We start from the raw sequence: 144,179 nt of genomic DNA on the forward strand, positions 1-144,179 counted from the left end.
GGAAACAACCCACCAGAATATAATTTCTCACTTGGAGAATTTGGGTTTGCAAATTTCTCCCGAAAAGGTCCAAAAGCCATCACAAGAAGTAAAGTTTTTGGGAATTTGGTGGAAAAGGGGAATGACGTGTATCCCACCGGACACCCTCACTTCTTTAGATCAGATTAAAATGCCTGAGTCAAAAAAGGATTTACAACATGCTTTAGGACTATTGGTGTTCTGGAGAAAACATATTCCAGACTTCTCCATTATTGCTAGACCTCTTTATGATTTGCTGAGGAAAGGGGTCAAATGGGAATGGACCCCATCTCAGGAAGAAGCTATGCAATTGTTAATTTTTGAAGCAACAGCTCACCAGGCTCTCAGTCCTATCCACCCTACAGACCCTTTTCAGGTGGAATGGGGATTTGCCATATCAGGATTATCAGCACATATATGGCAACGGGGCCTTGAGGGTCCAACTAGGCCTGTGGGATTTTATTCTCGTAGCTTTAAAGATGCCGAGAGGAGATACACTGCTTGGGAGAAAGGGTTGTTTGTGGTTAGCCTGGCTCTCATAGAAGTAGAGAAAATTGCACGCCAGCAACCAATTGTACTGAGAGGCCCGTTTAAAGTGATAAAGGCAGTTACCAGTGGGACCCCTCCCCCTGACGGGGTGGCCCAGAAAGCCTCAGTAAGAAAATGGTATGCCCAGATTGAACACTACTGGAACATTTTCTCAGTGACTGAAGGAGCTTTAAAACACCTGGCTATACAAGAAACAGAAAGCTCGGATGGCAGCCAAGATAAACCTGCCTCTGTCATCCAAGCGGCTCCTCCTTTCTCTCCCGACCAAGCAGTGAGTGCCTGGTTTACCGATGCTTCCGCAAAAAGAGAAGGGAAAGTATGGAAATATCGAGCAGTAGCACTCCATACCTCCTCTGATGAACAAACTATTGCAGAGGGAGTGGGCAGCGCCCAAGTAGGAGAGTTAATTGCAGTGTGGAGTGTTTTCCAGCGGGAAGCTCAAGCCACTTCTCCCGTCCACATCTATACTGATTCCTACGCTGTGTTTGTACTGAATGGCTGCCTTTTTGGGAGCAAAATGAATGGGAGGTTAACAGAATCCCAGTGTGGCAAAAGGAAAAATGGCAAGATATCTTAAACATTGCTAAACAGGGGAACTTTGCCGTGCGATGGGTAGCTTCTCATCAGGCAGATGGGGGCTCAGCGGGTAAATGGAATAACAGAGCGGATGAGTTAGCAAGGCTAGCCCCTGTACAAAAGGACCAAGTCACAGAAGATTGGGAATGCCTGCTAGAATGGTTGCATGTAAAGCGTAAACACACAGGAGCTAAGGACCTGTATCGTGAAGCCCTTGCTCGAGGCTGGCCTGTCACCAGAGCAACATGCGAAACTTGCATATCTGCCTGTGAGCAATGTCGTAGGCGACTGGAAAGACACCCTTTAGAAGATGATCCCCTGCATCTAAGAGAGGGTAAAGGTTTGTGGGATGCGTGGCAGGTAGATTATATTGGACCCTTTAAGAAATCAGGAGGGAAACATTTTGTGTTGGTGGGAGTGGAAATTATATCAGGACTAGTCGAAGCAGAAGCCTTTAACAGGGCTACGGGAGAAAGCACTGTGAAAGCATTGCGACAATGGTTTGGAACTTTTCCAAAACCACAAGAAATACAGTCTGATAACGGTTCCCACTTCACTGCCAGAATAGTACAGGATTGGGCACGAAGTGAAGGGATTAAATGGATTTTTCACACTCCTTATTACCCACAAGCTAATGGTATTGTAGAAAGAACCAATGGTTTGCTGAAACGACTTTTGAAACCACAGGAAGGCAATTGGGATGCTCGCCTGTGGGAAGCTGTCAAAGGTGTAAATGACAGATGGGGGGTAAATGGATGCCCTAAAATCACTGCCTTCTGTCCAAAAGCCCCTACTTTAATCCCTTCTTTAAAAGGACCGAATGACTCTAAAAATCCAGCTCACCTTCCAGGACAACCTGTTTTAGTGGAGCTTCCCACTGCGGGAACAGTACCATTGGTCCTAAAAACCCCTCTAAATGCATAGGCGTGGGTAGCCTCTGATGCCCTGGGAAAGGAACATCGGATAAATACCCGTTGGATAGTTCCGTCATTTTAACTGTGCCTCAAGGAGGCAAGCTCTGTTATTTTATCTTGCAGAAGAACTCCGAGGGACAACAGTGAGTGGGAAAAGCTGCACATGGATGATAATTTGGAAGCATAAATTCTAAAAATGACCAATTTTTTAATTGGACTTGTGATTGGGCTTACAATATTTTTCTGCATCTTACCACTAACCTGTAATCAAAAGAACACCGAATGGCCATGGTCTCACGCCTACCTTAGGTTTACAGGAAGCATGGGACCACCTTTTAAACGGTTGGACTTAAACTTGGCCACTGTGGTTAAGCATGAAATGGGAATGTACTCAGAGCATGAGTGGGGCTGGGACAGAGACAGCAGGGCTCCCCTCTTGATGGGAACAATTGGAGAAAAAATTCAAATAGGTTGCCGAATGGTCAATGGATCTATCCATGAAAAAGCAACCCAAATTATTGTAAGAAGAACTAATGAATCTGTACTCACAAAGAGTCTTTGTTTCCTTGAAAAGGAAAAATTGGAATGCTGGAGTAATTTTACACTAACCCAACCTGTCTTTGTAATCTGTCTCTGGAATAACCAGAAAGGTGACGTGGCACTCACATTTAAATTTAAAATGGCTATTATTGAGCCAACTACTACTCCCAGCCCCAACATGACAACAAACACAGCACCTCTTACCACTGAACCAGTTATTGTACTGAACCCAAAAATTGTCGAGATTGGACCATATGTAATCAGAAATATGGGCCAGCAACAGATGTTATTCAATCCATCATGGTCCCTCAAACAAGTTGAATTGTCAATGCAAAATAATGCTTCAGAAATTCAGCCAGCTTGCTCACCTTTCCTAAAAACCTCTTATAAGGGATGGACAACCTGGCTGCAAAAACGGACCCCTTCCGAAAAACGAATAAAGAGAGACCTAACTGGTGTTTTGGGAACAGGATTGGGAGTTCTAAATAGTATTGATTCAGAGGTATTGATGAACAAATTGGCTACCACAAGTAGTGACCTGACTAAATTGCAACATCCTTTACCATCCTCCCTATTGGCTTTGGGAACTAATCAATGGATGTTATCGAATATATTACCAAAATGGGAGAAGGCAAATGAAAAAGACCATGAATTGGTTATAGATGCACTCAGTGTGGTCCAAAACAACCTCTCCCTGGCTCTCAGTTGTATCCAAGCTCAACTGCGGATGCAATCAGTAGCCGCATCAATTATAAGAGAAGGTGAAGAAGGCACTTTCCCCACTGAAATTCGGAAAATAGTTTGGGACAGTGCCACTGACTTTGAAAGGAAATTCCAGTCCTGGTGGTATCTGGTTAATTTTACCTATAACCCCATCAACAGCATGGCCACAGCTTTTGTGTTAACCATACACAATGCTTCGGTAGATACAATATACCCAATCATTGCGCTAGGACTGAACCACAATGGAACTGTACTCTATCCTCTAGACCATAGAGTATGGGCCCGGAAAAACGGGCATAAATGGCAAAGTATTGATGTTGATGCATGTATTGTGCGGGAACAACAAGGATTCATTTGTGAAAGCAATACCACCAGAGCCCAAGACATTTGTCTTGACACTGAACAAAACATTTGCCATTTCGAGATTCGTCCTGACGAAAACCCTGAGACAATACTTGTATATATTGGCAAAGGTTGTGCATGCTTACGCACTGTTTGCGATTCCATAGCTGTAGGTGATGTAGTTGTAGATACTAGGAACCACTCAAATTTTTGTGTTTGTAATTTTACTAAAATCACTGGATGTGACTTTTCTTACTTAGCACCGGTGACCTCTCACAAACTCTTGCAATCTAATTACACACTGATTCATGAACTGCTACCTGCACCAATTGGAATGAATCTCACTTTGGTAAAAAAATTATTACACCACCAGGATTTGATCAAGATCCTGGGAAAGATCAGGGAAAACGGACAAAAAACCTTAGTAACAGTTCATCATGATGTGGATGAAATCCACCGTGTTTTGGAAAGGGTAGAAAAAGATTCAGAACACAGATGGTGGGACACAGTTTTTGGGTGGTCACCTACTGCAACAGGCATGTTGAACAAATTGTGTCACCCCATTATTGTTCTCTTAATACTGGTCTTAATAACTTTTGTTTTATCAGCAATACTGTATGTCAAAATTTGGAAAACAATGAATCAGTTGACACGTTTGACTTCTGTACTTAATGCACACAGTCTGATAAATGTTCCAACCTACATAGATATTCCAAAATCTGCTAGTGCAAGGCAGATTGCCTAGAGAAAAACATGATATAGAATTAGAAGATTTTTAGTGTATATTAGAGAAACAGCTTAACTTTTTGCAAAATTGTATGGTAATTATGCTGCTGTTACTTTTCTCTTTCTCTTTCTCTCTTCTTTCCTGTCTCCCTTTGAGGGTTATGCTACCACCATGCGGTCCTGATGACAATGTTGAGCCACAGGGTGGTGTAAGGGTCGGTCAGAAAACCAGTATTGTCTCAACCTTGTCATCGAGGACTTCCAGGTGGACTATGGACTTGATCTGGCCTAAAAGTTAGGCTCACAACTTGACATGAGTTGCTGTGAGCAGCCTGCCTGAGATGCAGTTGGTTTTTTTTTCCTCCCGGGAACAGAACGGAACTGTTATGGACAAGGCCGACTCTGGCCTAACAACAAAATGTACAACATCCTTGAAGCAGCAGACAGAGTGGTGCGGAGGTGCCACGGCTCATCCCTGTTGTCAAAACTGGCAGAGATAACTGTGCAGCTGCTATCGAGGAGGATGAATCACAACTGCTGTCTCAAAAACAACGGTGAGAAAGTGTCCTTTAATGGAACTTTGCTAATTATAATGTACAAAAAACACACTTCTATCCTAAGGGCCGAGAGCAGGTGGAGATCCCCGAAGTAAGGAGGAGCAAGGTTTGCCACTTGGCATAAAAGGTCGACCCCTAACAACGAGACCCCCAAAGAGCTCTCCCCACCAAGGATCAACATCGACATCGATCGTGAGGACCAGCGGGACGCTGCCTGGACCTGGGACCATAGGGACGCCTTGGACCCGCAGTGGTAGCTATTATCTTCTTTTTTTTCCCTTCCCTATCTTTACTTTTCCTTTTCACTCCCTTTCACCTATTGCACGCCGCTTTACGGGCAAAATAATAAAGCTTGTGCTGTTTGATTGAAACCAACCCCTTTGGCGCGTTTGCCGTAATTTAGCACTTCGAGATCGCATTAAAAGGACCATCACGAGTCCCAAGTGGGCCGTGACACAAGGGTCTTGCTAAAGTTCAAGTATACAACACTCACTGCACCAACAGTGCTGGTCACCTCACCACAGAAGTTGGGTACACAGGCTGCATAGGATTTGCCGTTAGTAAACCTTTGCTGGCAGCTCTCAGTCACTTCCTCCTCCTTCCTGTGGCTTGAAGTGGTTTCCAGGAGGATTTGGTCCATGGCTTTCCCAGGGGCACAGAGGGGCTGAGACCAGCCTGTTGTCACCTGTGATCCTCTCCTCTGCCTTCTTGAAGATGGGTGGAACTTTTGCCTTTTCCCCCCTCATCAGGAACCTCCCCAGGTGCTGTGACCTTTCAAAGACGGTACAGAGCTGGTTCCAGTGACATGAGCCAGCTCCCACAGCACTCCTGGGTGAACTCAAGGTGCCACAGACTTGTCTGTGTCCCAGTGGGTGAAATGCTCCCTAACTCCATCCCCTTTTCCTGTGGGTAGCATAATTCCCCCAGACTCTGCTAGGAGGCTCAGGGACCCAAGGGCAGGCCATATTAGAGAAAACAAAACAAAAAAAAAAGCCAGTACCACAGAAAAAAAACAGTTGAGTGCTTTGACTTTTTCACTTTCTTTGTCAAGAGGTTTCCTGCCCCCACAAAGCAGAAGGGATACATTTTCCTTAGCCTTTCCTTTTACTGTTGGTGTACACCAGGAAAGCTCCTCTGTGCCCTTCATCGCCTCACCAGTTTCAGCTGCAGCTGTGTTGACTGTCCTCACCTCACCCTCCACACTCAGGCAATGGGTACCCTCCTTCTGGCTCCTCCTTGTTTCCAGCTTGTCTTCTATTTCCTGTATGCATTTGTGACTCCTCCCAGTCTTGCAGTGCCCTGGACACCTCTGTTCTGCCCATGGAACCTTCAGTTACCTGAGGTTATGGCAAACCGCCCCTACTATGAAGGTCTCTTAACAAAATCAGCAAGCCTCTTTCCAAAGATGTTCCTGCCCCACATTGTCAGGTGTATCTCATCTCTGTCAAGCAGTCTTCATCCTTTGAGGAGGGTCCCCAAGAAACTACGTTCATTCATATGGTCATGCATGACTCTATTTTAATGGCCATAAGAACTTTAAGGTTAAGGGATACAATTTCTATTTCAAACTGATGCGCAAACATATGGATTCTTAAAACCCTTTCACCAGGCTTACTACTCAGGCAGGAAGAAACTCCAATTCCACCCAAGCTGAAAATTAAGTCTGCAAAATATAGAAGGATATAAATAGTATAAATACTACAAATGAACACACACAACCACTCAACTTGCACGTTATCTTCCTGATTTATTGTAGACCGGTTGACACCGCAATTAGTTTTAGCAACAGAAGTATAAACCATGCAAGCTGATTCAACATATTTCTGCAGTCTAGGAAAATCATGTAATCATATGAGAAGCTATTGCGTATTGAAGAGCTAAAAGGCATATATACAGGAATTTTGTTCTCGGCTTCAAATCTGAGACTGGTCTGCCATTGACTATTTCTTGCACACTGCTCTATAGTGCTTCACAAAGTTGCTTGCAGCCCACCTAAACACAGCTTCCAGAATATTTTATAATGTCCTGCAATGACAGCAATTTTAAGACACTGACAGTACTCTCGATGTCTCCTGTTCTGTTCTTGTGATAGGATTTTAGCATTTCACAATCAGGATGCAATAGGAAGCACTTTTTTTTCTCTCCTCCACAAACAGAAATTTTGTAAATCCTTCTGGTTCACAGATGCTTTTTGATTACAGACTATGAGCTGCAATGACCCAAACATTACTTTTTTTTTCAAATTTCTGCCAGACAGCTTTGATTATTCACAGCTTTATATCACAACTGCTGCCTCTTCCATATCCTACTGTAACACAGAAGTTGGAAAAGATGATTTAAATATCTTACACAATGCAAAATGCCATCCCATATTTTCCTCAAGAACACAGTACAAATAATCTTGAGAGTACTGAGAAGACAAGACTGATTGCATTAATGTCAGCAAAGGGAAATGATACAAGGACTAAATGTTAAACTACTACAAGATCTGCAGTGATCTCCCTGCTCTTATTCAAGAGGAAATCCACACCACCTACACTTGAATCCTCATGGTCTTTTAGCCAATATTGAGCTGGAGTCTCCCCTCAGTATATTCAATCCAAATACAGAATAAATACATCTTAGGTGTGAAGACTAAGTCTGTCTTCAACATTGTCTTAGTTCAGCCCCGATCGGGACCAGACTACGCAGTCAATCTCTCACTCCCCCCACCATCTGAGAGAATAGGGAGAGATAATATAAGGAAAAACAGCTTGAGGTTTGAGATAAGGACAGGGAGAAAATCCTTAAAGTTACTGTTACGGGCAAAACAGACTTGACTTAGGGAGAACTATTCATTTATTACTAAAAACAGCAGGATAATGAGACAGAGAACAAGATAACCTCCCCCCACCCCTCCCTCTTCCCAAGCTTAACATTATCTCTACTACCTTCCCCACCCAAGCAGCCCAGGGGGAAGAGGGAATGGGGGCGGCGGTCAGTTCATCATATGTTGTTTTATGCCGCTGCTTCATCATCAGGGGAAGAACTCCTCACATTCCTCCCCTGCTCTGTTGTGGGGTCCCACCCCTACACCACAGTCCTTCGCGAAACTGCTCCGGCATGGGTCATCTCTTCCATCGAGTTCAGTCTCTCCAGAACGGCTGTCCCAGCGGGCCCTCCATGGGCCACAGCCTCCTTCAGGCATCCACCTCCCCCGGTGTGGGGTCCTTCACGGGCTCCAAGTGGATCTCTGCTCCTCCGTGGACCTCCATGGGCTGCAGGGGGACAGCCTGCTCCACCATGGCCATCACCACAGGCTGCAGGGGAATCTTGGCCAGGAGCCGCATTACTCCTCCCCCTCCTTCTTCACTGACCTTGGCATCTGCAGCTGTTCCTCTCACAAGAAAAGTTCTTCACAACAGGCTGGCAAACGCCTCTCAGAATCTCTTCGCATCAACCAGCTCATCTCGTCTCTACTTCTTGCAGCCGGGCCGGGCCGAGTCGGGCCCAGTCGGCCGCCTGGCGAGAGGCCAGAGGGCGAGGCCTGCAAGGCCCATGAGGCCTGCGCCTCCCCCTCTCTGCCCCCCGCTCAGCTTCTTCACATCTTCTCTTCCTTCCTTTTTTTTTTTTTTTCTGTTTTCCCCTTCTTAAATACGTTATCGCAGAGGCGTTATCACGGAACATTCTGCTACCAATTGGCTCAGTCTTGGCCAGCAGCGGGTCCGCCCCAGGCCCGGCCGAGTCCACTGAACAAAGGGGGGCAACTTCTAGCAGTTTCCTACAGAAGCTACCACCTTAGGCCTCCCCTCACTAACAAAACCACAACATTCATCCAGTTATTCCTTCCAAGCTGGATAAAAACAGCTTGAAAGAATTTTAAAGAATTAAACAAATTGAAATGTTATTTACTTATTTTGGAGTAAACTGCATCCATATACATCCACTTTTAAAGGGAATATTTTTATATCCAGGTACCAGAAAAAGAGCATTACATGTCTTGGTGTATAAATAACTACAGTTGTGGCTAACAATAGAACTGCTTCTGCTGTTACAAAGCACAGTAAGGCAGGTAATGGAACCTGTGGGCTTCCTGATTTATGAACAAAAACCTCTAAGAGTTTTAAGTCCATTTGGAAACAGCACAGGAGCAGAGCTTTGAAGATTTCTCACATCTAATCATACCCCATCATTAACAAACAGTATTACTCACTCCTTCATCTGTATTTCTAGTATGAACTCTTCATCAGTCTATGAATGCAGATTAAAAGCTGTCCATCTGTATGGAAATGTTCTACAAACAGCTTCTTTTCAAAAAAAAAAAATTAAAAAAATCAAAGCAGCAGCTGAGACTGGGTAAGCATTTAAAGAAAGATACTGCAGCAAAAGCACAAACATGACCACTTTCCTGGAGATTAAATGCAAAAATACCATGCACTGCTAATTTACTAGTTTACCTCTCATATTTGCAGGGAACATTTACCCATTAAATTATAAGGATCAACAGCCTTATACCAACAAGGCAACTAAAATGTCACTGTGGAGAAATTTTCATCTGCAGACTTCCTCCCAATTTACATTCTTACAGTGAAGAAGTAGCAAATTGGTCTGTGAAGCAGAGCACTGGAGTAGACAGAAATGGTTTTAAATTGCCACTTTAAGCACAATTTGTCTTCTTGGATGGTTCTCAGCCATTTCAACGGCTAACGCACTGGAAGAAAAAGATTTTAAAATGGTTTGTTTCCCTGCATGACCTTGAACAACTGTTTTCACCTCATCTGTGCCTCAGTTTCCCACCATACAGAGAAGACAGAATGAACAAAAAGTTATACAACCCAAGATGAGACATTGAATGGGAAGTATTCCTTTAACACAAATGACAGCAGTCATGTATTCTGGACTATGCCTTTTCTTAGTGTAGTCCCTGCCACCTTTAATGCTTAGCAAAATAAATGGCCTGCTTGGCTGCTTCTGTTGATAACATGAGGCAGCTTGGCAAACACTATTAGGGAAAGATATGAAACATCTGCACCTGAAGCCTGTTCCAGCAGTAATGTTGATTACCTCCTCAGAACCCCCCCCAAGCTTAAAGCCAGATCTAGGTATAGAAGAGAGTATAGCAGTTAGTTTCTTCCTACACCTCCTATACCACCTACTGCTGGTGATTTACTGCCACTTAACAACTGCATATGCAATCTTTTCTGAAACAGCTTCTCCAGTCACCTGAATATGTACTATTATTGTCTATTTGTTTTTAAGGAGAGGCTTTAAGTCAATACAAAACAAGCACGCACAGGACTAATTTCATCATATGTGACTATACTGCTTTAAAACATTGACTTCAGCTAGTAAATTAGATGCTTGTCCTCCTGGCCCTCAAGGGTTAACAGGCTTGCACTAATAGTGTAAGGGGGAAAAACAAAAATAAAATCAGCAGAAGTTGATCACACAGGTTGTTTTGCTTTTGTACTTAGGCTGAACTGAGACTTTTAAATTCTAAACACTATTAAGAGTCCCAGCACAGCTCAAACTTTGTTCTCTATATACACCACATGTATATAATCTCAGTGAATTTTATTACAAATTTTAGTTTCAAGAGCTTTAGAATCATAGAATAGAGTTGGAAGGGACCTTTAAAGGTCATCTACAATTTTAACTCATCTTTAATTAATTTCTACTAACATATAAAGACACAAAAAGTTTCTAACAATATAGCTTGCATATATATTCCTTAAGCAACCTTTCAGTTTCCCTCTATACAGTTAGTCACTGTTGACAAGAGGAAAAAAAAAGCACAAAAACAATGATAATCTCATTGTTTCATTTTCTGTAAAGGCTGCATTGCTTTTAACACAGGAGCACACATGCAAACAAATCAGTTACGTTTCACTTCAGATAAAAGTAAAGCATTTCTGTAGTCCTGTGCCCTAAATTCTGCTTTAACATAAGCTGATCAAGAGGGCCAAAAGTCATTTCACAAAATCTTGAAAAAAGAGCTGATGCCATCCCCTGTTCTCTTCCCTTTCCTATCTAAACGTAAATACAATTTATCTTGGTGTCACACATGGTCATTGTCATACACAGGAAATTAGCTTCCCTTGGAATTCATATTTGAGAGTCATCAGAAATGCAGGAGTTCAGAGACATCAGTAAATTACATCTCAAGCTGTACAGAGACCAGCATGGAATATAGGAAGACAAAATGGCTCAAGTTTCTTGACTAAGTTGCAAACTATTTATAACATTTCAAAAGGCTTATTTCACTAACATGTGAAATAAATTTCAGTAATGGTTTAATTTAGAAAAGACAGCACCTGTTCCCATCAAAAGCACTTATCTTTTTTTTTCCTCCCCTAATGGAAATACTTTGGTGACTGGAGTAAATGCTAAGGTGTGTGAAGCCCTTGTGCTGCCAGCAGCTCTCCATGGATGGAGCTGCTCCCCACAAGGTCCTCATGGGTCCTACCACACACATCCTAGACCCTCAAAACACATCTTCAGATGCCAATTATGGAGCACCATGAAAATTCAGCTTTTCTAGTTGACAGTTAAGAAAAAGACTGTGCCGTTAACACTGGCATATTTTCTTCGTTCCCACGCAGCTTGTCCAGGGAAGAAGTAGAAACCGGGCAACATCAACATTTCTGGGGAGGAGCAATTCCTGAAATAGAAGCCAACAATTCCCACCTTAATGTTACAAGTTTAATTTGCACAGGACAACCAGAGAAGCAGCAGAAAGCCACTGCAGACAGATGCTTAAGAACCACAGATCATAAGCAGGGTTATAAGCCTCTACATGGGTCATGGGCTGTGTCTCTAGGGTTCCAGCATAGAAAGTACAATACTTAAAAAATGTCAGATTCAGTGTTTGGCTTTTTCTTTTTCTTATCATCTTTTAAAGTCACTGTTTTTCAGATGTATTCTTACACTAAAATGGACTTTCCATAGAGAAAGAAAGTAGGAGTATGAGCTTGGCTAAGGCACTAATTTATACATTTTTTTTCCCTCTGACACTCACTTTTTGTAGGTGAGACTTCAACAAATACTTGCAAGGTTTCTTGTTTTGACTGCACAAGAGAAAACAAAGCCCCTGGCAACAGAACTGCAATCGCTCCTTAAACACTGTGGTAAGAAAACTGGAACATAGCACATATCTCATGACTTTCTAAAAACCTTTATCTGGAGGGCACTGATAGTAGTTCATTTAAATAGATTAATATATTTCCTACATAAAGCGTTAATGTATATTCCATTTCAAGCCACTTAATGGCTGAAATAAACCAAAGCTTCAAAAAAGGCAGTATGATATTCACCAAAATGTCTTTTTTCTTTAAGCAGAAAGGGTAACCAATTTGCTTCTCAATAAATGTTATAATTTTATCTGAATTATATTAAAGGTATCTAAATTGCTCTTTTATGGAAAGACTTTATTTTAAGACAAAAGCACCAGATTTCCTCTTTTCCTAAAATACTCACAATTGTTTCTTGAACCAAAACAAGCTTTTACTTCAGTATCATTTTAAGTATATCTTCTTCAAATATTGAAATAAATTAACATTTCATGTTTGGAAACATATTTCAGTAAATCTAAGTTTTTGGAAGTTGGCCTAGACACTCTAATCTGCACAGACAGCCAGGGAAAATGCAGGAAGTGCTAAAATAATGACAGTTTTCAGACTAAATATATGTAAACCAGAGGATGCACAACATTACAGTGCTCTGATTTAGGAAAAGATGGCTAAGTTTTCTCAAATGGGTCAGGGTATGAATTCCAGAGCTATGCAATTTGTACCAGTCAACTGAGTAATTTAGTAATTTTTCCAGAAACTAACTTTGCTTAAAGGCTGTTATCTGTGGGAATCTTTCTAGGTTCCTTGTGTTTTTCTTGGTAGATTAAACAATTAACAGAAAATCCAAAGCAGAAGTTTTCTGTACTAAACAGTGAAACTCATTTCAGTTGGATTCCCTTGACAAAAGGACTGACAAGCCAAGAGTAATACTATGCTCTTTTATTAGCACAATGGCAGGCATAGGATAATATTTGTGAAAGTCAAGCATTTTGTTTCCAGAAACACCAACACTGGCTACACCTAATATTGCTAATAAAAAATTTATTATGCAGAGAAGTGGTGGCTTTTTTAGTCATTCTTATTCTTGGAGTAGCTTCACTGAGATTATCTGAAGAGTTTCAACAAATTCAAATGACACTTTACCCACCATATAGCCAAAACCTCCAAATTATTCCTATAGAAAGTAATAAAAAAAATTGGAGAACCTACAACAGGAAACATAAGTACACAGGATTTCCTTCAGCCTTACTTCTGTATAGCGAAACCTCTTCTTTTTGAATTTATGGACTTCAGTTTAAGGGAGAATTTCAGACATTTATTGGTCTCATTTACATATAAGTATGGGAGTAAGTATTCCTTCTCCCACTGCTCTACCCTCGACCAAACATACATAGTAACTAGTTATGTGAGAAGTAGATGACCTGGATGTAAGTGTCATCTTAGATACCAGCATACAAAACAAAGCGTTGCCCAGAGAGGTGGTGGATGCCCCATCCCTGGAAACATTCAAGGCCAGGCTGGATGGGGCTCTGAGCAACCTGGTCTGGTTGGAGATGTCCCTGGTCCTTGCAGGGGGGTTGGACTAGCTGGCCTTTGAAGGTCCCTTCCAACCCAAACCATTCTATGATTTCAGGACAGCAGAAGAAGGCTGTATTAGTAGACAGTACCATACTCTTGCATTACAGTGGTCAGATATATTCCCTTAGCAATCAAATTTCTCATCATTTACTGATAAAGTTTTGACAGTAAATTATTCAGTTGTTGATAAAGAAAACTTTTGCTGTTATGGATTTAAAGATGTATTCAGTACAATTACAAAAATTGTCTTCAAGTGATTATGCAAAGGCAAACTTCTACAAAAGACATAATAAGCATAGACACGTTGAAGGAAAACAGACAGGACTGAGTTTGCCTTTTGGAATAGTGTATGCTTCCCATCTCGAAACACAAGAGGTGCTCCCAATTTTCAGATACTGCTCGGTTACTTAGCTTTAATATAACAAGGTCAAAACATTTGGTGACATGAAACTTCACATACAACATGTGCATACATCAGCTGTAAAAAATATTGTGGTTAGCATGATTTCTGCAACAGCAGGTGTGTGATACATTGGCTGTATTAAGAAACATCGGCTTTTTTTCCCACTGCAGGAGCAAGTCTGAATAATTTATGTGCTTTGCCCAGCTAGACAAGCGTGTGAAAACCAGCACTTTGTACAGCTTATGTGCATGCCGATCAGCACACTGGCTGCTAGGGACACAAGTGGCTACAGCCTCTGGGATACTTGTTAAACAGAGAACACCACTTTACCAGACTACGTCCTTCCATCAGGACTTCTCCCACTATACAGTACCAGCTGGAAAAATCTTAACAATTCACACCAGAGTAACTTTGAATTATCTAAAAGATCAGAGATTCCTTTTAAGAAACAAAACAGAAACCTCCTTCCTCCAACTGAGCCACTGATGAAGGAGATCTGCTCTGCTCCAGCTCACAGCCCAACCAGGGACACCAGATGTCATACAGGAGATGCGTCCCACCCAGGTCAGTCACCTGCCTGGCAGCCACAAGAAACACAGGGACTGCCCCAATTTGTGTCCAGCTGGCAAGCCAGAGACAATGTCTGTACAGATGTGGATGTTTTAAGTGACGAAGCACACATTGTTAGGCACTCTAATAATGCCTATCACTGAGGAAAAGTGCTGGCAGTCAGAATATCCCTCTCTGCTCTATCATAGCAGAATAAAGCAAACTGGGGCTGCAGATCGGTCCCTCACTTCAGCCACAGCCTGTTTTCCTCGTTTAAACTGTGATTGTCTTTATGTGGGTGAAATTGACAGTTACAGTGATGAATAATGACAATGCCATTAATAGAGAGATTTAAGCAGGAGCCTATTAAACATAGGCCGTCATGGAGGCAGAGGCTATGATGTCAGTTTAACAAAAGCTGACTGATGTATTAATGAGAGATTCATTAGCAAAATTAGATCTGCTGTTCAGCAAGGGCTGATGGTATCACCCTATTTGTGTTAGAAGTGCCCACATTGGCACCCAGGATTTCTGGCAGAAGCCTGCTGAGGATAAATACTAACTCCCTCCACAGCACAGGCGCTCTGATTTAAAAGTGCTACAGCAAGTGAAACTACTCAGCATTTGGGTGACAATTAGCAAATACTTTCTGCTTGTAGTGGGCCCCCCTGCAATGCATATGGTTAAGAAGAAAGCTTTAAGCATGAATTATAGACTCTGTGTCTGACTCTGAGTGCCACTGCTACATCTGTTAGCAGCCCATTTGGCTAGTGTCCCCTTGTCAGATTTCTGGAATACCAACAAAGGAAACACAGATCCTTTGGGCAAATGAAGTAGAGGTGCAAATTGCAGTCACACCTCCCCGTCTCATTGCAGTATCACTTCTTGTCTTCATAAACAACACAGACTCACTTGCCTACTCATGGCAAGTAGCCACAGTTCACGCTTGCAAGAGGGATCAGTCACAACACATTACCGTTAGAGCTTCATGCCACACTGTAAGAGACAAGCTTCTGCATAGGAAGAAAAAAGGAAGGATCTCAGCTTTGTTATGAATCTGGATTTGGTGCTATTCTTCTGAAAAGGTCCCCTCGCTCACCTCTACCATGACCAACAGTGGCCTGCGTGCGGCTGGGAGGAGAGAATGCATAGCTGTGAGTGGGGTCAAGTATCTCTGACAGTGTATTGTGGATTTTGCTATGATCCAAGGAAAGAAGCTGTATTTACAGAAGGGCTAGATGCAGCTTCTGATAAATTAAACCTCCTGAGGGTAGAGAAAAAAAAAAGAATACCACAGAAAAAGAGCACTTGGACATAAGAGGTCAAGTTGACTTTGAAGTACTCACTGAAGGGACGTGCAGAAAACAGACTCCACAATCTGTAAGATTGTAAAGTAGGTATGTTTATTCAGCGCTGGGCAGCACGGGGGATCACTCCTCCAAACGTGCGCAACGTATTAAGCAACAGGTACAGTATTTATGCATCATCCCATGGACTCGGTTATATATTAATTAGGTTTCTGAGAAATCATTATCATAAGTTTCCTCCCAGGACAGGTTATTCCCTTATCTCTGCGTCCATCTCGTGTCTGTGCTCAGGAGTCACGGTCTCTCTGGTGGTCGTTCTCTCCTCCTTATCACTATGTCCAGCTGCCTGCATTGTTCTTGCTGCCAGGGTGGTTTCTTGATGACTTATCTTTGCTGGTTCCCGATTTCCTTGGTTATTCTACCCTATCAGTTGGTTCTAAACTTCTTAAGTCCCCTTATCTCAGCCAGTGTGTCTGTACCCCCTCAGGGTGTTCCCATCTAACTTATCTTAGCTCCTGCCAGAGCATTCTGAAAGTATCTTGTTACGTTAAGTTTATGACTCTACTGTTCTTTCTCTCAAGGTTAGTAAATCATTGATCACTATTTATCAGCTTGATTCCTTAGTATTAATCCCTTCTTTCAGAAGGGTTCACAAAACACCCACAATCTCTCTCCTTATTTTTCCCCTCACCCACTAAGGTCCCTGCAATGACAATTCTGGCTGCCATACGACAAATTTTTACGAATCAGGAAAGTTAACGATGCAGTGCTACATAGATGCAAGGAATCTTGGAGGCCTGAACACTTAACTTTAATTGTATCGCAGTTATAAAAGCTTGAAAATGTAAAATTGATGTCAGCAGGTCATATTTGAATTTGGTTTTGTAATGAGCACATTTACCACAGTGTTAAAGAAAATATTTAGCTTTAACAGGACAACACTCTACTACTGATTATATTTAATTTACGTCTAGATTATAATGATTGCTTATAATGAATCTTCAATCATGTTTTCTTGGATAGATTTTCAAGTATACTATGTCCAGTCCTCACTTTTTATTTATTTCTTATGCAGAGAGAAAAATATTTCACAGCCCCTAACTGTCCCTACTCTAGAAATGTCCAATACAGAATATATGAAGCCAGATTAGCACTAGTGTTGTGTGAGACAGATTATTCTTTGGAAAAATATTAGATGTAGTGTTATATGACATAAAATGCTTAATCCATAAAATTGTAGAATAATATGAGTTTTGAAAATTAAATATTAATAAGAGGTGATTCTTGCTAACTATAAAACTGTAGTCACATAGGTTAAATTTTATATGAAATCTATTTGTCTATAGAGGGAACAGGGAGTCTTAGAACTGTTAAGAAAATACAACATCTTGTTTGTTAGAAGTTAGCCTAGCATATCTGGGTAATTAAGAAAAGTGGTAGAACAAAGGTAGGCCTCAAAAACCAGATGTAAAAACAGGCCCTGAGCCATCACTTTGGAGTCAGAAAATCAAGGAGCAACGCGACCTGTTCTCAAGACCATAAATGAAGATTTTAAGAAGGGGTTCCACCAGCGAATTTGAGGAAGGGGCGCTCCAACGACCCCCAAGACCACCAGAAGACCCTCGACTCAAAAGACTGAGCATGCGCAAGTGGGTGGGGAATGTTATAATGATTACTAGGAAAACTGATGATTATGTATTAGTGTGTCGAAAGTTATTAATGATTATGCATAAAATCACTAAATATATTCTGTCCAGATTTCCAGACCAGCATGTATGCTAGGTGGAAGGATCCCCCATGCATCCTGTGCCGCAATAAAAAATGCCTGCTTCTTAATACTACATTAGTGTTAAGGAGTTTGATTCCCGATTTTGGTGACAGTAGGGAACTTCAATTAACCACACAGTACTGGTGGACATTAAATTACTTTGGTGTCATAAGCCTCTAAAAGGAAATTTGAGATAAATGAAATTCCTTTTGTTTCATTCTATGTAAAATTAATAATGCCTCCTTGTCGGTTTTCATTAGAGTTAACAATAAAAATCAGAAGCACTGAAGACGTACATTTAAGAAGAGGAACCTCAGAACAGAGATGTAAAATAAGGAAAAAATATCAATCCCTCAGTAAAAATCCATATAGTATTTTGTATGAGCAAAATAGGGGAACAGGCATCCTGGAAGTCCAGGAACACTTCCTGGGAAGTCCTTGTGGAATAGAGATACACACTTCTAAGTTGTGTGTATCGCTCACTTGCCAGCAGTAAAGGCTACTACTAAAACAAATCCTTAGCCTGGACCAGCATCTTATCCAAAGTACGCTCATTGAACAAAAAGACGAAGAAATTTCTCGGACTTCAGTTCTTAAAAGTTCTTAAACAGCTCAGATGCTTACTTGCTAGTTATTAGTGAATGTGGCCATGTAGATGTCCTGAGTAACCAACTGTACTGAAATGGGAAGTGGAAGCCACACCTGTGGCTCATCAGGAGAGGACTTTTGGGCATTTATTCTCCTGTGGTTATTAGTTCCTACCACACTCTGATTAAGTGATTGGGAATGCAAACTGCTGTGATCAGAAGAGAAATGCAGCCTCTAGAATCATGATCCCTTTCAGTGTTACTGATCATCAGTTTTTCTGGTCAGTATGTATCTTGGAAAAAAAGAGTCATAGCAGCTAAAATTAAAATGCAGTAAGTTTTGAAGTAATTACCTGTAGTACTTGTATATTGTGAAATGCTTGTACAGACCTCAAACAAGTGACACCGTTCTTCTCATCTTCCTTCCAAAAACTAGAACCTGTATAAAATGCCCTATTTTATAGCACAATACAGTTTGCTTTGTATTTTACAGAATAACATAATGTATTCACAAATGGTAATACCGCCTTCAAGGATAATCTGTACTTTCATTTGCATCATACTTTCTGCAGATATTTGTTATGTACAGCAAGCAGATAGGTATAAACAATTACAGACTACGTGAGCAGATAGTTTCTACTCTTTATGCATGATCTTCCAAATGTTTCTTTAATGAAGACAAACCACTTCTTGCTGAGATTGCAGACCTTTTTAGAGTATACATTAATATTTCCAGAGCTTATTAAAACCACACCTTCTAAATTTTTAAACATTTAGCTATTACAACTGTCACAATTTCAAGGTAGAAAGGAGAGATGAATTACAACACATTACTGTGCATGCAATGATTGAGCATAGTCATGGTTTTGTAACCAACAGACTTTCAAAAAAAAGCCAGCAGAAAATCACCCACTAGGTTCCCATTTCTATATAAATCATTCTGCATTTCAATCCAGGACATCAAAATTAATCATTTTATGAACTCCTCTGTACTTTCTCCTCAGTATTCTTCTGTCTCAAACCCCAAAAGGTTAATATTTTCTCCAAGATCATTCCACATACATTGTCTGGTTTTCCCTTTGAAATTAAGTATTAGGACAACAGAAATGGAAATGAGCTTTTCTGGGAAAACCCATCTCTTCACAAAATTTAGAATATTACGCCTTAAAGAACTTTCATACTGGTAAGATTTAACACATCGTCTCCATTAATGCAAATATTTCAGAATTTTAAGTTCAGATATCAGGACAGGAAAACCACTAACTGCCCTATTTAAAAAAGCAAATTAAACCAGCCAATTTTCAACCAAATGTTTAAATGTTGGTGGTTGCTAGTGAGTTAACCAAGTTCTTTTTCTAGATAGGGGTAAAAATGAAGTACTAAAAGAATCAAAGCTGCAATGCCACCAGTTCTTTTCAAATAATTGAGAGCACAAAGATTTCTCAAGACTTCTTTGGTGTTCTGCTTTTTGAAAGGAGCTGGCAGTCATGTTAAATCTGAACAACTAAAGAAGTTATTATGGATTCACATAATAAGGTATTTCCTCAAAGATAACTCAATATGAAGCAAACTATAGAGCTTCAATGTAGAACTTCAGTGTTGCTTGTGTGAATAACCTGCAAGGGAAACTCAATTTCCTACATGGTATTTTGTTGCAGTTAGCTGCTGCAAAGCATAGGGTCATGAACAGTAAATAAGTTTGCCTGTTTTCTGAATCAGACAGACATTAGAAGTCAGGAGACTAAAACCAAACTACAGCTTTCTATTAGCTCTGTTTTCCAACTCTGCAGGAAGGAAAAAAACCCACTGACTGATGCTCATGTTTGTCTCGTTCCTGGCGATGAATAGCCACATCTACCACTGCAGAAAACAGTTTTATATACAAATGTCTTTCTATACACACAAGGGAAAAAGGAGATGCTACGATACAACCGTTCACCTGGCCTGGTGGGCATTTAGAGGTTTTTCTGTCAAAACTTTGTCTGTACAAATTATTGTACAGACAATAAAACCTTGGAAATTCACACAGGTCAATCTGGTTTGTGGGGTTTTTTTGGTTTGGTTGTTTTTTTTTTTTTTACACACACCAAATTGGATCACACAGTAAGACCCCAGCTCCTGAACTGAAAATTAAAAGTGTAAGTTCATCTCATTTCTTTCAGTGGACCCACCAATTGCCAAAAGCACTCCCTGATGTAAACTACTCTGGAGACTCATTGGTTTCTGAACAGAACCTAAATGCACACAAAGCCTTGATGATCTCCACTGGAGCTCAAAGTCTCTAACAGCTGCAAGTCACTGCTCTAGCTAATTACTCTCAGCAACAAAAAGAATAAACAATCACTACAGGAAGAAGGCTCTCAGTCAGTGAAATATTAATGCATTTTTAGGCAGCTGTTGTTTGCCCTGAATCTTGGTTCAAGTTTTCTCAAAGGTAAAACTCCTTCTGGAAGCTGCTGTTCCTCTACCTGTTTTTACAGATTAGCAAAAAGGGTAGCATGGTCTAGAAAAGATTTCAGGAAATCTTCAGCACTTATTGTTTCAGCCAAAATTCATTATGGAAAACAGCTTTATGTTTTTCCTGTTTCACAGAGTACTGCTTATTTAAGACTATTTACTCTTGCAGAACACCACCTGTTCATAGAAATATTTTACATCATACCCTAAACATGGTCAAACTTTGCATTCTCTTGTTTCCTACAGAAGTCTGTTCATAACTATAACTTCTTAGGAATTGCTCTTCACTAAGCTTATGAGCGCATTTTCCACAACATCATGTTGCAGCTGCTTTAGTGATTCTTCAGCACAGATTTGCTCTTTAGCAGTCACTGATTAAGCATTTCAAAACAGAGGCATCTAGTATCACGCAAACTGGTACAGCAATCTGAAGGCACTAGCAAAGATGCTCCCTGCAGTTTTAGCAGAACAAGCCATGACGAATAGCACACAATTATGCACAAAAATCATACATTATTGTAAGTATGTCTCCAGCTAAGCAAACACAGAGGTGTAGCCCAGCAGTGAAGCAAATACAGTATCACTGTAGCCAGACCCATGTTCATAGGCTGGATAAAGTATCTGAAGCAAGTTTAAGGTAGCATTTTTAGATTTTTCATGCCACTTCAATGAATCAGGTCTAACATTAAGAGCTTTTTAAGTAGGGATTACTCCCACCCCATTGGAAGCAGATTCTTCAAAAGCATGTTCTTTTTGACCACCATTTATTACCGTACTGCTTGAGTTCATATTGAAACTCATACTCTCCGCTTAAGAACTGTTTCAAAGCAGCCTTTCAAAGCAGCAGCACTTAGAGCTGAATCAATGATAAAATGCGAAGGACCTAGCCACAGTCATGGTATGGCAAGTGTACTAAAAAATAATGGTTGTAATAAGGTCCTCCAGTGATTAATACACATGAACATCAGGGGAAAATCAGCTCTTCTGCTGGAGAGCAGTGATTACAAGGCTTAGCGTTTCAGGGGCTCATTCCTCTTCTGCACATATACAAGGGCTCCATGATTCATGCCACAGCCCTTCCTCACGACCATCCCCCGAAAAAAAAGAAACCCAAAAGGCAGGAATCCACTCTCATATGCATAGAGCCTTGGTTTGTGACTACTCCATGGGATGCACTAGGGTCAGTGCTGTGGCATTATCTGAACTATCATGGCTGATCAGCATTACAGTATGAAGCCTGGAGGTCTTCTCGGTCTTGATCAGGAAATGGAGCCAGATGGCTTTCTGAGAACAAAGTTTTCAGAAAAACCTGGAAAATCCATTTGTTTTCACACATAATTTCCACTAATGGGTAAGCCTCTAGTTGCTTTCACCAATCTGTCTCTGTTTTATGCAAAAGGTCCATTTTCCAATGAATCTTGGAAAGAACAAGTCTGTTTGGAATAGCATATAGCTCAATAAAGATTTAATTTTCTTAACCTCTTTGTTTCTTTTCTTCTCCCTCCTCTTGGTTTTACACAGAATATTTGCTGCAATGTGTTCCCAGACTAGAGAATTTAGCATCAAACTCAACCGAATGTCTCAGCTGATTACCCAGCACATCATAAAATGTCTCTTGCTATGCACAAAACTACTGTTTTGACAGCATAGAACTGGAAGGTGCATTTTGTCTTTGACCTTGCAATTCCAACAAAACTGCATATAGATTCATTTGCCAGTGATACAGCAGAAATCAGTGTGAAGTCTGGTTTTACTCTCTACAGTGTCAGTGTGGAATAAAGAAATCATTAGCAATGGAATTTACATAACAGAGCTCAAACTAAATGGTAGTTTGTTTTTGCACAGTTTAGTCACTTGCAGTAGACAGGGTCAAAATATTTTTTCCCTTGACAATGATGGGGAAAAGGGAATCCTCTTACCTCTACCCAACAGAGCAACTGATAACAATTCTTACAGAAGGGCAATGAATTATTAGTATTTCCATATACCCAATACTAAACAAATGCAGCTCCACTTGATCCAAGGTCTTGGAAAAAGAGAAGGCATTTTCATACATACATGCTTTTAAATACTAGCTTAACCCTAAGCATTTTTCTATATACTTTTTTTTTCCTGAAAATCAGCTTCTGGATTTCACAATGGGATCTACACTCCATTAACCTCTAAGAAAAATCTTGAACACCAAGAGAACACAGCACCACACAGGCTAGTAGTTTCATTAATCAAAGATTTGACCTTAACCCTTCAGATACAATTTCTAACATCACTGAAACACAGTAAGTGGCCTACTTTCAGGAAAAATAATCACCTAGTAGCTTCCAAAAATTTCAATATATTTATAATCTCAATTTGAAATGTAGAGAGGAGTAAGAATAGCTCAAAAAAAAAAAGGTTAACAAGATCACAGTGAAAAATAAACCTTTATTACAATCCTTTTTGTTCTAGAAGAAATAAAACAATTCTATCTCAGTGCCATTTTCCTCTTTTGAACTCATCATTATCACACAACTTAAGCATCATTTTCCCAAAAAACCTTAACAGATTTCTGAAGGAGTAGCTGTTCATAAACATTTAAGGCTAGGCCTGCCTTATTGCCAAGATATGCACGGGACAGCGGACTACCACAAGTGCAATAGACCTGTGGACAGAGAGAAATTGTACCAGGATACACTGTGTCCCCAGCATCAGCTTGATCATGTACATGCAGTCGTTGCACTGAAGAGACCAAGTAAACTTTGGTTTGCATGGGTATCGACTAGAGGTGCCCACACTCCCACGCTACATCTGAAGCTGGGTTTTGTCTTGCCTCCACTTTAGCTCTGAGGAAAGGCAGGGACAAGGGGCAACAAGTTCCTTAAACAAGCCGGCCACACCTGGCACAGGAGATACCCAACACAACATCCTAACTCTCATACACAAAGAACAAGAGCCCTGGTGTCACTCTTCCCATGTAGCTATTCTTCTACATTTCAGCACTATATGACAGTTTATGATTCCCTGACGTGTGCTTTTAGGGAGCTGTTATAGCTGTGAACACTCTAGCATGTTTGGAACCTACTCCTGTTAAAAATTCACTATGTTATTTACAAGAACACACATGCAAAAGCATTAGTGCTATGTTTGATATTTAAAACCACTTGGGTGGTTGGTCCTACACTCCTTCCAAATCTTCCTTTCAGCTTTGGAGTACTGAAAATATTGTGCTTAAATGCACAGAAAGATTACACTGAAGTTGTGAACAACACAATCTTTTCTTACCTATAAAGACTTCTGCTGGCAAGGGTATCCAAATGAGCTTCAAATTGCTTTGGAATTTGCAGTGCCTTTCTACCTTCCCAGCCAACAAGGTGGTTGGATCTTCTTTCTTTTGGTCTTCTCCCTACCACCACCTTGAATAGATGCATCTTGTCACCTGCACCCTACATCTAACAGCAATAGAAAAAGCATGTACAATCTAAAGTAAATAAAAAACCAGTATTTACACATCAAGGAAACTCTCATTCCCTCCTAAACATTCTCCCTCCCTCCGTCATAGTTTAACCCTGATCAGGACCAGACCACCCAGTCTCTTCTCCTCCCATCCTCTGAGAGAATAGGGAGAGATAATTTAAGAAACAAAATCTCGAGGTTTCAGATAAGAACAAGGAGAGATCCTTAAAGTTGCCATTACAGGCAAAATAGACTTGACTTGGGGAAAACCATTAGTTTATTATTAAAACTAAAGCAGGTTAATAAGAAAGAGAACAAGAGAACTTCCCCCCACCCCTCCCTCTTCCTGGGCTTAACATTATTTCTACCTCCTTCACCCCATGAGTGGCACAGGTGGGAAGAGGGAATGGGGGTTATGGTCAGTTCATTACATGTCACTTTACACTGCTCCTTCCTCCTCGGGGAAAGAACTCCTCACATTCCTCCCCTGCTCCAGTGTGCGTTCCCCTCCCACGGGCTACAGTCCTTCATGAACTGCTCCAGCGTGGGTTGTTTTTCCATGGGGTGCAGTCCCTCCAGAATGGCTGCCTCAGCACGGGCCCTCCATGGGCCACAGCCTCCTTCAGGCATCCGCCTGCCCTGGTGTGGGGTCCTCCCCGGGCTGCAGGTGGATCCCTGCCCCTCCGTGGGCCTCCATGGGCTGCAGGGGCACAGCCGGCCTCACCATGGGCTGCACCACAGGCTGCAGGGGAATCTCTGCCGGGAGCAGCATCACTGCTCCCCTCCTTCTTCACTGACCTTGGCATCTGCAGCCGTTCCTCTCACAAGAAATTCTTCACAATGGGCTCAGGCAGACTCCTCTCAGGATCTCTTCACATCTCCTCTCCTCTCCGCTTCTTGCAGCCAGGCCAGGCCAAGTTGGGCCCAGAGGGCGAGGGCTGCAAGGACCACAAGGCTCGTGCCTCCCCCTCTCTGGCCATGCTTCTGCTTTTTCACATCTCATTTTTTTTTTCCTGTTTTTCCCATTCTTAAACATGTTATCGCAGAGGTGTTACCACAGAATATTCTGCTGCCACTTGGCTTGGCCTTGGCCAGCAGCAGGTCCGCCCTAGGCCCGGCTGAGTCCACTGAACAAAGTGGAGCAACTTCCAGCAGCTTCTCACAGAAGCTACCACCGTAGCCCCCCCTCACTAAATAAAACCAGGACAGCCCCCGCCCCTACTCCCAAATGGCTCACTCATGTTTGAGAAGATTTATTCTTATTCCGCATATCTACTGAAACCAGGGACGTTCTAGAGCACCTAATTTCTTTCACAACTTAATTTGTAGTAGTGGAAATTTAGGATATTTTCACATGCAGTAGGGTGCTGTTGTAATTTTAGGACAGAAAGAAATTAAGAATACAGGGTTGTTTGAGCTGAACGCTGCATTTCAGTCCACACAATAGGAAAGAGCACAGCCTCAGTGAAAAATTCTTAGCTTGCAAGCTCATGTTAGTAGCTAAAAGGAGAGAAAAAACGTACCACTGTTCAAAGTGAAACAACACTCTTACATCTTTCTGCTCCTCTCCTTTCTCCAGAGTCTGAAAGCATCATACTGGTAATACTGATATACTAATATTAATAAATCTGAATGTGAAGCAATGCTCCTTCCATAAAGCATTATGCACAAAATATCAGACCAGAGCTGGAAGTGACAATACATGGGCAGCTGAGAGATAAGAAAACCCCCACCCCTCTCCTAAACCAGCTTTGCTTCACTTACTAAGAAAATGAGATTCTTAAGAGGGTTGATAGAACTCAGCTGCTGAGCAGTTGTCTGGATTTAGAAAGAACAGTTCAGAATCTGTAAGATCTGCCAATATCTGAAGACATTTAAGGGGACCTAACAAGAAACAAAAACTTCAAAGTGAAGTGCCATTCACTGTGAACATGACACATCTGCTCATCTATAGACAAAAGAGCCTGAACAGACTGCAAGAAATAAACTAGGTGGATACCAGATGATATTTCTACAGCAGCCGGAAGTTACTGAAGGTGGAGAAATGACAGTACTAATATGAAGAAAAAGGTAGCTATCTTCCCACAGCTCTGGTGTGCATGAAGGTTCACTCAGGTAAAGAACAGCATGTCAGCAAGTCTGATGGAAGATTCATATTGGATGCCTGCAACAGACTTCATCTCCTCCACAGCCAGGCTGAGCTGTTTAAGAAGCTGAAGTACATCTCTTCTGGCTAAATAGGCTCCTATAATCAAGCTCATAGCTGCTCACTTATCCCATTTGTTACTGTCATTTTGGTGACTTCCACTGCATAGTGTATGCATTTCTGGAGAAAGACTTAAAGAAGTTCAAAGCAACTTTGTGAACCCAAAGTCTCAACTCATAATTTTCCACCTGTCTTGGTGGTTAAGTGAAACCAGATGATGACAGGAATGGGGTAGAGCCTGACACTGGTTTCTCCCAACGTGCAGACACAGAGAAGACTGCTTTGCCCAAAAATCACACAAAATCTCAAATGAACTACCAGTCTAAAAACCTCCTGGTAACTGTTACCATAATTACAGCTGGATTCTGCCAAGTAGCTTTGAATCTGCAAATTTACCCAACTCTTCAAAGCCCCTTCTGCTGATGGGACACTTGATACAGGTTGACTCATCAGATTACAGGGTTGTTTTCTAAACAGGGTATTCTGAAAAAGCTAGACTGGAATCTGAGAAGGAATATTTTGTGACATCTATCACCATACTGCCATACTACTGAAGGACCTTTCATGTTTAGGATTCATTTAAGAAGAATATGCTATCAAATAGCAGCAAACATGGTCACATAACACCTTGACAAGATTCTCTGAAATCATACACCATGTGTTGTCTGGATTCGACCTTGTAAGGCTTGTTTACAGTTCAAAATTCATAAAAGTACAAGATCTACAAGATTATCTCAGCCTTAATACCCTGCAATAAAACAAAAACATTCCCACTTGGAATGTTCTACAAAATTTATCTTTATCAATGGAAGAAAGTACCTGCTAGTTCTCAGAGACAAGAGGCAAAAGAAAGGCTTTGTGGTAGCATCATCAGGAATCCTAAGTAGTTGGAGAATTATCAACTTTTTCCAAGAAAACCAAGTTTGCCTTTCAGTAACTGGTATGACCAGTTCCTTCATTGTCCTATAGAAATCCTCAACTACAGCTGCTGCTAAGGAAAAATGTCTGGGCAGAACAGAGAAATGTTATTTTTATTCATCTAATAATTACTTCAAATTCCTTATGAGCAAGGAAATTTGGTCAACTCTTCATTTTCTTTTCTAGGTAACAGCTACAGAATTTTATTGTGAACAAATGCTTAAAGCAGGGGCTCTCAAAGTCTCTTTAAATATTTACCATGACTAGGCAAAGTCCTCAGGAAATATACACCACTCCACACATGGCAATTCAGTCAACCAAACAGTAAGTGCACTTCCAATTTAATTTATTATTAGAACTTCACTTCTAATTTTTTTAGTTTTATTTTTTCTGCTCTCTATGCTTTGCATAGACTTCAAAGCAGCCCACTATCAACTGACAGAACTATTGAAATTCAGCATCACAATTTGAAAGCTCCTTTTCAGGATTCTGCTTCCTTTGCTTTTAGTTTTTTCATATCTTTTTTTTTTGCTTTGCTTCTGCTTTTCTGGAGAAGCTATCCTGCTAGCAGGAAATGCAATTCCCAAAGAAAGCAAGAATACGCCAAAGGACTAGAGAGTAATCTTTGAAACAAAAGAAGTCTTGATGAGTTTCAGACATCCTGAATTTTCAACAACTTAACTTTCCTTTTCGGTCCAGACTTGACCATTTTGGGGTTCTCTTCTCTCTCCCCACAAACTGTTCTGAGGGATGGCCATATAAATTCCTAAGGCACCAACTTCAGGGTTATGACAAATATTAAGCTATCTAAAATGTGGAAGATGCCATTTTCAACCAGGAAAGTAAGCAGAAGCATCCAGGAATGCATTCTTACTAGAAAGTAAGTTGTTAATCAGCTATGGATCAGTTTATTTAAGTCCCTTGTAGGCAACCTAATGGAACTAATATGTGGATTAATTTTGCCCTTGCTGGTCTTCCCTGAAGTCTGTAAGACACATAGCCTATGTTCTTGTTCTTAAGCTTTTCCTCTGTTACTTGCACAAATCTATTTGTGTGGCGTGGATGCACAATGAAGGGGTTGGTTAGTAACAGATCAGAGAGCTGGGATCGGGCACAACACATGTCATATGGCTGTTGAGCGTTAGCACAATGAGCAATAATCTGAGGAAGCTAAACTCACTTTATTAAATGTTTTGCCTACAGAACTCCCCCCCCCCCCCCCCCCCCCATCAGTGGGCATCATTTGAGACATTACAGTTACTTTCAAAAATCAAATTTGTAACAAATGTGAGTTTGTGGCAATAAAAATGGATACTGCAGCTGTTTGCAATGAATATGCAACATCACTTCAAGAAAGGAGTAATTAAACTGGAAAGTCTCTGGAGTCATAACTTCTCAGAAAACATGAACTGTTGAACAGGGAAGACAGGCAGCTTGAAGTGAAGGATACAACTAAACTGACACTATTCTGGTGGATCCCAAACAATGTTAATCAAGGATAGAAAAAAGTCTGCCAACATGCTTTTGCTTGTTGTATTTCACAGGACAGCACAAAGCACAGATGTAATATGAAGGAAGCATTTCACTTTGACCTATCTCCACCTTCCAACAGAGCAGGCTGCCACAGAATACCTTGCATTTTTAAAAGTTAATACCAAACTTTTGAGACAGGTAGAAATCAAGAAGTGCTGGACCAGATTTCAGAGCTATTTTTTTTTTTATTAGAGAATATTGTCTTTTATAAGTCTTGGCAAATAGCCCGGTTGTTTCAGCAGTGGCCTGCAATGACCTGCAGGAGCTTTTATCAGCAGAACATTCATGCAAACATTTGAAAATAAGACATCCTTGCACTCAAAGCAACAGAAATATATGTGCTGTACTAAGCAAGAGTCCTACTGCATGTATGGAAATAATTTAATAAGAATGCTTCAAATTCAAATTCCACTTTTCTTACATTTTTGTGAAGTATGCAGTGTTTAGAATAGATAGTCTGCCAGCAGTTGTAGCAACTTTCCTTACAGTATCACAGGGTCACTAAAATGTCATGTTGACTTAAATTCACTTATATGAGTCAGGTGATACAGCACAAAATAAGAAATCATGTTTTATTAACTTTCTGCAATTATGCTTGGTTTTTACAGTGGCCTTACAAGTATAAAAAAAGAGTTTTCCTTGTTTCCATTTGTGTCTCAGAGGAGAATGGTGGTCAAAAACAAAAACCAGGAAAGTACTTACAAGACAGTACTGTATCAGACTTGATAACATAAAGTTAGGCTACTTCTTAACCCACTGAAGTCACTCATGTTGCCCTGAAGGTACCTGAAAGTTTACATTGCACATCCGCTGGGCCCAAAGCACTAGTCATCACAGCAGTAATTTTGTAGACAGGTACCTCTAGAACAAATTTTTATCAGGAAAACTTCAGTATAAAAATAGGTGCATTCCTCTTGCTTTTGAGATGCACACATTGAATGTCAAAGCTCAAATGCCACACCTGGGCAGACAAAGCCCAACGTAGAAGAAGGTGCAAGCACAGTTGTACCAACAGTGCCGATGGGGATGAAATAGTACAATCCCAGGTTATTACTTTACCCATGATGGAGCACATCTCAAGTTGTGTTCATTTCTCAAACTGTTATCATAGAAAGTGAAATACTCTCTGCTAGTCATAAAGCTATACATTTTTGACAGTAAGTCCTAACTATTTGCTACTTTTCAATATTTAACTTCAGTCACCATTCCTATACGTTTCGTCACCTCCATGTAGTGTGTTTGAAGGGACAATACAAAGGGAAAGAGTTTTTAACCATCTGTCAGACCTGCTCAGCAGTACAGGTATGAGCATCCCAGACTTACTAGTACTTGATGGTCCTCTGGGTGTTACACATCGAATACACACCATGTATAACCCCAGCAACCAGCCATCCACTTTAAAAAAATGCACCTTTTTCATTCACACTGGGAAAACACTCTCTTGCCAAAGGAAAGCTCTCTAGACACTGGTGGGAAGTTCATTCATTGCAGGTGATCGTTGAACTGGTTGAATGCAGCCAATTTCACTGCATACATCTTTTGCAAAAGATTACTCAAGCCTCAAGCATGCTTCTGCAGTAACGAAGTCCTTCCACAAGTGCTCCAGCTAACACTCATGTCCTTCAATTACAGCTCACCCTCTGCCAGGGTCTTGCTTCCAGCTTGTCTTACTACCACTGTTAGTCCCACACGGATGTTTACAGAGGTTGCTGGAACTCTTATTTTTTAGGTACAAAAAGAACTAGTCCTCTTCCACCATACTGCATGAAGCAGTTGCAGATTTTCTTCCTTAGCTTTTTGATAAAACTTTAATATAGTAAGAAAAGTACTACCTCTGCATAAATTTGCATCAGGTTCCCTTACTCATAAGGGAGCTCTGACCACCCAGAGGTGCTCAGCTCAAATTTGTATTTCTCACCACTGACCTTTCCTCTGGGCAACTGCACTTCCAATTTTTAGTGTTGCTTGCTGACCGCGTGCTTATCTGCATATAAGCAGTTTTGATCTTAAACTGAAGGTAATTACATAAACACATTTTGTCCTCATTTCCATGTAACAAAATAATTCAACAATGGCTAGTTACACTGTACACAAACTGGTGTAAGTTGAGAACTAAAACTACCCTTCCACGAAGGCATGGAAGTTGAACACACAGATGTCCCTGCTGGAATACAAGCTCCAAATATAGCTCCTCATTTGCTGCCAAGCACTGTATCTTGCAACCTTTCATTACTCCAGCCACCAAAGAACATAACCACATAAAAAGTCATCAGTACACACTATTTCTACAAGTAAATATGAAGAGTTAGTTTGTTAACACTGGTTATGACTGACATCTTGAGGTACTATTATCTATGTGTGTTGTTCACAGACTTATGACCCCATCATCCAAGTAAACATGACTCCCATCACACTGCAGTGACGAGAGATGTTCCACAACACATGCTACAAAGTTTTGTATCATAAAATCTCACAGTAAAGATGTAAAAGAAGGTGAAAGAAAATAGCTAAAAATAAAAGCTATACTGTATGAGCCACTTTTGGAATTGTATTCTCATTGGTGGAAATTCACTCTCATTCAACTGAGCAAAGCAATTTAATTTAGGAGTATGTACTTTAAAAGGGCGAGAGACAGTTGACTAATTTTTAAAGAATTTCTTCAACGGCTGGGAAAGGAAAATAACAGCAAACTAAGGTTAACTGAATAACCCAGAGCCCAGAAATTAATGCTGTAATTAAACATCAAAAGGACATTGCAATAAAGAATAAATTCTTCCCTCTCCTCTGTATTTATCCTAACACACTAACTTAGCTACACTGAATAGCAGTCCGCTAGACAGAGAGCAAAATAATTTTTATTGAATGTGTTTAATCACACTCAATTATTGTGTCAGCCTAAGTATTGAGTGGTTCACATAAAACCAAAGTTGAAAGATTCAACACTAATTGTAACATAACAGACCTGGTACCCAGCTCCACTGTCTTACCTCCTTGTTGGTAAGCAGGACCCTATGATAAGTTAAAAGGCGCTCAAAGGCTTTGCAGAAACGTTTCATTCAGATTGCTTACCCATTAAAGCACAGGACAATGTAGTAAAAGACCTGCTCATGACACTGTTTTCCCTTCAACTTTGTTTATTGATGTACTGAACATGAAAAAGTACGAAGGATCCAAACACAAAAGAAAACATGTACAACCTCTTAAATACTCAACAGAATATATTTTCTATTCCAACAGATGTGAATTAAGTCATACTATACAACTTCAAATAAATACCAGCCTTATATTTTTACTAAGTGCTCTGATAAACACTGTAAAGTGAAGCCCAATTTACATGCCTTCTCATCAATGCCATTAGTTGCTACAGTATTACAGGTAAGAAGCATGTAGCTACTGTTTTCCCCACATTGGAAAGTTTGTGATTTCTATAGTATATACAATTTGAAAAGCAGAGGATTAGCTTTAAGAATCTAAATGCACCTAAGAATGAGGAAGTGCTCAGAAAGCCAATTGATTTTTGAATAGCATTGAGTGGGTCAGCATGAAAACTCGCTTATTCACTTTAGCACGCGCTTCACAGTATATGTACTGTACTATACTGAAAAATTTATAACTACAATTTAAAAGAATAAGAACCAAAAGCAACTGCAAAGATAGTGTACAACTATGTTATGCATAGAACATTGCTTTTTCTAAGGGGAGCGTATGAGCATCTCAGTTTATACAAAAGCAGGACGTAACTACATAGTTGTCAGTGCATCCTGGTGAAGGCATCAAACCCTCAGCTTTTTTTTTTAAAAATTTAATTATAAGCTAGATGCTAATCAGAAAATATTCTGTATTTTTTTCTTAAATTTCTTCAATACATGGTAAAGACTTTTTCTATTTCCCCAAATAGTGATTTAAGCATCATACAAAGTTAAATTTCAATAGCATACAGGTATTTATGGTTTTGTATGAAAAATGTAAGGAAATTTGTTCAAAACTTATGATTATACTCATCTTTTACCACAAACATATTTATAAACCAAAATGTAGCATCACCATAAACAGCTGAAGCTAGACTATCTACAGACAAAAATAGCAACAGATCTGATGCACTGTAAATTCAAGTCCTGAGGACAACAAAAATGAGTAAGCAGACCTCAAGTAACAATGTTAATGCCATTTACAAAGAAAAAACCCATACAAAAACATTCAAAATTGAACATCACTTGGCATGTAACTTAAAAAATAAACGAAAAATCAAAATTAGCTGAAAGGTTCATAACTCAAGGTCTTATTTACATTACACAAAGCTCAGGTGTTAGCCTTGAACATAACTTCCAAAATACCTCCAAATATACCCAACTCAGGCCACTTCTGCTGATTTGCTACTGTGCAAACCATGCTCAATGTCTTTTCTTCAGACAAAACAATTCTTCAAACAATAGCAAGTACATCACTAAACACCATGAGCTCATTCTGAAGGGAATTCTTTAGGAAGAACAGATTTTTTCCCCCATCTCTCAGTATTTTAAGTTTCCTGCTTGCTCTTATATTCTTAAAATTTTCATTTGTGTCAAAATCACAAATTAATGTGAGCCACCTATCACTTAATAACCAGGATGATCAAAGACTCCACTGATGATTACAAAAATGAAACCAACAGTGCATTCCATTGACTCTACTTCTTAATACAAAGGTCTCAAAAGTATTTCTACATCATATGTCTTTCTAAATTTTCCCCAACAACTGCAAATCTCCTGGTAAGTTTTAAAAGCTCACTAGGTGTCATATGAAGAGATTTCTCAAAGTATTCAAGTCAAAATATTTGTTCCAGGACCAGTAAAAAGTTTCTCCAAATTTTTTTTTTTTTTATAAAAATAGATGCTTTTTTAAACCCACATCAAAGAGGCTCTTATCTCTTTGGCAAGGTACTGCTTTACGAAAAGTTCTCCAGTATTCTTACAATAAGCTTTTATAATGTGTTCCCGTTCCCCAACCCAAATGATAACTATAAAATAAATACTGCTTATAACTTTATAAATAAAATGTAAACTTCAAATACTTTTCTTAAACAACAAAACAGCAATGCATTAAAATGTAAATTAAACACAAGGCAAATCAAGAAATAACATTAAAAAAACCAAGAAGTGTAACACAAAGCCTCAGTATTTACTCATAGGCTAAAGGCAGTCATGTAAAAAGAAAAAACTTCTTCCCTTAGCTGAAACATTTTAAAAGGTCCACCTTCTCCAAAGAAGGCAATAGAATATGCATTGTGACAGGTAAAAACCCTGTACGTCTTGTCAATATTCAAACACAAAAGATATTTAAGAAGTTTTAATTCAAATATTAGCAATAAAAAAATCTCACATATTCTTAGGATGCTAAGTAGTCATTTTATCCCCATTTCCACACTGGCATACAACAAAGGCATTTACTAATGAATAAAGATTCTTGTAAATTGCCTTTGTTGTATATTTTTCATGTATTAATGCACTGAGAATAACTTGTTAGGCTTTGTGCGTTTTGTTTGTTTTGAAGGAGACCTGCAATACTCTGTCCCCAAGGCGGTATCCATTCAGGCTGGCTATTGCCATAGCTGCCTCATCGTAGTTTGTCATAGTCACAAATCCAAAGCCTTTGCACTTGTTGGTGTTAAAGTCACGGATGACCTTCACATTGGTTACTGCTCCGAAGGGTCCAAACATTTGCCAGAGGATACTCTCATCAGCATCAGGGGCTAAATTATACACAAAAATGCACCATCCAGTTCCTGCATGTCCAGGGATATTAATTCCAGCCAAGCTGGTCATTCCATCAATGGTCATTGGAGGAAATCTACTATGGAATAGGGGAAACAAAACAGAATCATAAAATAGCTGTTCACAGTAAATCCTAGCAAAGAAATTTCAAAATAAAAAAAGACTATTATACCAGGCTTTTCACAGCATGAATATGTTGGCTAGACTATTAAATAAGGTAACATAGCAAACGTTTTTCCACAACTGCACAAATGCTATGTACAATACTATGCACAAGTAGGCGGAACAGTGTGCCAGGTCTGTCTGAAATGAAGTAACACAGAAAAACAAAAGCAAAGCATGCTATAAAACCAGTGAGGATTAGTAAATTGAAACAGGAATTCCATGGAACTGCTACAGAAGGTTTGTCTCTTTCATGCACACTGCACCAAAATGAACAACTTCAGCTGAAGTGTCAACATGCAAAAGTCCAACGTAAGTCTTACTGGAAAAGTAAGATTATGCAAAATACTGAACAACAATTTGGTTATTAGGAGCCTTATCATCTTTTATTACCTCTTTACTCCATAAGCCATGTTGAGCAGATTGTCCAACCTGCAAAACATTTAGCAAAGTATTCAGTCTTCAGACTTTTTCACCTGTTAATCTTAAGGAAGCTTGGTATATTACTGCCATGTTCCTTGCACTGCACAGAATCTCATGCAAGCTGAGGCACTTTATTACACCTGATACGGTTAGCAAATACAAGACAGATGTTCTTGTGCAGTACCCACAACCATAAATAGTTCATTCCCAAAAGTGCACCACTACCACAAGTTTAGCCTACATCAAATACTGTTAGCCTAAATTTACAGTCGGTGACCACCTCAGTGAAATTTTCCAGATTACTAACTTGTTTTGGATAAACACTTTACTGAGACTTCTGGCAGTTTGCTGACATGAATACCCAGACAAATGTAGAGTTTAGCAGTAGTAAGAAATGCTAGAACATGAACTGCAAAGATGACTTAATTTTCCTACTCTTTTCTAGAATAGTGTTTTTAGAATATATATATACACACATATATTAGACTGTAAGCTTTCTCTGTGTGTTTCTTCCCTCACTTTCTCCCAAGCTGCTCAACTGTAGAATGCAACCACAATTATGAATGCTTTGGAATTACCTAGACAATACCCAGAACATGCAGCACCACCTACCAGTCCTAATTACCTTATTTCTGAAGCCCCTCAAAGTGCTTCTCTAAGAAAACTTGTACCCTAAAGAAGCTCTAGTTTCTTCCTGGCAAAGCCCAAACACATAAAGTGTTGTTCAACGTTCTCTTCAGGACTCCACAAAATATGAGCTTAGGTAAAAGATGGACATTTGATTTAGTTTTTAGCTTACAGCTACCTTACAGATCTGTACCTGGCTGTGATTTCTCCCCAGCAATGAGCTACAGGATTTAAGAACCTTTACTGGCATACAGAATCCAGACTCAAGTGCTGTAGCAGTGTAACTACGCCTGTACACAAAAAAAAACTTGAAGAAAAAAATGTTTGGTCTTGTTTGCAGCTAAGTAAAGGTCTCAAACTACAGAGCATTACGACTCAGCAGGGAGCAGGGTTTGAGGGATGCAGTGACAAGAAAGCAAGCCACTGAAGCCCTAAAAGAGCAGGAAAGACAAAATGAAAATATGCCTGACTATCACTAGACTAAGTGTGGATGACAGAGGTCTACTGTCATGAACATTTGGAGGTGGAGAGGACTGCAAAGAGTTCCAGAAACACCATCACTTATAGGTCCTTGCTGTAGAGCAAGAGTTGGTTGAGGACTACATATAATAATGGTATCATCATAACAGTTTTCACCAGTTACCTGGATAACTTAAATATTCTGCAAGAATTCTCAGGGGCATTCACTGGACAACTTTTAAAGATGTGACGTTTAAATGGGCATTCACAAAATACACTTCCTTTTAAAACAAAAATAACACAGAATTGGTTATCCCTTCCCTTATGGTACAAAGCCTACTCTAGTGCTAACCTTCACACCTGTTAAGACACCTTGCAGCACGTAAGGCTGAAAAGCTGAAGAAAAGAATTCAGAAGTTCTGTCAGAAGTGCAGCCCATAATCTCTGGATGTTCAGCCTAGAAGTGAGGGTAGTCAACGTAGAGCTTTTGAAGTTTGGTATATTTGATTTGAAGCAACCTGCCAGCTGATCTTGTTTCTTGAAAATTAAAACAGAAAATGTTTTGAGTATACTACTGTTTAACACATTCTAGTCATATAGCCCAAGGGCAGAGGGTAGGAAGAAATGATCAAAATCACTGAAAAAAAAAAATCTGAAGTTGACAATATACTGTATTTGTTTCACTTTGTTTTCACCATCTCTCTTTTTCAAGACACTAAATATCACAGGGAACCGTATTCAAACACAATGGGAACATATATCCGCAAAAAAACGCATTCAGAAAATATTTGAATAATCTTCGTTACAAAAGTTGGTAATAAGAAAAACAAAGCATGGCATGCATGACTTAGGCAACTGACCAGGAAAAAAAAAATGGAAGTCAGAATGGGGAGGAGAGAGAGTGTGGAAGATGAAGCTGGCTGTGGAATGCCATATGGCTAAGAAGAAAATTGAATTGCCTAGGTCAACGTTAACTGAATCAACTTGAACGTTAATCAACAATAATCTAGGAAATTAAAAATAACCTTTAAAAAGGGAATTTTTTTTTTACTGATTCTGCAGAAGAAAAATGTCATCTTGGTTTAACTCTAATTAAGTGGGTTTATTAGATGCTATCAATAGGATGGAATACATTTTTGCATAGCTGAAGTTCAACATTTTCACATGTTTCCTTCAGACACAGAAATCAGACAGGCAGGGGAGGGAAAGAGTGGAGGGAAACAAATAGGCCCATGCGAACACGTGGCTTCTAGCATAGCTGCACACAAGTATGTATCTGACTTACCTAAAACGTTGAGCCTGCTGAGCTAGAGGTGCTGGATACCTTCTGTTTGGAGAATGGTACAGCTGGGAAAGGATGGCCTGATTGGTTTTTTGGCTTGGATTGTTAGCAAACTTTACAGTGATAGGCTCTGTGGCACCTGGAGGTTTCTGGCCATTCAAGCCTTTGATAGCTTCCTCTGCTTCAATTCGCTTGTCAAACCGGATAAACCCCACGCCCCTTGATACCCCTGCATAGGGTGAAGGAAGCATATAATAATTAATTCAGAGACTCTGGAATATTAGATGTTAACACTTGATCTTCATAGTATACTGCTATGTTAGAGGTCAATTGCTGTGAACACGCAATAATTTAGAGCTTATTAGAACTGAGCTTTTGCACAAAGTAGTAAGACTTTTCTACTTTATATATGTGTATAAAATAAATATACAGAAATAAAGAAATCAACTGACATAAGATACATTGTGTAGAAAGCTTGGAAGGTTGAGGGAAAACACAGTGGAGACAACTTAAACATAGTGAACCAAAGGGTAATTCTGAAACAAAATTTTGGAGGGGATGGAGGTGAACCTAGAACCAGCTGCACTGTAACCTCTGTTCAGTTCATGCTCCTCTGCAGTATCTGAATTCAAAGAAATTCTGTAAATAGCCTAGTCATCTGCTCCCTAGCAGCAAGAAGTGGCTTATGGTCTCCTGCAGTATCCTTTGAAGTTCCCTTTGGAACAAACATGCTAAGAGGACAAAGAATGGACTGCAAATTCTGGATGGCAATAATGGGAATTATGGCCCTGTTTTAAGAGCTCCTGGTTAACTTTAAGTAAAGATTCAGTTTCAGCATACTACCATAATTTTGTAGGTGTTGTTCATGAAGGAAATAATTTTATTGGGCCATAGATTCTTCCTTGGTATAGAAAAGTCAAAGAATATACAAGGAGATCAGCAAGTGTTTATGGTAGGTCTTAGGAAAATTGCACCTCAAAAATTTATACTCTGGCTTAAATATAAACTGAGGTGTCAATACTTAAACCATTTGACATTAAAGCCACTACAGCCAATACCAGTTAGCTGCACGCTTTGTTGTCATATTCCTAAATCCATTTAGAGGCCCCTTATACTTTGTTTTGTGAAAAAACAGACAAGTTAGATACTTGTCCTCCCTTGAGAAAGACATTAATGACAAGAAATGTGTTCTGCTCATACACAATGATGATTTAAACCATCGAAGTGACAATGAACAGGTGTAAGAAAGCTTTAAAGAAGCAAATGTCACAGCTTCAACTTTGCTTTTTTTATCTGTCAGTTTGTGTCACAACCTTATTATTCATACCATTTTGAGTCTACCTCTTCCAAATTACTAAGGAGGAGGAGGGAGGAAAGCTTAAACTTGAAAAACAGTCTATGCCAGAGAGCTACTGTGCACACACTAAGATTTATGAGTACTCAGAATTACAGTACACATTTAAAAATTTAATTACATTTATTTGGCCCATTGGTCAAATCCCACCATTTCTATGCATGGATATGCAGAAGCACACTGTAAACAGCTATTTATTGCAAAAAGACTAGATATCCCATCTGTAAATTCGCAGCTTCTATAAGTCACTATTTGGCCTCTAGCTTTCCTTTCTGTGCCTCTCTACACTCTCAACTCATACTATTAAACACTAAGTATTATGTGTCAATATTGAGATTTCTGTTAAGATAATGCAATTGCAAAGGAATCTGTAGGTCCTCTGCAGGTCAGCCAATTATCAAACACTGGCATACACAACCCTTTCAAAGTAAGACCATTTTGAAAACCTTCAGTTGAAAGCTGTTTGTCACTCACAATGACATGTGACTTCAAAAAGGCACAACTATAAAAATCCAAGCTAGCTGATTATTCAGGGAATAATTAGGTAAGTAAGTGAATTCTTCTGCCTCACACCCCTAGTTTTCTGTAAATATGAGAATATGGAGCACCCTGCTCCTTTGTATTTTGCCTTGCACACTCAATACTTCTGTTAGGTACTTGGCACTTCATTTGATTGCTTATTTTTGGAACAGGCCTGCTGCAAGCAGGTGAGGCAGCAAATTATAAAGCTCCCCAAGACCAGCAATTTGAGCCAGCAAAACCACATGCCTTGCTGCGCAAGCCTGAAGAGTAACCACAGAGTGTCAGTGACACCCACTCACTGGTTAAGATACATACTGTAACAACGCAACTAATCTGCTAAGGCTCAGTTCTTTAAGGCACTGCTAAGCACAGAACTCATCTGCTTCTGAAGTACTCAAAGTTCATGTTCTTCACTATGCCCAAAATTAATGAGGCAACCTTGCAAACAGTCTTAACAGCAATTACCAGTCCAGGTCTTTTATAATCCAAGCCTCAGAGAACCAGCTGTGTATTTCTGCATAAAATTTTATTTTCATAAAAAAAAAGTGTTTAATAGCATTTCATAAGGTGCATAGGGACTATTTTCACACAGCAGCTTGGAAAGGAAGATTATAGTAGCTGTAAATTTATTACAAGCCATGAAACAAGCTTCAAACCTGCACCTTCAGGGTGGAAATGACTCAAGCTGGCTCAGTACACTCCACAATCTATTTTTGTCCATGCATATTTATGAACAATTCCAGCAGAAAATTGCATTTTCTGGCCTACATACACCTTTCATACATTCTAGAGACAAGATTATTATACTGAAAGGTGAAATATTTCTTAAACTGCCAGTTCAAAAATGAGAGGAACAGCAAAACTGTCTACTTACCAGTGACCTGGTCAACCAGAATACGAGAAGTAATAATGCGTCCATATTGGGAAAAGAGCTGCTCCAGTTCTTTTTGAGTCATGGTTTTCGGAAGTCCACTAACATACAAATTTGCGTCTCTGATAGAAGCTGAACTTGGTCGCGCATAAGAAACCTCAAGAAAAATAAAGTAACAAAACCTAGAAATCAAACACTTTAAAACAGCTGAAATAGGACAGTGTCATCTCTTCTGAGATACTGAAATGTTTTTAAAGGCAACCAAAGATGTAACCTTTCAAAGCCAGTTAAGCTTTTTTTTTTTTTTTTCTGGTGCTGGCTTCTGTATAAACACTAAAGGAATGCAACAGACCATGCTGGAGAAGCTGACTATGTGAATGCATATATAAATTATAATTTAAGTACTTTCAAATGAAGGAAAAAAGCTAGGTACACACTCCAGCAAGCCTTGGTGGGGAAAAAAGTGTTCTCAGCTAGCTTACTGTAACATTAAAAAGACAAATTTAGTAAGATCCAAGAATATTTTTCTTTTCATTGTCATAAATACAAGGTATAAAAATCTAATTTTGAAGTTTTTCTGTGTCAAAAACACAGAAAGACAGTTCAAAGCACTTAGAGGTTTTCGAGTGTTTTTCAAGTGCCACACCTTTTGTAGACCTGTTGAGCTTGCTATCAAATTATACACAATTGTTCCTGAGGTCAAGATAAACTCTGCTACATCACTTTCCCAGGCCTAAGAAGGAATGACAGAAATAGGAATCCAACTTGCATTTCAGCACTTCAGCAGCTTGCCAATTTCTGCAACAGAGACGCCACACAGAACACCAAGTAACATGAGCTTCTCATGTCTGTCTGGGCAGAAGTTTTTACCTGCTGCTTCAAAGGGTCAAATATTTTATTAAGATTGTCAATTAGATTCTTCAGCTAATTTTTTGATGACAGCAGTGAGGCAGTAGCACAGGTTGCCCAGAGAGGTGGCGGATGCCCCATCCCTGGAACATTCAAGGCCAGGCTGGATGAGGCTCTGAGCCACCTGATCTGGTTGAAGATGTCCCTGCTCCTTGCAGGGGGGTTGGACTAGATGACCTTTAAAAGGTCCCTCCCAATCCAAACTGCTCTGTGATTCTACAACCTAAAAAACTTGTAGCTGTCCAAAATAACATGCTATCCAACATAGAGCCCTACGAGCCACAGTGCCTTGCTCTTTTAACATAAGAGCCACACAAAAGCTGAAGACTTTTGCTTAAAGTGCTTGCCTTTTCATCTCCCACACAGGCTGCTGGGAATAACCTCAGCCTTTTCTCCTCATTTACTTTTTTTTGTGAAAACGTGCAAATTTAATAATAAAAAAGCTGCCAGTGTCTAATTCTATAGTCAGAATGGCAGATTTTCCCAGTTTACATACAGTGTTTTTCAACTCCAGTAAAGCTGCACTGAAGAACAGTTTATTTTCCACAGGAGCTGAGCTGAGTCCACTGAACTCAAGATTACTTAGCCCTCTTTCTTCTACGTGCCTCCTCGCTTTTTTATATTATTAGAAATACACACCAGGGAACTGTGCACAGAAGAGCTAATGAGAATTGCCACCATCATGGTGCCAGGTAGAAAACCACAGACTCTTTAGCAAAAAATGGATCCAGTGTCTATGACACTAAGTGTAAAGAACCAGCCAACCAAAGACCCCACCAAACAAATACTAAAAAATACTCCTGATGTGGTCATGGCAGCGATCTGCTGTGTGACTCTGGACAAGTCTTTCCACCTTAGCTTCCCATATCACAGGGATCTCTTCTATAACCCAATCAGTGACAATGGGTATTTTCCAATCAGGGTTTGTTTGTTGGGGTTTTTTTTGGGTTTTTTTTGTTTGTTTTTTTTTTTTCCTGGTTGTCACTGGGGTTTTTTTGTTTTGGTTTGGGTTTTTTTGTTTGTTTGGTTTTGTTTTTTTTTCCATCTTTTGACACCTCTTGTGACTTTTTCAAGATACAGTGTGAACAGAAAGCAGACTAGCTAGGATTAAATTTTCCATTTTGACTTGATTCTTGCCATTTAAGAAACTCAACACAGGATTATTCCTATAAGACAGTATCAATTACTAGCTAGCATCACATTCACACAGTAGGAATGTTCAGGACTTAAGTGCCAGTTACCTGCCACAGGAAGCCTCTCTAATTATCAGAATTGGAGCAGTAAAAGGAATTATGGCCATTTTGCAGAACCGTAAGTAATTTATCCATACTCTATGCAGCACCAATTTAAATTACAGCAATGATGGAATCTTGTAAACTACTGAAAACAAAATATATGTTACAAAACCAGCAGTCATGCTGCTGCATGTGACAGATTACTCGATTTTCAAGAGCCTTTCACAAGGTAGATGAGAAATTTACCTTGTCCTTCAGGAAAGGCCAATACATAATTTGGATTTTTTAAAAAAAACTTGCTGGAGTAGATTCAACACCAAGTCGAACTCTTATCAGCAACATTAACTCTTTCAGAGGAAGAAAGGAAAGACCCTACTGTTTTTGTTTAAATAACAATGAAGTGTTATTAATGTAAAGTTTGATGCCAACAGAAGCAGGCAAGGTCAGGCACTGCTTCTAGATAAACTAGATGAAGACAGATACACAGCTGCATGCATCACTGGCACATGTCAGGTTTATCTATCCATTTTTAGTTCTCTCTGGTACTGAGATACACTGAAAACTGTTCTATCCAGCCCTATTTACATTGTCAGACAAGTTTTTCTTTCCATATGCATTTGGTCAGGTCCTCTGGAGAGAAGTCAAAATTCCTGGGAGTGACCATCAGCTAAGAAATGAAGAAAAACAATGACTTATCTTTATATTTAACAAGAAAGCTACACAACTGCTGGTTAACCAACATTTCACTGAGATATTAAAAAAAACCCCAACGTTTGCTGAAGATTAAGGACATATTTTGGACCTTACATTAGTTTTGAACTCAGATAAATACCTGTTACTAAGATGCTTTCTAAATAAGCATCCTTGCAAACACTCAGAATAGAGGTTGTAGAATGTAAGCCTCACTCATTTCAAACAGAATAAGAGGAGTCTGTATTAACAGGAGATATGAAAGGCCTCCCAAAACCCCTAAGCTATACTTTATGATGCTACTGTTGGGCAGATTAGTCACAGGAATAACATCAAACTGAAATCAGCACTTCATTGCCAATATCCAAACACTAGTCATCTAAGTCATCTAAGCACCAGAAGTTCCAGTCAGGCAAGAAGTTTGGAAGAAACCATTTCAGGAACCCAATGTAACTGAAATTTTACGTTCTCTGGCAAAATATTACTAGTGATCTGTGATTACTGCAAGTCAGCATCACTGGAGAAAAGCAAGGACACCACAAAGTGTTACTCGTATAAGGGAACTAATTCCCATGCAAAAGAAGCTTGCCTGGAGTACAGGATACACAGTCGCTATGAACTGTTGATGTCAAAGTCCACTCATTTCCCTTGTGACAGACTGACAGCAGAGACTCCCCAGACTCATCTCCCTACCTGTATCCTGTCGGTTTGCTCATTCAGCAATTACTTGCTGAATAGATAGCTCTAGATTCAGTCTCTTCAAATGCAACACATATGCACTGAATTAATAGCTGTACTAAAATATTTCTTATACAGCTTCTTCAATAATAGGTGAATATTTACTAGACAAATATTAAGGTTATGCAATATCAAAACCACTGAAGACAATACAAGTCAAGAAGCAACCAGAAAGCCTACAGTTTTAAATATTTAACTATGACACACACTGTACAGCACAAACACAGCTACTCAGACACCAATTTAAGAATGGTTTTACTGGAATCTTCCACTTCGGTTTGTAGGAAAGACACTTGTTCCTAGAAATGCAAACATTACAACACCAAATCCAAGTATTTTCACTGCTTTAATATTTCCTTTCTTAACATCAAGACGAATTGATTTACAATTTTGAAGTCAAAACTGAAAGTTAACAGGTTAAACAAAGAAGTTGTCAAAAAAGAGAAACCCAGTCCCTAGAAATGAGTGTTTCAGTTTCTTACTATCTTTAGACACCTGAGCACCATACTTCCATCTTTATCTTATAGCTTATTAGTAGTATAGAGGGCAAACAGAGTGGTTTTAATACCTGTAAGTACTTTAGGAAAAAGTGATATTAAATTCTAAATACTTTTACTTAAGGTATTCTTGCAGGTCTTTAAATACAATATTTTTAAGTGTTGAAATCTAGATTTCAATAAATGTTTGCATTCAATAACTTCCAATGTAAACTTTCAGCTTAGAACACTGTTCGCCTTGTGGATAGTATCTGGTTCTTTTAAAATGCACATTTGGGGGGGGGGGGGGGTGATGATCAAACAAAAAAATCCAAATAAATTACCACCCAGTCTGTGCACATGAAAACTGGTTAAACCTCCCTGCAAACCAGACAGATTTATATTGGAAAGAGGATACTCTAGGAATATACAACCACCCTTGGCAAGCACAGTAAAAACAAGAACATATTTCTTTGGTTTTGTTAACAGCAATGTTCTCAGACACCATTGTGCCAGGCAAGTGATCTTAAGTCACACTTAAATTAGTATATGAGATGTCATGACTCAAGAATTCTTCTTAATTTGATTTCCAGTAACAAGATGCTGCAGCACACAGCAGAGACCAGGTCTCAGCTGTCACTACCCAGTGACAGGTTGTTGTCTGAAATGAAAGATAGTTCCACTCCAAGCAAAGCTTGAAGGCCACTTTTCCCAGTATACACAGAACCGTCTCGTTAAATACGTACATGCTGTGCACTCGTTTCTGTGGGCAAAGCAAACTGGAAACATGACAGACCTCCCTCTGTAAGGACAATTTAAACTCTGTGGAATTACAAACACATACTCCTCAAAGCTTCACTTATGGGTGTAGATTCTTCCTTAGGATTTAACTGATTAAAGACAGAACACTGCTCAAAGAGGAAGACCTCGAAACTGCTGCTGTACGTACCACATAGGAACACCAGAAATATGCTTTCACAAGACTTGGTCTGAAGTGGATACATGAGACCCAAAATGCCATTTAGTGAACAGAAGCAAATGTAATAGTACAAACATGTTACCAACAGAAACCAACTGGAAATTTTGCTACAGACAAAAACAGAATCCAAGGTTTTCCCAGAAGTGACCAAGATACTACATTTTACTTCTACTATCAGAAGTTTATCATACTACTATAAGAGAAGGACAATAATTAAGTTCACTGGCTTCTTTCTACACTAAAACAGGAAATGAGAATTATGCACTACAATCACAGAAGCGATTCTGCTGTTTTGCCTTCAAAAGGACTAATTTGAAAGAACATTTTAAAATTTGCAATTGTAGCTATCATTGCCTCTTCAATGATAAAAAATACTTAAACTAGAACTTAAATATAAAGAAAAGTTATGAAACAAAGGGAGATCTAGTCTTCAAATATTTTTCCCATTTCCTGCTTCTCACTTTCTGATAGTCTCAAAATCCTTCCTCCATACTTCACATTCCTGATTCTGATCTGATGAACACTTCATCCCCACTCACGCCCAATCACTAAGGGCATCACAAATTTCAGACACCCCAATTAAAAAAAACAAACATTTCATATTTTAGTGGACAAGAGTACACAGGATAACATCAAGTCCTCCACAGGAATAATATGAACAAGAACAAAATCTTGAAGCAGCAGATCCCAATTCTCCCTCTGTTTTTGGAGTTGAGGTGAATCTGTTCAGATAAGCTTGTTTTTTCTGAAGGAAACAAGTATATTTAAGCCTCTCCATGTTTGTGTCTAGGGAGCTGCTGCTGACAGAGATGCTGACAAGCACGTCCCCGAGTCTCTTTTGCATTATTCATTCCATAGACACATCTTATAGAAATGCACAAAACACATCCACTGCCATTTACAGTTATTGCTTCACTAGAATATCTTACCACTTTTAAGGAAAAACTATTACTGCAGGGATGAAAGACACTCAGAATCAATATTTAATTAATATGTGAAAAAACTTGAAAGCCAGTAACTTAATAGAGGTCAATTTGTCTCAAGACTTCCATAATTTAAAAAATAACTGCAGCTGTACTTTACAATAATAAGAGCATTCTTGTGGAGAAAACAACTACTTGTATTTCAAGAAAAACCCAGACAGATGTCCATGCTTGGCATCTGCAGCATTTTGGATTCATACAGAAAGTTATATCCTACTTAATGAACTCTGCATAATACAGGGAGGACAGAAGACAGGAAGATGCATTACCAATCTCGCTAGTAACAAGAGTTTGTTGGTTTTACTGGTTTTTCACTTGCTTAGAGCTAGAGTTTTGAGCAATGCTTGCAGTCTTCCTTCAACCTCTTATAATACTGTTGGCTCCTTCTAACATCTCCATTTCTGCGTCAGAAACCCTCTGTGGAGGCTCTGAAAGGACCTTAATGCATCACTGAGGTTTTTTGGCCACAAACCTGCTCAGCAGCCTTAGGGTGAGCTGCACTGGTCTAAGGATCCTCTGCCTCAGGGAAAGCAGGGACAGACTCCTGCAGGAAACTGATCAGCTTCAAGGCAGCACTTTTGAGGTCCAAACAGAAAACGAGCTATGTAGTTGCTGAAGGTAAGATTAGCACATTTCATAGTTCAGTCTGACACACAGAGTTATTGTTCTCAGAGTGGTTAGGCATTTATGAACAACTGCGTGGCTGTCATGTGGTTCACAGAAAGTGACAGCAATATGCATCCAGAAGTGAATCCTCCTCTCAAAATTATTTAGAACATAAAAAAACAAGCAGCCAGCTTAAGCTGGTTAAGTAACATTCAAAGTCTGAGGGGATTTGAATTTTAGTGAAGAACAAGTTTAACCCAGGGGTAAAAAGGCACGTTTGGGGTGGGGAGGGGGATTTAAAATGCAAATGCTATCAAAGCTTTAACCATAACACAACTAAAAGACTGCACAATTACCATTTATATAACTCTTGCAGAAATTTAAGGGGAAAAAAACCACGTTTACCTTTGTTCCAAGACAAATTGCTCTTCTTCAGATCTGCTAGAGAACTTCAATTTTACCTTAAAAAGACAGTCCTGAGGTATTTAATTACCCTGTCAAGACCACTAAATGGTCTGGCACTATGCCCTCCCTCTCAATCTTTGCTGATTGATAGCATCAGTAAAACTCACTAGCTTTAATTAAACGTCCAAATAGGATCCCCTTTTGCTACTCACTAGATCAATGTTCTGTAGTGCTGGGTGGGGGCAGAGGCAGGAGGCGAGAAGGTAAGGAGGGTTTCTCTTACCTTCACAGCTCACTTGCCTCTGGTATTTTAATAAACTTTTTACGCAACTCATATTTCATTGCTTCCTAGGGACACTAGTTAATGGAAAAATTGGTACAAAGTGACACCACTGAAATTTTCCTCTACGAGTGGTGAAGACAGGAGTAATGCCAGTCTTTAACTGTGAAGTTAGTGCAGCATGTAAAACTAGCATGTTTCCTCTTACAGCATTTTGTAATTTTGTGTATTTATACACAGTGTTTTCAAGAGTACTATCATAGTTAGAAGCTCATAAGGGTGGAGATCTTGAGTAGTTAAGTTAGAGGCTAATTCCTTTAAAATTAATCTTATTGTAAATCTAAGTAATGGTTCAAGGAAATAAGTGAAATTGCATTGTATCATGCCAAGTTTTAAGGACACTCTGCCTCAGAGGACACTAATGAAGCTGTAGCATATCTGTCACTTCAAGTCTTCCCTTGCTTTACTGCACTTCTTTGGGCATTTGTAAAGCTGATAGTTCAGTATTCACTCTTCTACCAAAGCCGTAGCTAGCTTTTCTCATCACCCAGCATTCTATAGTAGGGCAGTTAACTAGGTGATGATGGCAAAGTAGGACATCTGTGCTTGTAACCAAACATTCCAACATGAAGTTGGCAGAATGTTACATCTTAAGCTTGATTTTTTTTTTTAATATATGCAAAGCTATAAAGGAGTGGGAAGAAGATAAAATATTTCTTAAATCTCTATTCCCCTGACAGGTGATAATTACTCATGTAAACACCCCAATAGTCCAAAGAGAAGGAAACCTTACTAAATCTGATTTTTAAGAATTACTAAGCTAGGTAAAATGCAGCTAGATAATCAATGCCATCTTATGAAAAAGGACAACTCCTAGGTCTTTAGCCTGGACAAGCTTTTGTTTCCCCTTTCCAACATGTATTTTAATACATGTCTATACATGTTATTACCAGTATGAATAAGAAAACTACCTGCCAGCTCTCACATGCAGAGGCTCTGCCACTTTATAAAGGCTGTCCCACACTGGAGTGCTCTGGACAGGACAGGAGGGCTCCTCAGCCTCAGTTCACCTTGCAAGGCAGGGACAAGCACTGCATTGCTGCCATCTGCAGTGTCCTCTTGGCAGCTACAATCCACAGAAGACCACGTCCATCATTCAAGCAGTCTAGCATCCCCAGAGAAAAGCCAAAGAGATTTTCCTGTGTTCTCCCGCTACCCCTAATAATCCAGGTAAAAAGCTGCCTCCTATTCAGCATCTTACACAGCTCTACACCAGTTAAAGGACAGCCTATTTGTTTGCCCACTTTTTAGACAGAGAATCTTACTACACTTTCTTGTTAATGTAGAAGTCTTTGACACCTCACTAACAGATATTCCTAAACAGATAATCTCACAATAAATTCACTTGTATATATATGTTGGTTTTTTTTAAGGGAATTTTCCCAGGAGCAAGAGGAGAAGAAGCCACTGAGGATTTCCCCTCTCCCAAGCAGAAGTCAAATCAACAAAACACACACTGAATTTTCTTATCACTGAGTCTTATGTTGTTTGCTCCTCTGACTTTTCCACATTTGGGAAGAATTGATCTTTCCAGGACAATCCAAATGAAAAAAAGTCAGACAAGTACATGGGTAAGCAGAAAAATCACCCCAAGCACAGAAGTCTGTGCTTTCCCTGGCTCTTAAGTAGAACAGAGCCAAAGTGCTTCCCAGCTGCAGCTTCTTACAAAAGAGAAGACAGAAAATGTTTTATATCTGAGATACAACTGGTTTTCACACTGAAGTTGCATAATTAAATGAAGCCAAAACTTCACAGATTACCTGCAAGACGCCTGCTTACATCAAAAATAAGCCATGAATTTTGCCACAGAGGGCACCATCAAAGATGCACAGGTGTATTGCCTAGCAGAGTGGGCACACACCTAGCCATGCCTTCCACATCAATGCATACCCACTCCGCAGTTTTAATATTCAAAGGTCAAAGCAGAAGGCAACACAACTGGCACCTAAGACTAAGACTGACAGGACTTGATTTGGAGGTATGAATCTGAAATTTGGTTAAGATACTTTGTAAATAGTTCAATACATTAATTCATAAAGCATTCCACAGGATAATATTCTTTTTTAAGAGGTATCAGGTATTAAGTTTTAATATCATTACCCATACAGAAAAACTTAAGCCAGCATTTTGCTAATTCACCTAATACATTTTATTTCAAGAAAACAGTAGGTAGCATCCCCTTTTTGCAATAAGAGAAAATATCCAATGACTAATAGGCTAGTACAGAAGCAGCAGATGAGAGGTAGGTGTCATGGCCCCAATCTAGAACACAAGATATCAGGATCAGGACAATTCCAAGTGGGAATGCTCCCAGTCCAGTCACAATGTGAGGATCCATCACCTAACCAACAACGTTCCTTCCAGTTTTATAGACTAATAGGAAACAAACACTTTCAACCATCAATCTAGTGAACTACTAAATATTTCTACAAGAAGTCCCAAAAATGTATAGAGAGAACAAACATTTTTTTTCTTTTGAAGTCAAAATATCAACTAACACTATGCTATCCCATCATTTTCTGTATGAAGGTATATGGAAAAAACTCACTGACATCCATTTTCTAAAGCTGAAAGTAAATGTAAAAGGTCAGATTCTGAGTTTGCCGAACTTTTTTTTTTTTAAAACAGGAGAAACAACTGTCCAATGTCCAAAAGCTTTAGTCTCAAATCACATCGGGGATCTCCCTAGCCTCTGCCTCTTCTGCTATGTGGAAGGAGGTAAAAATCAGCCTCTCTAAACAGCACCTTGGGAGAACCCAGTCATGAAAACCTAGCCTGAAACCCAGCTTACATCCAAGAAGAGTAAAGGAGAAGAGAGTAAAGTGGTTTTTCCCCTCAAGTCTTGTACACTAACACTGAAATATGCTGAAGTTAAACAGGGCTGAATGTGGGTTGCTAGAGTCAGAATTTTACCTGTAACATGAAACTAACATTTATAAATATCTGTTTAGTCAGGAAAAAAAAAAGTACTTTCTTTAATTTGGTGACAAAGTTATAATTTTGGCTTGTGGTAATTTATACATTTCAGATTTTCCTTAGCTAAGGACATCTAAATCACAAATCCCTGAAAATTTACACATAAGTTTTATTCTCACTGCAAGAGTCACTGTTTGCTATTTTTTATAACCTACAATTCTACTGTCATGTTCTGAGAAGGCAGGAAGGGAAAAGTACCAATGTCATCACCCACATCTGTCTACTCCATTTTTACGCCCCTCCCCCGATATTTTTATAATCAATTTTTAGTGACTGTCACTGCAAACAGTGACTGTTTGCATTAATCACTTAGAAAGATGAAAGAGGATTAAGAATTCATATACTGGCACGTTCAAGTAAGTCACTGGAAACCTCCTTAAGAAATCACTTTGATTTGCAAGACTGGGCTTGATTCTTTATAATAACATCATTTTTTTTGCGTAGCTATATACAGTCACCAGAACTTTCAACATATTACCGTGGACAGATGTGTTTTTCATTTGTCCAGTCAAGACATCAAATGCAAAGATACAGTGTACTTGCAATACTACTGGAACACAAGCCCATTCCCTTTCTCACCACCACCCAAAAAGACAGCTTCAAAAAACGTGGAGCACAAAATGACTTTTCCCAATTTTCCTCCGAAGCAGAAAATGGAAGAGACTGCCAATGGAGAAGAAGTCTGCCAGAAACATAGGGAACTTTCTGCAGCAAAGCATCTACCTATGTCTTATCCATTGTTACTGTAAGCCGTGATTCACTGTTTGTTAAACGGCAGTATTTAAGTTTCAAGTAGTGTAACCACTTCATGAGATTGTATGAGTCCAGAACTGGTAGGGCATTCTAACCATAATTACTGCCACCTTATTTTTGTCTCAGTCATCTTTAAGTGGCTCTGCATTGCTTTTTAAGTTAAAATCTCTTTAGAATTGAACTTTATCTTACGGTTCACACATGATCCTAGTTAGAGGGCAGCCACTATCCAAGTGATCTGCTAGCAAACCCTGCTGTTTTAATGAGGAAGAATGGGCTGGTTGGAACATGGACTGCCTTCAGGCACCAACACATGCAAAACATGTTCAAAAGTCTGCATTCCCTGATAAATTTTATTTCATCTCCTCTCTCTCAAGATTCCAGAGCCCAAACAATTGCTCAAATTAGTATCCTCACTCTTCTGATACTGCAGTAAGACAGTAGATGAGAGAGTTACTCTTAAGATTTCTGCTTCTAGAAATTTAAGAAACTGAATGCAGTAAACAAGAGGTGCAGGAGTTGCAACAACTGAAAAACCAGGAATCCCAAACATGGGAGACGTAGAGACTTGAGCCCTAGAGTACAGTAATTCACAGATAACCAAAACAGTTATTTCAGCATTTCATTTTAAGGATTTATAAGAGAAACAAGAAACTCGTAATCTAAAAAAGGGAATATTAGTAAGTCAGTTACACCACCTTTGAGAAAATAAGGAGGAAGCACATAAAACAGCGTTCAGGTTATATGCAATATTGCATAACAGAATTTCTCAGTTAAAACAATTCAAGCTCACATCTAAGATGTTATCAAGTGCACAAAAAAATCAACATTTTTCATAACCTACCACTCTGCATCTAAATGGACTATAAAGGACCAACCATCTGCTACATGATGAAATCCTAGTCTATTCTATTGACATTAGCTGAATGCTTAAGTTACACTTGGTAAGGGAAAACAAATCATGTATCAGATCAACAAGAAGTCAAAACACTTCAGTTTCTTTAAATCATAATTAGTACTACATACTTTTATGGTTTTAGTTTGAAGTCTCAATCCATTCAGAGTGTTGATAGCTTTTTCTGCATCCTTGGGGTCAACGTAGTTCACAAAACCGTAACCCAAGCTCTGTCCTGATCAAAGAGAGGAAGAAGAGTGATCATTAGTACCGCAGTGCTACACAGTGCACTGAAGAACAGTATCTGCCCCAGACAACAAAGTTTCAGAGGCTCACAACATCTAATTTTTCCAGTAAGGTTTTTTTCCAGTAAGGTTTTTTTTCCAGCTAGTTTTTAACTAGCTTCCTCTGTTTCCACAGACTGCCCTAAGATCAACACAAAAATGGCTACAGTCATTGCAATTAAAGACTGAAAAATACCTATGCAAAATAGTTGTTACAATCTGTTAGAGTCTAAAGGAAGCGCAGAACCTTCAAGGTTAAGGCAACATCAAAAATCCGCTAACTTTTGAACATTTTAATCGAACATTGAAAGTAGAGTGGCAAAATTCTGCAATTTCAATGCTTGAAAGTGAGTGTGTTCTAAATACACTTCAATATCAAAATTTAAGCCAAATTAGAACCCAAACATTTTTACAGATGTTATTCACACACTAAACAGTCTCTCAGTAGCAAGGCATTTAAAGGCTCCTTTTGTTCCTATATTTGAAAAAACCGGTTCAAGTAACTGGTCATGAGTTAAATATCGTGCAAAGATGCAACATTTTCAGGTTTTTAGCATTGGTAATTCAGATGATAGATGGACACAAAGTGTTTTTAATTAGCTCTTAATCACTGAAACACAGCCCATTTTTAACAGTGTATTCCATCTAAGCACTTATCAAACACTTGAGAGTTTAGAAATACACTATCCTTACCTAGCTGCCTTCAATATATCCCGTTAAAAGTATTTTTAGCATGTAAGAATGCAAACAGGTAGCAAAATTTAACATAGCAAAAGGACATCACTTTGTAAGAACACTATCCTTCATTAGGATGGACCTTTCCAGAAATACCCTCTCAGTACTCCTTGACCATTCTTTTTTTAGAAACTGAAACAAGGTCCAAAAAACAATCAACAAGCCAAAGGGAACCATCCAATATATCTAAATCACACAATGCTAGTTTGAAAGATTAGCTTGGAGATATAACAATATAAAAGGATAAACAATATTACATAAGGGAAAAAATGGTAAATTCATTTATTGCCAGCAAAGATATAAAGGAACCCATGCTGCACCGAGTTCCTGCCTGAGGTCCCACCCATACGCCACAGTCCTTTGTGAAACAGCCTCCTTCAGACATCCACCTACTCTGGCGTGGGGTCCTCCCCGGGCTGTAGGTGGATCTCTGCTCCTCCGTGGGCCTCCATGGGCTGCGGGGGCACAGCCTGCTCCACTATGGTCATCACCACAGGCTGCAGGGGAATCTTGGCCAGGAGCTGCATTACTCCTTCCCCTCCTTCACTGACCTTGGCATCTGCAGCTGTTCCTCTCACAAGAAAAGTTCTTCACAACAGAATCTCTTCACATCATGCATCTCATCTCCTCTCCACTTTTTGCAGCCAGGCCGGGCCGAGTCGGGCCCAGTCGGCTGCCTGGCAAGAGGCCAGAGGGTGAGGCCTGTGCCTCCCCGTCTCCGCCCCCGCCCCCACTCAGCTTCTTTACATCTTCTCTTCTCCCTTTTTTTCCCCCCGTTTTCCCCTTCTTAAATACGTTATCGCAGAGGCGTTATCACAGAACATTCTGCTACCAATTGGCTCAGCCTTGGCCAGCCGCAGGTTTGCCCTAGGCCCGGCCGAGTCCACTAAACAAAGGGGAGCGACTTCTAGCAGTTTCCTACAGAAGCCACCACCCTAGGTCCCCCCTCACTAAACAAAACCACAACAAGGAGACAAATTATAGGACAGTCCTGTTACAAGAACTGAATTTCAGAAGGAAAGATCACAATGAAGACTTAGGTTGGACAACTGGAGATGTGACACAAGTGAAGAAACGACAAAAAGACTGAGAAACTTAAATGGTTGTTTAGCAAAATTCAAGCAAAGTACGATTTTTCCTTATGGTAACTCAGATGGATTATGCAATGAAAAAATACATCACTACACTGCACTGCACATTTCCACGAGATGCAGCTATTTACACCATTTAAGAGAGCTTACTGTTGAATTACTGAATGCTCAAAAGCAATTACAAGCCAGCTGACTTCACCTGATGATCCTTATTATCACTTATGCAAACCTCTCTTGAACTGGAGGAGAAGTAAGATCTAGAGACAAGGCAATTTTTCCTATTGTCCTGTTACTACTAAAATTATTCATAATAAGCAACAGAGATGGTGACATGAAAGAAAAAAGTAAGTACTGAAAGCTGTCTGAACACTGATGCATCTTACTACCTAGATAAGTCCTCTGCTGAAAAGGCATTCCTGCATGAAACACTTGGTTGCATGAAACAGTCAAGGTGTCCTGAAGCATTCCCCAGTCTGGTGTTGGGAGACTAACTAACGAGATCTGTCACAGAGATTGTTCTAGACTGGACAATTAATAGGATGTTATTGAGTAATAGTGCAGAGCAACAGATCACCTATTTTCCTGCTGGTTGCTGTAGTCTGAAGGTTTAACTCAAAGTCCACTTCCACAGTAAATACAGCTCATTTCCTCCTTCTGAATGGGGAACCTGACATGACTTGTTTCTTGCAGTGTCTACTGCCGTTCTCAGTTGCATACACCCCCCCACACTTTGTTATCAATTTAGAGATCATATATTCAGATTATAAGATGAAGCATTGTTCTTTTTCTAGATTCAAAATGATATCTCTGCACTCTAAAAGCTGGTGGTGCCTCCTTTCTGTTGTATGTCTACTGACATACAGTTTTAAGGGTCGGACTGCTAGTGGTGATCAGCTGTCCGAGGCAGCAATTTATGCCCCAAATGGATTGAGGACAGCACCTGTAAACAGTAAGACACAGTTAGACAAGTGCACGGTAACAAAGGTTTTACTCTTCCTAGATCATCTGTATATAATTACCACCTCTTAGCAGTTTGTTCTTCTCAAATAATTTTTACTACATCTAAGCTTCTTGTTTCTCTGGGAAATACAGAACCTTAATTCTAAACAGTAATTCAACTGCACTGGAATGTAAAAGAATCTGAAAGACATTCCAAACTGAATTATCTACCCCTGTCAAGCCTTTTTTTCTTCTTTCCAACAAACCTGCATTATGATTCTACTCTTATGTTAAGGAGTTACACAAGCAGCTGAACCAGACCATGTAGTCCAACCACACCAGGCCTGCAATTAAGATGTTTTACAGCCTTTCCTCTCAACCTCCCTGGGAAATTGCCTGCCTGACAATTCTTGCAAGAAAGAGGTATATTCATCAACCTTCATTTCCTTCCTTCTTCCTTTGGAAGCAGCTGCAACAGCCACAGACAGTAGCTTATCTTCTAAAGCTTTAATATACCTGCCACGTTACAGCTAAATTCCTCCATGCTGCACTTCCAAAAAGAAGGAAAGAAAGGACAAAAGCCTTCAGACCAGACAGCTTCCTTGAAGGCCAAGTTAAAGAGGTCCTCTCCCTTTGACTACTACACCCATAAACCTGGAGAACAAGTGAAGTAAATAAAAGAGTGGGACTACAGCATGGAACAACAGAAAACTTCTATAACTAGACAGATAGGCAAGAATGTCTCTGTGTAGTTGCTTCCTCCTGCAGTGGCCAAACGACAACAATCTATTTTATAACAGACATCGGAGTGCAGAATGGCTGTAAAATGCTTCTGTTACAATTTCAACCCACAAGCTACCACTCAGTTTCAGGAGGAACATGCCCTAAAGACCGTAGGCACCTCAGAACCAAGACGAAATACTATTTCAGACACAAGTGCCAAAGGCAGCATCTTCAACAGCTCTTTACTCAATGCTGCTGGGCTGGATGCATAGTAAGAGACAGTTCAGTCATCTGAACTATGCAGTCCTGTTAACCAGAGTTTGCCTGAAAGTGCTCAAGTGTCATTTACAATCTGCTACACCTTAAAAGAAAGGCGTGAAAAGTAGACAAGTATGAGCTTTAGCTTAACAGATGTTAAGTAAGCCCTTTCAAAAGCTACTTCTAAAGTACTGTGAGAGCTGTTATCACCCAGGAAAAGTCCTTGTGAGGTTACAAGCACACAGTGAACTCAAGTGCTGCATTTTCAGTAGTCTAGCAATATTTTATCACTCCTGAAAAAGACTGCATATATTTTTTTTTGTGTAGCATCATGATAAGAGAGCAGCTGATTAGCACAGTAGTTCTATTTCATGACTGACTAAAGCATCTTGGTAAATTATGAGGTCTTCTCTGAATGGTTTTTCGGGCAGAAATATGAAGTTTGACCCCAGAAATTTCTGGCCAATATCAAGCCTCCTTATTTTCTGCTTTTGAAGTCTCCTGCTGTCCAGTTGCCCACTGAATCTATGTCCTTACGATTCTCCTCTCTAAATAGCAACTGCTGAACATGATATTCCTACATGCATAACTGAGAAGCCTGTCTTCCCAGACAAAATCCAGAGCCAATACTGTAGGACTTGATCTTTGCTTGAGCACGCAGCTAGTATTTTTTTTCAGTACTGCTCCACTAGTATAGAATAGTAGTATTACCAGATGACTAGTAGGTGCTGAAAAAACAGCAGCTTTGGTACTAGAAGAGTTTCTACCACTGCATTTGTTCCCAGGGTCAACTACGTGCATTATTTTAACACGCTCTCCCTGCTCGCATGAATCAAAACACTTGCCTTTTAACAAAGCTGGAAGATGCCTTCGTAACCTTGGCACACCCACCACACGAGGGAGTCCTTGGCTGCTGTTTCCTATCAGAGCTCTCCAATACCCAGTGCAAAGGCTGGGAAAGTTACCTTTTGGAAGTAACTTGATTAAGCTGCCAGAGCACCCAGCTAATCCTGCACCTTGTCTGGAGTTCCTAAACATTCCTGTAAGGTCTGCGGACCAAACAGAACAGACAATCTACAATTTCAGATAATTGCTTTTTCTGCAAAAACAAAATAGTGCCAAAACAAATACTACAATCAGCTGAGCCCTCAAAACCTTTTCAGTGTGTACTCAATTTCTAATAAGGTAAGACTGAATGAGTTCCACAGAACAAACTGGTTCATTTTAAGGAGCAAGCGGAGCTAGGTTTTTAAGTTCCACTTCCCCTCCTCCACTTACTGATCTCCTTAACAGGTAAAAATAGCGTAAGAAAAGTAGCCTCACTAATTGAGTGCTATCAGTGCTAATTATAAGAAGAACTCAAAATTATCAAATTATCATCCTGATATGCATATTACATAGAAAGCGAAACCACCCAGAACACCACTTACATTTGGTTAATAACACATCTGAAAACTAATACATACCACTAAGCTATAAAACTAGTTTTATGATCTAGGACAAAAATTCACCAGAAACACACAGTTATCATACCCTGGAAAATTTAAAGTCTAAATAGAAGATAATACATATTTATGCATTTATTTTCTACAGAGCGCAATAAAAAAAATTAAGATAAGCATTTTTTAAAAATAGGATTTTTCTACAGTACAGTCATTGATTTCAGTATAGTGACGTTTCAGACACTTTAGGCTATTTCAAGTTCTGCAAAAAAGATCTTATTCCAAAATCATGAACTAAAGTAATATAATCCGCAAGAACTACAGCATCACGAAGAATAAAATACAAAAAACACCTATCTTCCAAAAAAATTACATACTATTTGCATCAATATATGACAGTGAAGAAAATACTTCTGAGGTTAAGTAATAAAGTCTAGAAGCTGAAACTCAATGTCTGTAAGTCTACAGGAAAAAAAAAAAAAACATAAGAATTCTAGCAGACTGGAGACATTTTTTATAATTTAACTTCAGCTGCATGTGCTACCTTCAGTGCTTTAACTCCTTGAAGATCTCTTGGCCAGTCCTTGACTAAAAGAGAACAGTCCATTCTTTTTTTAAAGCTGTAAATGTCTGTTTCTGTCTACGAAGTTAATTGACAAAGATCCACTAAATTACTGTAAGATAACAAGTCAGCTTCATATCTTTGTCAACCAAAGTCAAGTCCACAGCAACTTCCTACTAGGATTTATTCTGCTTTTCATCGCTCCTAGAAGTTGCACACACTGGTTGAAGAATGCTGTTAAAAGAAACACAACAGCATTACAGGCCTACATTTGAATTCATCTCATGGACCTATATAATTTTTCACAAGTCTCCTAGAATTTCAGAGAGCAGACGTGGTTCCCTGACCAGCACAAAAAAAAAAAAGCAGTAGAAGCACTGCATAAAAGACAGTGTTATGCTAAGATCAACCTAAAAACTGCAAGTAGTCACAGCCTATGATGTCCTGAAGGCAAGCCAGTGTGGCTGTAGGAAACATCAATAGCACTTCTGGCTTCAGGAGCATGAAAAATATGATAAAGAGTTTCAGATATCCAAGTAAGAAACACTCAAATCTTTTGTTTGTCTGGATTCGCAATTCAAGACATCAGAATGCTCTCAGGTTGATCCTCCTAAGAGACAAGCCCACCAATCACTCCTGTGCCAAGACAGGGGGATCATTCAGCTAGTACCAGCTCTGCTTCAACAAAAGTTACTGCATCTTCGTAAGTCACCACTGTCAACTGCATCTGATTTAAGCCACCGAGATTACCACAGTATTACTTTGGCACTGAATGAGGCTAGGACACACCCAGACATTCAGTTCACTTCACTGCAGAAGTGCACATAAAACTACCCACAGAGCTGTGGTCTAACAAAGGCTGAAGAAGTAAGCACAGAACACCATCAGTGTTGCTTTCTTCCCACTTATAAATTACCGCCCAAGTTTCACAGTCCTCTGAAGTCTGCATTAAGGCCTGAACTGCATTTTAAAAGCAGCTTCAGTAAAGTGAGGGAAACCACATGAGACACTAAACAATCCCCAATTTAACTGCAGTTTGCTCACAGTTCCAGTAGATGGATTCTATTTATCTAACACTTGTAACTCAAACACCACCGAGGCAGCAAGCTAAGCAGCTTCCAAGAAAACACCTGTAAACCATGACTGCTACTAGATTTCAATACTTGATACTTTGATGCCTCTTTCTCCCCCTTTCTCAGCTATTGCTCTGAATCTGGAAAAACTGAAGTTGAAGACTGAACGAAAAGGACCAAACACCAAAGTACTTGACAGTACTATAAGAAAGATGGGGACAAACTTTTTAGCAGGTCCTGTTGTGGTAAGACAAGAGGCAATGGTACTAGAAGGAGGTAGATTCACATTAGATATATGGAAGACGTTTTTTACAGCAAGGGTGGTGAGGCACTGGAACAGGTTGCCCAGAGAGGTAGTTGATGCCCCATCTCTGGAAACATTCAAGGCCAGGTCGGACTGGGCTCTGAGCAACCTGATCTGGTTGCAGGGTGCAAGGAGCAGGGGGGCTGGTCTAGATGACCTTTGAAGGTCCCTTCCAACCCTAATCATTCTATGATCATCATCTGCTGCTTCATCAAAAAAAACCTTGTTGATGCCAGATACAAAAATAAGGGTGCAGCTCCGGTTCTTCCCCACAGCCAGCAGAGAAAGCCAAGGGTAGGGAAAACTGCAGAGACCAAGATTGACATGAATCTAATCAAAGATGTTCAGTAAGCCAGATGAGACATTAACTGAGGGCTACTAACAGATATACCATATTCAAATAGGAAATCTCAAGCCCAAAAAACATAGATAGAAGCAGGGACTGCATGGGAAGGTGTATGGTTTTGTAGAAAGAAGAGTTACAGCGCATTTGCTTATGGACACTACAGAAGGCTGAACACTGGTAGTCTTGCCTGTTACAACCTCTCATGTTCAAAGACAACTAGTGACAACCACAAACAACTCACAAACTAGCTTGTCATATTGTAAGCAGAAGCTCCTTATTATGCTAAGGTGTGAAAGTATACCACGGAATTTGCTAAATCGGTTACTTTTTTTGAAAGCTGGCTTTACCCTTTAATTTTTACAATTATTAGTAGTAAAGTATTCTGTGCAGCTGAAAGGTTTGGTTTTTCGCAGTCAATCTGTCCTTGTCAGGAATATGGCCAGCAGCGTTAAATATTCTGCCCTGCTGTACCATCTAGTCACCTTAAATAATAAGTGGATGGATAGAGCATCTTCCTCTACTGCTGGGCTGTTTAGAAGCATATAGTAATCTGCACATACAAGTAAAAAGCTAGCATGACAATTGAATGCAAATTATTTTCCCAAACTTCACATTAACACATACTATTGTTGCAGCTTTGTTTTGTTTTACTTTCAGACTCTGCTACTTAGTCTCAAGAGTTTTCAGAGACATCCTGAAATGTGCTATGAGGAATCCCCTTTAGGGTACACTGTGCAGAAGTTAACTTCCAGTGTTGCTATCAATTGTATGTTTTTTTCCTTATCTTTACTGATGATCAAAAAAACAGTAACAAAATGATAAATTGCTGACAAAAGACAAATTATTCCCCTAGCCTATATGTTAACTGTCAACTCAGAAGTATGTCCTTCGAAGTATGTCAAAGGAGAATATCCTCCTTTCATTTTCAATAGCCATTGTTAACAAACAAGAACAACTACTAATCTGCAATACTGAGTAGTAGAAAACAAGCTATTTCTCATTGTAGTTGGTAAACACACAGGAAAAGGACATGCTGGAGAAAGCTGACCTTTTATTTACCTGAAACTGAAATATGTTTCCACAAAGTAATTCTTACAGAAACACAGCAAAATTCTTCTAGAAGGAAGCTTTTTTTAGGTTTAAAAAAAAGGGGGAGGCACACAGAAATCAATGCATCTTGATAGAGATGCAAGACTTTATAGCCATTATGCAGCAACATCAGGCTTCAAATGCATTTCAGAAACAGCTGTGGCTTAGCCTGCATGAAGCCATACATACCAGAAAGACCACGAGAGAAAAAAGGAACTTTTATCTTCAATAGCTCCAGAAACTCAGATGATAGGAAAGAAGTCAGATTACAAGTCTCCTTCTGTTTTAGTCAGTTCCACCAAATGTCTCAGGTCAGAAAACAGTAAAAGCAAAATAACCAAAACAACCGGTCAATAGTGCGTAAGGCTTAAAGGTAACAGGGCTGTGCCTTTGATAAATCTAGGAGCTGAGGGTTCTAAGGAACTTGAGGATACACAAGCCCATGGGACCTGACAAGATGCATCCACAGTTCCTGAGGGAACTGGCAGATGAAGTCGCAAAGCTGCTCTCCATCACATACGAAAAGTTACGGCTGTCTGATGAGGTTCCCACTGACTGAAAAGGGGGAAACTAACCCCCATTTTTAAAAAGGAGAATCAGGAAGATACAGAGGGCTACAGGTCAGTCTCACCTCTGTGCCTGGCAAGACGATGGAGCAGAACCTCCTGGAAACTATGCTAAAGCACACAGAAAATAATGCTGTGACTGGCGACAGCCAACATGGCTTCACTAAGGACAAATTGTGCCTGACAAATCTGGTGACCTTCTATGATGGGGTACAGTATCAATGGATAAGGGAAGAGCAACTGATGTCATTTACCTAGACTTGGGCAAAGCATTGACACTGTCCCACAAGACATCCTGTCTCTAGAGACATGGATTTGACAGATGGACCACTCTGTACATAAGGAATTAGCCGGATGGCCACACTCCAAGAGCTGTGGTCAAAGACTTGATGTCCAAGTGGAGACTGGTGATGAGTGGTGCTCCTCAGGGGTCTGTATTGGGACTGGCCCTGCTTAACATCTTTGTTGGCAACATGGACAGTGGAGTAGAGTCCACCCTCAGCAAGTTCACCAACAGCACCAACCTGTGTGGTGCAGTTGACATGCTGGAGGAAAGGGATGCCATCCACAGGGACCTTGACAGGCTAGAGAGGTGGGCCTATGCAAACCTCATGAAGTTCATCAAGGCCAAGTGCAAGGTCCTGCACATGGGTTGGGGCAATCTCAAGCACAAATACAGGCTGGGTAGAGAACAGATGGAGAGAGCAGCCCTGAGGAGAAGGACTTGAGAGTGCTGGTGGACGAGAAGCTCCACATGTGCTGGCAATGTGCACTTGCAGTCCAGAAGGCCAACCGCATCCTGGGCTGCATCAAGAGAATTGTGAACAGCAGGCTGACAGAGATGATTCTCCCCCTCTACTCCACTCTCGTGAGATCCCAACCTGGAGTACTGTGTCCAGTTCGGGAGCCCCCAACATCAGAAGCACATGGACCTGCTGGAGCGAATCCAGAGGAGGGCCATAAAGATGATGAGAGAGCTGGAGCACCTCTCCTATGAAGATAGGCTGAGAGAGTTGGGGCTGTTCAGCCTGGAGAAAGCTCCAGGAAGACCTTATAGCAGCCTTCTGATACTTAAAGGGGGCCTACAAGAAAGCCGGGGAGGGACTTTTTACGAGGGCGTGTAGTGAGAGCACAATAAAGAATGTCTTTAGACTGGAAGAGAGTAGATTTAAATTAGACCTAAGGAGGAAATTCTTTACCATGAAGGTGGTGAGGCACTGGAACAGGTTCCCCAGAGAGGTAGTGGATGCCCCATCCCTAGAAGTGTTCAAGGCCAGGCTGGATGGGACTTTTGAGTGACCTGGTCTGGTGGAAGGTGTCTCAGCCCATGGCAGGAGTTTGGAACTAGGTGATCTTTTAAGATCCTTTCCCATACAAACAATTCAATGGCTGGTAAGATTTACAGAAGTTGTTAAAGGAATCATAAAATGAAATATAAGATCCGAGCTGTATTTTTTTCAGTTATTTTCTCTTTACATGTGGATTGAAGTATTATGTCACTAAAACTAGAGGCTTGCACATTTTTGTTCAGTTGCCTTTTACAACCTCCTACCTACTTCTATTCACACTCAGCATACTCCAGGAAGACAAAAAATTCCATAGAAAACAGTAAAATAAATCCTTTTCTGCAGCTGCACATGAAGAAATGTCAGCCTGGCAAATTTGTATTGTAAGAACTGCCAGTTGAAGTGTACTGTGATGACAGAAAACAAAATACAGAACTCAAGTGCTTTCATATAGCAAGGCAAGTATAAATACATGAAGCCAAATAAAGTTCTTGCACATGTTTTAGGTCTTACTTCTACAATACAATATACTAGCTGCTTCAATACATAATGGTCCAACCACAAACCAGTCACGACCACCTGCAGCTTCAAGCCTTATTAGTTGCTATTCTGCCTGTGGTGGCTGAGAGGAAGTACCTATGTTCTGCAGGGATACTCAGGTCCTTATAATCCACATGACATCCTTGGAGTTTAATGGACTTCATGGTGTGTAAGTCAGTAACACTGCCACCCAAAGTGAGGTAAACTTCACTGAAACATCTTGATTACTATACACTGCAGTATTCTCAACAGCACAGTTACCCTGAAAGGCAGTGATGTCTATAAAAACTTCCAGATTATTCAAGGTCTTTTAACATACACTAGTTTCCACTAGAATTAACATTTACTCAAACAGTTGGCCTAGAATTGCTAGGACATAACAGAAATATGTACCTACAAGCACCTATGAAAGAGTATGCAGTGATAAGACATGCCAAAGCTGCCACCTGGGACTCTCAAGGTGGAAGCGAAGAGCACTTCCCCTGCTACAAGCACACAAGATAGCCCACATCACTAGAAGGTCAGTGCCCATTTACAAGACTCCCTTTCACGGGCTTCCTGTAAGTTCCTGCAGTCACTGACAAGAGTGCATTTTAATTTGTCTGCAGAAGAGTGTACATCACTAATTCCCATGAAAAGCACAGCACTTGCTGCAAAGCAGAGTGATTTAATGAAGATGATGTTCTGATTCACTACATTTCAAAAAGGTCCCTAATCATATTTAGCCTTACAAAGAGAGTCACAGTTTTAAAACATTAAGTCCTTGTTTATGCTGTATATTGAGATGAGCTCTAATTCAGGTTAATATACAGATGAATAAACTGTTTAACCATTTTAAAAATAGCTTGTTTCCACAATATCAGTAGTAAAAACCGACTAAATAGGCAACTTAACTGAATCCCTGGAACAGACTATGCTGATTTATTCAATTTTTTTTTGCTACTGTTTTATTTGTAAAAACAAAGCCTATAAACTTCTGAAAAGTCAAGACAGTGTCATGTCTGCAAAGGAATGGAAAGAAAGTGCAAAGACAATCAAGTGCTATCTTGAGTAACATCATTTCCACCTGCTTGCATGACTCACTTCCAGGAGACATGTGAAGTGCAATAAATTATGCAGTTTATCACAGAAAAGCACAGTAAATGCCGCTGAGTCCTTTTCAGTAACATTAAATAGCAATACGCAGAATCAGAGAATAGTAACTATAGGATACAATATTAACAGGTTTAAGATGAGTCTCCATTAATAGTGCTCTGGACTCCCGCATGAGGCCTCGCTGAAAACGTAACTCCTTCAGGATTCTTCTTGCAATTGAGACAATAGGACAGTACTCCAACCACCAGCTAAGTAGGCCAATGCTCTGCTGTTGCACTTTCTTCCAACCAGGACATGAAGTTCAAAATTACTTTACTACCTTTGTGCTATAACACATTGCGTCCCTAGGCCACAACAGACACTGCATTTTAACAGCTGCAGAGTTCAAAACATGGACTATCTTGAAAATTAAAAAGTTGATGTTAAGAACAACCCTCCTCTTCACACCCACCCCTAGAAAATCTGTCCTTTAAGGTCTTAAAACAATCACCATATATAAACTTGCCTTCGATCCCGCTGAGTTTTTATTCTTGATTTTATGTTCTAGTCAAGGTCTGCACAAGTCATCCTGCTGGTAAGACACAGTTTGCCAGGCAATAACTTGTCTACATCCCTGCCCAAATCAAAGATTGTCAGGCTGCCAGAACTCATTCCCTATCTCAGCACACCACTAAGCAGCAGCTAGCAAGAGTTCCTGCCTCTCACAGACTCAGTACACCACAAAAGAGCATCCAGCTTCAGATAGCTCCTCCTTTAGCTGTCAAACTACTCTACACTCCCACCACAAGTGTACTCAAAACTCTGCAGAAACATCTGACTGATTAGTGATACAGGACTGCAAACATCATGCACATTGGGAGTAAAGACTGAGAAGGAAAAAGTGCTGGGGAGGTTCACAAAACCAGTAAACTTATTTTGGACAGGGGTAAAGTTGTGTTTGTCGGTTCTTTCATGTGGTCCTCCCAGTATCAGGCACTTGGGCTACATAAGCAAATACCTGGAATTCCAGCTACTCACTGCTCTACCATCCTCCAAGTTGTTTTTTTTTTTTTTGTGATGGGAATGTTTAAAGCTTCCTACACTGTAGATAAGTAGTCACTTTGTAGACTAAGCCACTCCACAGGTACACCATACTATTTGTCTCCTATTGCTTCCCCTGGGACATTAAGAAAAAAAGGAAAACAACTTGCCTAGTTTGTCTCCTACCTCAGGACCACATACAGTACTTCAAAGCAGCAACAAGTCCAGAGTCTCAGATTAAGGCTTAAGTATATGACCATACTTTCTTCACATATTCCTGTAAGATTAGTTTAGATGCCCTGGAATTGGTCTTACATTAAGGCAAGTGAAAGACTTCGGCTTGAAGAGTAAGCTAACACTCTTCAAAGCAACAGTGACAAAGCAGCTTGAAAAACCTGATTGCCCAGGCTTAACTGAACAATTAGATCACCCTGAAGCTTAAAGTTCACATACAGAAGTCAGAAGCTTTGCAGTGGTACTGACAAAACTTAACATTTCCAACAGCTCTGCTCTTGCCAGACATTAATGTGAGCTGGTTTTGCATTGGTATGACAGGAGTGGAGGCAACTACAGAGGTTAACAAGCTTCATATGCTTTAGATTCAAGCAGCCAGTCAGACAACAAACTTCCTACTGCTTCCACTGAGACCACACAATATATTTCCCTCGATTACCAGAAGATTTCTGTAGAAGTCACAGCAAGTGTAAGAGCCATCACTAAGAAATCAGTGTTCCATCAGAGCACCTACCCTATAGAAAGAAAAATCCTTCTCCATCTCATAGCCTCCGTTGTTTAGACAGAGTACAACTCAGCATTGTCACCAAGTGTTTCCCCAGATTACACTAAAGGAGAGTACTCTAACCAAGGATCTGACAGCACAGAGTCCCTCCTACCATTGCACTGACTCAATGCATATACATTGCACACTGAAGGGTGACCGATTTTATGAGCATATGATTATTATAAGAGAAGACCAGTACAGAAGCTTTGAAGCTAAGAAAACTTAAGACCTTCTCCCAAATTCATGACATCTAATTTCAGCCTGATGTTAGAGTATGAACTCCGCAAAGTTTTAGTTCAGCACCCTTTAAAATCTTCATTAGTACTAAGGTTTAATTTCTCTGCATTCAGTAAAACAGAGCAGCTATTTTAATTCCTGTTGAGAACACTTTCAGTTTTTCCATTAGCTAAGCAAGTAAAACTTCCTTCAGCTACCGGTGTTGTCCCAACAGCAAGCTGTACCCATGAACTACATGGTTGGAGACAGCCAGCAGGAACCTTTTGCAGTTCAGCTTTCTCCCTTGTCTCCTTCACAATTAAACCCTTTGATGAAAATCAATAAGGGATACACTTTATGTTGACAGTATATTGCAAGGAACTATAACCATTGGGTGAAACAATTAAGATATTGTTTTAACAAATTCTACTCCATGGAAAAAAGTATCACTGAAACTACTGGAACAGCCCTTCAGAAACAGGGCTTCAGATGGCTCCCATGAAGTTAAAAAGTGAACTCCAGGGTGCCTCCCTTCCCACCAACAGATTTTTCAGAGGCAGGGAGGCCGTCAAGGTCAACTCATTTCAATCCTGAAGTGTGCAGACATCTTCAGAGAACTGGAGCACTGCTACAACACAGTCCTAAATGCACTCTAGTGTTGCATACATGACCACAGACTGAATATTAAATAATAAGGTGGGAGACAGCTTCATTCAAATCCACAGGATACTCTGACAAGTGTTTGGGTCAAGATGGCAGTAGCCATCTTTGATCCCTCTGAATTTCAACACATGCCATTGACAACCCAGTATGTAGCAGGGTTTTCAAGTCTTAAAATTTACTAGTGGGTTACATTGGGACTGGGACTCTCAACACCGTCTGCCAACACGGACAGAGAGGTTAAAATTCTTTTCTTCATGCAATGTTTCACTGCTGACTAATTGTTCTGCATGTTTCTTTTCCTTCACTCATGCAGATCCTATCAGATTTCTCAGTGTTCCTACATTGGAGCTGTCTCATCTGCTTGGCAAATAGCTCAGTTCCAGCATATCATAAATGAAGTTTCACCTCATACAGTAGCCAGAGGATGCATCCAATATTGATATGGACCAAACGGAATTAGACAGTCAAGGGCAAAACAAAGTTTTGCCCCTTATTAATTCTCATTTGCAGTTTAGCCTGAAAGTATATTTCAATTTCTATGCTCCTCTAATCTTCTCATCAATCATAGGTATTCACAAAGTATCTAGTATTAATGACAGTTAATTTAAGATAAAAAATTACTGATTTAACACAGGAATTAAACCAATACAATTCTGAAATTCATGCCAAGTCTCTTCCTTCATAGCAAGCTAGTCACAGTCCCTGTTATGAACTGTAGAAAGAAAAAGAAAATTTGCTTTTCACGAACTCTGTAGAAAACCTGAAATCGAGTAAGAACAGAACTGGAACTAGAGCATTCTCTCTCCAGCCTCCACAAACACAAGATAATCTTGCTCCAGGCTACTTAAATCAGAAGTATTGCTCCCAATGCAGTTATAAGGTCAGACACCACATTTCTCAGTCTCATTTATAGTAAAACCTTACAGAACAAGACAAATGCAATGTTTTTGCTGGCAGCTGAATATATACCTCAAAGCTGAGGAGCTCCTCTCTGATAAAGGAGAGATACCAACTGTATCTCCAATAGTTCCAACTCTGGAGTTCTCATCTACTAACAATGTAGTTAAATTCAGGATCCTTAGACATCTCTCCATGCTATACAGAAAACATCATACCTTCAAACAAGAAATCTGCAATTAAGTCTTGCTGCATTCTGCTCCCAGGTAAGGAGCAGCAATGTGAGCTTCTAGCATACAAAACATCAAAACCATCCTGTAAGGATGTGGGCAATTTGCATACCCATCATTAAGACTTTGAGGCTCGCTTCTGTGTACCTGCAGCAGCCTCCTAATTGGGAAATGCACGTAGTTCTTTAAGCAACCTTAATAAGGAATGCTAAATATGCAAACTCAGATCTGCAATACAGAGATAAATACTTTCAACAGCTATCCCACTAGCTGACTGGGTATCAGCTGTAACTTTCCAATCCTGCAGCAAAAGGTCAGGAAACAGCTAAGCAAAGGCCCTTTTGTTTCGAAGCACAGAAATCATTACATATAGAGAAGACAGGCTTTTTTTTTCCTGCATCAATCAGCCTTCAGCTGAAGACAGTAAGGCATCAGCCCAGTCTAGTTTCTTTGGCATCCCCAAGCACATTCTCTATTCTTCACAAGAGAAGAGCAGAAATTGCTCTGGGGTTTGGTCAGTCCAGAAGGACTAAAAGCAGTGGCTTCAGTAGCCAAAGCTATCACACTTTAGCTAGTGGAATGGTTAAATCTGTAATGTCTTCAGAGCAAGCCATCTGCTGTGGGAAAAAGTGCTGGTCATTCAAACCCAAAGGGGAGGCAAAGCAACCTTCATTCAAAGGCATAAAAGTCAGCCAGAGACTATTCAGTAAGAAGGAAGCCAAAGGGTCAGTGTTGGGCTTTAGGGACTCTCATAGCTTGACTCATTTTTCTGCCACTAAATGGCCCCTACCTCAGCAAGGGTAAGTTGTCAGCAACCACTCACTGAAATGGGGAACAGCCACGAAACACAGCCTAATGAATTCGCCAAGACATAAGTATATGTTCTGGCAGTTATCTTTTAAATATCATACTGCTCACGCAGGTTTCCCTTGGTTTGGGGAAATTTACTTTTGAATTTACAAACTGTGTGTAGAACAGTCAGTAGAAAAGATCAAGACTTAAAAAATCCCATACTTGCAGTCTCAGAAGTACAGCATCACCTCTCCAGTCCTGAGTATGGACATATTTCCTTGTCTTTAGTTTCTACTTTGTAAGGTATCTGAAGTCAAGTCTAAAATTGACTGATGCTGTATAGAGCTGAACTGCAGCAGGTCCAAGAAGTAGGGCTTGCGAATCCACCTTGTGACTGGGGATACAGAAGTGTAGTTCGACAATAAAACTTTAGAGGACAGTAGCCAAAAGTGACCAAAGTAAAAAATATCCTGTTATATGTAACAGGTTGTTCCAATACCATGCACAAGTTAACAAAAAAAAAACCACCCCAAACATTTAGACACGGTCACAAATGCTGTCTCCAGCAAGCAGAGAATGGTGACAAAAAGCATATTCAGAAAAGATGGTGATTATTCAGTAATCCTAACAGTATTTTCACTGATTACGTATTAGCAGAATGGAGGTATGAGCACCAGCAATTAAAAACTACTTTGTATTATTCAAAAAAGGTACAGGCTTTAGCTCTGTCTAAAGTTAGTCTCACTGTACAGCAGACTAGTTGGTCAAATTTAGGAGAAGAGATCCCTAACTTAGCTCAGTCTGGTGACCCTCAGTAGATGCAGATCAACAAAACACTTGGGAAATACTTCCCTTAGTGTCTTTTTGCTGCCAGATTCTTGTTTAAGCACCATCCTTGTACTGATGTAGTGTCTGCATCAATGTGGGAAAAGGTGGCATAACTTCATTCTGCTATGCTAGAGGAGCAAACATGTCATCAGGACAAGAGAAGAAAGCATTACTACATGCCAAATACAAGTCCTTCCTTGGATTGGTGCAGAGCTGCCTGAAGGTTTTTAGGCCCTGTTCTCCACTACTCATGTACACAGATGGGGAACACATTTCTCCAGCACACCCAAGCCATCAACACAAACATGCATAGCAGGGGCTGAAGCCACATACAATCTGCATCAACTAAAGCTCTGTCTTCCCACTGTTGCTGCTCAGGGAACACTGAGTCACAAGAAGTTTTCATTAAGGATGAGAAAAACATTCATGTTCTCCCACTACCTTTCAGTAACAGGAAAGTATTGGCTTCCATCTCTTAAACCAAAGCATAGAGAATGTGCAGCCTCAAAGAGATATAGTTTTAAATACACAGAAGCTAACCAGCACATTCAAGAGTTGCAACCAAGGACATAAGATGTGTTCTTGAAAGCTGGATATTTAATGACTCTGCAAAAAAAAAAAAAACCCAGGAAATAAAATACCAAAGTCAACATCACATAAGTGGTACATGAATGCTTTTTAATTTGAGAGAGCCGAGAGTTGAAAAAAACGGAGATGAGAAACTGAACTTTGCCTACCGTACTTTCATTCTTCTTTTAAAGTACAGGCATCCATCTGGTAGTTCTTTCAAAGTTAAACAATACCTGTGACCTGTGCACCAGCTGTTGCTAAAGTACTAACAGAACACATCACACTTCAGTTCATACTTGCACTCTCAGCATGTACTAAATTCAAGTGTGTATCCTAAAGAAATTGCTCAAGTGCTGCAATGCAAAAGCGTCTTTACCTACAAAGCTGAATAAACAAAGTCCACCCTTTTCCCAGTGTACAATTTAAATTATCTTCATCCCTACAAAAGGGAAGTTTTGCATCAAATAGGGCTAATGAAGTCACAACTCCAATGGAGCCGAACAAAACCCAAAATAAACCTTGTATAAAAATCTGATTTTCCACATCTGAATCTTCTTTCAGAAGTCTCTAAAGCTCAGAATATGTAAGTATCCTATTAGCATTTATAGCACCTCATACAAACCTGGATGAAATGCAAATACAGACATTTAATTTTGGGGTGTAGATTTTAGATAACAATGAACCTAAGTTCCTTCTGACTAGCATTATGAGCATCAGCTTCTTCCAGCTTTATTCCATGATTTAAAAGAATTACAAAACACCATCTGACAGCTTACTGTCTGGAAAATGAAGAGATGCAGAAAATCCCAATACCAACATACCTGTTATTTTGTCCCTGACAAGCTTGCAGGATTCTATCTCACCAATGCTGCCAAACAAACTCTTCAGCTCCTCTTGTGTCATGTTCTGTGGAAGGTAGTTGACTATTAAATTGGTCTTGCTGTCTTCTGTGTTCCCAGAATCAACCGGTGATGAGCAATTGTTTATGGTGGTTGAACCAAGGGCTGTGTTATTGCAAGTTGGTCCATTAGACAGTTGTGTTTCCATGGCAGCAATTACCTGCTGAAAAATACATAAAACAGGAATTATCAAAATTCCTATTTCATCATCTGTTAGGAGATTCCAGACAAGAATCTAAAAAGACCTGTCACTATGCAGAAGTGGCATACGCCTCTATGAAAAAAACCCACCAATGCAGAAAGATTTAATTGTTACTCAAGGCAATAGTTTAAAAATAGTGGCCAATAAAGATGCCACTGAAGTCTTCTAGGAGCTCTCTCAATTAAGTCAACACTCAGAACTTACAGTTTCCATCCTTCCCCACTCCCTTCGTTTAGGTGCATCACAGCCTTATTAGTATAGAAGTTATCAAGCAGATTCAGCCTGTTATAAGAATAATCAGTTCTATTAACTTACAGTTGACAACTGTAATGATATGAAATGGAGCTTTTAAAGTTATCATATTTGATTATTTTCAAAAAGAGGTAGGTTTTAACTGTATCTTGAGTCAATTTCTCATAAGCAACAGCAGAAACCAAGATTCAGTACTTTAAATAGATAAATTGATGTACTGAGATAGAAACCAAATTCTTCCTTGATAACTTCTAGGTCAACTTTCTGTCATCACAGGTTGGAAGCAGATTTCTAAATGCTTTTATTTTATTAAACTGACAATTCCTGGTTCTCATTTCTTCCCTCCCCTGCACCCTGAAAACAGTTAAATTTGATACTTTAGCTTGATTTACTTTTAGACATCAAAACAAGGGAGTGATCATCACTCCAGGAACTACTGTGTTTCACTTCAAAGTAACTGACTGTATGATTGGCAGACACAGCAGCAACCATTTGGAGAAGTATCAGTACTTGCTCACAAGCTACCACAGGTACAAAAGGCTCTCTGCCATCACAGTCAGTCACTGAATGGTAACAGTTGGTAAATACAGTGGATTCTTAATAAAACCCAATATCCAAGACTTGGGCAGCCTATCCTGTTTGAGATCAACTATACAGGACAACATCCAACAGAAAAGTCTATAAATTAATTCTTCCGTTAGAAACATTTCAAAGCAAGACTCGTCAAGAAGGTTCACTTAAAAAAAAAATCCGAACACTGAAAGACAGTAAAAATTTCTAGGAGGAAGGAGTTCTCACACAAAAAAAGCCTATTATAACACCACAGTGTAAACCTTTACAGGTCCTGACTGTGATTTATCTGTCCTAGCTGTCCTATTAAAAGCAGCACATGCAATCAATGCATACCCAAACAGCTGATTACGTCAACTGTACTCAGGAAGTGCAAATTTGAATTCCCTAAGAACATGAGAGGGGATAAGCTGAGTGTCTTAAACTACAATTCAGATATTCTTGGGAATACATTTCCATGTTTTGCATAAAGAAGTATTTTCCAAGGGGTTACTTCAGCACAACACAAAAAACCAGAAGATGCATCTATTAAGAAAAAATGTGATCTAGTTTTCCTGAGGAACTACAACTGGAATAACATTTTCTTCCTCTTGTGACTAACTCCAAGGGTTAACCTGCTCGTGGCACTGTGATGAAACAAGCCTGCTGAAAACATGAGAAAGTAGATGATCCCAGTTAAGACAAATTACTTTTTAAAACATTAGGGTACGTGGCAGAGCTAGCAGCTACAAACGCTTTGCTCTGACTGAGGCTCTCTAGGATTGCTTTTTCCCCCCCCTTTCTTTTTTCTCAAATTTAAAGTGTTCATTGATCAAAATTAGCAGGATTTAGCAAGGACAACAAATAATCCTCACTTAATTGCACATTTATTTTCATGTTCAGGTGGCAAGAACGAGATCCTAAGCCAACATTCAAATGAACAGCTGCAGTAGCCTGTGTGTGCTGAAATTACAGCATTTCTCAGCTATAGAACCATCCGCTCTGAATAAAGTTATATTAATGTTTTACAAATAATGCATATTCCATTGGTAGATTGAATATAACTGTTCATAAAACACAAAGCACTTCAGCAGTTACTAAGTATCTTCCAGCCAGAAAAATAGTTCAAGAGATAAACTTACAGTTTTCAAACAATTTCTTAGAATAAGACTTATAAATATACTTTTAAAATAGTAATCATAAATACAAAGTATACAGGTTTTTAAAGTTACTGCAATTTAGTATTCAGACCATACCAAAACCATTTTAGTACAATACTACTCTTCAATTATCCACTGGGTATTTTGAATTAGTACCAAAATCTAATTGACATTAGAAGAAAGGCAAGCCACTGCAGTGTAATTTCTACAGGAGATCACCATATTATAGAAAAAGATGTCATGGTACGCCAGTGCGCTCTAGGCTCTCACAGAATAGGGACACAACCTGCAGCCTATAACGAAACATAGAAGACAGTTAACATTCCAAATGGCAGATTAAAGAGTTTGGTATGGCCTCAGCACTATTAACATGAAAGAAGTAGCCTACAGAATTTAAGAAAAATCCCACAGACCCCAGTCCAAGGCTCTGCTGCCCACGAACCACTTCTAAGCAGAGAAGCCACATCACAGAGTCTGACTGCCATGTTAGTTTGGAGTTGCCGTCTGCAATATGGACACAAAAAGTACCGTATGTTAGATTAGCAAGATAATGCAACAAATCAGTTTGTACAAATTTACAGTAATTGCATTTATATTCCCAGCACGTCCATGCAGTGTGGCTTAATTGGATTTGAGGCAATTCCAATCTAATCTTTCAAAATTCAGTTCTAAAGTTATTTTTCTTACATTAAATAAGATTATTATTTTTAAGAAGATTTAAAAGATAATGCAGTCTATTTACCCCTGCACCTACCCTGGAAACTACCTGCAGAACCACATCATGTCTAAAAGGAACTATACCACAAAACAAGTTTTCAGATCTTCAAGACGGAACAAAGAGGAAAGACAGAAAACACAGTGAGTCTATTTTCCATTAGCATGTAAACGACCATGCACCATTGAAAAACAGCTCCCCTTACATGCCCTTCCCAGCCGAAAAAAAAAAAAATACACAAGATAAACTATTTTGCTAGAATCCTATCTGTTCTTAAAATCCTAGGTTTTAAAAATTAAGTAAATTAAAATCTTGCATAGATGGTATTCAGTAAGTTTCCTTGCAATATCTGTTTAAGAGTACCACTGGACATACAAGTGGCAGCAGAGTCACGGATTTCTCAGGTGGAATAACTGGGGCAAGATATGCAAGAGTTCTTCATAGGGTGTTTTTGTCCCCAAGCACACTGTTTGTTTTTAAATAAAACATCATTGCAAATTCAGTTGAGTTGAAATGAACAGTGCTAAGAGAATACCACAAAAGCTAATGGGCCATTTGCAGATGATTAGAAGCAATCAAAATGCTAAACATAACCACAATACTGGCACAAATAGGAAGACTCCTCACTGTTGCCACAGCTTGACACTGGTGTAAATACAAGAGACCCTTCTTGCCCCTGCTTAGTAGATGAGGTATGTCCAAATTTGATGAAAAAACAAGGACTCAGATTTTGGAAGGCTGCTGCATCCAGGGTTTATAAACACATATTTCAAAACAACTTTCCTGTTTTAAAACAGTGTAAGTTAGTCTTCATTTCAGTTTGCTACCAAAGTCCATATGGTTACCTGACTTCATGCCTGGTCTTTATTTCTAACTTACACTGATAATGGCCTTTAATCTCTTAATGCAAAATACTGATGCTTTAATACCATCGGCAAGCTTGCAAGCCATTCTCTCTGGTCTCAACCCACAACCAATGCTAACAACTGCATTTCTGAAGCTCCCCATTGTATACAGGCAAGCATGTTTGATAAACTGCTTATTACATGGAAAAAAAAAACCTGGAAGTCTCAACTGACTACTTTTAAGTCCAGACAAGCTTTATTAAGGACACTGCATTAAAGCAGCAATCTACAAAACTCCGTCCTGCGGAGACTGTAGTGATATGCACAAGATGATGCATTTGGGTCTCCATGGCTCTCAAAGCAGCACGATCTGACACATTATTTGCTTCCTGTCAGCCATGGGCTGCAGAAGGAAAACTCCAATAGGATAGGTCACATGTGTGAATACAACTTCAGTGTACTGACTACATAAACTTCACTGTACCCTTGAGCATCACAGCGGTTCTCAAAAAAAGCAAAGAGCATCTCTCATTTGAAGTAATTCTGGTTTGCATAACACGCCTATCTTCACTGAAATGTTCCACAAGGTACTCACATCAATCTACAAGTTAGTTCTCCAGCTACGACACCATTATGTCCCAAAACCAAGCTTTTTTCTACAATTCTTTTACTGGTTTTCTTACTTTCAAAGGTGTACAGAATGCTCTTTTACATCTAGTGTGAAAAACTAAAGTTCTTACCCTTTTATATACACTTCTACCTGATTGGGGGGGGGGGGGGGGGGGGGAAGGATTTAACCAAGAAAAACTAGTTTGAAAAATCAGTTTCTAGACTAAAAATTGTAGTTTAAGATTAAAATAGCACATTAGCATAGAATTCCAGCTGTGTCTAGTCCCCAAAAGTTTTAAAATACTGAACTACTGAAGAATCACCAGAACCATTTAAAAAGCTGATACAGTTTTTGACTACTAGCCTCAGAGACAGTGTTACACTTGGATTATTACAATAGCTCAGCAATTACTGCATTTAAAATTTAAGAAGTTGGTAAGTTCAGGAAACAGGGCTTTATTCCTATTAAAGAAAGGTAATTTTGTCTTAAAATACATTCAGATTAAGGTGAGGACAATTACGCGAAGTTGGAAATCTGCTCCTTCTTTAGAGTCCTGAAAGGAAGCAGAACTGAAGACAAAGTTGTTCAGTTCAAACTGTGAGTGGTTCCCTTTGTTAACATGCAGTCCATGGGAGACATCTACCTTTCGATAAACTCACTTCTAATTCACCACGCACCGTTAAGATTCTAAGTCCTAACACTCTTGAACACTCTTAGCAGCATTAACTGAATCCTCATTTCTAATTAGCTGCAGTTCAAATCAGTCACAAGTAAGGTCTGCCTAAGTAGAGGAGCAAGTAGGCTTTATTTTTTAAAGACCAAACACATGAGGAGTTAAAAAGCCATATGGTTTATGCGATTAGTTCTGGTTTAGTTCTGGTTGCCATAGAACAGTTCCAATTATATCAACAGTAGATTTTTGTACAAGAGCTTCAGAAAATAAAGTAGAGCTAGCAAGATGAAGACCTGCAAGACAGTCACAGTGGTCTACTAATTTTCTCCGCAAAACAAGTATTTTGGTAGGTAACATACTGAACTGCTCATGTTCAGCTGAAAATGGAAGCCGAGGCTGGATCTTGGCAGTGTTGAGACAGAACCAAGGTTTCTGACAAAACAGAAAAGCCTTCAACCACTTATCACCTCAGATGCACACACTAGGACATAAATCTTTAGTGCATCCCACTTCCGGAAAGCCTTTCTACCACCTGTTTTGATTCACATAGGTGCATCCCTGCCACTGAGGAAAAAAAATTCTCACATAGAAGTAAATTACATATATAAAACCTAATTACAGACACCACACCAAAAAAATTACAGACTCCACACCAAAAAAATCACTACACAGATGCCTGCCCTGGTTAAGCTATATTCTTCTAAATGGTATTAATACATAAAAGTGATTACAGAAAAATCAGCACCCTGAATCTAAGTGGCAAGACACCAGATACTAAACACATTTGCCTCCAACAGGTTACCACTGTTCAGAGGCAACTGAGGCTGCACCATGAGATGCTTCCAGCATCAAGGGTCACAGCTGATACAGCGCTTTTGATAAAATCTTAAGAGATCCTAAACATGCTCCTGACAAATCATACATCCAGAGACTTTCAGAACTTGCTTTAGAATTCAGTACTTGCCCCCTTTTTTTTTTCCTCTTGGGTAGAGACAGTGCAACAGAAGCATGCACAATTATCACATGTTGCTATCTGGATAAGCAGACGTTACAGATTTTTTTTTATAATACTATATAGCAGAAGAAGTAGAAGCCCGTGGCTGAGTACAATGTCCTTTATATCTTCCAGATATGAAAGTCTAAACCAGAACTTTAGTCTCAGCTTGTAATAAAATTATTCTCAAATTTAAATACCCAGTGTGTTTTACAGAGGATTTATGCCACCGATTTTAACTTACAACAGTAATGAAGGTAATTTAACAAGGATAAGTTGTTGTCTGCGAGGAGCATTGCTAAACACCTTAAAAAGAAAAAATCATTTATTATTTGACAGCTCAGTGAAAGGCAATAGCTCTGACATAACCCAGATGCTGAATTTTGCTTTAAAAAAACAGAACTCCGCAAAAAAATTTAGTATCCCCAAAAAATAAAGTACACTATTTGTACTTCGAATAGCTGTAATTCTTAATGCTTCCTCTTTGATGATTTTTCACTGCAGTTTTAATAGTAAGGGTTTCTTTTTCTTTGAATAGTCAAATATCTTATGAGCCTGCATGAAAGCACAGCATTGATTTGTGCACACTCAAAAAAGTAGTACATTAAGAGATAATGGAGGCTGTTGAATCCAGCATATGCAAAAACTATTACACAGGTTGTTCTTCAGGGCTAAAGGCCTATATAGGCCAGAGAGCATCTCTTCGGTCAACCTTGCTTGTCAGAACAAAACACTGCTCACTCTTTCAGTTTCCTTGTAGGAAATGTAGTTGTCAAGGAGAGCTTGACCATTACTCTGAAGTCCACAGGTTAACAGCACATATTGTGAGTCTGCACAAAAATTTTCAAAGTAACTTTCAAATTTACTACTGTAAACACAGGCACTGTTAAGATCAGAAAGCAGAGGAGCCCTATGCCACAAAGAAAACCCAACTACTTAGTCTCTCTAAGGTGATAGGTTAGAAGGGAAAACCTTTTCACACTGGCTCCCGTATGAATCACAAAACAAGTAACATTGCTTAACACTTCTATACCTTGGCCTCAAACACATGGTGAGAAAGTGAGTGAAGAGATGGAAGATGGATATGGAAAAAGTCATATGGACTGTAAGCAAAAGGGTTTTAATTTATCCTTGTGACTGGTGCTACAGAAGTTGATCTGCAGCAGCTTTCAGCAAGGATAAAGAGGCAGCTAGAGAGAGTTGCCCATTCCAGGTAGGCAATGAGAAGACCAGTGGACAACTGCAGACAGCTGAACAAGAAATAGCCATCCGTTCAGGCATGAATTCTGCTATCAGGAAAATAATCCTGAAGAGCTTGGCAATTCTGGTGATGCACTAAAACGACAGATGAAGAAAGGGCAAGTTATCTACTGAATGTAAAAATGTACAATGTATAGAGAACACTAAAAATGTATACTGAGATTTAGAAGTGTCTCCACACAGTATGCAATGCTTTTGGAAACTCTTGGCATTCCTGTAAAACACCTAATAACCTATGGGATGCTTTAAATAATGTCACACTAATACTGCTAGTATATTAGGAAAGAAGTAAGCATAAAGATGTGCAAGGAGTTCTGAAAATATAATGCATTAACAACAAGGTGAAGAAATTGCTTGACAATGGAGTAACCTAGAGACTATGCAGGAGGCTCTTCTGTCTGACTGCAATTACTGACTGACTACCTCATCAGCTGGGGTAAAGGGAGGGAAATATGCGGGTAATATAAGTTATCTTAGAAATCATACTAGAAATATCAGCTCTAATAGTCTTCTCTAAAACAAACACCTGCATTCGGTTAAGTGATCAGTTCCAGTGAGATTCCAATAAAGGAAAACCATTTTTATGTTCCTAATTATTCACGTCAATGACATGATTGCTTCTGTTATATTAGAATGCCTAATAAATGTCAAGCTGGGCCTGTCTGAGCACAGTCAATATTGCTGATGTTCAGCAAGAGTTCCACCACAACTATCACTGGATCACACTGATAGCTCTTTAGGACCAAAACAAACAGCAAACCTTGAACAAGTCATGAACAATTCCAGACTTGATTGATACTTTAAATGATACCATTGTTTAAAGGAAAGGATATTCTCAGACTTTTCAACTGCATCTTATAATTCACAAAATCTTTCCAACTGCAGTTCTTGCTCTTATTCATTTAAACACTTGCATATGCTGTCCCAGTCTCATGTGCTAGCTTCCAGCCTTCTAGCAAGCACTCTCCAAGGCAATGAAATTCTGTGAAAACGCAGATGTATACTGCAATAAGTCACAGTATCTTACTGCAGGCATTTCCCTTCAGCCTTAAACAACTGCAGTCCTCTTGAGCCTACTGAGAATAACACAAGAAAACAGATTCAATGGGGTGAAAGGAGACAACTTGAGGACTCTTCAAATATAGCATCTTTATAGCTTCAAGAGCTTCAAAGTCAACATCCACTTTTAGACATACAGCACCTGCTCCCCTTGAACTGGCTAGGATGCCTACTTCAATTTTTAGCATTTACCTCACTATTTCAGTTGGGCTGTGTAAAACTTTCTTCTTTCACACTGCAGTTACATCCTTCTGCTCCACTGGCAATTTCAAAGCTGAAGTTTTACCAACAGCCACGAAAAGGAAGCAAACCAGGTTAGCTTGACTCTGAAGAGATACTCAAGTTTAAAAACAAAAGTTAGAAAAACAGCTTCTTCCTGATCAAGAATGCATTCGTCAACCTCAAGGCCCCTCCACAACTCCACTTACCCTTCCATTCCTCTCCCTGAGGGAGAACATAGCTAAAAGGGTTTGTCCCTCATGCACTCCAATTTTCTTCAGTGCAATGGAAGGCCCAACAATAGAAAATAAGACTCATCTTCCAGGCTGAAGACAATAAGGTTAGAGGGACACTTCTGCTCCACTGAATTTTCATGGCAGCATTCCTCCCGCTCACAGGTCCCTGGTAAACTGAAGAGATGGCTGGGCCCAAACCTCGGCAGTATCGCAGACACTCCAGAGGTGCACCCCAGCAGACGTACAGAACCAGATTTTAAGAACTTGTATCTCTCCATCACAGCCTTACCCTTCAAATGACAGAATGAATCCCCTTGATTTCCTCCCTTTAAGGGACTTGTTCTCTCATAGTAAACTTTGATCTCAAATGTAGATTACGCAAGGAAGAAGTTCTATCCCTCCCACTTAAACCCTCACATACACAGCTAGTTATAAGCAACTGACATCTTCAATTCCATATGAAAAGGGAAAAAAGTAAGCAGCTGAAAGCCAAAAAACCAGCAGCCTCCATGCCTCTCCCTTCCTCCACACCCTTGTTTACAAGTCCTTTCAAAATGGTGTCAGGCTGGGACAGGAACACAAAACCTGTACGTTCATAGGCCTCCACTTGCCCAGACAGCCATCTCACAAGCTGGAGATTGCATTCTAAAACTGACAAGCAAGGGTTATATGCAACATGAAAAAGTATTCAAACCAAACCAAAACATGCATCATTACATACACATAGAACCAAGTCACTTTTGCACAGGAAAAATTAAACTTTCCATTAAACCTTCAGAAGAAGAAGAGATGCTCAGCAAGGCTAGAGCTCAACTAGCAAGACAGGGCAAGAGGCACTGTAGTTTGCCATGAACTCAGACAACAGTAAACAACCTACCTGAACAGCCCAGAGCACGACATTGTCCAGCATTGCTTCAGTGACCTAGATCACACCTTCCAGATGTTAAACACTATCCAAACACTATACACCTGCCTTCTGTCACTGGTGAAAGGCAAAACCAAGGGATTTCTGGCACCAACTGATTTGAGCTGCACAATTTTTTTCCACAGCTGGGCATGAGGGATTGGAACAGCGAAAGGAAGACTGTTCAAACCAAAACACTTACAGTCAGCATTTTCTGCCCTCTTTAGTCAAGAGCAGCTCAGGCTTCAATAACAGCCTTATTTCCATTACTTCACTTACTACAAAAAGATTTAAGATCATCCAGAAAGAGTGAAGACATCAAAAAGTCATTCTTCTCCAACTGTTCATAATAAACTGAAAATGAAATGAAATGAAAAAAATACAGCCAAAGCCAGTTTACTCTGAACAGCTATTACAGATAAAGGCTGACTATTCAGTCTTTAAGTAGCATTCTTAATGGTCTGAATTTAATAATCGTAAAAACAACAAGCTTAAAGACAGCTGTGACCCCTTCTCTGCCTGCCCCATTAGGAGTAGGAAGTCACTGCAGTTCCATGAACGCAGAGACTTCCAGTAGCAGATGAAGAGAACTTCATTTCTTAATCCTGCTACACCATGAGTAATGAATAATGCAGCACAGACATAACACGACATATCCATATGCTATACTGAGATGACTTACATGCAGAAATCTTTATTTATATAATCCAACTAAAAACACAGAGACAGATACTTAAGAAGTTTTCCTATTTTAAAATAATTATTTTAGTTAGCACAGAAATCTTACCTAAGTCTTAGGGTTTCATATCGCTGTGGATGGGAACCCCTGCACAAACAAATTCAAGAACAGAGAAACACAGCAGCTAAGATTTCAGAACCCTTTTTTATATCTCTACGAATACAACACATAATAATACTGCTACTCATTTTCCTATCATTCTGTTCAGAAAATATGAAGCCTCTTGGGCCATTTGGCTTCCATACACTCTAGCTCTTTCTCCTAACCTTTTACTCATGGAAAGCCATATCTAATTTGTCTTCCACCTCTAGAGTTTTCCAGTATTCCAATTTCCATTAAGTATCCCTAAAATGACTTAAGGTAACCTATGTAAGGAACAAGGGTAACCTACATGTTCTTATTTTACTCTTATGCTATATTATTCATCCATTACCCTGTGCCAGGTGTTATACCTAAACTCATTCAAACTTCAACTTGATATTTATGCAGTAGACATTTCTACCATCTATGTCTAGCCCCCTAAACATTGTATATACATACACTACAGGAGTCTAGACCATGCAACAGCAAATTTTAGATGAAACAATTTTCTTTCAAATTAGTTTTGAAAAGCTAACTTCACAGTATCAGGAGCTTTATTATTGCTTCAAAAAACTGAAGTAATATCCCATTTCATAGTAAAACTAATTATATACCTAACTCAACAGCAAGAAAAACAGTAGTCACAGAGGTATACCACTGCAAAAGAGCTCCCAAATACTCAATCATAACCTTCCCAGTTTATTTTATTCTCCTGTGTATATCTTCAAACTTTACTATCAAAGGAAAATAAAGAAAATAGTTTACAAAAAAACTTGGTGAGAAGTCTCAAGATAGCATGATAGCAAGAATGAAGTCAGTCCAATAGCACACAACTCTGAATAGACTTACACTTTCCTGACCTCTATCAATGCACATCAAGCACTAGGAAGTGCCCTAAGCCCCAAAAATCACCCTGTAACACACTACAGGAAAAAAAGGAGCCTGGACAGAGAAATCAGATAGACAGCAGCAACCAATTTACTTTGAGAACATCCACTGGTGGAAAATATGATGCTGATGCAATCTGACTTAAGATACCCTTGCTTCCTATATGGGCTAACCTGCGTATTTTTATTATCATTTCACTACAACAATGCACTGACCCCCGAGGCATGTGAGAAGGGCAACTGCTTTCATGCAGCACCCAAGTTTGACATCAGGAAGTTAAGGTGTCTCTAGCACCCTTTATAGCAGGGTGGGATATAAATCACATTATTTGCCATGGCACCCAAAGGCTGATCTCTCAAGTGCTAAGGAATACCTCAAAATAAACCAGATAGTGGATGTTATCCTGCGACATCCCTCTGACATGGAGCTAGGAATCTAAGTTCAGAAGTTTTGTCTCTCTTCACTATGTTTCGTAATGAATTAGAAAACAGCAACAAGTCCACTTTCACAGTGTGAACATTATGCTTGGGGAGGGAAGGGGATATCTTCTGAAGCAAAGACATCAATACATCAATAAAGGCTGTTTGGAAACAGTATGCATGTTCCCTCCTGATGTTTTTATCCTGCAAAAGAGATGACAGTGTTTATACTGAATCTCTTAAAATGCAGGGTACTTACACATACGCTTTACCAGCACCAAGTAAAGAATGTTTTACTAAAGCAGGAAAAAAAAACCTGAAGCAAGCACTGGAGACATGCTGACCATAGGTCAAAAGGCATCAGTGCTACGGACAAGTCTGGACAAACTGCTATTACCAGCACTAAAGACCTTGCTGGTATTAGATATGGATTCTCACTGTCCTGTATGATCATACACTGCTACTACATATGCACACAAGTCCCAAACAGTTAAAACAGCTGAAGTTACACCATGTAAATACTTTGTAGGAGATGAACTTCCATGTATCCTATTTTCAAAAGGGTGCCATCCAGATTACAATGGCACAGACTCTTCAAATTGTAACAGAATCAGCTCTGAGTTTGAAAAAGTCTGTTTCATTAGGTGTCTGCATGGTTTAGCTCTAAAAAAAGTCAGTCAGGAAGAAAACTATTTACTCCACAGTATTCATTTGCATAGGTTGTTCATTTAAGCTCTGCTGCCCACATTTTAAATGTGGGCATTTAAAAGAACAGTGTTCCTAAGAACATAAGGACACAGGCATAAGACAAATAATCATCCACTTCTGGAAATGAGCTCATAGCGAGGACAGCCAAAATCTGAAAGGAGTTAGTTTATACACAGTGCTATACTGTCTCTCAATCAGAAAGCAAAGATTTTTCCTTTTTCACACTGTATGTAACTACTTGAAGACATTATGTCTTTCTGGAAGTAGGAATTCCACCTCCTCTCTGGCTACCAAAAAGCAGCCAAATATATATTAGAACTCTCTTCCACCTATTTCCTAATACACGGACCAGCACCTTTAAATCCTGAAGCCCTGATATCAATGACCCACAGATCTCTGCCTGAAAGAACAGAACTGTATTTCATTTCCCTATTATACAGGTACAACATTAAAGAACAAGAACAGAGGGTTGTTAGATTATTTTTAAAACCAGCTCTGAAATTGAAAAGGATGTTACTTATTTCACTCTGCAGGCATGTTATATACCATTCTACACTAAATGGACCTTTCGGTCACTCAACTTTTAACCTCCAGAAGTTTATTCATCACTTTGTAAAGTTTTTGGTCAAAGTAGAAAAATAGGTTCCTAGCAACAGCATTAAGGAAAAAGGAATTTAAACCGTTCTTACCTCAAATCCTACATAAATACCGCACAGAACACATGGTCACCACACGTTACCTACAAATGAGTTCTGCAAGACAGTACCTCAGCTGAAAGACCGCTGAGTGCTCAGCCTATGCATAATGGGTAAAGCAAAACCTTAACAGCTTTTTTATTCTAGGCAGAGAGAACATATCAGGACTAGCTGCCCAAAGCTAGCAGTAGCTGCAGTAAACTCACTAATTTATAGAAAAAAAAATTACTAAAAGAACACTAGTTTGAGACTCATGACTACAGAAATTCATTTAACCGTACCAAAGCTCTGGGGCCTGATGTTGCAAAGACTTTCAAAAAGCCAATGCATGAGAAGTCTGGAAAAGTTAAAGTCAAAAGTTGAAGTCACATATCTACAAATCACTTTAAAGAAAGTGCATGCCATCAGGAGAGACAGGAGGGTGATATCAGAATATTGTACAAGTAAAATATGAAGAGCACCATTCTGACACCAAGGACCTGCCATCAAGCATTATTTGATGATGAAGAGTTTGTAGTACAGTAATTATTTCCAATTTGCAATAGGTAGACTATTAGTAACTCATCTCCCAAACCTACCACAAACTTTCATCAGAAAAATACTAGATAGATTACATATACTAGTTACAACCTGTGCCACACAAGGGTGTGCAAGTTTAGATTTTGCTTTCTTTACTGATAATCTTGAAAGGACATGCAACCACTCTGCAAGGATTATTATGTTTGTATACAACATCTAACTGTAAAATGGACTCAGCATAGAGGCAAATAAGAAGTGTTCTTTTATTTCTCTCTGCAGTTTGTGAACTCTCTAGAGGAGCAAGAGCTACTAGAGTAGGGCCTGGGTCTGTCAGGCACATCTCTGAATAACCTCTACTGAAGCTAGAAATTCTCAGTAGGTTGCTAGAAGGTTAAACAAGTGTAATGGACACACTTAAAACAGATCCAAGTCACGTGTTAAGATTAAAATTTGCTGAATTTTCACTGGTGTAAGATCAAAGTTTTTTACATTTTGTTTTCACCTTAGATCTAAAACAGACCCAGTAGAAAAGAAGATTGAACACAGAATGCTGCCATATCTACCCTTACAAGATTTAGAGAAGATAACCCCCTTTCCTCCTAGATCTGTGGACAGTGACAGTAGCTCTCATTCAGAGCCATATGACGACTTCATCTAGTTGAAGAAATAGCTAAAAATGTTTAGGCACAGAAAGTGCTTAAACACAGAAAGGTTCTCAAGTAGCGGAGGCTGTCCTCACAATAAAGACATCCCATATGGTAACTATTTTTAGACTGTTAAGTATCAGAGGTTACAGAAATCACATGGATGTCTCCAAACTACCAGCTCCTCAGCTGATTTTTATCCTTTGCATAAAAAAAAGGCAAGTTGGGATAATTCTTAGAACTAACATAGCTCAAACTTAAATATTTGTCCCCTTCAAAGTGCATTTAGCTTCTGTAACTAAATACTCTTTCTAGTAAGGACCTGAAAAGAAAGCAAGCCTGTAACTTCTGACAAAAATACCTAGAGCAGATAAAAAAATTCGAAGCAGATCAGCTGAGTTATTTTTTAGCTGGTTTTAATTTGCTGCAGCTGCACCTAATGAACCACAAAGCAAAGCTTATTACAACAATAAAAGCAACACAGCTCAGTGGCTGAACACCCTGTAAGTCTCTAACACTCTTCAGTTGGCTGCACTCAGCATCGGCTACTGAATTATCTCTACTGTAGCTAAGCATTTAAAACCAACACAGGCAACACCACCCTGCCATTTGTAACCTCCTGGATCCATTATTAAGGGGGCACCAGACAGGGTACGCTACCTGAGATGTTCAGATGGTTGCTGACAGAGAACATCTGCATTCCTCAATCCTTGAAGTACTCATCCGCTTTAAACAATGAAAAACAGAAGGTCTTCTTGTAAAGATAGTTCATACATACTTCAACACAGGAGCTTGTTATCAGCTACACTGAGATCAGGTGAACAGCCCAGGAATGGGCTGCAGGATTTTCAAGCTAATCTTTCCAAGAGGTGACTATGGGTGATCTACAAATATCAGGTCTTGATGCAACTTCAGCAAATACTGGTTAAGAACAAATCCATGCATTAGTTCTATACAAAAAAAAATTATATAATTTAGAGATTCCCACAAAGAACTATGTAAAAGTTTTATTTAAAATGAACAGAAGTGTACAGCACACACTAAGTTTCAGTGATAGATTACTAAACTCAAATGCAAGACTTTAGAATACTGTCAGTTCTTTCCACCAAGAACTTCTCAAATCTGAGCTTGAGTAGTTATTAGTAATGACTAGGAGTCATCAACTGTCCTTTGATATACTATGTATGTTTTTATCAGTCATTGTTTAAGACCAGGGCTGTGTCAGGAAGTTTATCATATCCTCCTCTAAAATTTTACAAGCATTTTTTAAGTCTTAAAACACTTCTGGTCTCCAGAGTGTCTCCTAACTGAGTCATCTGACTGTAAGTTATCCCGTTCCAAACAGAACAGTACATAAAAGACAAATATAAAGACATACTAAGTAATCTAAATTATTCAAGTTTAAGGAAAATGCATTTACTTCATCTTCTTTCATCTTCAATGTCAGCAAGTGGAGGGATGTGGTCCAGGAGAAGCTTCAGAAGCTACTTAATGTTTTCAGCTTTAACAAAGACTGATCCATATCATGTGCTTCAAAAAGCACTGTCTATACAGAAAATCAGTAAGATTACAAGGTCTCCCTTCCACCTCTGGTAACAGGAAAGGGACACGCTGAATACAAGAAATTTCACCAATTTACTCTTGACAGCTGCACTCCTTGTTTCACAGTAGTATTTAACACATGGAAAGATTCACAAATCCACTGGTGAGACACAGAATGAGGGAGGGACAAAAAGCATTTTGTTCCAGGATGTTTAACAAACTTTTTTTTTGTTTGTACTGCAGAGAGCTTTGAGCTTTCTACTTCATTAGTCAAAGAAAACGCACAATTAAGCATCCTTAAGTAAACTCTTCAGGAGGAAGCCAGGTAGACATCAAGGAAGAGATGCAGATCAACCACACACCAAGCTGTAACACACAGCAGCAATACCTTTGAACAGTCTTCTCAGCTGAAGAGACACTAACAGGTATTTCTGAAGTATGTTAGCATGCTAAAGCACTAGTCTAAAATTAGGAGGACTGGGGTCCCCAGAATGTGTTTCTCCTCCCTTTTGATTTTTTCACACAGCACCAAAAGCATTTGATGTCCTGTTCATCTAGAATTTGAAAAAATAATCCATGAGCACTATCTGTTCAGCAAGACACTTTCTCACAGCTGATTTACAACACAGGTAGAGAGTATTTCTCTCCCTACCACCCTCCACAGGCTCCCAAAACTAGTAGGAACAGTGCTCGATGGCAAATGGTCTTTTAGCAGTAAACTAGAAACCAATATAAAATGGTAGAGAAAGAAAACCTAAAAATTATCCTTAGCTCCAATATTTTAAAATCAGTAAGCACTGCAGTCTCCCAACTGTCATACCAGTCTGTTACATCCTAATTTGCTTATGCAAAGTACAGATTGTTAGATTTCTCTTCAGAATCCACTACAGTAAGTGGATTAGCTACACAGACTAACATTATTAGCAAGATTCTGCTCTGAAGCACTAAGAAGAGGTATGACGCTGGGGGTGGATTTTTGCATTTATTGAGACAGGTTGCAGAAAAGAAGCAGCAGGAATCTTTCAACAGACCTCAGAAAGGAGTAAGTGGTAGAAGTGATTCAGCTGGCTGAGAGAGCCCACTTGACAAGCAAGTGGAGAAAAGTGGCATCAATTGTTTTGCAAGCCTATTACGATTGGATTATCTGACCCACAATAAACTGCACCAGTGTAAACTGACCTAGCAGATTCTGTTAACCTCTGGGAGCAACCTGCTTCTGGGATTGCCTGCTCCTTCTGCTTTTCAGCAAAGTTTTTGTGATTCAGTGATTTAACAGCACATAATCACAGAATCTTTGGAGTCCATTACGAAGGGAAATGCTCATACTACCACCTCCACGAAACAAACTCCTTCACCCCACAAAGCTGTCACCCTCCAACACTGGTGCTACACAAGACTGCAAAGCAGAAAGAGTTTATTAGTTAAGTTTTTCTAGCTAAAAAGAGGTGCTCCTGAAAGCTTACAAAAAAAATGAAGACTCAACACCTTATATTATTAAGAGTTACAAAATGCTTCAAGAAGAGGAGGATATGCCAAGTCAAAACTGACATAATCAGTACAAGGTCACCAATGACAGTGAGAAATGAACAAAGTCTTCATCAGGTGAGCTCTAGGATGCTCGGAGCCCTCCATTACACAGAATCTTCATTTCCAAGCCTCGCATTTTTGAATGTTACATTTATACCTTTAAAAAAGCTACCAGTTATCAATTCTTAACAGCCTGCCGTAGTCAGATGAGTCTCAACAGCTTTTAGACATACGTTAGCTACTCCAAGACCATCAGTAGTCAACCAAATCACTGCTCCTTGGAAGAGCATGCCTCCATCCTGTCTGGAAACCCAGACTGTCCATATCATACTTTTTCTCTAGCTAGAGGGCTTTGGAGGGCTTTCCAAAATTAGCACGTCAACTTTGTCTTGTTATTAAGTGAAAAAAAGACTAATGTCACAGTAAGGGACATTAGTGCTTAATCCCAGCATCTATCAAATGTAGAGTCATCTCCAAAAAGATTCAGTAACAAAAAAACTTGTTAAATGAATTTGAATTATTAGAGAAGGTTTCGGAACCTACATACAGACAGACAAAAGAGACCTTTCACCTGCAAGCCTGATTTTGCAGACCCTGGCATGTTTCAACCCCCACAGCTGCTCCAGCAGTAACATTTTCTGTTTCCCAAAGGATTTTCAAAGTTGAAATTCAGCTCAATAAAGCACCACGTACAATATTCTTAGAATATCTGACCAATCAACTCAAAGAATCACAGACTAGTTGAGGTTGGAAGTGACCTCTGGAGATCATCTGGTCCAGCTCCCCTGCTCAAACTATGCTACCCTAGAGGCAGTTGCCCAGGACCATGTGCTTTTGAACACCTCCAAGGTGGGACCCTGCACCACCTCTCTGGGCAACCTGTGTCACTGCTCTGTCATCCTCACAATAGAGGGTTTCCTGATGTTCAGATGGGGCCACCTCTGATTCAGTTTGTACCTCTGCTCCTGTCACTGGCCACCCATTGGCAAGAACCAGTCTGTCCTCTATGAACCCTTCCTGCAGGTATTTATATACATTAATGAGATCCCCCTGAGCCTGCTCTTCCCTAGGCTAACAGTCCCAGGTCTCTCCACTTTTCCTCACAGGAAAGATGTTCCAGTCCCTTCATCGTCTTTGTCACCCTCCTTTAGACTCTCTTCAGTACGTTCATCTCTCCTGAAATCAGGAGACCAGAAGTGTCCACCCCTAGACTAAGCCAGAGAGAGGCTCCATTAAAAAGAAATTCAAATTTGTTTCATTCCTAAGAACTAAACAGAAATCTACCTGAAGAATTTTAACAAGAACAAAAACAGCTGCAAGTATATCAATGGATATGAAACCCTATCCATGTAAGATACCACTGGCTGCTTAGTACTTTTTTTAAAAAAAAAAATCTATACCATTGTAAGAATGCAATACAACAGACTCAACCCTCCACTATTACTCCTCAATAGTTCACCATCGGAGCACTTTGGTCAAGTTTTGAAGACTTAGTAACTTCAAGGAAACTGTTCCTGTTTTTAAGTGACAAATAATTTTTTAACTTTTCACTCTGGGCAAGAGTAATTTGAAGCCCTCCCCTGTCATGACAGCTAGAGTATTTCCCATTTCAGTGGCCTGACAAGCACAAAACCTGAATCAAGAAAACAGCAGTCTTCATTATATACTTGCAGAGGTCTTCCTTGAAAGATGGGCAGAATACAGAGATAACTGATTTCAGTCACTAATGATGCAAATCCTAGATACTATTACTCAGGAGGTTATGTTCTAATTTAGAAAGACATTAATCCAAAAGTCTCATTTCTCCCACTTCTGGGATGCTGTGAAAGCACTTCTTTCACTGATGTCACAAAAGATCCATGTGTACCTAGGGCACTGTGCTAAGTCTCAGAGCTTGGCAATGACCCCTTGTACCTTCACAAGCAGTATACATACACAACAAGATAGAAACCATGAAGATATAAAAAATCCATAACCCTTTGGTTAATTATGCAGGGCACTATCAAGTGAAACACACAACACTGCAATTATCTTCTCTGCTTTTTCATACCAATAATCCCTGAAGCTCCACCCGCAACTCTAAACATATTCAAAAGGCAACTAACGTTACACCTGAAGTTTCAGAAGTCCAAACTGTATAGTGTTTGCACAAAAATGGGAAATTCCAAATTGACAGTGATAAAATGTCTCAAATTTAAGGCAAATCACTTGCTGCCTGGCACTGCTCCAATAAGCCTGTGGCACAAGAAATGCTGCAACAGATAAGCTGCTTCTTCAAGCAGGTTTCCTTTAATCTTTCATATACCAGTACCAACAATCTCAAATTCTAGCAGATAAATTGTCAGATAAGAGACTTCTAAAAGTTTCCCTTTATATTCTGTCAAAAAAAAAAATCTCACTTTAAAAACAGCTGCTTTCATCCAGAGACAACTGGAGTTCAAAATAAGCAAGTCCAGCCTCATTGTTATTCTGACTTCGAAAATACTCGTTTTAAGGCTACCTGCTTCTCTTCAGAAACTGTGTGCATTCATTATCAAGTTCTGACACACCAGACACCTAGCACACTGCGTGCCATACCACCCGGCTTCAGAAGAGAAACAAGATCTCAAAAAAAAAAAAAAAAGAAAATGTGCTAGGCTGTGTCAAGATGCTACATCAAGTTTACTTTTCCCAAATTACCACCCTACCCAATCCCTTTTTATTAAATCAGTTTTCAGAGTAATCTCCATGCATCAAATGTTCCACTGCCATTCAAATTTGTTTATACAGAATGTCTTTCTATCCATTAACTCAGTGAGTTAAACCCTTACCTTCCTCCTCAGCACAATCTGTCATACAGAGGTAACACTGTCTCACAACCAAGAAATCTCACATAATGAATGACTCAAGCTTACTGGAAGTGTTAATGGGCATGAAGCATAAAATAGTAACTTTTCCATAGCTCATAACAGGCTTCATTTTTGTACAGATTGCCAAAGTGCTTTTAATTCTATTTTCTGTTCCTCGCATCAGCTCAACTGGTACACAGGACACAAAGTTTTGGCACAGAATTCAGTTATTTAACTGACAGTTATACACAACCTAAAACAGATGGCCAGTTCTCCTGTGAGTTTCAGACTTAAAAGAAAGAGCCATGCAAACCTGGATGTGCTCAGTAGGCATGTTTTTCTGATAAGCGAGGGAACTTAGTGAACCTGCCAACTGCAGTTACTGCTCTGGAGCTATAGGTCTAGTAGACTTACTTAGAAAGACTAGCCTACACAGGTTCAGCCTGTCTTCTACCTTTTCATCACCATCTCCCGCGACATAAATAGAAGCCAGACATCTGCTGTTTCTTCTACCCCAAAGAAAGAATTTGTGTCAAAACCTGTTAAAGCACAGGAGTTCTTATTTGTGCCACAAAAGCTAAGCTGGCCAACATCCATCGAGCCAGTCGACAGAAAAGTTTTTGTCCAAGGTACTTCAGTCTTGCTCAAACCATACAAACAGTAGCTCCAGTTCAAACTTTGGTCCACTAAAGACAAAGATAATTGAATGGTTTTTTTAACTCTTTGGATTTTCCTCTCTCACACAAAAACGGTCCCGAATCTATGGTGTTTTGTGTAACGTCTTCCCAGAGATACTTCTAACCCTCATGCCTTTTGTATGCGGTAACATTTTCTCCCACAAATCTTGACAATGGATAAAATTGTCAAAATAGAGCCCTTTTACAGAAGTTACATTGAGAAGTATCACAAAATCTTCTGGCTAAACTCAGACTTATGAGTCTATTTACAATTCAATCATTAGTATTTTTGTCCTTTATTTAGAAATAATTCCAATTAAGTGAGGAAATGCTTGAGTTTGTCAAAAATAGGAGAGTGATGCTAGAGAACCAGCTCAGAAAAGTAAAATATTTAGCTGTTTCTGTAACAAGAAAATCATTTTTCTTTAACATTATCTATGACTTTTTGTTGGTGTATCAGTTCACAGACAGAAAGCCATCATGCAGTACCCTTGATGCAAAACAAGTGAAAAGAAAAGCAAAAAAAAAAGTCAGCACACAAGTGAAGTTTTGTAGGAACATTACAAATGAGGACTTCTTTCTTTAGCTCTCAAGTAAAAGAGAAAGTTATCAAGGAAACAGCCACCTTTCTAAGTCAGAACTGCCAACTGTAATTTCAGGTTCCACTAGAATTCAAGTAGTCCTGCATGGAGATTAGAGCTCTGAGGATTACTTGATAGCAGTAAAGCCCAAACAGAGGAAATAAAAGTTCCTCTAGCAAGTCTATAAAGTACTATAAAGATGAAAGTCCTACTCCCAAAACACTCAAAGGTTGCAGAAATTACATTGAGAAAGTTGTGGCAAAGGTCTATCTTCAGATTTAGCAACAGCTTCTACAAAGACAACAAGCTTAGTACACATTTATTCAGCCATCAATTGTCTTCAGTCTTCACTAGTTTTTTAGATGCTGCTGCTGATAAATAATGTACTTTACTCCACTTCTGCAACACCAGAGTTCATTTTTTCCCATGTAACATCAATGTAGACTGTTGTTTAGATAGTGCAAGGTTCCTCTCCTAAGGATTAGACACAAAAAGCAAACTCTTTAGATACTTGATTGCTATCAGCATTGTGACAAGCTCAAAGAGACAGCAAGTTCTCAAAACAAGAACTTAGCTGGTGGTGTACATTCAGAACTTTCCCAAAACCAAACCTCCAGTAACTATGGCATCCATCTTACGCAACTCAGTATGGAATGTTGATTATGAATAAAACAGTAATTTCAAAAAGAACACTCAATCATGCACTCTATACCGCAGCAAGTCTCCAACTACAGCCCAACAACCTGCAGAGCAAACAAAAAAGAGTAAATACCTATAGCATAATACAGGATTCTGAACTACTGTCCAAGCTGCACCTTTAAATGCAAGGATATTAACTGCTCTTTGATAAGACAAGGACTATGGTAACTTCCCAGTAAGTCAGAAAAATTTAGTTTGCAGATCTTTACTTCATAGCTCTTTTTGTTGGCAATGGTTAAGAAGGGTAAAATCAGAACTAAAACCAGCCAGTTAAAACAAGCTTTTAAAAATCAAGCACTTGTACCATAATACAGAGGGAGGAAAGATCATTCTGAGCATTTTTCTTAAAAGTGTTAGCAAGCTGGCTGATTACACAGTCCATACTTTAAAACTGTGGAAGTTAATTCAACTTACCAGCACTGCTGGAGAGTTAAGTTAACTTAAGACCGACATTTGGAAAAAGAAAGGCAGAAGGAAGACCACAGAAAATGTAGGCCTGGTGCTGAATAAGGCAGGGAACATGGTAACAATGGACACGGAAGAGGTTGAGGCAGTCTATGTCTCTTTCACCTTGATCTTTACTGGTAAGACCAGTACAAATAGCAGTTGGAAGTGAGTGAAGATGACTAAGCCAGACTCTTCTAGAGGTATCCAGTGTCAGGACAACATACTACGTTTAAATGTACGAAAACTTATTCCCACAGTGAACACGGACAAGCACTGAACAGCTTGAGCAGAGCACGAGACATCCAAAACCCAACCAGACATTGTCCTGCACAGCCTGCTCTAGGCTGACCCTGCTTTAAACCGGGGGTTGGACCAGACAATCTCCCAAGGTGCCTGCCAACCTCCACAATTGTAAATAATTTCAGTCATTAATAAAACTGAAACACCTTTGAGTATGCAAGCAGAGAGCAGTTAAGCACCAGCTCTAGTCACTAAACAGTACTGAACCCCAGTAGAATACATTAAGTTTTGCCTATTTTCCTGCAACTGGGAAGAGCTACTGAGAGATTTCCATAATTCGTAAATGGTGGAAACATATAGATCTATCATGTAGTCATGCTATTATTCTATCTGCAATGGCAAGTAGAGTTCATTTATATTACCTCTCATTAACATTCAAATGTACTTGCAGGTACAGGAATACATTATGGTAAATCTACACATCAAATTTTACCTTCCACATCTGTGTTAACAGTAACAACGCTTAATAGGCAAGATCAGGCAATGAGAAAGAGGGAAAGACAGACTTAAGGAGTATCAGAGACCTGAATTCCCAGCCCAAGGTCATGCTACTAGCAAAGTTTCAAACAAGTACTGTGTTCTAAGCCACACGGATGTTGGGGAAAAATAAAAGGCATATCACCTGTGGATGGCCTACCTTTAAGGTGTCCCTTTACAGAAAATATCAACAATAAAGGAAACTATATACTTGTGTTACTCACTTAACGAGCATAAATAGAGAAAGAATTCACACACACAGAACTCCAGAAAAATTATTTGGCAAAGTAGCATTCAACTTTTAAAATATTAGCTCAATACTGCTTATTACACACTCATGAGATTACAACTCTTTACCATGCAATTCCATTCTCCAGTTTATCAGGCAAAACATACAGCCCAAGACAACAGTTGTTCTCCAGAATACATTAAAGCATGCCACCTATGCTCAAGAGAACATCTCATTTTGTGTAACAAACATAATTTTTTCCCCCAAGCTTATAGGCCTGCCACTGTTACTAGCATAAATAGGTGAGTAAAAGCAAGACAGTGTCAAGACAATGTTTCTTTCAAGAGAGTCCTGCCAACACTACCCTTACCTTCTAAGGAAGTCAATGCATTCAGTGAATTAACAGACTCAACAAGGAAGGTCAAGAAATAAAGCTTTATGCTTCAAAGTTGTTTTTTTTTTTAATAAAGATAGATCAATCTGAAGTATCAGCAGTTGTATCTCCCCAGTTGTGTTCTGACATTTCTACTGCCTACCTCCTCAAGGCTGTTTGTGATAGCTTCCACATCAACTGGAGATAGACAAGATGTGTTATGCCTTTACAGAGGCTTCAGAACTGAATTCTTCAATATTAAGGAACAGTGGTATGCAAACTACAAAAAAAAAAAAAACACGCTTGGGAATGAATTGAGGCAGAAAAAAGTTGCCTTGAACAGCAACTGTTGCTTGATCTACTGTGCGAGCTCATCATCACTGTTCTGGCTTTCTGGGATTTTTTCCTCTCCACACATCAAATCTTACCTATGTAATTCTTCACCAAGCAGAAGTCTCCACTGACATCTCCTGAAAGCACTAAGTTTTGCATCTGTGTTATACCGAAATAATTCTGCCTCCTCCATCACCTGTTTAATCTTTTCTTGCCTGGAGCACTTGTCAGATTATTGAGTACACCTGTGTTCTTCTGTTACAACCACCTTTGCAGAGCTGTAGCTACCAAACACCTCCAACTCCAGTTAACTGTTAGCAGTGCTTTTGCTTCCCACCCATGAGCCTCCATCCTGATGGATGCCACAAGGAGACATTTCAAGACACTGTCCCCAAATGCTGAAGGACAAAGCAACTGGACAACAGTTTAGCAGTACCACTCAAGTTAGCCATCTTGTAATTACTGCTAGCTTAACGTCTACAGTCAACTTGACTTTCAGCAAATATCTAACCCAGAACACAGAAGTCTGCCTGTTTAGCAGAACTGTAACTAGAAACAATTAACTGAAGTTGAACAGAACAAACACTATTCTTAACTCTGATGGTTATCCAATACACTAATTTTTTTTTTCCACATAGAATAGGGTTCTGCAATGCCACACACACTATGCACAAGGAGGCACTAAGAGTAGAGTAGAAACACTAAACCAATGAACAATCCTGATTACAATCCTGGTCTTGGATAACCAGTTGCCTTGGCTTTCTCAGTCTTTTGCCAGTGTCTTAGCTCATGCTGAGGTAGAAAACTGACATCAGGAACAGTATGTACTAGAACCAGCCACAGCTACTCTTAAGTGGCCACTTCTGCTTCCAGGAAGTCCATATAGAGCATCAGGCAGGTGATAACTCCAGCACAGCTGTCTATTTCACTTCTTGACTAATCTTAAAACTTTAACGTTAAGATTTACATGAAAAAAAGGAAGAGAAGATAGCTGATACCTCAACAGGAACAACAGTAGCTTCTTGCTGCTGGACTGTTAAGTACACAACTGCAATATCAATTGTTTGCTCATTGGCAGGTGGCCCCACAATGACCATGGCTACTTGAAGCCCTCACAGATTCCACTTACCTTCTCCAAATCAGACACTATTACATGTAAGCTAGACAACTTCAAAAAGAACTATACCCTGCTTCTCACAAAAGAGTGGAAAATACGTAAATCCCATGTCACTTACAATCCATATGTCAACACAATCCTTTCCCTAACCAAATATTTGTGTGGTGGAGAAAGAATCGTAGAATCATAGATTACTTTGGGTTAGAAGGGACCTTTAAAGGCCATCTAGTCCAACACCCCTGCAAGGAGCAGGGACATCTCCAACCAGATCAGGTTGCTCAGAGCCCCATCCAACCTGGCCTTGAACATCTCCAGGGATGGGGCACCCACCACCTCTCTGGGCAACCTGTGCCAGTGTTTCACCACTCTCATTGTAAACAAATTCTTTATAATGTCTAGTCTAAATCTATCCTCTTTTAGTTTAAAACCATCACCCCTTGTCCTATTGCTACAGGCCCTGCTAAAAAGTGTCCCCCCGTGAAAGGATAAGGGAAGAAAACAAGCACAGGTCTGTTTCTTGTACCATGTGCAAGCATGTTTTACTGATACACAGTAGTAGTGCTGCAGGTCTTAAGGGTGGCTACATTTAGCTGGAGCACGATTAGTTTTAGAATGCAAAATAAAGCAGGAAAATGTTGATTAGACACCAAGAAGCTGTGCTGTGGCTACACCCACACATCACAGTAAGTCATAAGCACTTCCTAATCAAGGAACAGCAAAGCAGTTCAAGGAAAATACACTGCCACTAACTTGTGAAGCATGCTTTCAGAGGAAGAGCCACAGAGACTGCCAGCTGCTCACTGTTAGGAGTATTCCAAATGCCACTCTCCTTAATAAACTGATGACACCAGCTTGGTTCACTCTGCAGCCTGACCTTGAGGAGAGGCTATTTTTCATTATTAATTTGAAAGGCTGTTACAATTCACTGGACTGAAAAGATGTATAAAAATCCAGGCAGGCTTCTTTAGAACAAGGAGATCAAGCATTCCTTTTATGATTCCTTCTTGACATCACTTGGAAAGGATGAGTCTGAAGGTCTCACCCAGATATCAAGAGAACAGCTACTGTGGTAGAACTTATTAACATCTAGTCATAGAAAAAGGATTAAACAAGGACATTCAGGAGTTTCATGCGACTGCTATAGCTCTGGAGTTTTTCTTCCTCCATACAATATCAGTCTATTTCCAGGCTTCTCCAGTTTCCTTTGTACCTGTTCACATGACTGGATTCAATAGCTCGGATAGAGTAAGTTTCCCCATGTTATCGCTCTGTCGTAGTTCAGCCCCGATCGGGACCAGACTACGCAGTCAATCTCTCACTCCCCCCACCCTCCGAGAGAACAGGGAGAGATAATATAAGGAAAAACGGCTCAAGGTTTGAGATAAGGACAGGGAGAAAATCCTTAAAGTTACTGTTACGGGCAAAACAGACTTGACTTAGGGAGAACTATTCATTTATTACTAAAAACAGCAGGATAATGAGACAGAGAACAAGATAACCTCCCCCCACCCCTCCCTCTTCCCGGGCTTAACATTATCTATACTACCTCCCCTCCCGAGCGGCACGGGGGGGCGGGGGGAAAGGGAATGCAGGTCGTGGTCAGTTCATCACACGTTGTTTTACACCGCTGTGTCATCGTCAGGGGAAGAACTCCTCGCATTCCTCCTCTGCTCCAGCGTGGGGTCTCTCCCACGGGCCACAGTCCTTCGTGAAACTGCTCCGGCGTGGGTCATCTCTTCCACGGGGTGCAGTCCCTCCAGAACAGCTGTCCCAGCGGGCCCTCCACGGGCCACAGCCTCCTTCAGGCCTCCACCTGCTCTGGCGTGGGGTCCTCCACAGGCTGCAGGTGGATCTCTGCCCCTCCGTGGACCTCCATAGGCTGCAGGGGGACAACCCGCTCCACCACAGTCTTCACCACAAGTTGCAGAGGAATCTTGGCCAGGAGCTGCATTACTCCTTCCCCTCCTTCTGAACTGACCTTGGCGTCTGCAACCGTTCCTCACATCAGGCTGGCAGACACCTCTCAGGATCCTTTTTACATCTTATTCACTTCTCATCTCCTCTCCACTTCTTGCAGCCAGGCCGGGCCGAGTTGGGCCCAGTCGGCTGCCCGGCGGAAGGCCAGAAGGTGAGGCCTGCAAGGCCCATGAGGCTCACGCCTCCCCCTCTCTGCCCCCAGCTCAGCTTCTTCACATCTTCTCCCCTTTTTTTTTTCCTGTTTTCCCCTTCTTAAATAAGTTATCACAGAGGCGTTATCACGGAACATTCTGCTACCAATCGGCTCGGCCTTGGCCAGCAGTGGCTCCGCCCCAGGCCCGGCCGAGTCCACTGAACAAAGGGGGGCGACTTCTAGCAGTTTCCTACAGAAGCTACCACCTTAGGCCCCCCCCCACTAACAAAACCAGAACACGCTCCCACGTTTTGGTTGCACGGTTGAACCTTTGCTAGCCCCACCACAATCTATTCAGTGTACCTCTCTCAACTCTGATGTATCAAAACTATTATCAGGATTAAATCCTGAGCAGCGAACTTCTCCTGAGAGAAGTGGGAATCAGGAAGGCAGAGAGAACAGGACTTCACCACTAATTTTATTAGACTGAAACATTAACTTTGGTTAATGCTCTAGTTCTATAAAGACAAAAAGTGACATATTTCAACACTACAATGTTGAGTTACTAGCAGTCCCACATCAGCAGTTTTAGATCTGCTGATCTCCTCCCATTTAAGGAGAACAATTTCTTGTACATCTCAAGAGATATCTTTTGAATTTGAAGAAGTAATCTGGCTGTAGAAGACAGCAACTGTTTTGGTTTTGATCGGCACAGATAATCCCAACTGCTAACTGGAACGAATGGCCACAAGGTAGGATGCTCCAGAAGTCCAGTTTAGGATCCTTATTTTTAAGTGCATTTAGGAGGCCGCTCACATGAGGTATGCACTGCACTTGAAGTATTGCAGGCAGTGAAGAACACATCAGTATCAATGCTAAGAAGCTAAAGCAAAACCATTAGCAGCTTACTTTAAAACAGTCATGTTTCCCAATTCTTCACAATCCTCGAGATAGTTACCCGGTTTTCATGATCACTACTTTGTCCCACAGAAGACACTGGGAAAGGCTGCTTAAACATGTATTCCATTCCTTTTTACCTAAGAAAATTGTCCACATCATATTGCAAGTTAAATATTTTTTTGCAGCAAAGTGAAGTAAATGCAGAACAAGGACAGCTACTTGTGATCTCTGCTTCCCCCTTCTGCCACCACTGCCTTTCATGCACATGAGAGTTCTTCACTCTCTGCATCCCAATCCTCCGGAGATCACCTGGTATTATGTAACACAGAAAAATGGACAGCAAGTAAGGTACTGCTGATACAGTAAGTTGTGACCAGTTGGCCATATACTGTTAATTGCAGAAGAGGCACGCCTTTTATGCATTACCAGCTTATCACCAGAAGCAGGAGTTCATGCCAGAAGCATTATGTCAAAAGTAAATGGGTACAGACGAAGCTGTTACATTTTTTATTTGCTATACAGAAGTCCCTCTGTCAGAGAAGCACAGAAGAGCAGCTAGTCCTTTGCCTCTTCTTCTTAAGTTACCAATTAACTATATAATGCCACAATTGCTTCCACAAACGAGGAAGTTGGAAAAGCAGCAGAAGTTAATTCTGGAAGAAAACTGATATCCAAGTCTAACACCATAAAATAAACCAGACTTAGATTATGTTGCTACATGAACAGGTTTACTCTGATCACTGCAGCGATCTTCAAGTCTTCTGACTCCTAAGCCACATTTTTCCATTTTTCATTTTCTCTCAAGCCACATTTCCTTTCTTACTACACCAAGGACTGTTCTGATGGATATTGCCCACAGCAAGTTATCCTGATCCACAGGACACTGGACGACCTGCCTCTGAAAAAGCCAAACCTGGCCAAAGCTCAGATGTGTTCTAGAACTGTGCCCAAAACCCACTTTGCTATCTGAACCAGCATTCTCAAAAAAAAGCCAAATCTCACACTTAAATTGATGTACAATTAACTTTGAATAGCTTCTACTTGGCACAGACAGATTGGGTAAATGTTGGCCAGTAGCTCTCTCATTATAGCTCCTATCCAGAAAGGATCACTAACATCCCCACACTGAACATTGCAGCTGTCAAAGGATCCTCATTTGGCCCTTTCAGAATTTCCACAAAAGCCTTCTGACAGGCACTGCTGTCAAAAAGAGTGGTTCATGCACAGGTGCATCCTTTTAGCTCCAAGAGGGCTCTGAAGACTACTTAAAATCTAAATATGGAGCCTGTTTGCCCCTAAGCTGATCCTCTAGTTCAGACAGATCACTGTTTATTCTTTGAATAAGTCAACTTACATAGAAGAAAAGAACTAAATTCTTCCCTCTCAAAAGAATAATACCATACAGCCCCTTGGAATTGCAGAACAAGGACAAGGCAAACATTTGGCTCTACTACTATTCAAGAAAAACCTTGGGGAAAAACTGCTGACTTACAATATGCATTAACTGTAAAGTCGACTTGTAAGGGCAGCTGCGCACATAGTGGGTAACAGTATCAAGTACCCAATTGTTATCCCAAATACCTATAGCCTGAAGGAGAGGACAGGGAGAGAGTGTCAAAGTAGTATCACAAGTGTTAAACAGTGCAAAGGACTGAGTTTCTACTTGAAAGGCACTCATAAGAACAGCCAGTAGTTTCATACTCTGATATTTCTGGTTATTAAAATATTCCAGCTTGGGTTTGTCAGCTTCTTCTCCTCATAAAGCTTACATCACACAAAACTGAAAAGCTACAGCACATCTTCCAAACCAGTGACCTTTCAAGAGTCTGATCAGAATCCAATCCTGACATCTTCTTCCTACGTCAGCCTGTCCCTTCGATAAAATTCAAGTTTTTTAGGTCAGATACAGCAAGTCAAAGCTACGCAGCCCCCCCCCCCCCCCCCGAAAAAAAAAAGATCTTTCAGCCATGCTATGAAAACAAGGGCTTTGTTTACCAGAGTTGAGCTTGTTTCTTCTTTCTATGAAATCAAACCAGAGGATCCTGCCATATCTCAGTTGTCTGTCCAAAAAAATGCATTTCATAGGCCAACGGGGTAGACAGATGAGAGTAATTCAGGCCCACAAGACCAACTTCAGGAGGTCTCCAGTCTGAACCCCTACCCAGAGCAGGCTCAGTCACAGGGTCAGACCAGGTTGCTCAGGGCTTTATCCTGTGTGGGCTGGAAACTCTCCAAGGAGGGAGACAGCACCATCTCCCTAGACCCCAGGCCCACTGCCCAGCTGTTTTTGTGAGGGGAAAGCTTTCTCTTATCTCCAGCCTCTCTGGTCCTAAGAAACTCACCGCCTGCCAGGGCCCAAGGCCTTCTCCTTGTAGTCCTGCTGGCATCACTGCAGTGTCTGTCTGCCCACGACAGGGCTGTACATTGTCCTGTTTGCAATTACTATGCATCTGAGTATACCACCTAATAAGAATAGGCTGACTCTCACTGCTCAAAAGAAGGGACAATTACCTAGCAGAGCAAGACGATTTAAGGTCTGTCAGCACTGGGGAAGGATGACTGCCTGTCTTTAATCATGGCAGTAAACAAGACATCAACAACAGTTGCCTTGACCACAGAAGGTGGTAGGACCCATTTCAACAGGGTCCTTCGTTTAACAAAATTTCTTTGTTTAACAAAAGAATAGGCCAAGTCATATGCCATGGAACTACTCCCTACTTAAAAACTAAGAAAACCTCAACTTCTGACTCCTTGGGAAGGACAGGATCTGTGGCTATCAGGAATACCTGCTCTAACAGGAATGTCTGTTCCACAAACACTAAAAAACTTCATCAAATTCCAGTATGAATGAAGATAAAAATCTCATCAGGTCAGGTACTCACAGAAATGCACGTAGCGGCTATCCTGCCTGAGGATCTACAGCGTTTACACACAACCATCTCTTCCTGCAAGCACAACTTGGAGTACAGAGGAAAACACAAAGCCTTTCCCTAATAACACCCTGGATGCACATTCCTGGTCCGCTCTAAAGCCTGGTTATTCCTTTTTAACTAGGTGACCGAGTTTGGAGAAGCCATGTCTCACAGGCACACAAGCATCAGAGTAGGCAGACCTAAATTCAGAAGCCTTTTAACACACAGCACAGCCATCTTCACCCTTACACATATTGCTCTGCTTAGCCAGTTACATCCAGCCAGCAGCACAATGTGCATTTTTCAGAGATTCACTGCCCTCTGACACAGACTAAGCTGCTGACTGGGTGACCTGTGTGGGGGGCTTGCCAGATACTCACCCAGCCTCCAACAGGACAGCGGGAGAAAACAGCATGAGAAAGCTCATGGGTCAAGAAAAAGACAAGGAAAGACACTTACCAATTAGTGTCACAGGCAAAATGGACTCAACCTGAGAAAAATGTATTTAGTGTAACGTCAATTAAAATGGATTTAGCTAATGAGAAACAGAACTAAACCACTGTCTCCTCACCTCCACCCTCATCTTCCTGGCTCTATTTCAATCCTCCCTTCCCAACTCCCCTACCTCCTCCCCACTACCCCACAGCAGAGCAAGGGGGACAGAGGTTTACAGACACACTTTTCCCTGGCTCCAGCAAGGGCCTGCCACAGCCAGCAGCTCCTTCTGGAAACATCCAGTTGCTACGGTACAGGATGCTCCACAGGCTGCCATGCCTGTATCTGCTCCAGCGCCGTCCTCTCCATGGGCTGCAGGGAAAGGCCTGCTCAGCCGCCATCTCCTCTCCTGGCTGCAGGGCCAGCCTGCCGCGGGCCACCAGCACCATCTCCTCCTCCCCTGCTCAGACCTCAGCGCTTGCAGGGCTGTTTCCTCAGGCTTCTTCCCCCTCATACTTCTCCACCTGTGTGTTACTTTGTCCTTTCTTAAGCAGGCTTCCATGGAGGCAGCACAGACTCCCCCCTGACAGGCTTGGCCAGGGCCTGCAGTGGTGCAGCAGTTGCGGATCCAGTTGGAACCGACCACGTCTGATACGGGCAGCCCTGGACCTCCTCCCAGAAAGCTCGCCCTCCCACAGAGCCCTGCCTTGGATGCTCAGGGCAGCGAGCTGCCACCTCGCAGAGGGAACGTGAGCTGGGCATAGAGGTTCCTCTGCTACAGGAATAGCTTCTCACTATTTAGTCCCACCTAGTTTTGTGCTATACACAAAGCATTCATTTTTGAACAACAGCTAGCAGCAGCAAGAAAGGCTTAGGCTCTCAACTAAGGCTGCCTGCTACAGAGGAGCCAACTGTGGGAAACTGCTCCTCAGGGAACACTTTTCTTGACCCAGTAGCTAAAAGCCTGCTCTGACATGTTTTGGGTTCAAGCAGGTGTGGAAGATGACTCTTCAAGTTATGAGATACAGTGTGTAAGTTCCCCAGCCAAATGTAAAACCTACAAAAACATTACTATCTGGGATTAAGAAAAAAAATCTTAAAAGTTTGCCCATCAACCTTCAAGTTAAAGCAAGGCAGAACCTCTGTAGCAAGCAGACCATCAAGTAAGTTTTTAAAATGCTTAACATGAGAGCATGACGATGCCGCCAAAGTTTTGATTTGGAGGCTATCACTGACTTAAGACAGTAGTGTCATAAGTGTGCAAGTAAGCTCATCATCTTCCTCAGATCAGGAAAAAAAAAAAAACCAGACCTGACATGTACCAGGAGGAAGGGCACACCTGGAAGCTAAGGACAGATGAGCTATACTTACTGCTGGAGCATCACATGGAGTCAGGCATACCTTAAGAGATATCCCAAGTGACTGATCAGCCTTATGAGTTGTCAAATTTGGGTCACAGACACTGTTCAAACTATTAATCTCGCACTTGAATATGAAAGGCATGTTCACCTCTTCGCTATCATCCACAATACTCCAAATACTTTTACATTTAAAAAAACTGATGCTATTCCCGTTTAATCCTGTTGTACAGCTTCTGTATTTTTTTCACTGTGGATTAAATAACCCTTCAGTCCACACACATGACAAAAACCTACCATCCACATCCAAGTGATCAGAGTTGTGCAGGTGGTACTACGTGTTGTCAACATCACACTGTACCCAAGTATACCATTTCATAACCATCCACAGAATCATAGAATGGTTAGGGTTGGAAGGGACCTTCAAAGGTCATCTAGTCCAACCCCCCTGCAAGGAGCAGGGACATCCCCAACTAGATCAGGTTGCTCAGAGCCTCATCCAGCCTGGCCTTGAACGTTTCCAGGGATGGGGTGTCCACCACCTTTCTGGGCAACCTGTTCCAGTGTTCTACAACTCGCATTGTAAAAAATTTTTTCCTAATTTCTAATCTAAATCTACCCCCCTCTATTTTAAAACCATTACCTCTCGTCCTATCGCAACAGGCCCTACTAAACAGCCTTTCCCCATCTTTCTTGTAGGCCCCCTTGAGGTACTGGAAGACCGCTATCCATGTAGGTCAATGGAAAGTCCTGTATACATGTATAGCATCTCATGGAATTTACTCATAGTTACTCTAATTAGGACTAAACATATAACTAAAATCATGTGCCTACAGCTCTTCCTAAAAGCCTAACAGTCAGATTTTTCAGATATGTACAGATAAAAGTAGTACAGCCTTCTTAGGCAAGTAAGTAATTAAAAGATATGTAAATCAGTTTTTAAAAGGGCAAGTCAACTCAATTTAACAAACAGGAGAACGATTAGAATTAGATGGTCATTAATTTTACTAGAATATGTAAGCAAGTACTAGCAACAGATACTAAAATTAGGTCCCTGATCTTGGGCACTCCGACAGTATATACCAAGATTATGTGAGCTCAGTATGCAGAAGCGTAAGTTAAATTAACTATGCAGTATCTGATTTTAGTCAAAAAAGGACACCATTCCTAGAGATCTTATAAACTCATTTTCTGTTCTAATGCATTGCTTTGAACAGGAAACCTGGTGCATGTGATCACGCAATTCACACCAGACAGGCAACTTGACTTAGCATCTCCTCAGGAACATTGACATCCCTTGTTTCAAAACACCTAAACATGTTTCAAAACACGTAATCCTTACTCCATCTGGTTATACACATGCAGTATTTGCAAAGATCAAAAAAGGTCATCCACAAGAGAAGAACAGGTTGTACTTTTGCCACAGCAAAAGCCTGCAATATCTACACCTTTTGTAACAGCTATTTCTGAAAGACTAGATTATCAGTCCCCAAAATTAATGGAATCTAAATTTCTCCTACTGTTATCCAACTTGGACAGAGAGTCCCTCTCACAGACATTTTATCAGAATCACAGACTGGTTTCTGTTGGAAGGAATATTTAAATATAATCTAGTTTCAATGCCCCTTCCATCAGCAGGGACATCTTCCACTAGATTAGGCTGCTCAAATCTTTGCATGGGTCATACCATTCCATGTGGACAGTCACCATCTCAAACACTGAGCTGTGCAAGAAACCTTTCACACACAAAAAAGTAACCCTGCAGCCCAGTTATAATTTCATCAGAGAAGAGATCCTCGATCAGAACTATATCCAAAAAAAGCCTTGGTCTCTATCAGGATGACTAGTTTTCCTATACTTCAGCTATACTAGTTCAGAGGAATTTCACTACAAGAACTACTCTTCTTATAAAAATATCCGCTATCAAGAGACAAGCATGACTCCATTCAATTTTCTTGGAGTTTGCTCAACTGTTACAGAAAAAGTTCAGCTACTCAGTTAGTTAATGAGTCTAACTCTCATCATACCTACCAACATCTCAACCATGGATGCAGGACAAGGCAAGTGCTATTGCAACACCAAGTTTCACAGTTTAGCTATCTGAATGCAAAAGCAGCTTCTAAAGTCTTCATCAATTTATTCAGTTCACTTTGTCAGCAACTTTCCAGTTCCCTTCAGAATGGGTGCTCTGGCCAGATTACCAATAGCACTTTTAGGTTATGAACTCAATTTTGGGTTATAGCTCTAAGTGTAAGCACATAAAAATGAAAAAGTTACTCATTAATACACTAATTTCTTCACTACTAGCATGCACACAGTACATGCATAGTTTGTTATGAGAAACACATGATGTTTTAGAGTTCTCACTTTAGTTGTCCTTCTTTTGGAAACAGAGAGCAGCTTCTAATGCATTTTTGGATAGAAAGGAACCACAGCAGGAAGTCTGATGAGACTTCTAAGCATGTCACTAGACATAAAAGTAATCCTAATTACAATTATAGCAGGTATTGGGATATTAAGATTTAAAAGATTTTAAGCCCTTCTTAAATCAACAGTGATATGCAAGCAATAGTGTTGATCTCTTACCTTTAACTACTTACATTTGCTGGTTCAAGACTGGAGATGAATAGCAGATACAGAAAAAGTAAATAAACCCAAGATCTTGCTCTGCCTTTAAACTGAGTTGATGCACACGAAATTTAATGCCAACAGATGAATAAAACAAAGGTCACGGCATTAGTTTTCCAGCATTTCAAGAGGATGAACAAAATGGATGGCACTGAAACAAGGACTCCATCACAAAAATAAAATGAAAACACAGTGAAGGCATGTTTGCTGCTAGCATTTTTGTGATGTACCATCCATTTCAGTGCAATAGCTATGCATGTATATGCTCAAAGCAAATTCAGAAGTCCAAATTCAAGGCCAGATTGGATGGGGCCTTTGAGCGACCTGGTCTAGCAGAAGGTGTCTCAGACCACAGCAGGGGAGTTAGAACTAGATGATGTTTATGGTCCCTTCCAACTCAAGCCACTCTACGATTCTACGAAATATCCCCGAACAACCTGTTAGTCTGCCATGATAGCCACAAGACCTATCCCCTCCTGCATCCAGCTTCCTCATCCTTTACTAGAGTAGAGCTCCAAGGGACCTCCTCCTCCTCTCCACCTTGCATGCACTTCTCTCATGGTCACCTGGAACAACGTTGCAGGAACCTAAACTATTTCCACAACTAAAAAAGTGCTTTGTGCCCCACTGGCTCCACGAGCTATCAAAAGTACACTTTTCTCCAAAGGTGCTGCTGAAGTCCAGGCACAGCTGTTTCTGCTGCATGTAAGGGAGAAGATCGTAACTTCAAGAATATACTCACAGATACACTGAAAATATTGAAGTTATTAACAGATAAGAAGTGGAGGAATGCTCCACTTTGGTACTGAAGCTAAAAATCACATGCCACAAACAACTGCAAAACACAACGTGCCATGCTCACAAGGCCAAGTATAAACTACATATCTATTGGGGTAAGCCTAAAACAGGAAACTCCATTTCTTCAAGGGTCTTTACAGTTCCATTACTAAAAGACATCACCATGTCCTTAGCTGATTTTATCTACATTAAGCTATACAAACAGTAAACTTCCCAAGTCATTACACAGGAACAAAACCCTGCAGGCAGCTGCACACAAAGGCTGACTGTCCAAATCTCAGTAAAAACAGACACAGCTCTAGATTTCAAGGCTCTCAAACCCACAAGTTTTCCCCCCGCAACTCAATTTAGATACCATGAATGCTAATGCTCCGAATGTATCTACTACACACCTTGAAATCAAAGACAAGGCCAGCGTAAGGGGCCCCTTTCAAATGCTGAAGCCCCACGGCATCTAGGTACAGTCTGAATTTCTGCAAACCCCACTGAAACCTCTGCCTCACCCTGGCAATTCGGCCAGGGGGAAATGGCACAAAGAGTATCCCCCTGTTTTCCTTTGTCCTACCTCGCTCCCGGTAAAATGGCAGAAATCTTCAACAGATCAACATAAGAAACAACAAGCAACTAAAGAAAAGCCACAAGAAAGCTGACTCAAAGAACCCTCTCTGACCATAATTCTACTTGTGAAAAAATATTAAGAGCAGGGTAAGGAGCAGGGATACTACTGGTAAACAAGTTCAAATCCTACTAATTTAATTTCTGTCATTAAAATTTAACGTGTAGAAGAACATCAGTACTCCAGCAATCACGCAATGGCACTTTAATTCCACAAAATACTGGCAGTTTCACTCTACAAAATACTTAAAGCTGATTCAGTTAAATCTGAGTACTTGGTTAAACAAACTCACCCTGAGGTGTCTGAAAGCAAACGCAGCCAGCACAGACCTACATACAGAAAGGCTGCTCAGTACATCACAGATTAATATTCCAGGACACCTGGAACAGCCTTTCTTAACTCTGCATAGACTGTTTCACAAAGCATTTGAATATTTAAGTGTTCCCTATTTTACCAGTACTCGGGTATTAAGTATTCAAGAAACTGCACATGCACACTTTACATAACATTCTAGCAATTCAGTAAGTGTCCAGCATAAAACATTTTCTAAATTTACTCCACACTCAGGTGAAGACTGGGGGTTCCTTAAGACCACCTTACAGTGTCCTCAGCAGTCTAGTATTTTCTAGTTTCTGTGACATCTGGCCAGTACTGCAGGTTTACTGGGATATACCTGGTTTTTGTTAAACACAGCAAACCAAGATACTAATTATTGCAACACATTACAGCTGCCTCCAGCCTAAGCCTCTGTGTGTGCTGTTTCCTGATCAGCAGCTGCGCCATTTGAGTCACCAGCAATGTCAGGACCATACGAGGGAACGAGGAACCAGTAAGTCTCAAACTGCCCGGAATGATTCTCATTCTGATCCTGAGCTGGTGCACTCACAACACTGAAGCATTGCTAAGACATTCAAACACCTCACACTCATCCCGACTTTCTAGTAGGAAACTACAGCTTTTTCCAAATCCACACGATGTCTGGGCTTACTATGAGTATCCAAACAAATTAAAACCCCTGTTGCTTAAGTACTGGAGTACCACAAGGAACAGTGGCTCAAACAGCACAGAAAACAGTGTGACATTAGTTTAAGCTCCATTTGGAAAGCTTCAGCTTGTTCCCAATTTGCATTTTTCAAATGCATGCAGGTAAGACCTTTCCACTACAATGTTTGTTATTATATAATTACTGCTCCTAAATCTCCAGCTATTTTGCCAGCAAAGTCAGATTTAGACTCCAAGCTATTTAAAAACCTTGATGTGGGTTTAGAATTTTTAAATAAGTTTCCGAGGAAGCATGCTTTTCTTAAGATTTCTGCCATAAGCTGTTTGTAACTATTTCACTTAGGTTCAAAGCTGAAAAATTGCATTCCCCACAAAAACACTGACTACTGAAGCCAAGTGTTTCACTGAGGTCACCTTTCCAAGGTGTACTTTCTGCAGAGCTGTATTCCAGAAAGCCTACGCAAAACAGCAAGCCCTTCCAAAAGCAGAGAAGACGAACAATTAGCTGTTCTCTAATCCCTGCTTCTGTCGAATTTAGCACAGTATTCAGTGGCTCACTGGCAAAATATTAGATGCTAGGAGACCCTAAAAAATCAACAGCAATGCCTACTGGGTCAAAGCTGCTTGCTTGACATCAGCAGCTTCTCTGAGCTTCAGTGGACATCAATCAAGGAGCCTCTTTGTGTTATTTTGCCACCAGAAACTCAGGATGACTTAAAATTTCAACAAGGATTAGGCAACAAAACACCTCGATCTGGCCCACTGGTTGTAGCAGCTAAAAGCTATGAACTCTAACTCTGTTACAGCAGCTTCTCCAGAACTAATCCTTCCCAGTAAGGCAAATTAGGTAGATTCACACGAGCAACAGATCAAAAAACGTGTACAGGCTTCCTTCAGAATTGCAGCTACAGATGTTGAAACCCAAAGCATCATTAGCTAATCTTGCTGGATAGTATTGTGATTTTTCAACTGATTTGGGGGCTGTCAGGAAAAGAAAGCTCTGTGCACACAGGCAACATTCTCTCACTTTTTAAGTCTTAGCAACAGCTGATAACGTTCACTGCCCTCTGTAGACATGAGAATCCATTAGAAAAGCATTAGAGCAAAAGCAAAGGCTGCTTTAAAGCAAGATTGAAATGTATATTCATCACAAACTGAGTTTATCCATTAGCTAACAATCTGTTTTATTGCTATGAAGAACATCAGCGGCAACAAATATAATCAAAAGCCATTACACTGTAAAACAGCAAGGGCTCTACCTATAAAAGCAGCGTTTCAGCATCACTGTTACTAGGAAGGAGCTTGGGGTTACATCCTGGTACTATTTTTACCTGCAAAGTCCACCTCTGCAACAGCATTTACTTATTTTAAGAAGCACAGGAAAGCTGAAGTATTCCTTGGGCTTTTAGAACACTGGATTACATGTCATCTATTTCCTACTTAGTCCCCAAATAAAGCAAGCTCAGCTTTGTCCCTTCAAGAATCCAGCTTAGTGTTACAGGGGCTTTAATAGAATTCATTTGGCCTGGCACCTCACAGTAGTTTGAATATTGCCACGCAGAAACTTGGGAAATAATCTGAAATCCTTTTTGTGTGTGGGGCTTTTTTGGGTTTTTTTTTTTTTGTTATTTGTGGGGTGTGGTTTGGGTCTGTTTTTTTTTTTAAAGCAGATACTCCAAATCTAGCAGCTGTTTAGAACAATTTCAACTCACTACACCTGGATCACCCAGCTCAATCTAAAGTGCGGTAGTTCACGATTTTTGAAGAGGCAGTAAGTAAATCAATGACAACAAAACCCGCACTGATAAAAGGATCTTCCCCTCTCACTGAAAAACAGTTTTTAAAAAGAATCCAGGGAGAAGAGTGAAAATTGATGTTCACATTAGGAGAGGAAAGTCGCAATGAATTTATATGCAGAAATATTATACTAGTATGATTAAGCCAATAATAGGAATAGATTTATGCAAATATGAACGTATTGAAGAGGTATCTGTCACAAAGACTAGAGCAATTAAAAAAATTTCTACTGCCTATAGAAAGGATCAACCACTCCATCAGAATAAAAACATACGAAATGAAGACAGCTATTTCTGAATGGAGATATCAGTTTAGGTACAGCCACAGGACATTTGAAAGAAGCATTAAAGATGTGCTTTGTCGGATTTTAGTAAGCGTAATAAAATCCCTTCGCAGTTTCAAGGTCATTCGTGTGTCTATAGCTGCAAACACTCTCAATATTTCACAGCAAAAACTACAAGTATCTGCATTTCTCTTTCATTAATTAATATTCTATTTTAATCGTTGTGTAGAATTATCAATTCTGTATTTGCAAAAGAAATGTTTTATGCATAACAGCTATAAAACAGACTCAAAATCCACTCTTAAAACTATCACCCCCCAGTACAGCATTTCCAAGAGGCCAGGGAAGAGAGAGAGGAGGAAAACTGAACGTAGTCTCAGGATTCAGGATCTTTGGGATTAAAGGAAAAATGCAAAATTGAAGCTGCAGCTAATACCCTGGTGCCCATTTCCTCAACAGAACAGGTTCCTGCTTTGAAGTATTTTCCAGACTCCCTCAGTTTAACACTGGCCATCGAGGCACAGATAAATAAAAGGCAAATGGCACGGAGGGGTTTTTTTTTTAGCACAAAAAAAAAAAAAAAAAAAAAAAACAACCGGGAATCTTTCACCTTTAAAGAACAGGTACGTTGTGGAATACTCAATCAGATATTGCTGCTTGATCAAAAATCACGTGTAAGAAAACCAGACGCGGAAGCACCATGTAGCTGCTGAACTGTTTTACCAAAGTTGTCCTCAAAACTCCATAAACACAGCAATACATACTAGTCTCGGACGCTTCAATTAAATCAACTGCAGTAAGAGCACTTCATTTAGTTTTTGCTGGGTATTGTTTTGTGGTTTTGTTCTGTTTTAAACTAAAGATCGGTTTTACTGCTCTGACAGATTACACCCGTGTTTAAACTGATGCGCATGGGGGATTACCGAGGTAATCCACGCACACGACGCGGGACGAGGAGCCTTCCCTCTCTGCGGGGCAGGACAACCCGAAGCGGCGGGCAAACCCCGACAACCTCGGCACAGCCCCTGCAGCGCGGGGCGGGGGCGGCCGCCGAAAGCGTGAAGCGACCCCCGACATAAAACAAACCAGACGATAAACCGGCCGTGCCTCCACCCCACCTCGGGGGGGCCTCCATTCGCCAGCCCATGCAGGGCCGACGACCCCCAGGGCGGGGCTGGACGGCAGCGGGTCGCTCGCCCCGGGGCTACCGCGCCGTCCTCCATCGCAGCAAGGGCTGCACCGGGCCCGGCGGCTTCGGGACCGGCCCCACCCGCCGCAGCTCTGCCCTCCCCCCCAGCACAGGTGCGCCGGGAGGCAGCCACAACACCCCTGCGGCTGCAGACACCCCACGCCCCCTCCCCCCCGCAACCACCCCCCACAGCCCCAGCGGAGCCTCCCCGCCCCCCAGCCGGCAAAAGGGCGCGGGCCGAGGGCGGCAGATGCACCATTGTGGACGTCAGCGATCCGGTGAGAGCGAGGTCAGAACAAGGGGGCGGAGGGGGGGGAGGAGAAGGAGAGGGGTGCAGGAGAACGGGGAGCTAGGCTCAAGTGGTCGAGGGGGGCAGGGGGAGACAGACATTCAGGGAGATGCTGCAGACAAAACAAAGCGTTTATTGAACAGTGTTTTGTCGGGAGAACAGGTGCTAAACTCGCCCAATTAGCGCCACATGGGCAACGAGGGGAGGGGGGAGGAGAGGCATTGAGAAAACCCTCAAGGGTAAAACAAAACAAAACAAAAAAAAGCGATGAAGCCCATCTAGCAGGAGAAAGGGGGAGAAAAGGGACAGAAAATAAATTAAAAAAAAAAAAACTACCAAAACACTGTCGGCAAGAGGAAGCCTCTCTCGATGTAACGCCGCAAATACCGGGGGGTTTGCAACGGGGAAAGCTACTGGTCACCCGCGACGGCGCGGGAGTGGAAGGTCGCCGCACACAGCAGGTTTTCACCCCTTTCCCAGAGGGGCCCTGGCCAGGTACCGGCGGCCCCTCACTCAGTCCCTCCCTGCGCGGGCTGCAGCCCCGCTCCGCGTCCCCTTCTCCCCCATGCGTGCCTCAGCCAGGACCTCCCCGACGGCTGCCCGCAAGCCCCCGCCGCCCTTCTGAGCCCCTCAACGCGCCCTCCTTTTAACAACCCGGGACCCGCGCTGCCGCCGAGCTTGGGGAAGGGCAGGGGAGAGGAAGGGCCAGGCGGCGCCCCGCGGCCACCTCACCCGTTGGTTCCGCCAGTACCGGTGCTGCTACCGCCACCCCAGCAGACCGAAGCCGCTCCGCCACAAGTAGTGGGGAAGAAGGTGGCGGCGGGCTGATAAAGGCCCCCACCGCCCGCCCCCGCGGCCGCCGCCTGAGTGACGCCGCCAGCGGCCACTCAAGAAGCCCCGCGCCCGCGGGGCCGCGCCCCCGGGACCAGCGGGCACCCCGCAGCGGGCGGGGGGAGAGCGCGGCAGCGGGCGGCCCCCAGTGGGCGAGGGTGGGGGGCGGGCTCGCTGCTGCCGTTCCCGTCGGTGTTCAGGCATCGGGTCCCCGGCGGGGTCAGGGGCAGGGCTCCCTCCCACAGTGCTCCCTGCCTCGCCCTGCCCCTCGGAGGTCCCGCGCTGCCTCCTCTCCGAACCGCGGGCCGGCAGGTCGGACGAGCCCCTCAGACCCCCGTCCGACGGGGCGCAGCGGCAGCGAGAGGTCCGCGGCTCTCCCGGGGCAGCTGTGCCGGCGCGGAGCCCCCGCGGCCGGCACTAAGCCGCTACGACAGGCACCGTCCCGTTTGTCCGAAGGCGTCCGACGGCGCGGGGTACCCCCCCCCACCCTCCTCCGTCCCCGGGAGAGGGCGGCTGCCGAGCGCCGCGCCGGCCCCCTCCCCCCAAGAAGGCTCCGCTCCTTCGGGCGAGGTGTCACTCGAGGGGGTGTCACCGGGAGAGGGGGATGGGGGTCCCGTCCCCAGGGGGATGGTACGGCTCGGTGTGCCCTCCGTGCGCAAGGACTCCTCCGCACCAACGCCGGCACCGGCACCACCGGTCCTTGGAAACGGGCAGACGGAGCGCGGCCAGCCCCGCGCCCGGCCCGCTCGCGCCGCCCCCACGCCCGCTGCTGTCACAGGTGGAAATAGGACCACGGACAGAGACCGGTCCCGCCGCCGCGCAAACACCGCGCACACCGCCCCGAACAAAGGGACGCGCCCCCTCCCGCAGCGCCTTATCCATCCCCACGGAAGGACACGGCCCCCCACTCCCCGCCCCGCCGGTGACCCACCCCAGCTCTCCTAGCCTCGCCGTCCCCCTCCCCTCCTACTCTCCGCACCCGCTGACAAATACGCCCTGCGCTGTCCTGCTCCGGCCGGACGCGTCTTTGTGCGCTGTGACACGCAGCCGCCTCCGCGCCCCACGAAAAAGCCGCGGACCGCGGCGCCAGCTGTAATGCCATTAGGCGCGGGGGTCTTATCCCGGCTCATCTGCAAATGCGGGTTTATCTCCTCAAAGCGATCCCTGCCGCTCGCGGGACGCGGGCCCGTCCCTCCGCACGCGGCGCGGCGTGGCGTGGCGGGGAACTTTGCAGCTGGGCCGGGACAGCTGAGGGACGTGCACGCTTTCCCGCGTGGGCGCGGCGTGGACCACCACTCCCCCCCCCCCCCCCGGCTTCGGCCGCGGGTCTCCCCACGCTTCCAGCCGCTCCGCGGGCGCGCTGTAGTACGCGCGAAGGGCGTGACTCAGGCAGGAACGGTGTTAACAGGGAGCCGACACCGGTAACCGGCGTGCAGGGCATGCACCGCGCGTGGAACCCATCGCGCCCATACGGTCACGGAGAGAAGCAAGCCACAACTTACCTTCCCCTCCTCGGCTTAAAAAAAAAAGTAACGGTGCAGTTCTCCCAATAAAGAGGAGTAAGAGGCAGATGGATAGTTCTCTCAAGACAACACACAAGAGCTAAATTAGGGACAGTTCTAAAAGGAAGGAAAAAAAAAAAACACCAAAGGAAAAAAAAAATCCGCTACCCCCCTCCCCCAAAAGTCCAACACTGGGGAGAAAAAAAAATCAAAAAGAGGAAAAAATTAAAAAAAAAAAAAAGAAAATTAAAAAATAGAAAAGGGAGAACTCAAAAAGCGAGAGAGTGACAGGACGACCCTCCTCTCGCAGCCCAGCCGAACAAAAAGCGGGGAGGGCGGGAGGGAGAAACACGGGAACAAAGAGGCGCGGGGTGGAAGGGCGATTTCAGAGACGGGCTCCTGGCTCCCGCTCCCTGCCTGCCGGTCCCTCCTAGCGCCGCGCCGCCCCAACCCGCTGCTGCATCGCGGGGTGCCTGCGGGGGGGAGGACGCCGTGCCGCGCTGCGCCGCGCCGTGCCGTGCGCTGCTCTGCCGTGCCGGGAGGCGGACCGCTCCGCAGATTTATAGCGGCTCCGCCGCCCGGATCCCTGCCCGCCGCCCCGCCGTGCCGTGCCGGGGGGTTGCGTGCGTCTGCGTGGCGCGACCGGCCCCGCGGCCGTGGGCGTGTGCGCTGGGGGGGGGGAGAGGCGGGGGGGGGGGGGGGGCGCGTGTCCGCGGGCGGCTGCGCACACGCTTCTCCCCCCTCTCCCCCTCCCCCCCACCAACCCCCCCCCGGCTCCCCCGCCCGGCGGCCGCCCCTCGCCTACCCCGGCGCCACGCGCAGCAGCGTCTCCGCACACCCCGGCGCAACGGAACCTGCTAGCGGCTCCGCGCGCCCTCCCATTGGCCCGGCCACCGCCCGCTCGTCCCGCCCCCGGCCAGATGACGGCCGCCCATTGGCCGTGCCCACCGCCACTCCGCCAGGCCCCATGGCGCCGGGTTTCAGGCTGCGTTGCGGCGCGCGAGGCCGCCTCCGCGGGCGCGGGTGGGCCTGGCCGGAGATTCCGCGGGCGGCGCCCGCGGCCACGCGTGTCCGCTCGGCGCAGCGCGGCGGATCCGCGCCTCCCTTCCCACGCCGCGCCGCAGGGCGGTGTCCGGGGCGGCGGGGCACGGCTCCGGCAGCGCGGACAGCTGCGTGGAGAAGCGGCGGCTCCTGTCCTCTCGGCCCGCCGCGCGGGAGCGGCGCGGCGCGGCACGGCACGGCACGGCACGGCGCGGCCCGGGCGGCTGGCTCTCGGGTACCGCTCCTTCCCATGAAGGGCTGCCGGGAAAACAGCCTTTTTTTTTTTTTTTTTCCTTTCTTTTTTTTTCCCCTTTTCCCCACCTCTTTTTTTTTTTTTTCCCCCGTTCCACTCCATGCAGTTGTGGCCATACATGTTTCAGCACCGCGCCCGTAAAGTTTATATAGCTGCCTTTGCGATTTGTCCTTCTGTGAGCAGGCGTACCCATGAGAGAGATTTTTTGTAACAGACGTTCTGGGTGGAAAGGAGGAAGGGAAAGAGAGGAGGGAGGGAGGGAGGGAGGGAAGGAAACGCGGGAAGGAAGGAAGGAAAAGAAAGAGGAAGGAGGGAAGGGAGGAAGGGAGAGAGGAAGGAAGGAAGAAAAAAAGCTTTTACTCATTATGCGATTGATTCCTATGTCTTGTACAGATAAGAGTGTCTGCAGAGAAAAACGTGGTGGTGTATGGAAGAGAAAAATTCTGCATGGTATTCAGAAACGTGCCTTTTATTTCTTATACTGCTTGACCTTCATTGCACTTGATTGTAATTTTCTTCCCAGAATCCGAAGTGCTTCGTAGACGTGGCTGTTCTTTTTCTTTTTTTTTTTTTTCCTGACACAAAACACACGAGTGTATATAATATATTTCCAATAGCAAAGCACTTACACCCTGCAGAAAGGAAGTGCTTATTTAGAATATTCTGGTATTTGCATGTAACAAGGTGGAAAAATGAAGAGGCATGCGATTTCAAATGGAGACATAAAGTAGTGTTTCTTGAGAGTGTCCTTGAGTGTTTATAAATGATTAATACAATGAAAGAGAAAACGTGCTTCTTTATGTATCGCCTTATGTTCCTTATGATCTCCCTATCCTACCGCTGTGACCGTAACTGAGTGTTATACAGGGCCTGATTTCACATTCTATGTGATTAGTTATATGCCAAATGCATTTGATGTTTTTCTAGAACACGCAGTCTTTAGCTGATTATTTACAATCTATCACCAGCGTTTTGAATCAGCAGCACTCTGAAAAAGGGAATAACTCCCTGGTGGAACAAGTGCCAAGCTGGTGGATCTAAGGACTGAATAAAGAGCGAGGTGGGGGGTGGCTGCTCCCTCAAAGCTGCTGCTTATTCCGAAGTCCTGCATGAAGTGATGCCTGTTCACACACTGTCTGTGGAACTGCATGTGTAAATTGTGCTCTCAGCACAACAGCATGTCTGTTAGTATTCAAGAAGGTCCTCTGAGTTTACACTGCTGTTCAGCTTACACCTGGTGCTGACCCTTGTCCAATTATGGCAACTTTTGTCCTTTCATATAGCAAACCTGCTTTTGAAAGTCTCCTAATGATACCCCAATTAACAACAAACTTGGTCATGTTCTTTATGCTGTGAGTACATCAACAAGTTTTGTATACGTCTTTCAGGAAAAAAAAATGATTATTTGTTTTAGGCTGAGTTTTGAAGCAGAGACTAAGTAGAAAACATCTGTAAAACCTGTGCATGGTGTTGCCATCTTTGGAATTACTAGGTTTAGTTGCTGGTTACTCTCTCACCTCGTCCAGTTTGTGCTGAATGTGTTTTAAGCTAATGAGACTGTTCCTTAGCAGAATGTTGGCAATGTATGAGAAGAGAAAAAGAAAGGAGGAAAGGAAGAAAATGAGTAAGTTTTCTGAAATTCCTAAGCAATTCAATGCATTGCCCCCCCCCGAAATTATAAAAATTGTATGAACATACAGCTGTAGAGAACTAAAGAAATTTGGCTTAAAAGGAAAGCCAAAATGTGTATTAGAAATCAGAAGTGTGTCTTTCTGAACCTTCAGGAAATGAAAAGACTGCTCTCAGCAGATTCCCTGTCAGGTCTGGTACTCAGGATTCCAATTTCATCTCCTCCTCCTACTCCCTTGAAAAGGAACAATCCCCCAGCTGTAATTAGTGACCAGCTTTTAGCGACAAAAGGCAAACTTTACGCATTTTATTTCAAAGCTTAGTATCTCTACCAATAATGCACTCACGTCTGTCACATTTGTCGATAAACGGCGCTAAAGTGAAATTAGGCAGAAAATAGCTATTAACAGTGAATTGTCTAGTCATCGGCCCGTCCCCTCTCTGGTGTGTCGTTTTCAGTGGCTCTTGATGACAGCGATGGCAGAGGAAGGAAAATTCAAATCTCCCCTCTCCCAGGAAAAAAAACATGTTTTTCTGCAAAGTTCCCCTTTGCTTAGGTAATATGTCTGGAAAGAAGTCTTTATGATTAGCGGTAGCTGGCTGTCTGGACATAGCCTTAAGCTAAAACGTGTGTGGCCTATTAAATACTCTTCGGACATGGGAAAGCTCCGGAAGGAGAGAAGGGGATTGCTGGATTGGGCGTGCTGAACCCTCTGGCCGGGGCCGGCAGGTCAGGCAGCAGCAGTGAAAGCCGTAGTTGCAACGCACTGGCAGAAAGAGGTTTAAGAACCAGCATTAGGGAAAAAAAAAAAAAAAAAGAAGAAGAAGAAGAAGAAGAAGTGGGAAAAGGAGTGCAGGCAGCAAGGCACGGCTTGGCCGCCCGCTGCGCGGGCGGGGCCGCACCAGCAGCGGCCCGCGTGGAGCCAGCGCCGCCGCTTCAGCACCACGGACAGCGGCGCGCCCCGACGGCGCGGACCGGACCGGCCCGGCTCGGGGCGGCGGTCGGGGGCGGCGGAGGGCGGGAGGGACACGGTCCCTGGGGCTCGCGTCTGGCTGGCTCGGCTGCCGGCACTGCAGCGACCGAGGGCACGGCGCCAAATGGGCATTTCCCCCAGGGAAGAAAAAAAAATTAAAAAGCCAGGTGAGGTACGTGATGTCGCTGTGGGCTTGGCAAATGGTTGCTGCCTGGTGGTCGTCGTGTGGGAAACGGTACGCTCACATCGGTACGTGTACGTGTGTGTGTTTGTGTGTATGCATGTCTGCGTGTCACTGCACCCCGTGAGACTCCGCGGATCATTTTTACAGCGCAAGCTTAGTTCTGTTTCTGTTACTTCGGCAAGTAAGTGGCAATAGGCAGGAAGGCTTCTGATCAGGTCTTCAGGTAGACACTTCTTGGTGCAAAACACACCTGCACGGGCTCTGCACTTCACTATAGATGAATCATTGTTTTACATCCTCCTTTGCTGAGCCTCTCCATGGCCATGGATATTGTACGAAACTACAATAGTACAAACACTGCAACTGAGGCTGCTACATTATTATCTATTACGCAGCAATGTCTGAGTATTAATAAAAACTAATTTTCAGAAAGAGGTTAGCACTTGGATGCAGAAGAGGTGTTTCACTTTTTTCAACTGAGACTAAAAAGGTGTCTTAAAAATTCAGTTCCACACAAAGTAAGCACAATTGCTCACTTTCTACAGACAGCTGTGGAACCTGAATCCAGATAAATATAATGCCAGAAAGAAGCTGTCTATTTATTCAAATTATTGTATCTTTACTTGTTTCCTACTGTGACCAGGCAAAGGCAGATTTCCGATGCACCATAGCTTAGGTAGCTTCTTTTACTGAGGATTTGTATTTCCAGTGGTGTGTAATGCACATTTAATTGTAAAACAGTAAGACTATGTCACCTGCCAGTTAATCGCTGCCATCAGCCTCTTTTGTGCTCCAATCAAACGCTTGCACAACAGAGAAAGTGACAGCATCAGGGCACAGTGACAAAGCTGTAGTTTGCACCGAAAGAAGACTGAGGCCCGGAGAGACACTGCAGCTACAGGAACAGCTGTCTTATCAGCACATTGCAGAGATAGAGATGGCTCAAGAGGTCCTCAACAGATAATGACTGGAATAGGTTTGCAATGCGCCAAACTTCACGCTTGATAAGACCAGCCCAGTGTAGAGAGCAGCAGAGATCCAGCTCTATTCTATTTTATCTGTGCTGTAAATTAAGAAATTGAAATTCAGGTGGCACAGCCAGCATGTTGCTGATAATCCAGTGAAGTAAACTGCCATTAGGATGTTTTCAGCAAAGAGAAACAGGTTTCTCTTACTTGATGCTTGCTTTAATAAAAATGCTTTAACATCCCCACCTCAAATCACTGTCCCAGCAGTACCTGAAGTCGGGTGGGGGTTCCTCCTCTGGTTCACTGTTGTGACGTGTCTTTGAGTCCCAGAACAAGCTGTCCGTTTGGCTGTCAGGTTTTTTACAAAGGAGAAAACACTTCCACTTTGAAACTGCAGTAGCTTGTTTTCAATTCCCTGTTTCCTCTGCAGGAGAAGGAAGGGCACTGTGATTTTTAAGAACGAACAGTCAAGCTCACATTAAAGCACACAAGCTCAGTTCTGTAACAGACAATAGAAGCATGTGTTTGTGAGCACAGATAAACAAAAATTAATTGCTGATGTGAAAAGGATCTATAATAACCTTTTGAATTATTCACTTGACAAAACATAAGCCATAGTACACACTAAGGCATTTCATAGGAGCAGAAAATCGTTTCAAACTGTGTTTTTTTGATGGACTAACATCATCAGAGTAGAATACTGTAGCTCCACTTTTTTTTTTTTTTTCCCCAGCAGAAATCCTTAGTTTAGACTGAGTTCAGCTTACCTTTGATCTGGGTTTTTTTTTTCGGAGAAAGCTTTGTGGAAAATGCAATTAAAAGGAATGTAGATGGAGCACATAACCTGAGGTCACAGAGTATTAGTTTGTAAAGAAGGGTTGGCTACATTCACTTAACTCCTTGTGATTGATTCCTGAAGAGCTGGAGTAACTGTATGGGCTTGTAAGCCATTACGTTATCTAATTTTGGCCATTAAGGCTAACTTTCCATCGTCTTTGGATAGTGATTTAAGACAAGGTTAACTTTATTTCTTAACAAAAGACAAGTCACTAGGTACTTACACCAAGGGGAACTCAGAACACAAAGACTTACCACTCCGATTTGTTCAATGGAGGGCAGAGAGGCAAGACCAGTTCTATCCTGATTATCTAACGACATATATTTGACCTTAGCCTGTCACTTAAACATATCTGACAGCGGGGGCTAGCAAGGACGAAGAGGAAGAGGAGTAGTAAGGACCCAGAAGATTACTCATTTCTTTCATGTTTGAAGACAGTAAGCTTTCTCAGAGTCAAGAGGAAAGGCAGGATCGGGTGTGGGCGTCCTTGACACATGCACTTTGTTGGAAACACCTCTTGTTCCCAAGCTTTCTAATGGTGTGACAGAGAGTAAAACCACGAGGTGCCTGGGAGACAGCAGAAGGCAGATGTGGGTAAGGTCAAACTTGTTCAGCGACTTAGGAGGGCTGTGTGGTTTTAACACGTGCAAATTAGTGCCAAGTGCCTATTCCAAAAGCAGAAAAGCACTGGATTTTTAAGAGGCATTTCAGTAGTTCACAAGTAGGTAGGCAGCTTAATGAAGGTGACAAATCAGAGAAGTCAACTGTAACAACCAGTCCTTGCCCCTTCTAATTTGCGGGGAATATGCATCCAGAGCCTGAAGTGATTGATACCCTTGCCAGTGAAGCACCATGTAGATGTGAGGAGAAATAACCTTGTGTAAAAGAGACAATCAAAAGCAAAAGTGTAATCAATATTTTTAATGCTGTTTGTTATCCAAAAATAACAAGTCCTTTTAAATTCTCCAGTGAATCATACCAAATACTGTCAGTTCAGTCAGATTAGACTTCCACCATAACAATAAGTTTCTCCGGGAAAGAGATGTATGGTTATAAACTTACTGTAATTAGTACATCCTCTCATGGTATTACAGCTATAAGAATATTGACTTAAAAGATGGATTTTCCTTTTTTTCAAAAGCCTGTATTTGTTTTCATTTGTTGAGGGAAAAGCACGTATAACACAAAGATAGCTTTTTAGCATGCCAGCATATTTCCTGCTGACAGCATAGTGAAGTAAAATAATGGCTGTTGCTACTATTACTTTATTGAAAACATCCTTATAAATTCCAGAGTGTTTGTATAATACGTAATTAGGTACTTTTCAGATAATCAGATCACACCTGTAGTGGATGGTTTGAGGGGTTTTTTTGACCTTGTAAAGCAATTCTTAACTACATTCCACATAATTTTAAGTATCAACTTTAATCTTTTGTTTTATTCAATTAAGATAATATGAATCCAGCTGGCAGTTATGATTCAGTGGAGGTACACGTGGCGTTCTGCTCTAATGTGCAAGGAGTTTAGAAGGTGCCTGAATAATACATTTTCCTCCTTCTCCAAATAAAGTTCAACTTCTTTAACATGCGTGTACTATGAATGCTAAGTGGTAGGGAGTGGACAACTATCTGTACACTCTTAAGAAGGGATATTAAAAATGTTTTCTTTTCTCAGCATTACATTAAAGCCAGTTACCTCCTTTTCCATAAGTACCCCTTCCTGCTTTTCACCTAACTTCAAGCAGTTCTTCACACTTTTCTTTTACTTTTGTATGTTACATATGTTACAATTCATTTAGGAGGAAGTGGCTCAGTATTCAAAAGCAGCAGAACTAGACTTTGCTGATTGCTCCTTGTAATTACTAGCTATGAAGATCAAATCTTACTTCCAAAAAACGCTTCCCTTATCTTATTTACACTGATCATTAAGATTAAACTTCGGAGGATCGGGCTAAAAATTATTTCAATAACTACTTTTTCTTCTTTTTAATGTCAAAATTACTCACTTGTGGATGACTTAATGGTCTTCCACTGGTGCAGGCCTAGTTTTCTTGTCTCTAAGTGCTGGAGGTTGTTTCTTCTGCTTATACAACTTAGGTTTTTTTGCCTCAAAAGTATTATGCATAGCTCTGTACTACTTTGATTCTGCCGGAGATGAGTCATCAGCAAAATCCAGACCGTAAATGATCATGTAGCTGCAAATATCTAAAAGGTTACTCAAACTAATAGTAGCGTACTGCACTATGAGATGGTTTAGTGGAATAAAATATGTGATAAAATTACAGCAAATTATTCTGGTGATGTCATGGACATTTACTCATTGCTGAAAGTTCTCCTGCATATCTGGTCATTAGGTAACATATATACACACTGCAGAATGGGTTTAAAGGTACTATATTATTTCCTTTTTTTAAACAGAGATACAGGAAAAGGGAGACTACTTAGTCTTTTTTTTGCTTCTTAATTCAAAAGCAGCCCCCAAAATTACGGCACTAAGAAGTATAGATCTGCCAGGAACAAGTTGTTGGGCAAATCCTGTTTTCTTCTACAATCCTAGCATGTTGTATAAGGCAGAGAACTAGTATACGCTGATTTTTAGAGTTTCTTGCCAACCACTGGCATTGTCTTTCTCATGGGATAAAAAGGAAGCACAGTCTTAATTAAATTACTGTAAAAAAGTTATACAAAAATGTATCTGGAGAACACTTAGTGGTATTCATTGCCAAATGAATGGCTGTACCAAATAACGACCCACCAGAGTTTATCTTTCAAAGTCAAGATAGTATTTTTGTCCATGTTTTGGAGGATGGAACATAGTGAATGGTTATGAAAACCATGGACTGCAGCAAGCAGAATGGTTCTAAACATTTGGTGGTTAAATGCTGAATAAAAAATGGTCTTTTCAGAACAGAGAGACTTACCAGCAAGACAAAGCTTGATAAGGATAAGTGGCAAGTGACTATGATTTTTAGAAAAGTAAGATCTTAATCAAATGTGCAAATAAAAACCAGAGAATAACAGCAGTACTGAAGAAGAGATTGTAGGATGCTACTGCATCATACTAAATGAGTCATGGGAATATGATGTTGCAAGAAAGAGGTATTTCACTCTGAGATGTATAAACATACATTCATCCATTTCTGATTTGACACTGATGAGCCAAAAATAGAACGCTGTATCCAGTCTTCCCATGTTTCAAGAAAATCAGAGAAACCCCATGCAAAGGTGTTTAAAAGTAAACATTTTAGAAAACACAACCTACGAATATATTTTGAGAAAAATTGTTTAGGAACAGGAACAGTAACAAACGATGTACAAAATTGCTTTTAGAAGTAACCATTATTGGCAGATTATGATCAAATAGTCTTCATGTGCATTGCAAGTTAAAAAAAAATGAAAATGGCTTAATTCACAACATATAAAATCTAGATTAACAACTGGAAAGTATTCTCTAAGAGTAGTTAAGGCCTCGTTACTTAAGCAAGCTGCTGAGGTTCCAAGTTGGATATACACTTTATTTTCCTCAAAGAGTTAGGACAGGTTATTTATCTCTTCAAGTTCCTTATCAATTTACCCTTTTGATTGGTATCGTTCCTCACCACCGAAATGACTGAAGTTCTAAATAGGGCTTTTCTCTTTTTGCCTTTTATCATCAATTGAATGTCTGAGGAAAAAGAAAAACACAAAAAAAACCTGAAAAAGAAATAGAGCTGATAGGCTGAGCAAAAAAAAATGTAAGGTACTAACCAAGTTCTCTACACATTTTTCCTCTTTTGTCAATAAGCATTGAAACCAAGCAAGTACAAGCCTGACGAACAAAGCTATTTGCATTGTAACATTTTTTCCAGATTAATTCAAAGACTGATTGTTCTTCTGATCTCCTAGACTTCTATCTTCAAAGTGCCTTTCAGTGTTTGGCTGTTGATTTTTTATTTCCCTTTTTTTGGTCCACTTGAGACATGGGAATCCAGAATTAAGCTAGCTGGAGACAATGTGCAGTCTGAAAAATCATGCATCCTTTCATAGTTCCTATTTGAGCAGTTAAAAATGGTGACATTAACTTACTAAAGAAAACTTTGGGCTAAAAACCGTGGATCACTAGCATAAATGCACATACCTACCAAATTTAATCTCTGTGAGAAGAAAAAAAATTCTACATTTTAGACATCATTGTCAGACATGATCAACAATGCTAGGGATTCACCTCTAATCCATAGAAAGTGAAAGTACAGTCAGAGATCTATTTTTTACCTTCAAATAAGAAAATCTTGAAATATATGTGATTAAGGGTCAGGATTCAATTTGCATGGTTTAGAAACAGGTTTTAATGATGGGAACTGCTTTTCCACAGTACTTTCTTGATAGAGCAAAACTCTACTAAATTTTCCTCCCAGATGTTTCCACAGTCATACATGGGTCATTTTCTTCATCCTTTACAGGAAATGAAGCTACATTATGAGATCTAAAGCTGATTTAAATGTGATATTTAACACAAAGCTGAAAGTGAAGTCACCCCATGTATCAAGAAGCTGTAAAATATCTGTCTTGCTACTCAAATTTGCATTCCAAACCTAAGACCTGCCTGTCTCCCTCAAGTCACCTTTAATCGTATAGAACTTAACTTTTTTTCTTTTTTCTTTTTTCTTTTTTTTAATGTGTTGGCAGGAAAAAAAAAAAGGGAAAGAATTAGCATTGCAGGATGACTGGATATTGCCTTTTAGATTCTGAAAACATCTTGCTTCTTCCCAAAGACATGAGATGAGATGCATATTTCCAAGATACATGAAAGAGGATGAAAGCAACAAAACCAATTAAGCCACAATTATTACAAATTCTGTAAAAAGCCTTACTTAATCTTTCCATCCATGGTCCTTTTTGTCTTTTTCCCTGCATGGGAAATCTTGAAATTGACAAGATTTATACTGGAGGTATTTATTCTAGCTAGCACTTAATCAGTGCTCCTCGCTGCTACCATAAGACAAAAAGTAAATACCAGGTTACTCTCCAAGTAATTATTTAATACTTGTTGGCTACAGTTCCTCCTTAATCCCTGTAAGACATCCCTATAGCTGTCATTGAGCATTCAGAACAGGAGTATAATAATTGAACTGTGAAAGTTACATCCATCTTCTCACTTTATACCACACAGATGTGTGATATCTATTTGCCTTCAAATGGGATCTTATTAGTTCTCCTAGTATTTCTTTTATATATTCACATCCCTCTGTTTCCTTAGCATGTTCACAAAGGCTTATATTTTCTTGCATTTTTCTATTTTGTCTAGGGGGTTCAGGTCCGAAAAACCTACTATGCAATAACTATGCAAATGAGCATTTTGTGTCATGCAAATGCATTGTGTAACATGATGTTCAGGCAGTCACTTATTCTGCGGCATTTTCTCTTTGGAATAATTGTGTTTTCTGTGAAAGACTAAGACAGAGAGACAAACTATTTATAGCTTATACCTTTGCAGCATCACCATAGTTTTGATAGAGTATACATCTTAAGAGCCTCAATATTTAAATACATCTTCGATGAAGATGGTTTAGTAATGTGCTGCCCACTTCCACAACATGGGATAAAAGGCTTTTAGTCACAGGCAAAAGAGTTTCTCATTGCAGCCTGTTAGACAGCATCAACACTTAGTTTGCCACAACCTGGTGCTAGCATGTGGCAATGCTCTGTCACCCAGTGCCTGGAAGGTGTGGTAGAAAACAACCAACATCACCAACGGGATGGGCTGTGAGGGGGAGGTCATGCAATGACTTCTCTATGGACAGGAAACTGAGGTAGTTAAGAACAGGAAAATAAATGAGTGAAGAAACTATTTCAGACTGTAGGTATCTGAGTTGGGAGAGACTCCCTTGTTCATACACAAGAGAAAAGTCAGCAAGAAACAGAGACTCTGGGATGTAAGGAGCCACATCACAACTTAAAGAGAGAGCTGTTATCCTCGTTAAGCCTGGGGGGAAATTTACACTGGGGAGGTGGAGGAGTGTAGACTGAATTCAAAACAGATCTCTTTCATTCCTCAGAATCAAAATTTTCCCCTGGAGCTTCATCCTCAAGCTAATAAAAAGAGGGAGAGGAGGCTCAGCCCTTCTTGCATCTCCACAGCATGTAATTGATCATGTTCTGCTGTTTGGAGACATCTTCCAGCATCTCCCATCAGTCCACAGGGCTATGGCTTTCCTGGTTCTTGGTAATACTGTGTTGTAGTTCAGCCCCAATCGGACCAGACTACGCAGTCTCACTCCCCCCACCCTCCGAGAGACCAGGGAGAGAAAATATAAGGAAAAACGGCTCGAGGTTTGAGATAAGGACAGGGAGAAATCCTTAAAGTTACTGTCACGGGCAAAACAGACTCGACTTGGGGAAAACTATTCATTTATTACTACAAACAGCAGGATAATGAGACAGAGAACAAGATAACCTCCCCCCACCCCTCCCTCTTCCCGAGCTTAACATTATCTCTACCACCTTCCCCTCCCGAGCGGCACAGGGGGGAAGAGGGAATGGGGGTTGCGGTCAGTTCATCACATGTTGTTTCACACCGCTGCTTCATGGTCGGGGGAAGAACTCCTCACATTCCTCCCCTGCTCCAGCCTGGGGTCCCACCCCTATGCCACAGTCCTTCGTGGAACTGCTCTGGCGTGGGTCATCTCTTCCACGGGTGCAGTCCCTCTAGAACGGCTGTCCCAGCGGGCCCTCCACGGGCCACAGCTGCTTTCAGGCATCCACCTCCCCCGGTACGGGGTCCTTCACGGGCTCCAAGTGGATCTCTGCTCCTCCGTGGACCTCCATGGGCTGCAGGGGGACAACCTCCTCCACCATGGTCGTCACCACAGGCTGCAGGGGAATCTTGGCCAGGAGCCGCATTACTCCTCCCCCTCCTTCTGAACTGACCTTGGTGTCTGCAGCCGTTCCTCACAACAGGCTGGCAGATGTCTCTCAGGATCTTTTTTTACATCTTATTCACTTCTCATCTCCTCTCCACTTCTTGCAGCCGAGCTGGACCGAGTCGGGCCCAGTCGGCTGCCTGGCGAGAGGCCAGAGGGTGAGGCCTGCAAGGCCCATGAGGCCTGTGCCTCCCGCTCTGCACCTCTGTCCCCGCTCAGCTTCTTCACATCTTCTCTCCTGTCTTTTTTTTTGTTTTCCCATTCTTAAATACGTTATCGCAGAGGTGTTATCACGGAACATTCTGCTACCAATCGGCTCGGCCTTGGCCAGCAGCGGGTCCGCCCTAGGCCCGGCCGAGTCCACTGAACAAAGGGGAGCAACTTCTAGCAGTTTCCTACAGAAGCTACCACCTTAGGCCCCCCCTCACTAACAAAACCACGACATACTGAGACAAAGAGAAAATGAGGTTATTGGAAGTAACAAAGCTGGGGTTAGTCTTCATGTAACTGCTGTTTCTCTGATCCTCCCTCCCATCTATTTCCTCTCCCAACTCTGCACTGTAAAGTGCTGATTCAGCCATAACCAAGTATTGTCTTGAGCAGTCAAAACGCTTTGGACAGAAAGAAGAGACAACTACGGAATTTTTTGCTTTTCTATTTTTCCTTAAAAACAAAGATACAAGCCCAGAAAATGGCTGAATAGTCCCAATGAGTGGATAGAATGTTTTCTTCCTTGCTTTTAAGTTTTGCTGCTTTTGTGGAAAACAACTTTTGTCATTTCTGTCTGGGTAAGGCTTAGGAGTAGTGTTGTAGAGCTGTAACACTGTGGAAACTTCAACACATACTTTGCTCTCCTTGTTATGGTAATATTACTGAGATAAATGGAAATATTTATAGTGTGTGAAGTCAAATGTGCAGAACATTTATTACCTATTTAACTGCCAAGAACTTGTATTACTTAACACTATACATGTATCATTTTGCATGGGGTAATTATTGTACTGTATGTAGAACCTGTTCTCAAATGGAGTAGCAATGTACACCAAAAGCGCCACCTCCTTCATTTTGCAGTTTCATATGAGAAATAAAATATTATTGTTGCTTTAGGAACCGCTTCAGTAATCAAAAGTCAAATGCCTTAATGTAAATTGTAATAAAGATGTTTTTGAATTGTTTGAGTAGCAACAGACATTTTCATGATTTATTCCGACATTATGTACTGTGAAACATCTTTTTTAATTACTATTTTTCTCTTAGATTTCAGAGGAAAGAAGAATCCCTTCTAGTCTTACATGGTTTAACTCCTATTATGCTGGCAATTTTCAGTTAATCCTTTTCTTTTTTCTTGCCTTGGTTTTATTAACACTACCTGGAACAGATTTTAATTTTGTGAAGTTTGTTTTTTTTTTTACAATCCATAGAACTCTGCAAAAAAAGAATAAAGACACCGTATTTTTAAAATAAACCCTCCTCAACAACGTATCTAGTCAATTTATATTCATAGCTGTAAGTACTGAGGCATCATATTCATCCATTTCTTTACAACATCACAGCTAATTTATTACTGTTTACTCGTTCTGTAAGAGTATTTTCTAATTCTGCAAATTTGAGTTCTAAATTAAACAAGGCAATCACATCAGAGGCAGATAATGTAGGGTTAAGATCAGGTATCTACCATGAATAAAGCCAAACCTGGAAACTGATAAAAAGAAAGTCAAATACAAACTACAGTTGTTTTCCATTTTAATGAGGTACTCCTAATGTGGAAAATTGTATTTTGCAATTCATTACAAAAGAGTCTACTTTCGCAGAGTTTTCTTTCAATGCTCATTTTGCATATGTTTTCAATACCTTCCATGTTAATTTGGCTCAAGATGCTTATTCTGAATGATAATATAACAAGAAGTAGATGTAAGCAAGTAATTACAGAAGCTGCATAAATGCTTCTCCAGCTGTAGGATCTAAGAACACTTTGTTACTAAAAGTATGTAATGTGGCTGGCTCGTAATAAGGACAATGAAGTACCATTTGCCATTGTGAACATGCACTGTCTACAAAGAGTTTGGTCTAAGAGTGATGAGGCAGAATGCACATCGTTATGCTATACACTCACTAGCGCAGAAACACGTCCTGAATAGCTTAGGAAGCAGATATGCAATTAAGCTACCTTAGAAAAGGTAATAAATTGAGAACCTAGGTATAGCAGTTCGTTTAGTAAACCATTTATAAAAATAATTAATACAGAATTCTCTTTCTACAGTCTGCTTTCCTAAAATCACCTCCCACTCCCTTCCTTGTTAAGTGCATGACATTTTGCAAATACAAATTTGCATTCCCAGCAATGGGAAAACCGAGTCCTAAATACACTTAAGAGTTTGATTTAACACACATTCATATTAGATGAGAGAAGATGGAAGGCAAAGCAAAGAAAACTTTCAGACAGGGTTCACAGCTCGGGATTTCCTGACCCTTGTTGCTTTGGGCTGAACTCTGATTTTTAGGCAGTAGTGACACGATCAGTCATTTCTTGATAATGAATGAAAAGTAGGTGATAGCTCTGATAAATCCTTATATTAGCTGCTTTTATCATCAGTCCCCTATTCTCCACTTGCCTTACAGATAGGACTCACCTCAGTGCTGCTGTTCTTCTGTCGGCAAGCGATTTCATTTTCCTGAGCAGCTGGGCAAGGAAGGGGCACTGCTGCAACCTCTGGAATCCTCCTGCCCCAGTGGTGCAAGGGAGGGAGGAAAACGCAGCTCCGTTTGGGCAAAATTGAGGAACTTGTGCTGAAACGAGGGAAACGGAGAAGAACGTAGATGCACTACCAGGCCTTTGGAAGAAGTAAATGATGTTTTCCTCTGAAAGCAGTTTTGAAAAGAAAAAGCACCTCTGCTTAAATTTAAGAAATAAAAATCCACATTCATCCCTTTGTGAATTCCTACTTTTTTCCTGGTCATTTCCTTGGCATAAATGTGTCATGTAGGAGACTAAAGCTGTGAAAGATTCTTGCTTGCTTTGATGAAATAACCAGGTTTTTAGACAGCTGCTGCAATCTGTCTTTGAGGAAGAAACTGTTGATGGCACTGGTTTTTTACAGGTCCCCTTGAGTGGTAAGCTGTGATTTATACAAAAACGCTGCACTGATTGCCAGGATAAAGAAAGCAGGGGAGGACAAATGGCAACACATATGGTCAGACTTCTTCCTGTACCTTGCAGGAGCCTCACTTCACAGAACACGTAGAAAAAAAACCACAACTATTTACATTTGTAAGATAAGGAAAACATTAGAAGATACGTGCAGAAATTTGAATGCATGAGTTTTTTAACCAATTATGTGAATTAAAGAACTGGTTACATATTTCTAGGTCTTGAGAAACCTCTGTGCCTTTGTACTGCTGTTTATGCCAGATAAACATGGTAGATATTGCAGCATCTTAGTACAATTCACAGGGACTTGCTCCTCTCCGACATCGATCTTCACTGCAAAATTTCTCCATTAATGTTCTTAAAATGGAATTAAGCTGAAATGTATTACCGAAACAAATTCTGGAGAAACCTTCTGCTCTAGCCCAGCTCATTTCAAACATCACTAGGTCTGACAGATATGAAGAGTGAACCTACAATCAAAGCTTGTGTCATCTGCCTATTTATTCTCTTATTTACTCTCTACGCTTGTGCCTGCTCTAACCTTCTTTCCTCCTATCCCATGTTTCTACTTACTCCGATTTCTCATTTCTTGCAGAAAGGTCAGACCGGCAGGTGCCTTGCAAAATAGCTGTCAATCTACTTTACACTTTGTCCTCCAGAAGTGGCCCTGACCATAGTAGGGACCAGAGCATCTTCTGCCATTCCTGGCCTCTAGCACTGTATTTCAAGCTGACATGAGGGGTCTGGTCTCCCAGTTGGCAACCCTATTATAGTGCTGGCTATATTCTAGTGTTTGAAAGGAAAAAGCCTCCCTGCTTTAACACCTCCTGTTATCTCAGTAAAGTGATGTTTAAATAACTGAACTGGCTTCAATGAACTGTAGTTGCCATTTTCCTGCTTCTTAGTGAGCTAAAATGGAGATAATTATGAAGCGGATGAGCAGGTTTAATGAAAGCCAGTTTCTTTTGGTATATTCCTGAAGCAGCAATCATCATCTGTTTGGCTTTTGAAGAGCAACAATTATAATCACTTAAAATCCCAAGGGGAACAAAAATAGAACTTAGATTAGCATATAAAATATACAGCTGGATTGGGCAAGCCTATAAAAATCTGGGAAATCATTCTAATTTGAAAGCTATTCAAAATCACAAGCAAAATTAGTTCAAGAGTATTTTACATGTTTCTTCCTTTCTATTCCTTTTCCAAGTAGCAACATAACAACATTCATAGGATTTTCCTAAAACATGGAAATGAAAGCCCAGTGCCAAGAAAGGGACTAAGTAAAAATAAGCTAAAGGTGTATTTTCAAAATAACAGGTAAACTTAGGTATTGTAACAGCATCTTTAGCAGTTATTAATCTCCCAAAGCTCTGAAATAACTGTATTGCAAAGCCATGTGCTGTACTCCAGAGCTGAAAAATAAAAATATTGCTGAGACAGATAGTTAAACATTCCAGCTTTATCAGACAACTGCGCAATGATAATACCTAAAGGAAACTAACAACAGACAGTAAAGCAAGTTGCAAACAATGACACTAGCTCTGCTGCATAAAAACACTGAAGCTTTCAGTGATCACTTTAGATGGTCATTTTTTATAGTTAACACAAATTCAGCAATGAGTAAAGAAAACTGCTTATGCTGCAATGTCCACATTTCAAACTGCTACCTAACTATCTGAGCTTCTGGAAATAAATCTTCATTTCAGTAATCTGTGAACTCAAAAGATGGAATTACTTTTTTAATACTACTTAATATGTAGTACTTTTAATAATTTTGACTTGAAATATTAAGTGTACTTATCCTCAGTTAAGGGTAAATAAGACAGCATGCAGCTGCAGGAATGAGATTCCAAAGAAACCAACTTCTTCCAGATTTTTTTTTTGTGGACTAGAACATGAGGAATTTGGATTGCCTACTATTTATAATAAAAAAAAAATTGCAAGCAGATATTATCAGTACATTAACTATCTCCTAAAAAGACAGTCTTGCAAACTCAAGTTTATACAGTAGGGTCTGATTTTCACGCCTAAGGTTCTCTAGTATAAAATACATTGTTTGCCTTTGGCTGGAAGGTACTACATGTTTAGACATTTTGATACCAAAACTAAGCAGGTCTTGAAGGCACAACTGTTATTTCCATAAGGAAATAACATAATCTGAAATCATAATTTAAAAAATCAAAACTAAAGATGGCAAGATTTAGCTTCTGCTACACTGTACACAAAAATATTTAAAGATGACCTGTGAAACTCCTGAATAAATGTATTTTTCTGCATTGCTGAGCCCTGTGATGAGCATCTTCAGGCAAATGTCTGCCCTTCCTCCCTCCTCCACTGCAATCTCCCATTCTCTTCCTTTCGTTATCAATCTCAATTTCAAATAATTTTTATTGTTCCACTAAACTCAAATAGATACTTGTTTTTATACGGTACTGTGACTGAGTAAGCATTTCTTCAGAAGCCTGAACTTCCTGAGTGCTGTGTTGAGGCCAAAAATTACAGCACGCTTACTCATCTTCTCTCTTGCTTTAAGGTAATACCAGCGAAGGCCCAGCAGGTCTTTTTGACAGCCTTCCCAAGCCATCTGTTTCATATTCTGCATGCTTTGAACAACATAGTGTACCATAGGATGCAAAAACCCATCACGGCATGTTCAGTTTTTAATGTGGAATCCCATGGTCACTTGTTTTTAAAGAAATCATAATCGAAGGTGAGACACTAGTCAGGGAACTTCTTTTGCTCGTTTCTTCCTCCTGCTACCAAAAGAAAAAAAAGGCCTTATAAATGTAAATTTTTTTAGTTTGATTTTTTGCTCTTGATTTATATGTTTTTTAAAATGTTATATTTCAATATCTATATTAAAATATTTTACAGCATCTGGATTTAGTATCCCAGACTGCTCCAATGAACATTGCACAACTAGAGAGACAAAATGAACTCAACAGGCATTAACATCTTCATGTAAGAATCAAAACCTTGACTTACTGGTAAATATTGGCTAAAACCAAGCATCCTGTACTCCCTGGGCCTCAATGCCATCAATGCCCACTCCTGGCACTCTGTTTATAAACTATCACTTCTGCAGATTGCCTGCACGGTCAGCGGGGCTGCAGGAACCGGGCAGCGTGGGCTCGGGCCTGGAGGGAACAACCAGCACTACCTCAGGCCACGCTGACCCCAGTAGCTATGACATAATGTAGAAAATGTAGTCACTGAAGCTGGAAAACACTTTATTCATGTTAAATGGTTCTGCAGAGGGGAAAAAAAAATGTTTTGAAAATTGGAATATTTGTAGATTTGTCCCTATGCTGAGGCTGCATGCGGCCATACCTCTTGACACCCATAATGACATTAAGTATTTAGACCTCATACTTAAAAAAAAAAAAAAAAAGTTCTCAGGAATATGCCAATTTTGCACATCTGTGGCCATAGATGACTGTGTAGATTTAATTTCTGGAAGAGAAATAAGTCTTAAGTCCCAGAGTAAACATAAGCATCAGGTGAAGAGAGGAAGGGAGTTCAGTTCTCCTCATAATCCCGAGGAAAGCACAGGGATCAGCACCACAACCCTACCAAAAGACCGAGCCATACCCTTTTCATTTCACAGAAACAACTTTTCTAGACGTAAAACCTACTTACTGTCCCCTTAGTAGAATAACACCCTGGTCATGTTAACCCCTATTTTTATAACTGTAATTTCTAACAAACACAGCTCTATTTCTGTGAAAGTAGGCCAGCCTGACATTTTTGTCACTGGGTCACCCAACAACACCCAGGGCAAGCAATACAACTTGTGAAGCCAAATTTCAAGAAAAACACAGCTTTGATGAATTACACTCTCTGCTGCCAAAATGCTTCAGTTTCAACACAGATTTCTTCTTCACAGACAATTATGTACATTTTCTTCTAATGCCAGAGGTCTCTGAATGCCTGAAATCTGAAGGACTGACCTTGATATCATGAATACATAAAAAAGCAAAAGCTTGTTTTAAGCATTGAGGTTTTAAAAGACTTAGTGACTTAAAAGATAGTTCCTAAAATACACATTTTAATGTTTTGCACTTCTATAATGCTTAAAGAAATTTAATTCCAAGGACTAGGCAAAATTAAAAATGTGTAGTTCTCCGCAATAAATGAGGCATGTGTATCTGCCAATATCCTGTTATAAATATAGAACAGAAGCAGATTTGGGACACCTAACAGTATTGTTGAGAGCATCAAAGATATATGCATTTCTCTAAAAGTATTTATAAACTTTCGTTGACTTTACAGGCATGCAGAGTTATTTGCAGAATTTGGGTCAACAGCTTTCCTTACATGAATTACCAAACATTCAAGTCAGGAAAATTAATTAGCTTTAATAATATTTGTCCAAAAAGACCCAGACAGCTTCTGAACAAAGCAGTGTGGGTTTTTTATTTTTCATTTTTCCACATGTAAAATCTTAGATGGCGGAAGACTTAAGCATGCAATTGATTCAGCTCGAAATTTGTAAGGTGCTGCAGTGACTTGCTGAATTAGGCTGAGATCAGTTCTTAAATGATTCTCACACTTCTGACTAACAGACATCTGCATTATTTGAAGGTGGAAACCCTGTAATAACTGCCATCTTATTTTTTCATTACTTCCAATATGTTCTGTAAAAACAGGCAAAACAGTCTCATTTAGAACCTGGATTCCCAAAATTTCAAACTCTTTTCTAAGGAGGAGAATCACTACTGAAAATCAGTAGTTGAAGCAGGAAGTATTTCAATATGAACTCATGCTTTGATTCTATATAAGTCTGCAAAACATAAACTTGAAAAGTATCGAGAGCTGATAAAGTCATAAAATATTTTGGCAGACAGGAAAGCATTTGAATTGTGCTTATTTGATATGAATATTTTTCTATATAATCATTTTACAGTAATAACCCTTCAAGATAAAACAAATAAATAATTATATTAAGGTGCTAAACCAAGAGGTGCTTGTTACCTTGTTTTTAAAGTGTCTTAATTATGAAACTATTAATGTAACTAACTTTTTTATTCTAACAGAATAAATATCCCATGCCTCCTGTGCATTTTTGGCTCTTGATATCTAGCACCTGACAGGGACTTTCACACCTTTTAGGTGGTTTTATAAGGAAATAGTCTTAAAGCATCATTCAGAAACTCATGAAGAAGCAGAAGAGAGTGGCCAGGAAGCTTCAAACATTCTCCTTTACTTTAAATTTTCAAGAAAATCTTTACTATTTGATGCAGTTCTGGTACTTCTGCTGTTACCCTTCAATTTGAATTCTCATTTTTCACACTATGGCTGGACTTTGAAGTAAGAAAGTGTCATATTCACACAGATTGGAAGAATTTAAACTAATTTCCTACTCGTTTGCTGTAAGGTGTTTCCCACTCCTTGTAATTTCACACAGAAGTCTCCGTGTCTGTTCTGCTCACAGTCACTGCTCTGATTTTCAGTAACACATTCATCACAACATTCATCCATGTATTCTTCAGGAAGGTAAAATACACAATGTGTTTGCATGAGCACGCAGATTTTTTTTCCAGAGAGGAACACAAAGCTTTTCCTCTGCTATCATCTACCAAGACTGTCAGATTCTTAGTCACTGTCAAGCAAGATAATTCTATCAAATCTTGAATCTCTAAATCTTCCAGTTTTCTTGGTTGTCAAAGCCTTTTATTAGCAGTTCGTAAATTTGATCTATCGTATTCTTAGCTTTTTTTGAATTTTTTTTTTAACATCCGGTGTCACTAATGCATAGCCTGTGACATCTCCACAACCAGATGCAGGCGAGGATATATGAAGGTACCCTCTCTGCCACCGCACTGCAGCTGAATGGGTGGGCTCTGGGCAGGGGGCACAACGGGGCTGTGTAACTAGGGGGGGCAGCTGCTGCCACAGAGGCTGAGTGCGTCTGTTTGAGAGGCGATGAGAAAACAGACTGACAGGCACAGGTAAACCTGTGTACTCCCTACCCATGAAGTTAATGGCATTTGTGGAGGGTATCAGCAAGAAAAGTCAGTGCCCTTCTAGTTAGGGGACTTTCCTGAGAAATTAGACTCCAAAATTATAAATACATCTAGCACTTACATTCTGTGTGGTTGCTATAAAAGGAAAATAGTAATACATGTGGTGGATCCAGTTTCCTTGGAGAAACAGACTTTCTGATAGAAAAAAAAAAACAACAACCTAGCTACAGAAATATGTGTACAGTTTACCACCTGCAGTCTCTCAGAATGGTTCAGCTACCTGCAGCCAGCACAGGGTCAAACTCTGCTGAAGTTACTGCCCTAACTAATATTAAACTGAATGTACTCATATACTGATATTTTACAGATTACTGAGCTCTTCAGAGGAAGATTAATATTTTTGAAAAGAAAATGAGACAGTCTGAGGTAAGCTAATGCTGGAATACCTGCATGTTCATCTAGCTATATTCGTGGGAAATACTAACCTAAACATTACTGCCTTTGGACAGAAAATAAAAAAAAAAAACAAAAAGAAGAAGAAGAAAAAAAAAAGACCAAAACCTTGTTTATTAAAGATTAGATCATCTTAGGGGGAAAAAAAACCCCAACCCTTGTTTGTAGCTACAGCTGGAAACCTATAGCTTCTTAGCTTCTTCTTACCCACTGCAGACTTCAATTCTCTTTTTTTCCTTATTTTTAATTTTTTCCTCTATTTGTACACTTTAGACTACATTTAAGTTCTGGTTGCTTTCAATAACAGGCAATAGCCTAAAAGTGTTATCTGATCAGTGACTAGATTTACCACTGCTGACAATTATCTGTATTGCTTTAAGTAATGAAGTTAAATAATACTGACTTACAGCTACTTTCTACAGAAACGATCCTGAGATCCACAGAAAGAAGCCAGTGCAAGTTAATTATTATTGTCTACAATATGTTGTCTACTGCTGAATGCTGCCGTGAGGGAAGTTACCTCAGGTACTTATGAAGTGAGGAAACTTCCTTATTATTATTCCATTAGCTGGCTGAAGTATCCATCCCTTAAAACAGAAATAAAATCAAACTGGTATGACAAAAAAATGAAATAAAATGAAATAAAATGAAACGAAATAAAAATAAAATAAAATAAAATAAAATAAAATAAAATAAAATAAAATAAAATAAAATAAACCACAATAAAATTAAAAACTCAACCAGCGAACTGCGCTGCCTGGCTTGCTCGGGGAGCGGGTGCCCCTCGGTGAGATGCGGTTCGCTGCCGCACAGCCGCGGCGGAGCCTCCCGGTGCCTCGGCTGCACCTCGGGCGGGCACCGGGCTCAGGGGCCACGACTTTCTCCTCCTCCACTCGCCCACACCGACGGTACCTGGGTTTTTTTTTTGGTTGGTTTTTTTTTTTTTTTTTTTTCTTTTTACAACATGATTCCAGAAGAAATTACAATAGTGAAAAAAAAAAAAAAATTACACTTACCATTCTGACCTCATACTGCTTTGTCATGGGCTTCAGGAAAACAAGCGCCCCCGTCTCCCCCGCCCCTCCCGACCACGCAGGAAACGCGAGGGAGGTGGGTGGAGAGGCGTGGGTGGAGGGAAGGGACCCACGCTCCCGTCCGATTGTAGGATGCGCCTGCCTAAAAAAAAAAAATTAAAAAAAATAAAATAAAATTCAGAAAAAGAGTGCAGCGTGAGCGGCAGCTGCCTGCAGAGCCGGGGGGAGGGCCGCCGTTCCCCCCCCACGCCGCGCCCAGGCCTCGGGGTCCCATCCGGTTGCCTGGGATTCTTGTCGCCAGACTGGAATGACCCGCCTGTGTCCGACTCCTCTAGGGATTTTCGCCCTTTCCCCTCATTTTCCCCCATGCGACCGGTTTGGTGCCACCGCATCACCAGCGGCGCCCCTTTTCGCGCCTCTGGGCGCCCTGGCCTTTGCCTAAAAGCTGTTCCTCAGCCTCAGCTCCTGTGGCTGGAGATGGGGAGGTGTGACACCATCAGTTCAGTGAGTCTTGTCCAAAATGTGTCTCCAGGAAGGCACTGCTTCTGCACATTGGGAAGGAGGGGTTTCATGTTGTCAAATACTACGTGGCATGTTGGTAGTCAACATGCACATCCACACATCAGCTGTTACGTTGGTTGAGCTGCTTTGGATGAATCAACCCAAAAAGAGCTGAGCATGCAAGGGACAGCAACTGTGGAGATCTAAGAACTGCTTTGCTCTATGGTGGCCTGGCGGTTATGAGGTTCATCTCCTTGTCTGAAATGAATATTTCCTAGGTTTCCATTTTGTTTTTCCAGCTGCCCAAATACTGTCTGAGACCTTCAGCCTAAGGCGTCTCAGAATGGAGATGCCTTGGCCATTCCAGAGGCTCATTTTAATCTGTCCTGGTGCACAGGACAGACAGCTCCATAACCCAGCTCCATAACCTCTTCTTGACCGGATCCTTCGCAACAGGCAACTGATGCTGCTGATGCTGCCCATCTGACACCAGCTGCAGAACTTGCCTAGGAAATGGGAGGAATTCAGGAATTAATTTCTCAAGTTGGGATACTCAAAGGGCACGTCTCCGAACTCCCACCATGACTAGAAAATTTTCTAGGAGTAGGAACTCCCTACCTTTTTGTTAAACCTCTGCCAGTGTGTTGTGAGGACTTAGAGATTCAGTAGATTAAAAGATAAGAAAAAAGAGAGTGTAATTACATCTGTTAGCACACGTAGGACAAGAGTTATTTCTGATCTCTAACCTCACAATTATTCCGAGAAATTTTCCACCATAAGATTAATATTCAGTGTTAATTTCTGAGCCACTCTGCTGAAGCATTTGTCCTCATGTGCCGTTTAGGGACCTTGTGTAGTCTAGGTTTTGTGCTGTGAAGGCATATGGCTGCAGTGCTTCAAAGGCATATCATCGAGTATCTAATTCTTACATTTTTAAAGTTCTTGAAAGTCCTTTATTTGCCCTGTCTCATCTTTTTTTTTTCCTATTGTTTCCTTGCCTATGAGAAGCACCATGAATATACTGTTACTAACATTGCTGAGATGCTTGTACCTACTGAAGAACATTAAAGGACAGTCAGTGTATATTAGCTGCATTTCTCTCTGTCTGAGATGAAGAGCAGAATACACAAAAAAATTCACAAAGATTTTGTTTCCAGAAACAATGCACACTGAATACATACTTAAAAAACAGCACTATCGTCATGCATAAAAATATATACAATAGGCTGACTCTATGACAACTATGTCTGAGAAGTTGGGTTTTGGACCCCAGCTGTGCCAGAGAAACTGGGAGATTAGAGCTGAGTTTAATGTTTTCCTGGCAATTTGTTACGCTGTCCTCCACTGGAACCTTTATCTGTGGATAGAGAGGTGAAGGCTCATGTTTGGAGCAAGGATCGTTCCACCCATAGCACGTCTGCTCCCGCAGGTTTGGAGACCCAGTGCACGATGACAAGGGATGATAACTTGTTAAATGTCAGGAAGAATGAAGACCTCAACAAAGTCCCTAAGCATCTGGCCGTTACACACTTGTGTTCAGTGTTTGTACAGGGATGTGGGAAAGGACAGAATAGTTTGTGATGGAAGAAACTATAAAAGTAAGGAAAAATAGAGGTTACCTTGAGCACTACTTCCCTTTTTATTTTCATATTTAGTTGCTCCAAAAGACCGCCTAGGCAAGAGTCCTGTAGTACTTGCAAAGACAACTGATTTTTGGAAGTCATATACTTCTCTGCCTATTTCATAATGCCTGTATTCCCTCTTCAGCTTTTACAAGCACTCTGCTTCATTAATGGTATGTTCTGTTAGCTACTGAAGTCAAAGAAGGGATTACTATACCCTGCAGTGGGAATATAACTTATTTTCTTTAGTCTACTCTTAGATACTTCTATGTATTTCTACTCTGTTTTCTATGTTTGTCCAGTTTTAAGTTACTGAAAACATTTGGAAAATTAGTGAATTTCCTCAATATCATCTGGATTTCATGGAGATTAGGATGATCACATCTTTGAAAAAAAGGGGTCCTGATGAGATTTCTCTCTCTCCAAAAAGGTAATGAATGAGAAAAAAAAAATTAATTAATGTAGAACATTAGAGCAGATGGTAACTAGTTCCCTTTGGTTAGCCTACAGATGTATTGAAATAAATATTTGAGAATAAAATTGATCAGGTAATATACCACCATGCAGGTAATATACCACCATGTTGATTGCCATGGATCACCTAACTTCATGACTGAGAGCTTTTTTGTTCTTCTTACTGGAAGTTGTTCTTGCTTGTTAGCTGTTCTGGTGGATTTTACAGCAGATTGGAGGTAGCTGAACTTGAATGAAGTACGGATGTAAAGTTTCAGCTCTTGGGCCATCACCATATCTGATTATGAGACATTTCAAAGCCAAAATTCTTCTAATAAAACTGCATCTCCTGTTTGGATAGCTATCTTCACTGTGTCAGCAGATTTTATGCTCTCACAATCTGTGCTTTTAGGTCGATGTTATTTATGTAACATATGACAAACAAAGAACAATTAGTTTCTCATTAGCTGCTAGGCAAATGTCATGCCCTCAGATTTTATTCAGCCAATACAAATATAATAAAAATATAATCTATTTGCTACATTCTTCTCATTATATCCTCTAGGATAATGGCTAATATTTTTCATTTCAGTTCATGTGTGTGAACTTATTTTTAGATCTAACTTACTGAGTATCTATTGGTTGCATTAATACTCAAGTGTTTTATTTTATTAATAGCATTATAAAAATAAATATAGGCTTCATTGTTCAGTGTGGATTTGGGTGAAAACACGTCTTCATTCTGGGCTCTGGAAAGTGAATATTAATAAATTATAGATGTTTATCCTTGGTTTTCTGCCAAGATGAGATGGCTTAGGCTTTCTGCTCTGTGCATCTCCTGGCGTGCGAGGCAACTTTGCTCTACTGTCCCCAGTGTAGCTGAACTGTCTCCTTAAGTTATAGCCACACATGTGGCCGAAAAGAACGGGAATCTCCTAACTGAAAAGACAGGAGCTGGCTTGTTTCTTTCTGTCTTTCATTTTGGGATTCTGTATAAGCAGTTTCAAATTTTCTGTTCTGCCCTGGAGCCTGGAGATATTTAGGTACCATCTGGAAAGCAGAGTCAGGATAAAGTATGTAAATTTTGTCTATTAATAGAGTAATGTCTTCTTGTTCTAAACACAGAAGTACTCAACCTTTAGTAGTAGGAGATACATCTTGTCATCAAACAGTACCACAGAGAGCCACAAAATCATTGCATTGTGGCATCTTTGCATCAACAGCTAATGATGCATCAGTATTATCAGTGGTCGTAACATATTTGCTCAGTTTAATGATACAGAAGAAATATCACTTGGTTTCCATTCCTTCCACTCCACATCCAGTTGCAAAAGGCAGTGAGAGATTTACCCCACTTCATGTCCTCATGATGGTTAGCGAGATGCCATCTTTCCTCTCGGTCTTCCCAGCAAAGGTATTTGATTTCTCTCTGTCCTGTGATGTTATGACTGCTACTGTTGTGAAGCTCCACTTCAAACTTAGTTATTCCAGGAAACATAGGGGAAAAAATATGCCAGCAACTCTTTTACAGAAGGTTGTACCTATTTTCTCTAGGGAGCACCTGGGTAGGAAGTGTGTTAACTTTCAATTTGTTCCTTTCAGCTGTTGCTCTGTCTCAGTCCTCCACAGCCATCCTTGCAGGTTTTGCCTTCAGTGAGGACATAAGAAGAACTGCGCTGAATGTGAAAACATGGGAACCAACATGAAAATGTAGTTTAAAAGTCGAGTATGAACCCAACAAGAAATTGTCACTCAGAAAGTGAATAGACAGACTTGAAAGTTCTGAAGAGAGACCATCTAGCTGATGGCTGTACACATCCAAATTGTGTACAATTTGAAGGGCTGCATTATTTATCCATTGTAACAATTAACAAGAAGTGTATAAATCACACCACTACATCTGAGAAATAACTTTGCCTTTATTTCGCCTCTCCTTCCACTCCCCGTCCATTAGAAAAAGACCTTATGGGAATGCTTTTCATTTTAATGAGAAATATCTGTATGTGGTTCACTCCTTTTTATCTAGTTGCATGGCAAAGAGCTTTTTCTTTCTTTCAGGAATCTCTTAAGCCACTCTGGAGACTGGTAACTGAACAGAAGTGGAAGCAGGCTCATTACAAGGACTACAGTTAGATGTGTGCATTAATGCATGTGCAGTCATCACCAGGAGACTGTGGTTGCTGGAGGAAATTCACCCTCTTTTTCACACTGACTTGATGTCATCTTAGGCAGAATGTGTGCTTCCATTATTTTCATTTGAATGAGATAAACTTACAAACACTTTGATGAAATATGGATATTTGGAAGACAAGTCCTTACCTTTAGGGAAGAAAGATTTAAAGACAGATAGGTGGATCATAGAATTGTAGAATAGTTTGGGCTGGAAGAGACCTTTAAAGGTCATCTGGTCCAGCCCCACTTCAAGGAGCAGGAAAATCTTCAACCAGATCAGGTTGCTCAGAGCCCCATCCAACCTGGCCTTGAATGTTTCCAGGGATGGGGCATCCACCACCTCTCTGGGCAACCTGTGCCTGTGTTCTACCATCCTCATTGTAAAATTTTTTTTTCCTTATTTCCAGTCTGAATCTACCTCCCGCTATTTTAAAACCATTATCCATTGTCCTATCACAACAGGCCCTGCTAAAGAGTTTCTCCCAGTCTTTCTTGTAAGCT

The 144,179-nt window shown here is 40.9% G+C and overlaps 2 protein-coding genes across 4 annotated transcripts; one reads left to right on the plus strand and one right to left on the minus strand.

The window, feature by feature from the left end:
* Window positions 1-2,736: 2,736 nt before the first annotated feature.
* LOC147596387 (uncharacterized) lies at window positions 2,737-4,407 on the plus strand. Its single transcript, XM_086771369.1, has one exon. The coding sequence runs from the start codon at window positions 2,737-2,739 to the stop codon at window positions 4,405-4,407; it is 1,671 nt and encodes a 556-aa protein (XP_086627495.1).
* Window positions 4,408-31,851: 27,444 nt separating this feature from the next.
* On the minus strand, window positions 31,852-115,893 carry ELAVL2 (ELAV like RNA binding protein 2). Of its 3 annotated transcripts, XM_086770095.1 has the most exons (8): window positions 115,545-115,893; window positions 73,970-74,060; window positions 71,316-71,556; window positions 52,296-52,399; window positions 40,183-40,336; window positions 37,436-37,661; window positions 35,035-35,073; window positions 31,852-34,555 (listed from the first exon to the last, which is right to left on the minus strand). In XM_086770095.1, the coding sequence occupies exons 2-8, from the start codon at window positions 74,039-74,041 to the stop codon at window positions 34,228-34,230; spliced, it is 1,164 nt and encodes a 387-aa protein (XP_086626221.1). In that variant the 5' UTR covers window positions 74,042-74,060; window positions 115,545-115,893; the 3' UTR covers window positions 31,852-34,227. The 3 variants fall into 3 exon arrangements, with proteins under 3 accessions (XP_086626221.1, XP_086626223.1, XP_086626222.1); XM_086770097.1 differs by lacking the exon at window positions 73,970-74,060; XM_086770096.1 differs by lacking the exon at window positions 35,035-35,073 and having other exon boundaries at window positions 31,852-34,558.
* Between the last annotated feature and the right edge of the window lie 28,286 nt (window positions 115,894-144,179).

Source organism: Chlamydotis macqueenii, chromosome Z (genome assembly GCF_036417535.1).
Source record: "Chlamydotis macqueenii isolate bChlMac1 chromosome Z, bChlMac1.mat, whole genome shotgun sequence".
NCBI lineage: Eukaryota > Metazoa > Chordata > Aves > Otidiformes > Otididae > Chlamydotis > Chlamydotis macqueenii.

What these genes read in the sequence shown, in the direction of transcription:
- ELAVL2 (XM_086770095.1), bottom strand. Translation starts at nt 74,041, where the DNA reads ATGGCAGTCAGACTCTGTGATGTGGCTTCTCTGCTTAGAAGTGGTTCG. An exon ending in TTCAAACTAAAACCATAAAA is followed by an intron (nt 40,337 to 52,295) that starts GTATGTAGTACT and finishes ATTTTTCTTGAG; the next exon opens with GTTTCTTATGCGCGACCAAG. An exon ending in CAGCAGGCTCAACGTTTTAG is followed by an intron (nt 35,074 to 37,435) that starts GTAAGTCAGATA and finishes AATGTTTTGCAG; the next exon opens with GTTGGACAATCTGCTCAACA.
- LOC147596387 (XM_086771369.1), top strand. Translation starts at nt 2,737, where the DNA reads ATGGCTATTATTGAGCCAACTACTACTCCCAGCCCCAACATGACAACA.